The sequence below is a fragment of the Equus caballus genome, chromosome 28 (assembly GCF_041296265.1).
Source record: "Equus caballus isolate H_3958 breed thoroughbred chromosome 28, TB-T2T, whole genome shotgun sequence".
In the NCBI taxonomy this organism is placed as follows: Eukaryota; Metazoa; Chordata; class Mammalia; order Perissodactyla; family Equidae; genus Equus; species Equus caballus.
The window spans coordinates 32,997,394-33,141,572 of NC_091711.1; the positions used below are offsets into that span (position 1 = coordinate 32,997,394).

Consider the following 144,179-nt stretch of genomic DNA (forward strand, 5'->3'; position numbering starts at 1 on the left):
GCATAATGGTTAGGGGTAGGGGATTCTGGAATCAGAAGCCCTGCGTTTGAATTCTGGTCTCAGTCCTTTTCTGCTGTGTGCCCATGGGAGAATGACTTTACTTCTCTGTGCCTTATTTCCCCACCCACGAAAGACAGATAAGAGTACCCAGTTCACTGAATTGTTGGGAGGATCACACGAATTAATTAATACATAGAAGGGAAGTAGGACAGCGCTTGTCAACGGAAGACCTTCAAATATTAGCTAGCAATAAAACAGAAATCTATATATAATCTTCCACCTGCTTAAACAAAACAAAACAGAAAACCCTTCGCGGCTCACCGTTCCTAAACTTCTTGGCCTGGCACGCCCCCCCCAAAACCTGATCTGCCTGATGTGCCTTTGCAGGCTTAGCTGCGACCTTCCGTGCGGCGTTCCGAGCCACAGGCGGCGCGGCGTGGAGTGGTCCAGCCTGCCTCCCTCCCGCGTTTGCCGGCCTCCCGACGCTGCGGTGCCCGGGGCGCGCCCGTCCCCGCGCTCCGGCACTCCGAGCCTCCACACGGGCTTTTCTCCGTCTGCATCGTCATTGTTTCCAGGGTCTGACTCGCCCGCACATCCTAGATGCTCAATTAAAGCATCCCTAAAGGAAAACGCTGCACCTTCTCTCGCAAAGACAAAACGGGGGCCTCTGAGTGGGCAGGGGAGACTTGGTGGGTAGGCAATGTCCTTCCACCCTAAAACCCATTGTCCCGGGGGCCCGGGCCGGTCACATCGCCCGGAGGTGGGGGCGGGGCTCCCCCGAGGCCTCCAGCCTTGCCCCGGGCGCCGCGGTCATGTGACCTTCCCCCCCCCCCCCCCGCCCCGGCGCACAGCTGGAGGCGGGGCCCCGCCCTCCCCCGGGAGCGGCGGCGCCCGAGCGGGCGCGGTGTATTGTGGGCAGAGGGGCGGGGGTTGGGAAGATGGCGGCTCCCAGCCTCCTCAACTGGAGGCGGGTTTCCTCCTTCACGGGGCCGGTCCCCCGCGCCCGGCACGGACACCGGGCCGTGGCCATCCGGGAGCTGATGATCATCTTTGGCGGGGGCAACGAGGGCATCGCGGACGAGCTGCACGTCTACAACACGGGTAGGCGCGGCGGCCTCTGTTCGGCCCCGCCTGCGGGAGCCGCGGAGGGGGAGGGGAGGCGAGGCGGCGGCCGCGGCCCTGACAGCTGTCACCGCCGGGTCACTGCCTCCTCGGGCCGGCGGCGGGAGCGCGGCTCGGCCGGGCGGCCGCGGTCCGACGGTGTGGCGGGCGGCGGCTCCGTTTCCCCGGGGCCCGCGGGGCGGAACCGGCCCCGAGCGGGGCGCGCCGGCCGTCGGGCAGGCGGTCCGAGCCCCCCCGCGCCGCCGCAGCCCTGTTGGCAGACGGAGGCGAGAGAGACCGCTTCCACCGGCCTGGGCCTCTTCCCCAAGTCTCGCCCGCTCCGGGGCTCCGAGATCCCTCCCCTGTCAAACACTTAAAACAACTCCAAACCGAAGCTCCTCCGGGCCTTTCCCGTCTTCGCCTTCCTTCCTTAAGGAGAAGAGAACCTGGGGGGCGGGGGGTGAGGAGGGGAACAAGAGGCCTTCTGGTACTCTCATTCCCAGTACAGCCCAGGATCTGGCAGGTGCCAGGCCAGACTTTTGCCCCGTGGTAGCCCTCTTAGCCGGCGGGGAAGTGCTTCGTGGTGAGCCGGACGCCTGTCTCTGCATAGTCGGGTGTGTGTCCCCAAACTCCGCCGGGCAGCGCGGGGACAGAGGACTGTCGCCTTGAGCACCGCTGCAAATCACAGGTGCCCCTGGGCGGGGAGGCCCTGCCTTTGAGTACCTCCGAGGGATGGCAACGAGGTTGGAATTTCATTTTCCCCACTTGTAAATGCGCCAGCTATCATGAGAAAGCTGTTCCCTTGTTGTAAGGCTAGTTGCTGGATTTGGGGTCTATGTCATGATCACTAACTTTTCCTTGACTTTGACCAACCTGCTTAATCATAGTGGACATTTAACGGTTAATAAAATAGTGGAGTAGGGGACATTTTATTTTTTTCACCCTCTCCCCCTCCTGGCACCCCAGCATATAAAGTTAAAAAGTAATTTGACCATTTGGTATGGTGTAAAACCCCTAGTTTTGGAATAAGTTAGACCTAGTTTGAATTTTGCCCTGCCCGTAGCCCAGGATCAGTGCTAAAGTTACTAAACCTAAGTGTCAGATCTTCACTTGTGAAATGAGGACGATGATACTTACCAAGCAAGGTTTTTGTAAGAATTAAAGGATATAGGTCAGGGTTTTTCAAGAGCAGCACTCTTGACCTTTTGAACCAGAGAATTATTTGTTGTAGGGGGCTGCACTGCACGTTGTAAGATGTTTGGCAGCGTCTCTAGCTCTACCCACTAGTTGCCAGTAACACCCCCCTTACTCTCGTTATGATAACGAAAAGTTTTTAGTTTGCCCTTGGGGGGGCGAAATCATCCCCCATTAAGAACCACTGATTAGATGATACATATAAAGTGCATATTCATAGTCTGCGGTGACTGTTGATTATAATTTATTTTAATTTTATTTTGGCAACTAGTTACAAATCAGTGGTTCCTACCAGCTGTTAGAGGAGACATCCCTCCAGGCTGCGCTGCCCATGGATTTGTCTGTGATGGTACCAGAATATTAGTCTTTGGGGGAATGGTTGAATATGGAAGATACAGCAATGAGTTATATGAGTTACAAGTAAGTCTGTTTCAAATTTTTTATCTCAATCTGAAGCTTTATTAGTGATATTGGTCATACTTCTTAGAAAGATTGCAAAGCATTTCATTAACATACTTAAAATAGTGTGAGGTTCACATTTTATAGTTTCAAAGAAAATGTCTCCACCTCACTAAAAAGCCAACGTTTCTAATGTAAGTCTTTTTTCAATACCCACTGCCACATTTGTTACATTAGGATTTCTGTTAGTATCGATTGTACATGTTATGTGTTTAGGCTTTTGTATCTCAGTGGTTGTTCTTCAACTTTAGCCTGCAATAGAAGCCTGGCGAGAGCTTATGAAAACAGATTGCCGGGGCCTGCCCCTAGTTTCTGAAGCAGTGTTGTGTGTAGTGGGTCTCCACCATTTGCTTTCCTACCAACTTCCCACCTGCTGCTGCTGGTCCCCGGACCATAGTTTGAAAACGTCTACCTTAGTTATAGAAATTGTTACCCTCACACTAATAATCTTCCCCCCCCCCGCCCCCCCGCGGCAATACATACATAAGAGAGGTAACAGTTTCCTATATCCTTTCTAAATTTGACTCTCTACTAAACCAGACTCGGAGCCCTCTGTGACAGCCCTAGTTGAATTTTCCTCCTGAACTGTGCATATCTTCCCAGTTCTGTGATCATGAGGGCATCTGGTAATTGGCAGATATAGGTGGATTATACCTATTTATAAGCAACTCATTTCAAAAATAGTTTTAGATAAAGAAAGAATTCATAGTCGGAGAATGAGTTTTGGAGTTTGGTTTGATAAATGATCTTTCTGCTTATTTAAAGGTTAAAATATATACCATTCATGGATTACCTAATTTCAGAAAATAAGAATACATAAATTACATTAATATTAAAGCTATACGTGATACTTAATTTTTCATTTGGAAAATATTTTGGAACTGTTAATATTTATTATTATAAACTTAGTTTTCCATTGTGGAAATCTGTGAATAAGGAAGACTAGACTGAGTTTTTATTGGAACATTTATTTTAATTCCAGAAGTTATCTGCTTACTTGTCATTTTTCCCAAAAGTAGATTATTGGAGCCTTCTGATTGGATTCGGATTAAAATGTATTGGTATGATGTTACCCTACTGATGATATAAGAATGCTTTCCTTATTTTGTCTGAGTGTATTTATTCTCTTTTTTAGGCAAGTCGTTGGTTATGGAAAAAAGTGAAACCCCATCCCCCTTCTTCTGGTTTACCTCCTTGTCCTCGGCTTGGACATAGCTTCTCTTTATATGGTAACAAATGCTATTTGTTTGGTGGCCTGGCAAATGAAAGTGAAGATTCAAACAATAATGTTCCCAGGTATGTGGACTCTTTCAGACCAAATGCTTATTTTATGATTTAGATTAAGAACATTTAATTGCTTCCATCTTTAGTTATTAAGAGGGAAGAAACTTAGCCTTTTGCATTTAAACCTAACAATGAACAAATTTGTATGCATTTGTGTTTTCCTTAGTCCCTGGAGTATATATATATCTGTTTTCAGGACTCTGCCTTTTCTAATCAGAAACCATCTTATTAAATTGATGTTAATATACCTGCTTGTAGCAATACGTTTGTATATATTGAGCCATAACGTATTTTAGTTAAGTCATAAATGATAATGAAAAGCAACTAATGGTTACTTTTCACATTAGGTTTCTCTGGGAATTTGGTGACAACAGTCTGACTATAAAATGAAGGCCATCATTTTCATTTTTCATACAGGAAGCTGTTAGAGTGGTTCACACAAGCAAATACTTTTTGAACTAATCCCCTCCTCCTTTGTTGAAACAGAATTAATCACTACCTCTTTTCTTTTCACATAGCGTTTTGATCACGTTGTCGTTATAGCACTCAGGGTTTGGAGATTTAGAGTCCAAAGGGCTGTTTTCTGATACACTGATTACCATGTGTGTCCTTTAGTGGAAGTAATCTAAGCCTGTTTTCCTTCACTGTGAAATGGGAGGGATTAAATACCTACCTTACAGTGTCATTGTGATGGCTAAATAAAATCGTTGGCATAATTTTCAAAGCACTTTCTAATTGCTATCAGCATTTAGTCCAATAGTTGTCATCACCATGATAGTGTGTCCTTTTACCTACATTCAATGGATGTTAGAGTCTTAGCTTTTTTTCCCCCAAAAAACTTTTAAGAATAAGATATACTAAAACATCATGGAAAATTTGGAAACTGGAGAAAAGGAAAAAAAATTATCCTACCACACTAATCCAGATACTTTTACTTTTAGTACATATCTTTTTTCGTTTTTCCGTTAAACAGATTGTTTCAATACAAAGTTCTAAAAATTCAAGAAATTAGAAAGAATGTAAAGTTCTTTCTCACGGCATCACTGACCTCCAACATAGGCAAACACATAATTCAATTTGATATGCATCTTTTGGGTCCTTTTTCATGTAACACATTGTATTAGTCAGTTTTCGTTAGATTGTTATATATAATGGGAAAGCTTCTCAAATTTGTGCTGCTTGAGGGAGCATTAGATACATGTGATGCTTTTTAAAGCCTCTGATGAAAGCTAGCACGTTCATTTCTGTTCACATTCCATTGGTCGAAGGAAGCCGTACTGCCAGGCCCTGAATCAGTGGTCCAGGAATGGATGTTCTGCTTCCCAGGAGAGGAGAGCTGGGAACATTAATCCGATCCTCTGCCCAGACATGTATTTTCGTTTATGCAAGTGGGATTTTTCTTTTTGCTTTGTGACTTAGGATGTTTACTTGTTTTTGTTGTTTTTTTTTCCTTTAACAATATGTCTTGGAGATCTTTTCATGGCAGTAAATATAGGTTGAACTTAATTTTTTTCCAAGGCTGAAAAGTAGTCTGAATTATACAAATTATTTAACCATTCCCCTACTGGACATTTAAATATTTCCTTTTTTTTTTTTTTTTTGCTGTTACAGCATTTGCATGTGTATAAATATTTTTGTAGGATTGACACTTCTAAGTGGAATTAGGGAGGTCAAAGGTTATTTACATTTAAGTCTGTTAGGTACTCCTGAATCAACCTCCACAGAGATGGAACCATTTTGTATTCCTAATAACAGTGTATGAGAGTGCCTGTACCCTTGGCAATACTGAATTGTCTTACACTTCTTAGTTTTTGCCAAATAGGTGAAATACATTTCATGGATTTATTTTGATTTTTTTTTAAACTAAGAATGAGCTTGATTAACTGTGCTTATTAGATATTTGCAATTCCTTTTCTGAAATTGTTCATGTCCTTGTTCGTTTTTCTGTTTTAAAAAATAAAGTATAAATTATATGCCATAAAATTCATTCTTTTTATATGTACAATACAATGATTTTTCGTAAATTTACAGTTTTGTGTAACCATGACCACAGTCCAGTTTTAGAACACTTCTATCACTCCACAAAGAAACTGCTTACTCATTTGCAGTCAGTCCTCATTCCCATTCCGATCCCCAGGCAACCATTAATCTGCTTTTCATCTCCATAGACTATCCATTTCTGGACATTTCATGGAAATGTGATTTTCTGTATTTGTCTTCTTTCTCTTTGCATAATGTTTTTGAAGTTCAACCATGTTCTAGCATGTATCAAATGTTTCTTCCTTTTTATTACTGTATAGTACTCCATTGTATGAACATACCACATTTTGTTTATTCATTCATCAGTTGATGGACATTTGGATTATTTCCACTTTTTGCCTTTTATGAATAATCTGGCTGTGAACATTTGCATACAAGTCTTTGGACATGTATTCATTTCTCTTGATTAGGTATCTAGCAGTAGAGTTGCTGGGTCATATGGTAAATTTATGTTTAACTTCCTAAGAACTACTAAACTGTTTTCCAAAGTGACTGTAGTGTTTTATATCCCCTCCAACAATATATGAGGGTTGTAATTTCTCCATATCCTTGCTAACACTTGTTATTGTCTGTCTTTTTGATTGTTGCCAACCAAGTGGGTATAAGGTGGTATCTCATTGTGGTTTTAATTTGCATTTCCTGAATGACCAAAGATGTTGAGCATCTTTTCATGAGCTCTTTAGCCATTCATATATCTTCTTTGGTGAAATTTCTATTTAGGTCTTTGTCCTTTTTTTTTTTTTGAGGATTTGCTGATGAGATTTATTTTCTTATTTATTTGTTTATTTCTTATTGTGATAACATTGATGTATAACATTATATAAATTTCAGGTGTACATCATTTTATTTCAGTTTCTGTGTAGATTACATCATGTTCACCACCCAAAGACTGATTGCAATCCATCACCACACACATGTGCCCAATCACCCCTTTCACCCTCCTTCCTCCCCCCTTCCCCTCTGGTAACTACCAATCCAATCTCTGTCTCTATGGGTTTGTTTGTTGTTATTTTTATCTTCTATTTATGAGTGAGATTATGTGGTATTTGACTTTCTCCCTCTGACTTATTTCGCTTAGCTGAATACTCTCCAGGTCCATCTGTGTTGTCATAAATGGCAAGATTTCATCCTTTTTTATGGCTGAGTAGTGTTCCATTGTATATATATACCACATCTTTATCTATTCACCCCTTGATGGGCACCTAGATTGCTTCCAAGTCTTGGTTATTGTGAATAATGCTGCAGTAAACATAGGGGTGCATATATCTTTACACATTTGTGTTTTCATGGTCTTTAGATAAATACCCAGCAGTGGAATAGCTGGATTGTACGGTAGTTCTATTCTTAATTTTTTAAGGAATCTCCATACTGTTTTCCAATGTGGCTGTACCAGTTTGCATTCCTGCCAGCAGTGTATGAGAGTTCCCTTTTCTCCACATCCTCTCCAACACTTATTTCCTGTCTTGTTAATTATAGCCATTCTGACAGGTGTGAGGTGATAGCTCATTATAGTTTTGATTTACATTCCCCTGATAATTAGTAATGTTGAACATCCTTTCACATACCTGTGGCCATCTGTACATCTTCTTTGGAGAAATGTTTGTTCAGATCTTTTGCCCATTTTTTAATTGAGTTGTTAGGTTTTTTGGTTGTTGAAATGTATGAATTCTTTATATATTTTAGATATTAACCCCTTATCAGACGTATAGTTTGTAAATATCTTCTCCCAATCATTAGGTTGTCTTTTCATTTTGTTGATGGTTTCCTTTGCTGTGCAGAAGCTTTTTAGTTTGGTGTAGTCACATTTGTTTATTTTTTCCTTGTTTCCCTTGCCTGGTCAGACATGGTACTTGAAAATATGCTGCTAAGACCAGTGTTGAAAAGCGTGCTACCTGTGTTTTCTTCTAGAAGTTACATGGTTTTAGGTCTTGCATTCAAGTGTTTAATCCATTTTGAGTTAATTTTTGTGTATGGTGTAAGATAATAGTCTACTTTCATTCTTTTGCATGTGGCTGTCCAATTTTCCCAACACCATTTATGGAAGAGACTTTCCTTTCTCCATTGTATGTTCTTGGCTGCCTTGTTGAAAATTAGCTGTCCGTAGATGTGTGGGTTTATTTCTGGGCTCTTGATTCTGTTCTTTGATCTCTGTGTCTGTTTCTGTGTCAGTACCATGCTGTTTCCATTACTATAGCTTTGTAGTATATTTTGAAACCAGGGTGTGTGATACCTTCAGCTTTGTTCTTTTTTCTCAGGATTCCCTTCACTACTATCTGGGGTCTTTTTTTGTTCCATATAAATTTTAGGATTCTTTATTCTACTTCTGTGAAAAACGTTGTTGGAACTTTGATAGAGATTGCATTGAATCTGTAGATTGCTTTAGGAAGTATGGACATTTTAGTTAGGTTAATTCTTCCAATCCAAGAGCTCAGAATATCTTTCCATTTCTTTGTGTCTTCTTCAGTTTCTTTCAACAGTGTTTTATGGTTTTCAGTGTACAGGTCTTTCACCTCTTTGGTTAAGTTTATTTCTAGGGATTTTATTCTTTTTGTTGCAATTGTAAATGAGATTATACTCTTAATTTCTCTTTCTGCTACTTCGTTGTTAGTGTGTCCATGTTTAAATTAAGTTGTTTGTATTCTTATTATTGAGTTGTAAGAGTTCTTTATATTCTGGATACAAGTTTGTTTTTTTAAAAATCAAAAATGGGACTGGCAAATATTTTCTTCTGGTCTGTAGCTTGTCTTTTCATTTTCTTAATGGTATCTTTTGAGGCACAGAGTTTTTAATTTTGATAAGTTAAATTTATCAATTTTTCTTTTACAGATCATGCTTTTAGTGTTATATTTAAGAAGTCTTTGGGGCTGGCCCAGTCGCGTAGCAGTTAAGTGCACATGTTCCACTTCAGTGGCCCAGGGTTCGCCGGTTTGCATCCCGGGTGCGGACATGGCACCGCTTGGCAAGCCATGCTGTGGTAGGCGTACCACATGTAAAGCAGAGGAAGATGGGCACAGATGTGAGCTCAGGGCCAGTCTTCCTCAGCAAAAAGAGGAGGATTGGCCGCAGCAGTTAGCTCAGGGCTAATCTTCCTCAAAAAAAACCTCTTAGATTATATCAAGGTTGTGAAGATTTATTCCTGTGTCTTCTTCTAAAAGTTTTATAGATTTAGCTCTTACATTTATATCTATGATTCATTTAGAGTTAATTTTTAATGCCTGGGGTAAAGTCAGTGTCTAAATTCATCTTTTTACATATGGATATCCAGTTGTCCCAACACCGTTTGTTGAAAAGACAGTCCTTTTCCTATTGACGTCTTTGTTGCAAATCAATTGACCATAAATGTAAGGGTTTAATTCTGGGCTCTCAGTTCTGTTCCATTCATCTATAGGTCTAGCCTTATCTCAGTACCACACTGTCTTGATTACTATAGATTTGTAGTAAGTTTTTAAATCGGAAGATGTAAGTTCTCAAATTTTGTTATTCTTTTTCAAGAGTGTTTTGGCTATTCTGGGTCCTTTGCATTTCTATGTAAATTTTAGGGTCAGCTTTCCAATTTTTGCAAAAAGTTCTCCTGGGATTTTGATAGGGATTGTGATGAATATATAGATCAGTTTGTGGAGAATTGGTATGTTGTTAATATTGAGTCTTCCAGTCCATGAACATGGAATGGGTTTCCATTTATTTAGGTCCTCTTTAATTTTTCTCAGCAATATTTTGAGGTTTTCAGTGTAGAAGTTTTCTCTTGTTTTGTTAAATTTATTCATAATTTTTTATTCTTTTTGATGACATCATGAATAGATTTGGTTTCTTAATTTCATTTTTAGATTGTTCATTGCTATTACATATACAGTTATCCTCTGTATATTGATCTTGTATCCTGTGACCTTGCTGAATTCGTTTATTTCTAATTGTATTTTCATAGATTTCAGTTTTTCTTTCTATTATTGATTCTTGGCGGTTCTTTATATATTTTGTTTCATATGTTCCAAATATTTTTTCCAAGTCTTCTGTTTGCCTTTTTTTTAAAGGGTTTTCTTTTCTTTTTTTTCTTTTTTGAGGACGATTAGCCCTGAACTAACATCTGCAGCGAGTCCTCCTCTTTCTGCTGAGGAAGACTGGCCCTGAGTCACATCCATGCCCATCTTCCTCTACTTTATATTTGGGACACCTGCCACAGCGTGGCTTGCCAAGCAGTGCCATGTCAGCACCCAAGATCCAAACCAGCAAACCCCAGGCCGTCGAAGCAGAACGTGCACACTTAACCGCTTCGCCACCAGCCCGGCCACTAAAGGGTTTTCATTTTTGTTTTATCAAGTTTGACAGTATTTTCTTTTATGGTTTTCTGGTTTTGTATCTTGCTTAGGAAGACTCCTATCCCGAAAATTATAAAAATAATTTTTCTATATTTTCTTCCAGTACATTCACAGCGTTTTTTTTTATGTTTAAAACATTAATATATTTGGAATGTATTTTTGTGACTGGTGTGAGGCTTTTTACTTTGTCTTCCTAGTGGATTTCCAATTCTCCCACTGCCATTTATTAATTAAGCCATGTTTTTTCCTGTTGATTTGAAGTCCCATATCTGTCACACCTTAATCCTCATATAAATGGATCTTTTTTCTAGGCTCTCTAGACCAGGGGTTACAAACTACACTCTGTGGTCCAAATTTGGCCTGCTGTCTGTTTTTGTTAATAAAGTTTTATTGGAACACATCCATGCCCATTCATTTACATCTTGTCTCTAGCTGCATTCATATTAAAACAGCAGAGTTGAGTAGCTGTGACAGACTTTATGGCCTGCAAAGCCTAAAATATTTACTTTCTGACACTTTACAGAAAAAATTTGTCAACTCTTGTTCTAGACTCTATTCTATTTCATTAATATATTTACTTTTCTATCATTAATGGTGATGTTTGCTGTAGATTTCTACTATAGTATATGCTTTTGATTGGATTAAGGAAGTTTTCCTAAATTTCTAGTTTGCCAATTAGTTTTTTCCTCTCCTTTTCACCAAAAATGTATGTTGAGGTAGTTCTAATTCATTTCAGGTGTGGAAATGAGCTTACCATTTCTTCCCTTTAATCCATTAATTTTGTGAGTTGTATTATTAGTTTCTGAAATATGAGCCACCTTTTTATTCCTAGTTAACCCCACTTTATTGTGCTACAGTGTTCTTTTCATACTTTGCTGAATTCACTTTGCTAACATTTATTTGTACTATCAAGTGTCGTTATGATTTTGCCTATATTGTTTTTTGGGGAGTAGGGTGCTATTCTAATCTCATTTGAATATCAAGATTATGTTACCCCTGGGAACATAATCAGAGCTCTGTTCTGAGGTTATGGGCAGCTCTCCATCTTTTATTGTGCTTAAATAATATCATTTCTTGAGTATTTAGTAGAAATTTTCCATAATTGTCTGGGATTGGTATAGTTTAGGGAGGGATTTTTGACTGCCTTTTCTATATCTCTTATAGCTATTGATCTATTTAGATTTTCTACCTTTTCTTGAATCCTTTTGATAATTTATGTTTCTCTTGAAAAATCACTCATTTTATCTAAATTTTTTAATTTACTGATAAAAATTATAAGGCAATTCTCTATATCTTTAAAATCTCTATCTATAGTTACATCTCTTTTCTCATTTCTAAATGTATGTGTTGTCTTTTCTTCTAATCACACTTGCTGGTGGTTTGTTATTTTATTGGTGTTTTTGGAGAACCAATTTTTAGTTCTATTAATGGTCTGTGTTTCTTTTTCATTTATTTTCTTTAACTCTTCCATTTCTTTAAGTTTTGTCCTTTTTTCTAACTTCTTTTAAACTTCTAATAGTTTAAATGCTTTTTTTAACCTTTTTTTCTAACTTCTAATAATTTGAATACCTATTAGTTCATTTATTTTCAGTGTTGTTTCCTAATAAATGCTACACATTTTCCTCTGGTTACAGCTTTAGCCATATGCCATAGGTTTTGCTATATAGTGCTCTTAGTGTCATTAATTTCTATTTTCTCTTTAATCCCAAAGTGATTTGACATAATTTTTTTAAATTTCCAGATACAAAGTTTTGTCGTTGTTGCTAATGTCTAGTTTTATTATATTGTGGTCAAAAAAATGTTCTATGAGTTTTCTCCTTTTTGGAGATTTCTTTGTGGTCTGTTTCACAGTCGATTTTTGTCATTATTCCAGAAGTGTTCATAAATATTGTGAGTTCTTGATTGTTTGAGTACAAGTTTCTTTATTAAATCAGTGTTTTAAATTATCATTCAAAGCTTTTTTATTTTGTGGGTCTAGGTCATTTCTACTTCTGAATGACGTTAAAAATCTCCCAGTGTGATTGTGAATTTGTGTTTTGTTCCTTGTATATCTAATTTTCAACCTATGTGTGTTGTTTTGTTGTAGATTTATCTTTTGTAAATAGGGCTAACAGTTAACCAATATGAACTGGTATAGCATACTGGCTGGGGTCCATTCTGATCTATTTAAGTCTATGCCATATCAGTTGTTAAATAGTTTTAATATCATCCTTGCTTTTAATAGCTTATATTTGGATTCAGAGTTCTTTTGTTTCCCCTGCACACCTCCTGCCCCCAAGGGACTTTGTCTTATAATAGGGAAGTTTTTCCTGCCCTTGTATTTTATGTCTTCCATCTACTCTGCTTGTGGTTGCTCCCTTCACCTCCTTTTTTCTGCCTTGGCTAGATTTTTAAAAATTGTGATGAGGTTGAACATTTGTGTGTGTATGTGTTTGTATATCTGTGTCTGTGTGTGTATACACGTTTATGTAATTTTTATTTCCTGTTCTGTGAACTGTCAGCTTATATCCTTTTATCTGTGTCTGTTGTGTGATTAGTCATTATCTTGATTTTGTAGGAGCTCTTTTACATTAAGAAAATTTGATCTTTTTCTGTGATGTGTACCAAATCTTTTTGTTTGTCTTTTTTCTTTTGACATTGTTTATAGTGTTGTTTTTTCCTAACCATTTTACTACGGGCTTTTCCATAGACTATACTTATTTTTCCTTTTTTTCTTAACTTTTTCTTGATTTATTGTTTTTCTTTGCTTCTTTTTTTTTTTTTTTAAGGAAGATGAGCCCTGAGCTAGCTGCTGCCAATCCTCCTCTTTTTGCTGAGGAAGACTGGCCCTGAGCTCACATCCGTGCCCATCTTCCTCTATTTTATATGTGGGACGCCTACCACAGCATGGCTTGCCACACGGTGCCATGTCCGCACCCGGGATCCGAACCGGTGAACCCCAGGCTGCTGAAGCAGAACATGCACACTTAACCACTGCACCACCAGGCCGGCCCCTCTTTGATTCTTCTTTCCTTCTAATGATTTGAAAGTTATACGTGCTAATTCTGTGCTTCACTTAGTTGTTCGGAAATTATCACACACAGTTAAACTGAAAATGTCTTGTCATCTTTGGTAATAGATTACTATCTTTAGTTTTAGCCTTCTTTTGCTTACCTCCTTTTTCCATATGTTCCATATATTCTTGAGTCTTATTCCAGACGACAATAATGTTAAATTAATTTTTTGGTCAGGCTTTCTTAGTGAGTATTTAGACCTCACAACCACTATTATCAACATCAATTTAAATATAATTGTAAATTACTGGTTTCTTTGTGCTACCATTTCTCTTATTCAGTGCATTCTTTCTTGGATTTCTTTTTATTTTTCGTAGGTGACATCTAGAATCATTTTTTCCCAAAATAATTATATGGCTAAATTTGAAGTTTTGTATGTCCTAAAATGTTTTAATTTTGCCCTCATACTTCAGTAGAAATTTGATAGGCAATAGATTCCTATTAAAGTCACTTTGCTTGAAACATTGAAAACATCCATGTCACAGATGAGAAGTTTAATGCCAGTTTCTAGAGTAAAAAAGCTATGTAGGACACTGCTATGACATTATATAGTGAGAACTTAGAGAGAAAAAGAAAGTTGCAAAGCAACATTTGTAGTATCTTTGTTTATACATATGTGGATATCCATAGAGAGAGAGGTCTAAAGGGGTATTTATAAAGTATTATCAATAGTGATTGTTCTGGTTATTTAGCACCATGTAATAAATTGCCCCAAAAGTTAGTGCTACAAAATAACTTTTATTATGCGGGTGGATTCTGTGCATCAAGAATTCAGACAGGACACAGCAGTGATGGCTAGGCCCTCAGATGGAAAGGCTTGAGTAGTCACTCTCACGTCTCATGCCTCAAATGGGATGGCTGAAGGATGGACTCAACGGGGACTGTCATCCTACCTGCTTACATATGGCCTCTCCAGTTGGTGGTTTTGTGATAATTGGACTTACCTGGTAGTTCAGGATTCCAAGAGCAAGTGTTCTGTAGTGAAACTGCATTGGCCTTCTGTAACTGACCCTTGGAACTCACATAGTATCATTTCATCACACTCTATTAGTTGAGGCAGTCATAAGCCTGCCCAGAATCAAGGGAGGGGGACATAGATCCTACCTTCTGATGGGAAGAGTGTCAGAGATTTTGCGGCTATGTTTTGAAACCATCATGGTGGTTGTCATGGATAAGAGTGTTGGCTAAATGATGGCAGGAATTTTTTTAATCTCTCTGTTCACTACTGATCTCCAGAAGAGTGCCTGGTACCCAGTAGTGTTTGATAAATATGTGTTGAATGAATGAGATGGGGTTTCTGCTCTCTTATTGCCTTTCTGGACTCTATGAATTTTTCACAGTAAGCATAGATTATCCTTATAAATAGAAACAAAAAAGCAAATAAAAGGTATATATTATGTTAATGTTTTCATTTCTTTCATGATATCCTAGATATTTAAATGATTTCTATGAGTTAGAGCTACAGCATGGTTCTGGTGTTGTGGGTTGGAGCATTCCAGCGACTAAAGGGACTGTGCCTTCTCCAAGAGAATCCCACACAGCTGTTATATATTGCAAAAAAGATTCTGGAAGTCCTAAAATGTATGTTTTTGGTGGAATGTGTGGTTCTCGCCTGGATGACCTATGGCAACTTGACTTAGGTAAGCTTAACTTAACTCAGGAATCAGTTATGCTTGATAAAAGGCAAATATAAAAGTTGCTTTGAAAAAAATTTTTGATGACAGTATTTACTGAGTTACACACTTATATTTATGAATAGCACTTGTAGCCAGCCCCAGGGGCAGCCGAGGTGTAACGTGAATGGTTGCTGATCGATCGGGTTGAACAAATAAATGTTTAATTTATGACAGTAACTCTCCTGTGCTCCCTGTAAGTAGGGTCACCATATGTCCTGGCTTGTCTGGGATGGTCTTGGTTTATGCGTAGTCTTCTGTGTAGTTATCAATAGTAACCCCTTTCAGTCTGTAAGGTGTCCCAGTTGGGGATGATCAAATTTATATGGTTATTCTATCTACAGGAAATGTAGCAGTAGTAATGTTATTGCTGGTCAGTGAAAAACCCTTGGGTAGCTCTCTTTAAAGGCATCCTAAGAATAAATGATTAGAGGGTAGATGTGCCTCTCACTTTTGACTATCTTCCATACAATGTGCTCTTACTTAAAATTCCTAATCTGGTCTTAATTCACCTCTCCCTTACAAATACTAACATTCAAGTATAAATAGATTTCTGTGAATTGGCAATTATGTCAGCTGGAAATGTTTATTTTAAGATGAAATTAAGTAATTATTTTGAAATATTTTTGCTTTGCTTTGGTTAAGTCCTTTTTTGTTTTATTTTGTAAGATTCTGCAAGTTGAGGTAATTGGCTGTTATTAGATCAAGTTGCTAATACACTTATTTTTACTTTTAGAAACTATGTCATGGTCAAAACCAGAAACTAAAGGGACAGTGCCACTTCCACGAAGCCTTCACACAGCCAGTGTTATAGGAAACAAGTATGATTTTTTGTTTGTTTTTTGTTTTTACTTTTTTTTTTTTTAAACCAACTTAAGAAAGATACAAGAGTGATGCAACTAGTTTCTTGGAAATAGATTACTAGATTTAATAACATTTGACTGTGCTTACTGAAGCTAACGTAATATGCCTGTGGAAGCTAAAATAGTTAATGTGCCATTTTCTCATCATGCTGCTTCTTGTACTCCTTTATGTTCCTTACAATGCCTTGCACAGAGTAGGTATTACATAAGTGTAAGGCAGTGTTGTCAAACTGATTTGTCCTCCGTCCACAGGTTTGACCTACCTAACTCAGTGTTTCTTTTTACACATTTTTGGTAGTGCCTGATTTGTGCTCAGGTGTATTCTCAGTGTGTATGCTCAATGATTGTACTTTGGGTGGAGTTATGATTAGAATACAGACTCTGTAATCAGATTGCCTGAATTCAAGTCTCAGTTTCAGTACTTGTCCTGGATGACCTGGGGCAAGGAATCTTAATCTGTTTGTACCTCAATTTCCTCAAGTATACAATGTGGATAATGGTGAAACCTGCTTCACCAGGTTGTCATAAGGATTAAAAGGACTAACACATACCAGATGCTTAGAATAGCATCTAGTACATAGAGAACACTCCATAAAGGTTAGCTATTACTGTCTTCTGTGCAGCACTGGGCCAGGATTAGGAGTACTGTTTAAATAGAATTGAACTGTTGACTTGTGTAGGGACTTTACCTTAAAAGTAATGTTTTAGGAAACAACTAGTTGTAATTTAGAACCTTATTAGTTCTTTTTAAAAAATAACCGTAAACAAAATCTAGTAAGATACATGTTTTTTCCAACAGCAGAACACTTTTATAAAATTTGGTTTTCCATTGGAACTCTAATATATAAAATAGATTAAAAGTAGGGCTTCTCTGGTTGGCATGAGGTCACCTGGGCCATAAACTCTGCCTGGTGAGCCTTTCTCCTTCAGCAGCCATTAGGCATGTCTCAGGAACGCCTAGGGCCCTGGGGAACATAGTTTAAAATTTTTTATTGGAGTGATATCAGTGACCAAAGTTATATGAAACTTAATCCTCTTTGGTTACTATATGTATGCAATTCTCAATTTGATTTTGGATGTCATAGATCATTTGAATTATCTTTCTGACTGAGGTACCCTTAGTATATTACATATAATATTGATTTTCACATCTGTTGTAATTGAAATACTCCCCACTTTAACTTGCCAGCGAGAAATTATTTTGATTCTGTGTTGCTTCATAAAATTGTAAAATCTTGAAAGAAGTGCACTTTATTCATTATCTTATTCCTATTATCTATTTCTGAAAGTGATAAGTGAATGAATAGTCCTGAGGCTTTGGGTTAACAAGTAAGAAATTTAAGTGTATTCTTAGCAATTTAAATCTAAAAAGTGAAAGCTTTAGGGAAAAAATCAACTACTTTATATTTTCTTTTTTGTTGTTTAGGATGTACATTTTTGGTGGATGGGTTCCACATAAGGGGGAAAATATTGAGACTTCACCTCATGATTGTGAATGGAGATGTACCAGTTCATTTTCTTACCTAAATCTCGGTGAGTCTTTTAAGACTTATTATTGAAATAAAATTTATTAATAAAAATTTTTGTTATTTTGTTGTTTAAGAACAATAGATTAGTTATAGATATTTCGCGTATCTTTAGATACAGCAGAGTGGACCACCCTAGTATCAGATTCTCAGGAAGATAAAAAAAATTCAAGACCGAGACCAAGAGCTGGACACTGTGCTGTTGCAATTGGCACTCGATTGTATTTTTGGAGTGGAAGAGATGGCTACAAAAAAGCATTGAATAGCCAAGTTTGCTGCAAGGATCTTTGGTATCTTGATACTGGTAGGTAAGAGTATTTAACAAGTGCAATTATTCCGTTAGGTAAATACTCGAATGATGTCTGTCTTTTGAGACTTAGTGTAAATGTCACTGCCTCTCTTTCCATAATTAAAAATGAATGAAAGAAATAATATATGTCAATACTTTCCACTCCGGGGGAGTTTCTTAATTTCCCTCTCCTTGAGTGTAGACTGGATTTAGTGACTCCATTCCAAAGAACAGAGTATAGAAAGGGGAAAATAGTAGCTTTACACTGGAGAAACCTGGCAAATGCCACCTTAATCAAGTAATCAAGGTTAATATCACTAGTGACAAGCTATGTTGAAATCTTTTATCCCCGCCTCCCATATCATGTGGTAAGAAGAAACTTCCCCTCTATGGTACTCTTCCCTCAAATCCATAACCCCTCTCTGTGAGAATTCAGACAAACCCAAACTGAGGGACATTCTAGACATTCTACAGAATATGGGAACAGTACTCTTCAAAAGTTTCAAAGTGGTGAAAAACAAGGAAAGACTGAGGAATAGTCACAAATTGGAGGAGACTAAGGAAACATGATGACTAAATGCAAGGGGGTACCCTAGATTGGATCCTGGAACAAAAGCGACATTAACTGACAAACTAGTGGAGTGAAATCTGAGTAGTCTGTAGTTTGGTTAATAGTATTACTCCAATGTTAATTTCTTAGTTTTAACAAATGTGTTAGCGTTAAGGGAAACTGAGTAAAGGTAAATGGGAACTCTTTGCAATTTTTCTATAAATCTAAAATTATTCCAAAATAAAAAGATTTTTTTAAAAAGTATTATAACACCAAAAAATATTAAAATATGGAACTCATCCATGTTTCCATAAATATTTATTGGTTGACATCTGTGAAACAGCAGTTGCTCCAAATGCTGAGAATATAGCAGTGAACAAGACTGATAATATCCCTGCTGTCAAAGAACTTATATCCTAAGAGAGTGTGAGGGCAAGAGGATAACGGGCAATAATCAACCAAATTAACAAAATAAGTCCACTTTCTGGTAAGCATGGATAGACAGTAAGATAGAACACTGAGATAGTGAGAGGAGGTACTGGGAATGGCCGGGGGTGGCTCCTTCAGAATGGGTAGTCAGAAAAGGATGAGATGGCATTTGGGATGTAATCCGCGTGGTGAGAAGACGCCATCCATGTACAAACACTGCAGGAAGAGTGAACAGCAGGTAGAAGGGCCCTGAGATAGGAATACGTGGCATGTTTGGGAGTAGATTTGAGTGGAGTAACAGAGGAGAGGGTAGAAATGGAGGTTAGAGAGATGACCATGGGACAGCTCATGTAGGGCTTGAACATCACGGTAGAGCTTAAATTGTTTTAAAAGCACAATGCTAAGTTATTTATGATTGAAGGAGAGACATGTCATGATCTGATGTACATTTTGGAATGGTCGCTGCAGTTATGACAACAGGAAATTGTAAGGGCAAGTGTGCACACAGGGAGACAAGTTAGGAGGCTTGTGCAGTAGTCAGAGGTCTTAGACTACAGCGGTGACAGTGGAGACGGGGAGGAATGGGTAAATTCGGGATGTATTTTGGAGTTCTTGTTGACAGAACTGGCTAATGAATTAGGTGCAGCAGATGACAGAAAGAGGAATGGAGGATGAGGTTTTTAGCTTGAATAATTTGGTGGTATTTCCATTTACTGAGATGGGGAAGACTGAGAAGAAAACAGGCTTGTGGAGAAAATTAAGAGTGCCATTTAGACCATGTCAAGTTTGAGTTAAGGAGATCAAGTAGGCAGTTGAGTGAATGAAGAAGTCCGGAGGCCAGTAGAGAAATCAGATCTGGAGATGTAATATGTGTTGTTATATGGGAAAAGCAGATTACAAAATATACTTATGACTTCCAGTTTTTTGAGTTTTGTTTTGTTTTGGGGAGGAAGATTGGCCCTGAGCTAGCTTCTGTTGCCAGTCTTCCTCTGTTTGCTTGAGGAAGATTGTCCCTGAGCTAACATCTGTGCCAGTCTTCCTCTATTTTGTATGTGCGATGCCGTCACAGCATGGCTTGACGAGCCATGTGTAGGTCCTTCCCTGGGATCCAAACCCACAAACCCCAAAAACCCTTTGGTCTGCCAAAGTGGAGCACACAACCACTACGCCACCCAGCCAGCCCCTCCAGTTTTTTTTTTAAGTGTATAAACAGAAAAATCTGGAGGGGTACACTGTGTACCAAAGTATTATCTAAAAGGAGAGAGTATACATTTCTTAAAAGTTTTTCTCCCTATCTGTATTTTCTACAGTAGCATGCATTGCTTTTGTAATGTAAAAACAGTTTAATTTTAAAATTAAGATAATTGAAAAAATAATAAATGGAACAACTAAGAAACTAAATGCTTTCTGTGGAAGAAGCACATAATAGCAAGTAGGAAAGAAATACAGAAAATTCACCTTACTGATTCATCTTTGAAACTGAGAATTATTAACTGAAGTCCAAGGATAAGCTTCGGTCTCTGAGATTGAAAGAAAAATCGATGTGTATAAATTTTTCTTGGTAGCAAGTATGTCACTTTAAGCAGATTCTCTAAGGGATCTGTGACTTTTAAAAGGTTAAAAATCATTAGCTCTGAATGGTCAGTTTTTCCATAAACCTTTCCAAAAAAGGCTTTAGTCACCAATGTCTATCTAAAAGTAATCATGGCCACAATCATAAGGGCAAAATTTAGATTTTGCTGTTCAACTTGGTAGGTTGGCATCAATTTGGGAGGGAGAAGGAGGGGATAATGAGGGCTCTTCATCTTGCCTTTTTTCACTTTTATTAAACTTTGTACATTTAGTAACATTTAAAAGAGTAATATAAGTCCATAAGGTTTTTTATGAAAAGTAGCAGCAGTTTTTTGCTCCTACCTTCCTCCCATTTCCCTTGCTTCACCAGCATCTTCTTTCAGCTCTGTTAAACAATTCTTTTGGTATTTACTTTCATATCTCCATATAATGTGAATATGTTGTCGCTTTGATTTTTTTCAGCTTAGGCATAATATGCTCACTTTCTACTATGGAAGTTAAGGATTTATCACTTCTTCCCACCATTCCTTACCTCGCTCCTATGCACCTTTTCTACCCCTATTCTCTCAGTATGATTACACATAATGTTGTTAGATAAGTATTCAGTATTACATTATGACTATATAATTCACGTTACATTATGACTATATAAACACTATTCACAGGTGAGCCATGTAGAATATTTTGCATACCTTCCTTGCACACTTTTTTTATTTGCTATGGATTAATAATTGTCACTTTTGTTTGTTTGGTTTAAATTTGTATGTATTTACCACCAATTCCATCCATACGCTCTACTGGTTGTTTAAATCTTCTCTCATATGGTTAGATGCATCAGATGTTCTGTCAGATTTCATCGTCTTGAAGAAATTTCTCCTGCTCCAATCTGGGATGTTGCCCTCCACAAATCTAGCACAGCTGTCATCTTGGAGTCTCCCTTCATCATCTTCCGGGGGATATCTTTTGCCTCTCACCTGTGCTGGATTCCCTATTTCCTGAATCCCATATTTTTCCCTTTCTTGGTTTACTTCCTCATTTTTTGTGGAACACATCCCAGGGAAATGGTGCATAGGTGATAAATTTATTTTGAGATCTTGCATTCTTTCAAAATATGTTCCATCTTCCTTCCCACTTAGTTGAAAGTTTGCATGGGAGTCATTGCCCTTCAGAATTTTGAAAGCATTGTTATATTGTATTCAAGCTTATGGTGTTTTTGTTGAGAAAACCAAACCACTTCTGATTTTTGGTCCTCTTAGATGTGACTGTCCCCCTCACCCCTCATAGATTTTCGGATTTTTTTCTTTGTCCCCTCTGTTCTTAAATTTCATGATAATGTGCCTGTTGTGTGTCTATTTTTAATCCATTGTGTTGAGTACTCAGTGGGCCCTTTCAGTCTGGAAACTCATGTTCTTCAGTTCTGGGAATTTTCTTGATTTATTTCATTGATTAGCACCCTTACATTTTCTCTATTCTCTCTTCATGTAACTTCTACTATGTGGGTGGTGTACCTCCTGGACTTGTGTTCTTCTCTGCTTTTGTTCAGGTGTGGGTTGCCTTACTTTGAGAAACATAAGTAAACTGGATTGTGAATAGGATATCGGAGGAATTTACATGTAATTCAACTATTACATGAATAGTTGAAGGAACTAGGCTTAATCATCCTCTAAAACAGGGTCTTCATATTTTTTCTGTAAAGGCCCAGATAGTAAATATTTTAGGCTTTGTGTGCCGTATGGTCCCTGTTATGATTATTCAACTCTGCTATTGTAGCATGAAAGCAGTCATAGACAATATATGAACAAATGAGCATAACTGTGTTTCATTAAAACTTTATTTACAAAAACAGGCACAGACTAGATCTGGCTCATGAGCCGTAGTTTGCTGAACCCTACTCTAAAAGATACAAAGAGATAGACATTAGACTTGTTCTATAAGGATTAAATTATAGCTTACAGATTTTAACTCACTAGAAGAATAAATTTTCTTGTATAACCATTGAAAGATGGAATATACAGTTTAGGAATTGTGAGTTCTCTGATTTGATAGGTAAACAAAAAGAGGACAAGGATATTGTGGAAATAATCTCAGGTCCTTTTTTCCAATTCTAAGAGTCCATGCTTATTATTTATTTTGGAAATGTTGGTAATATTTTATACCAAAGTAACTACCTTTTTTGGGAAGTGTAAGTTTTGATAAGAGGGTATTAACTTCGAAGAAGTTATATTTTTCCAAAATATCATGTCCAAATCATCTTTGCTAACATTAACAGTATTTCAAACATGTGTGCCGTTGGCTAAAATTGGCTTTTAAATATATAAAAACTTATGAGGAAGGTAAAATGATGCAGCTATAACTGTATAATACTTGGTTTTCCCCCCACTTCTAGGATTAAACATCTTTTCTGAATCTGATGACTCAGATAGCTTGGAATTACATTGCAGATTTATTTGTATAAGGAATTAAATAAATAAATAGAATCAGAAACCCAGACTATTTTCATTTGACCTCCTGTAGTATGTTTATCTGAGCAAATTTTCTCCCTCTTGGTAAACCAATGAAATACTCATTGGTGACGTTTTCAGAGCTCCAGGTCCACAAAAACTGTATAGGCAAACTCTTGATACATTTGAAACTTACATGTATAATATCCATATTGTTCTTTAGAGAAACCACCAGCACCATCACAAGTACAACTGATCAAAGCCACTACCAACTCATTTCATGTCAAATGGGATGAAGTGCCTACAGTTGAGGGCTATCTTTTGCAGTTAAATACGGACTTGCCATACCAAGCTACATCATCAGATTCTTCAGCAGCACCAAACATGCAAGGTAACATAATTTTCATGCTCAAAGGATGCATGGTCATATGCTTTTTAAAAAAGATGCTGCAGAAAAGCCTACGATTAGACCTGGTCCAAGAAATTTTATGTTTCCTGCCTGGTAAATCAAATATGTTGTGTTTCAACTCCGAAACTTGACTGTCTTACTATTCTGATGTAGTAGAACACGCAGACATGTGGGGTGGAATGCTTTTTCTGCAGTCCGTTTCAATGTACTCTCTTAATTTGACATGCTGCTTGACTTTAGGAGATGGTTTTAATTAGCTTTCAAAAATATTTCAGCTTTTTTCAAAAATATTTTTAACTAACAGGCACTTGGAAAGTAAAAGCTGATTTAATCTTACATGTTCTTCCAGAAAGGATTTCAGTAAACTTTTAAGCAAACTATTAAGAAAATAGATAAACTTTGATAAAGATACTACTTCTTTAAACTTTAATATGTAACTTCTAAAAGTATTTTATTGTAATACATTTTATTGAAGCTAATTTAGAGCATATCAGTCTGAACCTTCTCATTTCTACAGGAGTCAGGATGGACCCTCACAGACAAGGCAGTAATAGCATCGTTCCTAACAGTGTAAGTTTAAAAAATTATGATGGTAAAGGACTATTTATGGTTATGGTCCCAATTTTTATTAATATTTTTAGCATATTGCCTTATAACAGGGCTTCTCAACCCTGGCTGCACATCAGAATCACCTCTGAGATTAAAAACAAACACAGATTCCCAAGCCTTTCCCCAGATCTAGTGAATCGGAATCTTTATCGTGATACCCAGGTAGCTCTGTTTTTTAAAGAAAGGTCCATAGATCATTGTGACAGTAGCCTGAGTTAACCTCTGGCCAAGAGAATCTAGCCTCATTACACATAGCATCAGAGGTTAATCCTTTCTAATTTATATTACAGTGTCTTGAAATCTATATTTTGACATTTCTAAACATCATACACACATTCGTTTTAAATTTCTAAAGATATGCTCCAAATATGTATATGAAATATGTTCCTTATTATGTATTTTGTTTACCAAAGAATATGAGTTGCTGAGTTTTGAGCACCTTTGTTTTGAAGTTATTTCTTGTTTATGAAGTGCTTCACAGTATGTACTTGTGAAGACTGATGAAAAAGTTAGTAGGATTTAAACTGTTTTTATCTGACAAACTGCTATCTACATCCACAGTAGACTCTTTTCAAGGGACATGATGTAGGTATAGGCTCACATGTTCTGAATATGACTGAGGATCAGTAATGAGCATAAAAGGCTGTTGTCAGGAAGGGTATGTAACAAGTAAAGCCCATACAGTTGCTTATGAGTAGCTTGTGTTAATAGACGTATATATACACACACATATATGTTATATGTTGAATATATACATTTTATATATATACACATATAAATATATATATATATCTGTCTTGCAAATTTAGATGGTACTACAAGGTTTCTAATGAAGAGCAGTAGTTTCGTAATCTGTCCCTCCCTGCTCTTGATTCCGCCTCTCTAGAAACAACTACCTTCAACTATTTTAGCTTTCTTCTAGTATTTACCTTTGTGCTTTTAAATAAAATCCTTATGCTGCTACTTCATGACTTTCTAGTTTTGGATCAGTTGTCTTCAATAATGGAAGATGAAGGTTGACGATCTCTTAAGATACTGACATTTCCTCCCCTTCCCCTTCCCACGTCCTTTAGATATTTTTAGTTGAATCCTTATTTGATGTTTACGTTATGATGATAACATGTAGTATGCTGTGAGTATTATTCCTTTTTCATGTAGCTTTTTGTTTTTCCTGGGATTGTTAACTCCCTCACTTTTTCATTTGCTTAGTTTTCTCCTTGCTTGTCATTTATTCATACTCGAATTCTCCAACAAAATTATCAAACTTTTCTCAAAATATTCAAACAACGTATAAGGTAGTTCCCCCTGCCCTCCCCACCCCCCGCTGCACAGCTGTCATCTTAGATCTTTCCTTTGTTTCATAGTAGGATTTTCTTTTATCTTTTTCCTGTGTTAGAACCCATGTTTCTTGATCTCATTTCTTTCTCTTTTTTGATGTTTTCTCGTTTTGTTGTACATTCCCTCCAGTGGTTTCCTGAGAAAGGGTTTATGAAAGGTAAACTTTTTGAGATCTTGCTTATCTGAAAATGCCTTTTGTCTATTCACATTTGATCGGTAGTTTGGCTGGGTTATAGAATTCCGTGCTGGAAACTTTTTCCTCAGAAATTTAAAGGCATTAGCATTCACTGTTGCTGTTAAGAAGTCTGATGCCACTTAGATTCCTGATCATTTGTATGTGACCTAATTTTTTTCTTTTTATCCCCAAAATTCTGAAATTTCAACAATGATGTGCCTTGGAGTGTATGTCTTCATTCATTGTGCTCTGCACTAAGTGGACCCCATCATTCTGGAAATTCATAGCTTTCATTACTGATTATTTCTTCCCTCCATTTTCTCTCTCTTATTTTTTAGACTCCTGTTAATTGAATGATGGTCCTCTTGAACTAATCTTCTGATTTTACTTTTTTTTTTTTGAGTAAGATTAGCCCAGAGGTTATATCTGCTGCCAATTCTCCTCTTTTTGCTTGAGGAAGATAGGCCCTGAGCTAACATCCGTGCCCATCTTCCTCTATTTTATATGTGGGACGCCTACCACAGCATGGCTTGATAAGCGATGCGTAGGTCTATGCCCGGGATCCAAACCGGCGAACCCTGGGCTGCTGAAGCAGAACACACAAACTTAACCACCACGCCACTGGGCCACCTCCTGATTTTACTTTTTATTTCCTATTATCTGTCTATTCTGCTTTTGAAAAATTTTATTTATATTATAAATCTTCTATCCCATTTTTAAATATTTTCAGCCACATATTTAATTTCTAAAACATTTATTCTTTATTTCTTTTGTAGCATCTTATTCTTGCTTCATAAATATATCATCTTCCCTTATCTCTTTAAAAATTATGCTTTTTTTAAAATTTGGAGTTGTATTCTGCTCTCAGCAATATTTCTTTTTTTCAAGTTCCTTTTTTAAAAATTTTCTTTGGTCTCAGACTTTCCTGTTAGAGGCTGTCATCAAATGTCTGGTGATGCTTGCCTGTCCTTTCATGTTTAAAGTGAGGCATTAAAAAGGAGCTTGTCAGATGTCTTAGTCCATCCAGGCTGCTGTAACAAAATACCACAGACTGGGTGGCTTTTAAGCAACAGAAATTTACTTCTCATACTTCTGGAGGCTGGAAGTCTGAGATCAGGGTGCCAGCATGGTCAAGTTCTAGTGAGACCACTCTTCCAGGTTGCAGATTGCTGACTTCTCATTATATCGCCACTTGGTGCAAGGGGCAAGGGAGCTTTCTTGGGCCATTTTTGATAAGGGTACTAATCACCAGCCAAAGGCCCTACCTCCTAACACCATCACCTTGGGGATTAAATTTCAACATATGAATTTGTGGGGGACGCAAACATTCAGACCATAGCAGAAGGGCTATGCGTATGGGCATGGCTTGTTGATTAGTGTACCTTAATGAGGGTGATTGGGTGGGGACCCACAAGTATCAGTATCTGTGGGTCTTTTCTCTTGGACCAGTGAGTTTCCCCTGAGAATTCTCCAGCCTCTTGCCTAAGGGTTGGTTATAAGCCTGGCTGTTAGTATTCTCAGAGCTTAGTGAGGGAGTGTGGGGGTGAATAGTCTCTCTGTTCAGCATGCAGACTTTCTCTTAATCTGCATTTTCAGAATGGGTGCCTCTCCTCCACCCACACCTGAAGGACACTGCACCACAGTCCAGAGCCTCACATTTCAGCCTTTCTACCTATTTTCCATCTTTGATTAGAATGAGGGAGAGGAATTTGTTTGGCTTTGTGTACTGGAAGAGCCGAGCTGGGGCGAAAGCCACTTTTTACACAGTCTTGCGTATGGTGAGCGTTTACTTGCACTCTGCACCTCCGGCTCCAAAGAATCTGATGTCTCCAGTCCCAAGCCTTTCTGGACTCTGGCACAAATGGTTTGCCTCTTAGTGACTTTCTGCCTGCAGACTCTTAGCTTTCAGCTTTTTCTGCTTTATATCTTCTTACCTACTGTTGTCTCTTCTCTCATTCTCTTTTTCCTTATAAGTTATACCTTTATACTTTTGTTTATTCCTTTACGATCATTTGAGTTGTATTTTTGGAGCAATCTCCTGAAACATGTATTTAATCTGCTATGTTTAACCAAAAACTCAGGGTTTATTTATTCTCATTTGACCAGTTCTAGTTAGACTGGATATCTGATACTGCTCTTTTTAAGCAAAGAGCACATTAGAGACAGTATAACATGGTCAAATTCTAGTTCTGCTACTTACTGTTTACCTAACTGTGGGTGTATTATTTGAGATCTCTGAGTCTCATTTTTTCATCTGTAAGCTGGGGTCGTATTATCCAACTTATAGAATTCTTCTGAAGATTAAATGAAATACAGATTTTATTAATATGTAGCACAGTGCCTGTCACATAGTGTAATGCTCCCTAATAGTTGAAGCTGTCATCATCATTTATTAACAGTAGCACTATCAGCATCAGTTAGAAGTACAGAGCATGTTATGGACAAGTATCCGTAGAGCCATGAGAGATTATAATTGACAATATCGTTATAATTGACAATAAAGGTGGAGACAGAAAAGTAACAAAAAATAGGTACCTAAAAAGGAGCAACAATATTGGGGTATTTGAATGAAGCCAAATCCCTTTTATGGCTCAGTAGACCTATAGGTATTACTGTATAATAACTGAACTGAATATCTGAATGTGAACATTGATGACTTGAATTATCAAAAAATTTAAATGTGTTCGTTGTGGTGTATCTAAGAAGACAAAGAAAAATGTAATTAGGAAGATTCCTTCTAAAATGTTTAATAGTAAAGAATAGTTATATGTATTTGTATTAAATCTTGATATCTCTATGGAAAATTCAGTCATACAGAATAATTTATTTGCTTGAAGGTTTCATATAAATGAGATTTTGCTTTTAGGAGTCATCAGATCTTTAGTATACATGTCTGACCTTGTTAAGAAGATTTGACCAGAATGTTAAACTCAATAGCTTTGATAGTCTCCTATGCTACATACATTTTTACTTGAATACCAACTACCACTTATAAAAATGTAGATTTTTTCCCTCAAAATATACCCTCCCTTTCCCCTTCAGAACTGGCCTTTTGAGAATGGAGATTAAGTAAAAAGAAATTGTTTTCTTAAACTATTGTAAAATGTAAAGAATAATTCTATACAAATTAAGAATATAATTTAAACTGTTTTATATTTTGATAAACTTATTTTAAGAAGCATTTAAATTGTAAATTATTTTGCATTTTAAGTTGTAAATTATTTTTTTATATGTATTTCTCTTCGAACATTGCTTGTTACAAAAACTATTTTATTTCTTACAGATCAATGATACAATGCACAGTGCGAAAACTGAACATGCAGCTATGAAAGGAACTTCCGTGAAAAACAAACTGGATCTCAAAGCATCAGCTGATTCTAATGCCATTTTACATTCATCTTTGGCAACTAATGCTTCTAATCATAATAGTTGTGTGGTGGATATGATAAGGAAAACTGAAGGTATATGATGGTATTTTAAACAAAGCTGAAGTTTTTTATAATAATAGTGGGGAATTTTAGAGTCTTGCAAAAGTAATTGTTATATGGTCTTGGTCCATTTTCAAAATAATAATATACCTACCATATTGACCGTAGGTAGAGTGATGTCAAGACACCAAGCAAGCACTTACCCGAATAGTAATAATTTGTTATAAGCTGTGGAATCTAAATGAGGCAAGCTCTTATGTGACGTTTGAGATTGGCTAGTGTGTCAGTGTCACTGTCTCATTGTTCTATTTTCCTAGATTTATTTTGGGCAGGGATTTTTATCTATCTTGTTCACCTTTATTTCCCCAGCATCCAGATCCTGCCTGATAAATAGTCATCACTTAGTAAACATTTGTTTAGCAAGTAATTGAATTATCCTCAGAAAGATAATCTATTTATGAGAACTGTTGATTAGCCCATTGCATTCATGGGATAGCTTGTAATTTGGTGATCCTTATGCTTAAAGTAAGTTATTTGACTATTCTCATGTCATTTGAGATATACAATGCCTCTGATTTCAGTATCTAAGTTATTAATCTCATTCTGATATATCCCTGACATAGGAACATGTAGCTTTATTTTTAACTTGGAAAAAGTCATGACAGATGATGTAAATCTAATTCCTCTTCAATGATTCAAACTTAACCAGATGAACTGTTCTTTTTATTTCCATTTTTTATGAATCCATGGTAGAAAAATATTCAAGGAAAATAACTTCATATAATTTTTCTCATTTCATTACTTGTGGAAGAGGAAAGCACTTTTTAAATTAATTTGCTGATGTAAGGGAATCATTTGGTCAAAATTATAAAAGCTTGGTCCTGGACCTCAGTTTAAGTTCTTTACTATAGTGGTTTGCCATGTCTGTCTTTTAAAAAAGTTTATGCTCTTGAAAACAAATATGAGCTTTGAGATTTCTGAACCTTAATACACTCTAAATCCTACATTGTAAGGCAGTCTAGATAAAATTAACACTAGGCAAGTGGGAAAACCAGAGTGGTTGCACGGTGACAGATTCTGGCACACCATGGACATTTAAATGTGTGAATGAGTGGCTCCCCAGTCTCAGGTCACTGAGAGGAGGCTGGGCTTTGTCTCTGCAGGTTGTCGTAGCTGGTATGTTTCAGAAGGGGAAGAGCAACATGATTAGCTTTTCTTTTCTTTTCTTTTGGAAAGGACACTCTAGCCTCACCATCAGTAAGAACTATAGTAGGAAATGATTGGGAGATGTGTTAGAGGGTCCTTTTAGGACTCTAAGAAAGGTATAGAGACTAAAGCAGTAGGTGGGTTGGAGAGGAGAGAATGCATCATTTCAGAGACTTTTTTGTGTGTGTGAGGAAGATTGGCCCTGAGCTAACATCCATTGCAGTCTTCCTCTCTTTTGTATGTGGGATGCCACCACAGCATGGCTTGATAAGTAATGTGCAGGTCCACATCCAGGATCCGAACCTGCAAATCCCAGGCTGCTGAAGCAGAGTGTGGAAACTTAATCACTGCACCACTGTGCCAGCCCCCAGAGACTTTTAGATAGTAACATCTATTAGACTTGGAAATTGGTTGGATATGGGAAATAAAAATCAGTTGAACTTGACTCCCAGTTTTTGGGGTTAGACATTTGATAGATAATGATACTCATCATCAAGATAGAAAATATAGGAGGAAGAACAGATTTGGGAAAAAGATGGGTTCAACTTTGAACTTATTGTTTTTGAGGCACTTGAGGAACATATGGTAAAGGTTTCTTTTTTTTTTTCTTTTTTTTTTTTTTGAGGAAGCTTAGCCCTGAGCTAACTGCTGCCAATCCTCCTCTTTTTTTTCCTGAGGAAGACTGGCCCTGAGCTGACATCCATGCCCATCTTCCTCTACTTTATATGTGGGACGCCTACCACAGCATGGCTTTTGCTAAGTGGTGCCATGTCTGCACCCAGGATCTGAACCCGCGAACTCTGGGCCACCGAGAGGCAGAACGTGCGAACTTAACCACTGTGCCACTGGGCCGGCCCTGGTAAAGGTTTCTAACAGGCAGTTGCGTACTTAGGTCTGGAGTCTAGGAGACAGTTCTTGGCTGGAAGTATAAATTTAGATGCTCAAGGTATCTAAAATGTCAGCTCACAAGAGCAGGGACCTTGTCTCATTTGTTCACTGCTAGGTTCCCAGCACCTGGCACAGTGCCTCGGACATAGCTATTTGAGAGATGTATGATTTGTGAATAGTAATTAAAGCACAGGGAAAATATGTGACGGGAGAAAAGAAAGGGCTTAGGAACACCTGCATTTGAAGAGTCATTTGAAGAAGAGAATCCATCTAAAGAGATTGAAAAGGAGTTCCTAGGTTAGGGAAAGAACTTAAAAGATTGGTGGTGTATTTTCTTCCTCTGTAGTGGGCATCACAGTTTGTGACTATACATTTATTGTATATGCATGCCTCTCTCTACCACATGACTATAAGTTCATGAGGGATGAACCATGCCTGCCTTATTTCACTGTAATGGAAACAAGCACAATGTCTGGTGGATAGTATGTCTTCAGTTTTGTGGAATGAATGAATATAAAGTTATAGAAAGAAACAGCTTCAAAAAGAAGTATGTGGTCAGCATTGCTTACACTACGGAGAAGTCAAGGAGATGAAAATGGAAAAGTTTCCCGTAGAAATCATTGACGTTTGCCAGAGCTGTTTCATTAGAGTACTGTGTGCTAGCAACCAAATTTGGGGAGGTCAAGGAAGTAGACTGCTCTGAAGGGAATTAGCAAGAGGAGATGGTAACTGGAGAAGACCTGTGGGGTCAAGGAAGTTGTGTGTGTGTTTGATTGAGAGACTTGATAACGTTTATGGACTGAGGGCCAAAAACTGCTGAAGAAGAATAATCTGAAAACCCTGGAAAGAGAGGAAGATTGATGAAAGAAGTTCCCAAAATATGGAGGAAGGAAGGGAGCAAGAGCACAGGAGGATAGATTAAACTTCCTTTGGAGAGAGGTCAGCTTATCCTCTGAAGTGGAAGAGAAGACAGAGAGGAAGGTACAATCGTCAATACGTTTCTAGTTTAGGGCAGAAGGAGGCAGAAAATTGATGGTGTTCATGTCTGATGACCTCTGTTTTTTTCCTCTAAAATGGAAGGCAAGGCCATTTGATCTATGATTTAGTAGAGTTCGAGAACAGTGATTCACTGCTTAGAATAGAAGAAGGAGCTGAGAAGTGGACATCCATTATGAATCTAATGCACTTAATTTTTCTAAACATTTTGTGCCTAATTCATATTAATGACATTTGCAGTGCTCACATTTATGATTTTAAAATTAAAAATATGAGGTATTGTATGACAAGAACTATAAGAGAAAACAATTATCTGTAGGTATTATGTTAATATTTGCTATTTTCCATTTAATTTTAGGTCCTCACACATCAGCAAATATAGGTGTTCTAAGTAGTTGCCTGGACTTAAGAACAGTAATCCCTGAAACTTCTGTATCCAGTACTGTTTCCAGCGCACAAACTATGGTAACCCAGCAGACCATTAAAACTGAATCATCCAGTACAAATGGGGCAGTTGTTAAAGATGAAACTTCACTAACAACATTCAGTACCAAATCTGAAGGTTTGAAATGTGTTTCACATACTGTATTTTGAACCATTTTTGTATATAAATTCATCAAACTTATTTGTTTTAGATGGGAATTGTATTTCATCTTGGATTGAATCATATATAAACAGATAAAGCATTTCAATTAAAATCATTATAAATATACTCTTTGCTGCCTTTCATACAATAGTTAAATCAGCACACACTGAAGTACAATCAGAATGTATCTTTCCTACAGTGAATATAATCAGCAAATTTTTTTTTCCTTAGAAAAGATTAGTTCTAGACTATGGAGTAACAATTCTCTCAGCTTGAATGATTTCTGATTTTGTAAATTCTCATTTTATTCTTTTGCAATAGGAATTGTGTTTCATCTTTGGTAAACTTTCTCTGAAGTTCTAACCTAGTTATCAAACCCTTGAAAAACGAACTTTGTCAATTAGTTTGAGTTAGAGGGTCCATATTTCTAATTGTTGTGGTTTTCTCCCGCTGGCTGTTTTTTGTATATTTACAAATTATATTTTAACATGTCTGTTTGATAAATGATTATGTAAGTCTCATCTGATGAATTGTTTAATTTTTAGTTGATGAAACGTGTGCACTGCCTGCAACTAAGATCAGCCGTGTAGAGGTGCATGCTGCAGCAATGCCATTTTCTGTAAGTATATGACCTGGAAATGACGTGTTTCCAGACGGTTAAGTACGCTTTAAATGCTGAGCAACTTCAACGTAAATTTATGAAAAGATTCTTGGGTGTCCTCTATTAAGGATTTGACATAGGTTGAGAAATGAGGGGTTGAAGAGGAAAATGTTCACAGTCTGATGTTAAGTGAAAAAAGCTGGATAAAAAATAATATATGTATGTATTGTGGCCCCAATTTTATTAAAAAATACACACAACAGATAAATTCACACTCTCCCATGAGTCCACACACGTCCAAACTAAATGCTAGATAACTTTCTCCAGGTTGTTGGGCCACAGATAATTCTTACTTCTTTATGCTTTCAACATTTTTCTGTAATGAAATGTATTACTTTCATAATCAGAAATATGTGAGTGTACATATATGTGTAAATTTCATTAGTGGTTTAAAAAATAAAAGGACATATTATGGAACATAAAACTTGAATGGTTCTATTGCTAGCTACTTAGTAGAAGAGCAACAGAATATGGCAATATTGAGTTAGATATACCTGTAGGGGTAGCCCAATAATCTCTGACATTAGGTTGTTTTATGGGAGGCCGGAATTGGTCTGCATGGCACCAAGCTTAAAATGCTAGGAATATGCCTCACAAGTATGCCAAGATTGTCTTAATTAGATAGATATAAGGATAATACGTGTGTGTGTGTGCATATACTTTTCAATTTATCATTGATTTCAACTTTATTGCTATGAGCAAGAGTTTTAATTTGACCTAATATTTACCTTTTAGAATCTTCTAGAATTGACTGTAGTTTTAGTTTTCTTTCAATCGTGATTTTATGGATTTTGATCATATAGATACCTTCATCAGCTGTCACCTTTCCAGAATGTTAAGTCCTACTGTTCTTAGACTCTTCTCAGAGAAGAATTATTAAAATGAACTTTTTTCTCTTAAATTTGTTTCGCAGTGCGTCAGCCAGAATGGTATTTGTTATTTTAGTTGGAGCCAGTTGTTTTATAAAAGTTGTGGAAGAGAGTTTTTAAAATGAAAACAAGTTTAAACCTATTCCTTTTTTTAAACCTTAAAGACTCTAGTTAGCTCACTTTGTCATGTGTGATAGCCTAAATAACAAATAATGTGAATTATAAGCATGTACCTCTACTGTTATATATTTAAGACAGAAATAAATAACTGAAGTGCACATTTGTTTTGAGCTTCTGGAAACAGTGTCTCAATTATAAAGAAGATGGCTTAAAAAGGTTAGTTCCAGGCATAAGTATAATTCACTTATCACTAAAAGTAGCTTAAGGTAGAGGAAGTTATTTGTGTTAAAGCAAGGTAAAAAATGTAAAATTGTTTAATCTGCTCCCCTTTAGTATATACTAAAGTATGGTCAAATTGCATTTTAGTTTTGAACATTTTTTCTCCTTTTAGGTTTGGAGAATCACAGGTATTTCAAGTGCAAACGTCACTGAATTTCTGCTAGTTGTTTTTGAATCTAGAAATAAGCCAGCTTGGAATGAATTTTTCCTTATTTGCTCCTTTTGGAGCAATTCGTAATGTTACACTAAAGGGATTATCTTTTCCGAGAGAGTCTCTGAAATGACAGTGTTCTATAAAACAGCTGGTATTTTAACATATCACTGATTGGAAAGCATGCTAACTCCAGCTAGGTTGATAGTACAGAGCTACTGACTTGGAGAATGCCTGTCACTCCCTCTGTTTGAATTGGCCTCCCTGTTTCACTGTCAGTTGACCTAATCTGTTAAGAGTCTATTTACTTATGAGCTATTAATGTTGTGGTGTTTAGCCATATACCTACTTGTAGATCACTGCATGGATTTATTAAATCTTGAAATTTCGTGTATGTTCAATAAGAGTCTTCATAAATTTTTCTGTCTCTGAAATTAGAAAGAAACTCCGTCAAATCCACTGGCCACAATGAAAGCAGGAGAACGACAGTGGTGTGATGTAGGAATTTTTAAAAATAATACAGCTTTGGTGAGCCAGTTTTATTTGCTGCCAAAAGGGAAGCAAAGCATCTCAAAGGTAGCTATTGAAGGATTTCTACACTGAGTTACAGCCTCCAGAAGGAGATTTTTCTTATATAACTTTGATTCAGGTCGTTTGAATGAGTGAAATTGCAATCTGTTCACAATCTGTAATTGAGAGTTCTATATACCTAGTTATCTTGTATTCTTTTTAAGGCTCTTTTTATAGAATATATCACAAGCAGGTCATTTGAAAAATCTTATACGATCACTGGGCTGGATTTTGAGTCATAAATAATGTAGTCTGGCCAATACAGATAAGTAGTTTTTTGAAATATCTGTAATTTTGTTACCTGGTGTGTTTAGAGAATGGAACATTTTTTTCTTACCAAGAACTTTTTTATTCCTGATTTCACAATTTAAAAAATGTAAAAGCCCCTATAGGCCATTGACTACAATCTAATTTTTCCTAAATTCTGAAGCCCCTTAAAGAGGACCTCGTATATATAAAGGAGACATTAACCCTGTAAGAATTATGAAATAGATAACAGCTCCAAAGCCTACTGAACTAATTTGTTTGTGTAATAGAGAATTTTCAGAGAGGGAATTGCCAAGGAAATAGATACTCAGTTTGAATCTCCCAAAGATCTGCACAAATGGAGAATATGTCATTTATCATTATATTTTAGTTTCTCTAAGAATATTACTGCTGGTGTCCCTCTTTTTCATAGTGAATTATTCCAATTATTGACAAAAATAGAAGTCCTGGTTAATAATTTGTTGGTATTATGCCTAATGAAAATTCTCTCTGTAGTTTGATTACATATATAAGGAAATATCTGTAGCTAAGGGCCTAGTAGCTGCTGGTGTTTCCCAAAGAGAAAAAAGGGCATAAAATTTAGAGCCAGTAAAGCTGGGTTTGAATTGTTAATCTCAGCACTCAACACTGTGGCCTTGGACAAGTCCTTGTTTAACCTCTCTGAGACTCAGTCTCGGAGAATATGTAATATCTGCTGAATATTGATTTTAAATTAAATTGATTTTAAAATGCTCTATACTACATACTAGTCACTCCTTTTCTGTCAGGCTTGCTTGCCTGTGTGCAAAGGGTGTTGTTCCTGGCTAAACTATTTGGCTGTAAATCTTCAGAGATTTCTACTCCAAGTTAAGTTTACGTGGAGACGAGATAGTTGTGAATTTTTTGCTACCTTTGTACTCGTCATGTGCAGAATACCCTTATATTTCTTTTTGAAATCAGTGATTCTCAACTGGAAAGGGCACTTTACTTCTGTATGAGAATCACTTAATTTATTGACTTAGTTTCTTTTGTACTGGAGGGTTCATTCCATGTGTGAAAGAAGGAAATAAGTAAACATGAACTAGAACTTTATAACGTAATTCATTCTTTAAAAGTTTTGTTGTTTAATGAAAAAATAATTAATTGCACCTTTTCTTTGACTTTTGCATATATTACATTTTAGATAGGAAATGCAGACGTACCTGACTACAGTTTACTTAAGAAACAAGATCTTGTTCCAGGCACAGGATACAGATTCAGGGTTGCTGCCATCAATGGTTGTGGAATAGGCCCTTTCAGCAAAATCAGTGAATTTAAAACTTGTATTCCTGGTTTTCCTGGAGCTCCTTCTGCAGTCCGAATTTCAAAGGTGAGATGTTGGGTTCAAGACTCGGTGATTTAAGTTACTGAAACTTTGTACATGAAGTAGGACTGTCAGTTTAGAGATTCCTGTTACTGCCCGATGAAATGAGAGATACATAAAAGGAGTGGATTAAAAGTTAAAAAAAATATTTTTTGTTAATCACTCATGATATTTTTAAGGACCAAATTTCAAGCAGAGTTATAGCGTCCAAATTTCAGAAAGTCAGGGAAATCTAGTATGCTTCTTAATATTAATGTTGTTCTTGTTATGCAACCAAAGTTTGCGCTGGAGACTTTTAATAGAACACATGAAATTGGATTCTATTTTATCCTAAGGTCTTGCCCCTCCTTAGAGAAGAAAAGGTCTGCTTTCAGGTAAGAAAAATCCCTTTCTTGGGATAGTACTGGCAGACATTTAAGCCTAGTTATGTTTTTGAAAAGTGGGCATAAATTGAATATTATAGATCCAATTAAGGTAGCTTTTTAAAAATCAACAATGAAAGTTCTAACATCTAATGTGATTACTTTAGCGGAAAGCAGCATTTTATGTTCTAAAGATAGATTCAACATAATACGTGATATTAGAGAAAACTTCAGAACCTTTACCTGTTTTTTCCCCCTTCTCTTCAAGAATGTTGAAGGTATCCATCTTTCCTGGGAACCTCCAACTTCACCTTCTGGAAATATTTTGGAATATTCAGCCTACTTGGCTATCCGCACAGCACAAATTCAAGATAATCCAAGTCAGCTTGTGTTTATGAGGATTTATTGTGGTCTTAAGACTTCGTGTATAGTAACTGCTGGGCAACTTGCAAATGCACATATTGATTATACATCCCGGCCTGCCATTGTGTTCAGGATATCAGCAAAGAATGAAAAGGGGTATGGACCAGCTACACAAGTTCGATGGCTTCAAGGTAACAATAAAAAAGCACCTTTAAATTGATTTTTTTTTTCACTGAAGCTATTGTGATGATGATTATTTATTAGTAACTGGTTATGAAGATTTGTCATTTAAGAGAGTGTTCTCTGACTGTATTTCTAACAGTTATGAATTTGAGTTTGTAAGTTGTTCTTAAAATGTATTTGCTCAATTCTAGATCCAAATAAAAATAGAAAAGAAGAAAAGACTCTGAAAATTAGTATATGGATTCTTCCTTACAGTTATAGCTCTTTTATAAAGGAAAATAGTAAAGTTAAGATAAAAACTAGAAGGCTTTGTTACTCCAATATCTTTTATAAAGGCCATGTAACTCAGTCACCCTAGAGTTATTGAGATGATTCTAGTAACTGGCTGCTGTACACTGTGCTGTCGTATATAGCAATGTTCTCTACGTTGTAAAGGCCCTGTCTTTGAGTACTCCCTCTTTATTCCACATGAGCAGTGGTCCTCTAGCAATTGTCTTCTACTGGATAATATTTGTGATACTGATTTTAGTAGCCGTTTGATTCATTTCTTTGTTTATCTACAGTTAGCACAGAGCTTAAATTAAAAAAGAAAGAGCAAAGTTCAGAAATTCTACTTTAAAATTTTTATTAGTTTCCAAGAATCATGGCAAAATACAAAAGGAGTAATAGATTTTCTTAATTCAGACCAGGCTGATATGTTCAAATATATTTTTGGCAAAGCACTTAACTTATCTGGCCCTCAATTTCCTCATTAATAGATGAGGGAGTTAAAAGACTTTACCTTTAAGGTCCCTTTTGGCACTAAAATCCTGTATTTTCATCAGAAGTGAAATATATCCCTGAACATTTTAACATGTGTCTTAATGGCTCTAACTTAGCTTTTGCTGAAATTAAAATGTTCATAATTTAAAACTCAAAATTAAAGTATATGTCCTCCTTACTGCAGAAAGAAAGAAGCACCTTAACAGGACACAGGTTTTGAAATAGTGTTTTAACCATTTGTAAGATTTTTGTAAATGCTCTAAATGTTTTATTTTTGCATTGTTTTTACCTCGAAATTGTATAAACTTTTTTACAACTGAAATATAAGCATTAGACAGCATACTCAGGTTCCATTACAACCTTAAAGATGCAGATAGGCATTATAGATACTCTGCTACAGGTAACTTGTTTTCAACCTTTTAGGAAGTCCATGGTTCCGCTGCCTATTCAAATCTGGAATGAATATCCAGAGCAATAATTGCAGAAAAGATATTTCAAACTAAGAGCTGCAGTAACTGCAGGAGCACAGGCCTATCTTTTTTATACCGTGTAACCTTATGCCAGTTTAGGTTGACTGAGTAGCTATGTCCTCAAACTTCATGTATAATACTCCCAGCAAAGATGGATTTAACTGTGCAGAATTGATATATATGTATGTTCCAGTTACTAATTTAAAGTGTATAGAATATTTTAATATATAATTTTTGTAAAGAACTGGGGTTTTTATACTACAGTATTTGTAATTAATGTGTCTCACTAATTAAGTTTCTCTTGAAGAAAATATGCAAACTGTTAGACACGTAATGAGTGATTTCCAAACTCTAAAGGTAAAATAAATGCACTACTATGGTGTTGTTAGAATATCTTTTTTGTGGCTTTATGAATCTTTAATCTTTCAATGTGTACTTTACAACAATGTTTACAAGGAGCTTCTCTGGTTTGTCATCCCAGCACCTCCCTTGGTGAGAGCTTCGTTCTGCGTTTGTTTAACTCATATGCTTTGCTTTCAGCATATGCTTGCTTTTTGCACTAGTAGAATTTTAACTTACCTCATTATGATGTGTGTAATCATTTTTATAGCTTCCATAATATGTCTGATATAGGATAAACAAATACTTAATAACCAAAGTTAAAATAAATAGTAAGCAGTTTTGCACATATTAAATGCTAGAGTTTGTTGTATATGTGTGTGTTTAGTTATAAAAAGAACAAGAATGGAAAGTTATAGTGAGTATATGTTTCAAGTCCAATTATTTTAATGATCCATTTGCTTTATGAGAAGAAGATCTGGCTTTTAACCCCTTATTCTCTGAGTTAATTAAAAATTTGCATCTTGAAGCACTTCTTTTAATGACAAGGAATAAGTTGACTTTAAGCAAAGAATAGAATATTTGAGTGTGTACATTTATACTATTCAGTATTTGGTTTAGTTTACTTTGCTTAAATGCCTCTACTGTTCTAGACCAGGAGGTAAATATGAACCTGTGATTCTAACATGTGTCTCATTTTCTAGAGAGAAAGGCAGTCTTTCTATACTGAGGGATTTGTTAAAATAACAAATGCTTTTGCTTTGAGAATTAGCCCAGATTCTGTTATTATTTTTTGGCATTTGTACATTAAGCACTAGTCACATTTATCTCTATGACAAGATTGGTGACTGAAAGATGCCACTGAGAAATCTCTGTGGCTTTGATGTTAATAGTTAATAAGACATCTTTGAGCTGTGTGTTCATGAATGGAATGGATATGGGTGAGTAACAAGAGGAGCGCATTCAGCTTCTTATGAGTTGCACATTTTCTAAGTGAAGATCCATTTGAGTAGTAGTGGCTGTGCCATGCAGGCGCCTTTCATACGAGGACTTACACTGAGTTAAAGTGCGTTTACTCCTCCGAGCTGAACAAGCAGTTCAGTTGGACAAGCCTTTGGGCCACAGTCCTCTTCCTGGCTCTGCACCTTTGGTTCACGTATATAGTGAAAATATTTTAATGTTGCATGCTCTTAGAATTATGTTTTCTGAAATATTGTATTGGCTTCATTTTAGTTTAGTAAACTGTTTTGGCAATTTAACTAGAAATAGGATATTATAAACTCACTTTTATCTGCATTTTAAAAAAAACGGAAATAATCTGACTGCATGTATGAGGCCCCCTGCTCCCTAACCCAGTTGCATAAATATAATCATCTGTAAGAAGGTGAAACAGATGATCCATTATTTCAAAGACTTGTAGACTAGCCAAGGTTGGTTCTGGTTAGAGATATGGTCTACTATTATTGAAGATATTTTTATTTTTAAAAATTGCAGCACTTACAGCATAAAAATCATTTATAACATTGGATATGAAGAGATTATTAGTATTTAAAATTATTGTAGTCATCTGATCATAAAATGAAGTAGGTTGCAAACTAGACTTGGTCTTTGACCATTTAAGGTATAACTAACAGTTATGTTTTCCAAGACTGATTTTAGGCAGTTTTATGTATTGTGTACCAATGATATGTAAAATAAAGCACCTTTTCTACCATAAGCAATTACAGGTGTTATTTATTTTGAACTACATAAAAGAAAAATTAATGATGGCCGAGTAAATCTGTAGAAATGTTGATTTTATATCATTTGCTTAAAATAATATAGGCAGTCTCATAAAGAATGGATTGTGTCTAAAAACTTGTTTTTAAATTAGTTGGTTCTTTTTGGGAGTCATTTTCTTATAGATATGTAAAGCCTATCTAAGCCTTATTTTAGCTGAACTCGTTCACTTGAAAGTAAAAAGGCAAATGGCTCCAAGAAACAGTCTAAACTTGTCACCTCTTCTTTGTCTTCTGTTTACACTTAACTTTTTTCTTTATGCTTTTCACACATTTTAACTCACAGCAGCCAGACTTTTATCCTGCTACTCCATCAAAATGGCTCTAGCAAAGGTCACAGATAACTTCCCATTTCCCAAATCCAGTGAATTCTTTCGTTGTACTTAATCTTGTCATTTGACACTTTTAACTACCCCCTTGACACTTTCGCATTTTTAGTTTCTGTGATACCATGCTCTCAATCTTTCTTTATGTTCCTCCTCTTGCCTGCAGTCCCGTTTTCCACTCTCACCTCTCTCAATTCTGTTTTTCAAGATTCAGGTCAAATGTTGCCAATCTTATGAAGCTTTTCCTGACATACTCCGTTTCCGGGTAGATTTGACCCCTTCTTCTTGTGTCCCACCGTCCTTTGTTAAATCTTCTGTCACAGCAGCCTAAAAGTTTTGGGCCCTTACTTGTTAGCATTGTTGCTCTCCCTCTGCCAGATGCTAGTCCTTGACGCGGAGACTGGGTCTTTTTATCTCTTCCATATCAGCCAGTTAGCTGGGACTTAAATATTTTAGTAAATGACTAAAGAAAATTGTCACCTTTACATATCTCCATACTCTCATTCCCCCCTTTCGAATTGGGGTCAACTTGGGAGGGAAGCTTTGAAAGGGAAAGAGATTTTAGCAGATTTACTAAGCCTCTGGAGGAAATACAAACTCCAGCTTTATCTTAACCTACCCTGCTATTACTTGGATTCCTAAGAGAAATTCTGGGATAAATAAGGGATGTGTCACATATTTACTAGGCTAAAAGGGATTTAATATAGGTATGTATAGATCTCAAGAGGAAGTCTTTGATCTCAAAAGATCTGAGCATTTAGTAAAATCAGTGGACATTGCTGGATTATGATTTTTAACGTTGGATGATCGAGAAAATGAGCTAAAAATATTTCCAGAGTTAATCTCTCTGGCATCCATATAGGAAAGCCATAGGCAGTTGTCTGACATTAGAAAAAACTCCCTACCTATTTAAGCACAGAGAGCTGCTGGAGGACGTGGAATACCAGCATTAGAACCACACTGGAATTTGTTAATTCTGTTACATGCCAAGTCAGGTCACTGCTGTCACCTCTGAGCTTATAGGATAGATGATTCTCACACTACTAGAAAACAAGGTGACATTGGCACACCTTCCTTCCGTGTTTCCCAGTTATAGTTGGGAGTCCTTGTACATTTCTGTAACTCAGGAAAAGTTTTTTTTATCATGCCTGGAAAAACATGAAGTACAACATTCTGGGGAGAAACAATACATTCTGTAAACCAAATGAAGAAAGAAAAGGCTATAAAATCCAGGGATACCAGCCTCCATCAAAATAGATTTCTACATCTTATTAGTATCCATTTGCTTCTTTCTTGTCCTCTGCATAACTAAAATGAGGAAAATGGCCACTTATGGGACGTTAATCTCAGCAAAGTCATCTGAAATTGAGTGTGAGGTTCTGTTGTTTTGTGTATTTGGTACCTTGAATTACATTGAATTGAGCAAGGGCCTGGTACTTAAAGTCATCAAATTTGCAGTCTGACTGCCACTCCTGCCAGTACCTCAAATTCGAAAGTCTTGAGAATACAGGGTTACGAAGCCTTTGGCCTCGGATAAGAAAGAGGGCTAGGAAATCACAGGTATGAGGCTGTGGAGGCAACACAGAGATTCCCTATTTCCTGATAGGATTTTGCTGGTTCAACAAAAAGTCTTTGCAGAGGACTCAGAGATGGCAGGGTGTTTACAAGTAACCCCTGAAAATAAAAGTACACAAAGTATGAACTGGTGGCATATCAGATATGAAAGCTATACCAGAGAAGGCAGTGGCCCCCATCCTACCCACTTCCCCTTCCTGTTCTCCTTATCACCCAGAGACTAGAAGCTAAAGGATACGTCATTCTTTAGCATGAGAATTGAGGAAAGCACAAGGAGAACTCTTTGTGTCTGAGTATATACAGGTTAAAAATAAAAGTTAGCAGCTGGTATTTGTTTCTGAACATAGAGTAACTCTGTCCACTAGTAAATCATGGTCCAACAAATGTCCAGCTCTGACCAAGAGGATTATCCATTCCTCCTCCTATCTGGGGAGATCGAGTGAAACTTACCTAAGAACTTGAGAAAGGTTCCCTCCTGATTTATGTTTCCTATTGGAGAGGGAGAAAAAAGCTACAGGTACAATAATTACTGTCCAATGCAACAAAGGTGTGGGTGTGCCACTCACGGCAGCAAAGCATGTAAGAGAATGGGCAGAGTTCTGAAGGTCCAACTAACAGCTTGATCCCAAATCATCCTGTTACCTGTTGCAGTTTAGCACCCCCTGGTGGCGTTGTCCGTTCCAGCTTAAATATGGGTAAGATTTTGGATCTGGAACTATCTGCTGAGTTGGCGCCCTGTGTTAGACCCAGCTGGGGAGAACGGACCTCCTTTCTCCTTCCCTATTTCCTGGGAATAGGTTGCTGGCCATTTGCTGTCGGGCCCGGTCTACCTCTTGCACCAAGTCCATAACCCAAGATGAGAACTTGAGCCTGCCCTGTTAGGGCACAGGGGATGGATCAAATGTTTCAAGATCTGGTTTTTTTTTTTCAAATTTAAAATCGTATACCAAAATTTATAGCTAATTCCCTGAATCGGGAGAAATTGCGCCTTAACTATGTCTTGTTTAATCTTCAAGATGGCACTGCCAGCCATGACCTTGGCAGACATGATTGCAAAATTATTATGACATTTGTGTGACCATCCTGGCACCTGTTATTGATCAATGTGGAGAAACAGTCAATAGCCAGCATGCACTTTTTGTCTGTTTGAATTACTTAACACATAAATGCATTATTAGGAGAATGTGCCAAAGGGAATTTGTACTTTTAAAAGTCAACAGAATTTAGTAAACAGGCAGTGTCTTTGTCAGTTTCTTTTTGGATTTGCATCACCTATCATTTCCTTCTCTGCTTTGTGCAAATAATTATATCCAGTAAACAAAGTAACCCGGTAACCAGAATCATGCCAGCGACCCTGAGCCAACTTGGCAGAGCAGTACTATCATACTGCCCTCCCTTTGGATCCTGACTCTGGGAAACTAGTTCATACTTCTGTGAGGAATAACCCATGCTCATTCTTTTTTTCGTATTGTCATGTACTTCTTCCCCACCAGTTACGATAACGGGCTGATTTGCAGTGCACAGCAGTGGCTGAAATATGGGGAGATGTTCCCTCTCTTTGTTGATGAAATTATGTATTACGTAACCTTCTATCTTTTTTCTTTTAAAATATTTGTTGTGAAATAAATGAAATGATCATGCATATACCCAACCTTTAGCTTACGAACTAGAACATTCTCAGATGCCTAAAATCCCCAATTTTCCTCTCTCCATACACACCACATGAGGTGAACATTATCTGGATTTTTAAATAATTCTTATTTTTTATTTATGGTGTTACCATCTATGTATGTATCCCTAATAATATGTTGTTTAGATTTACCTGCTTTTGAGCTTTTATGTAAATAGTATCATGCTGTATGTACTCTTCTGTGACTTTTTTCTGACATTGTTTTTGAGATTCCCATTCATGTTTATGCATGTAACCGTATTTCATTTGTTTTCACTGCTGTATAGTATTCCATTATATGATTATACCACAGTTTGTTCTTCTGTTCACGGAGATTTGGATTGTTTTCAGTTTGGGGCTATTATGAATGATGCTGCTATGAACATTCTGCCAGTTACAATGTAAGCTCCGCGTGGGCAGGGATTTTGTCTGATTTGTCTGTTTAGATATTCACAATGTCTAGAACAATGCCTGACATGGTAGATGCTCAATAAATATCTGAGGACTGAATGAATTCTTGTACGTGTCTCCTGGTGCACGTGCACAAGAATTGCTCTAGGGCGGTTGTTTCAAAGTGTGATCCAGGGACCCTTGAGGGTCTGTGAGACCCTTTCAGGGGATCTGTGAGGACAAAACTATTTTCATAAGAATACTAAGACATTATTTGTCTTTTTTACTCTCATTTTTCATGAGTTTAAATATTTTTCAGATATATGATGACATCATCACTCTGACAGCTAGTCAAGTGTATACTTGCATATTTTTGTGTTTTGAGTATCTTTTTATTTCTAATATAGTAAATATTGATAAACATAACCCACATGAACAACAGCAGTTTGAGGTCCTCAGTAATTTTTAAGGATGTAAAGAGGTTCTGAGAGCAAAAATTTGAGGACTGCTGCTCTGAGAGGTGGGTTTTATTTAGTCAAGCTGAACTGTTTTTATGAAGTATTTGTACCAGTTTCCACTCCCACTGGCAGTGGTTGAGTGTCACTGCTCCACATCTTAGTAAACATTTGGTCTTGACTGTCTTTTGTATTTGCCAATTGGATGTCTAATATGTGGTGTCTTACTGTGGGTTTAATTTGCATTTCCCTGATTACTAATGCTATTGAGCATTTTTAAAATATATATAAACATGTTTCCTCTCCTGTGAAATAGCTATTCATGTCTTTTGCCCATTTTTCTGTTGGGTGTGTGTCTTTGTTCATTGATTCACGTGGTTTCTTTGTATATTCTGGATGCCAATCCTTTTTCAGTTAAACATATTGCCTATATCTTCTCCCAGTTTGTGTATTATCTTTTGTAATTGTGTTAAACTGTTGGTAGCTTGGAGAAAACTGCTATCTTTTCAATAATGAGTCTTCATAGCCAAAAATATTGTGTATCTCTCCATTTATGATCTTAATATCTCTCAATAAACTTTAATAATTTTTCTCCGTAAAGTCCTTGACGTCTTATATTAGATTTCTTCCTAGGAGTTTTATATTTTTTAATGCTATGGTAAGTTTTTTAAAATTATGCTTTCTGTCCTAACTGGTTGTTGCTGATTATGGATATATTGTTACTATGTGCTGATTTTGGATCCAGCAACCATGCTAAATTTTTCTTCGTTCTAATAATGTATCTAGATGTTCTTTTGAATTTTTTTATATAATCATATCATCTGTAAATAGTGGTAGTTTTCTTCTTTTCTGATCCTTCTACCTTATTGGAAATTTCTTTCTACACTTCTACACTGGCTAGAACCTGTAGTACAACGTTGAAAAGAACTGATAATGAACATCCTTGTCATAGCCTCAATTTAAAGAGAATGCTTTCAACAGTTATTTTGGTTTTTTTCCCATAAATGGCCTTTATCAGGTTAAGGAGATTCTCTCCTATTTCTAGTTTGCTAATAGTTTTGTTATGAATGGATGCTGAATATTATTGAATGCTTTTTTCCCCCTCATCTATTTAAATGGTGGAATTGTTTTTTGTTGTTTTTTTTTTTAAAGATTTTATTTTTTTATTTTTTTTCCTTTTTCTCCCCAAAGCCCCCCAGTACACAGTTGTATATTCCTCGTTGTGGGTCCTTCTAGTTGTAGCATGTGGGACGCTGCCTCAGCGTGGTTTGATGAGCAGTGCCATGTCCGTGCCCAGGATTCGAACCAACGAAACACTGGGCCGCCTGCAGCGGAGCGCACAGACTTAACCACTCGGCCACGGCGCCAGCCCCTGTTTTTTTTTTAAAGATTTTATTTTTTTCCTTTTTTCTCCCCAAAGCCCCCTGGTACATAGTTGTATATTCTGAGTTGTGGGTCCCTCTAGTTGTGGTATGTGGAATGCTGCCTCAGCGTGGCTCGACGAGCAGTGCCATGTCCATGCCCAGGATTTGAACCGACAAAACACTGGGCCACCTGCAGTGGAGCATGCGAACTTAACCACTGGGCCACGGGGCTGGCCCCATTGTTTTCTCTTTTAATGTTAATGTATTAAATTATGGTAGTTGACTTTTTAATATTGAACCAACCTTTAATTCCTAAGATAAATCCAACTTGGTGATAGTGAGTGTGTGTGTGTGTTTTAATATATTGCTGGACTCAATTTGCAAATATTGTTTAGGATTTTTGCTCCTATGTTCATGAATGAAATCAGCCTATAATACTCCTTTCATGTCCTGTCATTGTCTGCTTTGGGTTTCAAGCTTATACTAGCCCCATGAAATGAGTTTTTCAATTTTCTGGAAGAGTTTGAGATTGGAACTTGTCTTTAAAGCCCTCTGGTCATTAAGAAGATTTTTAACTATTTTTTCATGTCTTTAAAGGTTATAGGATCATTAGGATTTTATGTTATTCTTGAGTCAGTTTTGTTTAATAAATTTTTCTAGGGATTTCTTCATTTCATCTTAGTTTAAAATTTTTTTGTATCAAGTTATCCATATTATCTTTGTATCTTTTTCGTTTCCACATATCTGTACTTAAAACCTCTTCTCATTCCTGTTAGTTTTTGCCTTTTAAATTTTTTTCTTGATTAATCCTTCCAAAGTTTTGACTATTTAACCCATTAGTTATTTTAAAAGTGTATTTCCAAATGCCAGGGGTGTGTTATAGTTGTCTTAATCTTTATTTCTGATATCGTTCTGCCAGAGAATATGAGCCTGTAAGGTTTCAGTTTTCTGAAATTTGAGACTAGCTTTATGATTTATCATGTGATCAGTTTTTATACATGCTCCATTTATACTTGAAAAGTGTATTCCCCAATTGTTGAGTATAGTGTCCTTTAGATCAGATTTGTTAGTTGTGCTGTGCAGAGCTTCTCTTTACTGATTTACCTTATACTTGATTGCTTATTTCCTGAGGAGTCTCAAGATCTCATTATGATAAGTTCTTCAATTTCTCTTGAAGTTGTATTTGCTTTCTTTTTCTTTTGGCTTTATTATTAGATGCATACTAATTTAGAATCGCTTTAATCTTCCTTGGCGAATTGAACCTTTTATAATTATGTAGTGGCTCTCTCTCTGAATGCTTGTTGCTTTCATTTTGTTGCTGTTGTTACTCCAGCAATATTTTGGTCAGTCTTTATCTGAATATCTTAGATCTTCCTTTGGCGTTAGATATTTTGAGTTTGCAGAAGACACACTTAAAAGATAAGGCCAAAGAAAATCTCTTTTTAACTGAATGGTTTAGTACATTTATATTTATTGTGATTACAAATATAAGTTGGATTTATTTCTAGGTCCTCATCATAAACTGTCTTGTTTTTTTGTCCACTCCCTTCTTCCCTTATCTTTCATTTTCTTACTCTCTTTCCCGTCCTTTATTTTTGGGTTTTTATTTTCAATTATTACATTTTTCTCTCAAGAGTTCTGTTTGGTTTTAAATCTGTTTGTTCTCTATGTAATCTTTTACTCTTTATTCATATCTTCCATGCTTCTATTCCTTTGCACATCATTAGCTTTTCCTGTGTTGATACCAAGTCTTTGTGGATGCTTCTACTGACTATTGTATAAATTGTGTTGTTTTTCACTCATGGTGCCATTTTCCCTTGTTTTGTGATATTTTAAACTTATTTTCCTTGGAAAACAGGAATTATTTGAAGTATAACCAGAAATTGAGATCCTTGAGAGAATTTTCTCTGCCAGACACCCAGGGGCTACCAACCTGAGACCAGTTTAAATGATCAGCTTGAAGGTTCTGATTTCAGATCACAGACTTTGACAGCTGGCCTGTGATTATGAATTTGATGGTGGTGGTGATTTATTCCCCTCCACCCAGCACCAAAATTGAGACAGGCAAGGTTCCTTGCTGCCCACCTCTCTGCGGCAGCCTTCCGAGACTCCAGTCTGGGTGAGCCTTAGGCTCTGTCCAGTCCCATCTCTCTGCGGCAGCCTTCCGAGACTCCAGTCTGGGTGAGCCTTAGGCTCTGTCCAGTCCCTCCTCTACTGTGGCTCAACAGAACCCTCAAAGCAGCAGCAGCCTTTGGTGCCAGCTTACCGCATAGGTTTCCTATTTGCACCTCATATTTGGAGTTCTGCACATGACTTACTTTCATGTCAACTCAATGATACATTTTAAAAGATATATTATTTAATATTACTTTACATTGTTTCTTGTATTTTATTTATTCAGCATTTGGTTTTGTAAACCAGGAGTTATTGAGGGTATCTAGACTGCCTTACTCTTTGAAATGAAGTCTAAATTAAAATGTTTTACTTTTGCCCTTGATGTGAGTAGGAAACATGGTGATTTGTAGTCTATTCAGAATTCTAGGATGCCTGGTTCTCTCATTTGCATTGTCCTGCAAGAAAGCACTTTTATGGTATGGGGACTGCTACTTGCAAGGTTAGAAAGGTACAGAAGGAAGCCATTTTTAAAAGTTATAGTCTTCCTCCAGAGTCAGGAATGGCTGTTAGCCCAAATAGTACTCCTTTGTGTTCTTTGATTAGTGATTGCTTTGGTCTGAAAAAAGGATTTGGACTTGGTTTCTTATAAACCTAACATTGGGGACTATATGTGCATGAAAGAGCCTTTGGGGATTCTTCTTCTGGCTGAGAAGCACCATCTGTTAGAACTAGTCTTTGCCCCGCAACTTGTTTTCTTTTTTTTTTTTTTTTAAAGATTTTATTTTTTCCTTTTTCTCCCCAAAGACCCCTGGTACATAGTTGTGTATTCTTCGTTGTGGGTTCCTCTAGTTGTGGCATGTGGGACGCTGCCTCAGCGTGGTCTGACAAGCAGTGCCATGTCCGCGCCCAGGATTCGAACCGACGAAACACTGGGCCGCCTGCAGCGGAGCGCGCGAACTTAACCACTCGGCCACGGGGCCAGCCCCCCCGCAACTTGTTTTCAACCAATTATCCAGTCTTTAAGGTTCAGAAATGTCTTTCATTCAGATATACTCTGAAATTGAGTCCTGGAAAACAGGTGCAAAAGACACAAAACTTAGAGGACATGCTCTGAGGACACTTGAGAAAGACCTAAATTATACCTTAAAGAGGCAAAAGAGTTTATGCTGTAGTGTCAGAACTTTTTCATCTTGTATATTTTTGTGGAAGACGGAGGAATTACCTTTCATCTTGTAATTTCCACCCCTAAAACTAATACATGGCCATTAGTTTTCTACAGAAAGAGCCAGCACATATTTCACTGACTTTACTTGGCATGCATGCCAGCATTAAACTTGGCAAAGGAGTTTTTGTAATACATTGACTTGCACAGGTATCTACTTATTATGCAGGGCAGCAGGAATTGTCTTTGGAGTAAGGTCAGGGGAAGCTGTAACTGTCGTGTTCAGCAGGCTTACATCTTCAAAGATATGGTCAGAAGCCAGAGAAATGAATCCATCTCACTGCCATCTGTGGCCCATGATTTGAAGGAATTCTGCCTTATGGTTTTAAAATCCTTAAAATTAGGTATAAAAAGAAACATATCTTGAAAGAAATATCTAAGGGCTACAGCAGCAGCCAGCATACAGGCTGTATTAGAAAACTACTCAGTTTTGGGTGGTGCTATTTTCTGTATTTGGTGATTAGTACAAAGTTTTTACAAAAGTTTTAAAGGCTTTCCTGATGAAGTTTAAGCTGAAACCTGAAGGATGAGTGGGACTTAGGCAAAGGGAGAAAAAGAATGTTCTAGGCAGAGAGAAGTCTACGTGTTTTAAGGCCATGGCAGAGGGGTGGGAGGAGGCAAAGAACTTGGCCCAAGGAGCCAAGAGATCAGGGGAGCTGGAGCCTTCGAAGCAGGAGGAAGCTCATCTTGGTGAGGTGAGCAAAGCAACATTTCCAGCCATCAAAGAAACCATAATTAAAACGGAGTATTTTTCAGCCAGTATAGTACAGTTCCTTGAAAATCAAAGTTAGTAGGGCTGTTTCTATTTTTTACTCGTGGGCACACTATATGATTAATATGAGTTTAAAGTCAGTATATATAAATTATTACATAAATTAAAATATAAATTGTCTAATCAGGGAGACCAAAAATATGCATTTAAATAGACTAGCTTTTGGTAAAGATCTTAACCAACATCACTAATTTGAGTAACTCAAAAGTATTATCTGGGGCTGGCCCACTGGCATAGTGGTTAAGTTCATGTGCTCTGCTCTGGCGGCCTGGGGTTCACAGGTTTGGATCCCAGGGACAGACCTAGCACTGCTTGTGAAGCCATGCTGTGGCAGTGCCCCACATAAAATAGAGGAAGATTGGCAACACATGTTAGCTCAGGGCCAGTCTTCCTCACACACAAAAAAATTTAAAAAAAAAATTTTTTAAGTATTTTATCACTTGTAAAGCAACAAATATTGTTTTGGACTGTTGATAAAATAACTTTCCCTAAAAATATTTTTAAAAATAATTTTGCACTCCAAGATTTCATTCTTGGCAAACAGTAGAAACTTTTTTTCATTTTTCATGCCCAATTTTTATTGCTGTAGAAATCCTTTTAGTTGGGCCCCCATAACTATGCTCAATAGCATTATTAAAGGGAACTGGTACTCTTTTAACCCAATAAGGCAATCCAGAGAACACACAATAAGGCATTTTTTTTTTTTTTTTTTTTTTTGAGGAAGATTAGCCCTAAGCTAACATCTGCTCCCAATCCTCCTCTTTTTGCTGAGGAAGACTGGCCCTGAGCTAACATCTGTGCCCATCTTCCTCTACTTTATATGTGGGACGCCTACCATAGCACGGCTTGACAAGCAGTGCCATGTCTGCACCCAGGATCCAAACCAGCAAACCCTGGGCCACCAAAGCGGAATGTGCGCACTTAACCACTGCACCACCGGGCTGGCCCCAAGGCATGTTTCTAAAGAAAGGAAAACACTGCCTAGCTATGACACTGTAGGAGGAAAAGAAATACAAATAGCTTAAAACATATCATCATCATACCCAAGTATGTGACATTAGGAAGACAGCATTAAAAAAAACTTCTCTCAGGACTAAAGCATCTCCATTATAATGAAATAGTGAGGGGACAGACAGAAACTACTAAATTCCCTTCTTCTATCCATGACTCAGTCACTGAAGCCCATTTCCCTCTTAGATACGCATTAAAGCAACATGTACAAAGCTATACATATTTTAAAAACACTTTCAGGTTAATGGAGGAGCTTATATATACTCAAGAAGTTCCAGGGGGAAGAAAACCTGACATTCAATTAAATGCAACACAGGCCAAATAAAAAGCCAGCACTACCTCTCACCTGTATCAAAGCTCAGGTCCCTGACCCAGGAAGAAGGCCAGTGTTCTTTCAGAGTGTGACGGCCATAGAGCCTCAAGTCCACCTGATTTTACCTCCTCTCAAAGTTTCGGTCAGTACTACCAACAAATTATTAAATTTAGAAATTTGTTTTGGTATATAGTGATATAAATTTTAAAGTTGTCTAATTCCTTTTTTATCTGATTCTTAAACATAACCCAATCTGTAATTTTAGAGAAAGAATCTGAACCAAAGACTAAGTGCTTTTATCAGTTATATAGTGACATACTGCCTGGATCAAACGGAAGATATTTAAAAACATACAAGTATCAAAAGCCCTAAAATTTTGCCTAAATTTTAACCCAACAACTCTACTTCTAATAATTTTAAGAAAACAGCCATGGATGTACACAAACAAGGTTAAAGTGTTGTTTATAACTGTGAAAAGATGGATATAATTAAAATGTCCATGAGGGGATTAAATAAATTAGGGTTTGGCCATACAACAAAATAATAAACAAGTAAAAATAGAAGACTATGTAATGACCTGGCAAAGAGGTTCACAATATATTGTTAAGTGAAAAAAGCAGGTTACAAAACAGTATGCAAGTATGAGCCCATTTTTATAAAAATATACATATTAGCAAAGTAAAAGGACAAATGGCATTTACCAAAATATTAACATTGATTATTTCAACAAAATAGGTTGATGTTGATTTTGCTTAACCACTCCCCCACTTTTTATTTTTTGGCCTATTTGAATTCTTTGTAATAAAGATTACTTTTTAAATGAGAGGGTGGTGAGGGAGTTATTAACCTCAGATTAGCCCAAATATGCCGCCAAAGGCTTCTTCTGGCAAAGTAAATATTTCTGTTCAGCTATATCTGGGAAATTGCTTCTACCTTATAAAGATGAGTGTCCTTCCAAGATGACGTTCTCTCAAACTCCCTTTTGGCAAACAATACAATAGCAATTGTTGATACCAAACAAACAACAAAACACTCAAGTTAATTATCATCACCAAAAAGAATAGATGAGAAAATACAAATCCTCACTTTAAAAAAGGAACCACCCAAGTACATACTACTAAATTATACAAAGTTACATAGTATCTAAGTTTAGTTTATTGCAAAGATCAAGACAGCACACTGGAAGTTGGTGACTTCTGTTTCACACCATTCATAGCACTCACTCTATTTTCCATAGTATTCACTCACTCATGCAAAAAAAGGTGGGAATACACAAAATGTCTGACGTTTCTTGGTTCCCAGAGTAATAGGAAACTTGACATTTCAATTAAAAAGGTAAAATGAGGACATTTACCATCAGACTATAAAATTCCTCTCCTGGAAGAGGATACTATAGTTTTTGAAGATATGCTTTGGAAAAATCATATACAAAATGAAAGGGGCACCATTTCAAGAGCACTAGAACTACATTCAACTTAAATGGATTCCAACACTCATAATTATGTAACTCATGAACAACTCTAGTCTTAACAAAAGCTCCAATAAACTAAAACTATCTTAACAGGCATAATGAACAGTGTAAACTGTTAATGGGCACCAAGTTTAATAGGGCAGACAATATTTGCTTCTGCATTCACACTTAATTCTTCAATTACATTTTTTAAAAAATGGTGCTGCTTAAGCTACGAATGTTTTACAAAAAAATTAGTTTTAATAAATATGGCAAATGCTAAAAATCTAGCTATGTTATCATGCAAGATATTATATAACCAAGACAAACTCAAATTTATAATAAAGGCAACTTGCATTCAAAATGAACTCTACCCTTATATTTTATTAAAAGGGCAAACATCATGAATTAACCCAGCTGCTTACTTGAATTACAAAAGTAACATGATTCAATATGAAAATAAGAAACTGTCTACAAATCTCTGACAGTAATAAATTGCAATATACAATGCATACAGGAGTCATACAGAGCAACAAACTCTTGTACAAAACAAAAATATTTTAATACCTTTAAAATCCAAATTTTTCTTTAAAATCATTCATGAAAAAGATTCTCAAGTCAGAATTAACACCTCAATTAGTCAAGCATCAGGAAGCTACATTACAGCTATTTAACATACAAAGAGACATCCTTTCACCAGTCATTTCCTTCTAAATGTCTCTGTTCCAGAATCATAGACTCTTTCGCTTCTCTACACTCCCCATTCCATCATTTCTTCAGATCATGAAAACTGAATTTGTTGAACACCAGAAATCTAAGATGAGAAAATGTAAATTGAGAAGAGTTAAAGAAAAATTAGTTTAAAAATAACATATGCGTACTATAAACATTCAATGAATAAAAACAATAAATGAACAATAAGTCTACTTCCCACCCCAATCTCCATTCTCTCTACCCAAGGAAGTTACTTTATTAATTTCTTGTGTATCTTTCTAGAAATCTACGAAAATATGAACGTGTGTATAAATATATTTTTAACCATTAAGAGAATTCTACACACAGTTATATATTGTGAGAAAATAATTTTTAACAATCTTCAATCTGTCAGGTTCTTACTGTGTTGAAATTAACCACCTTTGATAAAAATCAATGGATATAATCATTTTTTAAAATAATTTAAGATACAAAGAAGGTACTGTACCTGTTGATATGATGTTGTGTAAACCATAACATTTTGTTGTTGACCATCTGCAGTTATTAAGCCAGCTGGTAACTGGTTAGCTAAAAGACAAAACGAAAGTTAAAGCAGGAAAAGAACTGCACCTACTTTCTTGGCCTGGACTTTAAAGTGGTGCCATGAACGTCTCACTACAATTCTGCCACTTATCATGTAATCTTGGGCAAAATCCAAAACCCCCCCATTTTCCATTTTAAAAAAAGCTTCCTAAAAAGCACATTTCTTCTGTTGTGTTTTTCAGTTTTCTCAATCTTCATTTCCCTGGAGTGTACTTTAGCTAATTACCCATGTACACAAATCTGCAGAAAGACTGGATGGAGATTCTGACCCATGGGTAGACCTGCGCCGTAAGGCCTGGCTGGCAGCAACACTTACATAACTAAGCAGCATATATTTTACATAGGACAACTATAAAACACACATGTAAATTTTATATGAGAAATACAATCACCATAGACCTTTTATTTTACCGATATGACATGATACTCAATTTTTCAAAAAGAAACCTTCAGTTTAAATTTATTTAAATCACAAGACTTTATATTACAAACTACAATTCTCAATATTCTTACCTCATGTGAATCTTAAACCAAAACCCAGGGGCTATGGAAATCAGTCAGAACTACTGGTGAGAGATTATAATGTCTGCAGAATTAAAATTTCTACACTTATCCCTCATTGACTTCAAGTATGAGGGCATGACCTCGTGAGAACTATTCAAAATGCTGCTATGTCAAAATACTCAGTGCTGATAGTCCAAGAGTACCGCTACAGACATTTAGTATTAATCACTCTAACAATCTACGTGGCTCGTAAGAAGAACTCCAGGTGCACAGGTGTGTCATAGCCCCGCTTACTAAAGGCCTCCTCCGCCAGCTCTTCACTTAGTCCGTCCGTGGCTGTGACTGCCCCGCCAATTCCCTTCTCTCCCTTCATAGCCTGCGGAAGGAAAACAGAAAAGGTAACCCCTGGCATGCAAAAGAAACTGTTTTCTAAATGAGAAGGCGCACTTATATCCTAAAATTAAGAGCTTCTATTATTATAAACACTACACAGCGTATTTATTAACACTTCTGGTTAATGACATATGAAGAGGCCTTTCAAAATGCTAACATTTATATAAGCAGCAGTCATCACAAGACAGTTTTAGTAATGACCTAGAAAATCTAAAATATTTATGGGTAAAAATAAAAAATTATTCTAATTTCACACTACATCAAAAGGAAAACAGAACTCACAGATGAAGCAGTCCGTAAAGTACTATAAATATTCAGCTTATAAATTTACTACAGATTATCAAGTTATTTAATTATATATACAGCTCTTAGCCAACTGGGCAGTACTGTAGAAAAGTTGAGAGTTTAAAATTCCTAAATCAAAATTGCAGTTTGGACCAAAGGCCTCTATGTTCCATCCAGTCTAAGGTTCTGTGATGCTGAAGATTTGGAAAAGTACCGTGCAGAATTTACACACTGTCTTCCTACTTTGATCATTCCATGCAGGTATCACTAATTTAATGGTATTCTAACACTAAAGATACTAAGAAAATATTTTGAAAGCAATCTGAATCTGACAGTCAGGTTGGAGTGTGGAAATAAATACGCTGATCTTAACTCATTTTCACAAAATTCACACCACAGGCAAAGATAAACCAAAGAGGAAATGCAGAAGAATTCAATCAGTAATAAGAAAGGGGTATAGTTAGAATTCCCTCTTTTTTATCCAAAAGGCCCCAAGTTTTGAGATGCTGCCTCTTTTAAATTAGTAACAATCACAGCATGCATTAACATTACTGCATGCTCAGTATATGCCAAGCTAATAAGTGCAGTTCAGATTATTGCACGTAGTCCTCTCGATAGTTCTATGAGGTAGGTACTATTATTAGCCTCAATTTACAGACCAGGAATCCAAGTACTTAAATAATCTGCCCAGCGTCACAGAGTTCACATGTGGTGGAGCTGGAATTCAGCCGCGAGGTGGTCTGAATCCAGAGTCCACACTCTTAATCATTATCTAACTATGCCGTCATTAGTAATAAAAGAAAAAAGAAAAGGCTTATTATTCAAGTACAGTAATAAACTGATTACACACTACTTCTGAGAAATGTTATGTGATTTGCTATAAAATGAATTTTTAAACAAATAATACATTTAAAATGTTAGTGAATAGTGTACCTTATTTTCTTAAAAGCATAATGGAAGACATTTTACTTACCTCTCTGAATTTCTGAAGGTATAACTTTAGAGGTTCTACGTAACTGTCAAAGCCTAAGGTAGACATGGCAAAGAGAATATCTTCTCCATTGATTGTCTTCCGTTTCTCTTGATGGCATCTTTCACTTGCTTCAGATGTTATAAAGCTGATGAACTCACTCACACATTCTTGAACGCATTCTTTGGCATCTTTTGCAATCTGAAGAAAGAATTATAGGTAAATTTGCAGGGAATATAATCATCACCTTCCTAACAACCTGCGGAAGTAAAAGGCTGTTCACAAGAATACAGATTTCAGTTTTCAGTTTATGACTGTTAACCTTTAATGTTTGAAATATATACCGATAACATTAACACAATTTGTGCTAACAAAATTCTAACCCTCAGAGTTAGAATAAAAACTTGAGGGGCTGGCCCAGTGGTGCAGCAGTTAAGTGCGCACGTTCTGCTTCTCGGTGGCCCAGGGTTCACTGGTTCAGATCCCGGCTGTGGACAGGGCACCGCTTGGCAAGCATGCTGTGGCAGGCATCCTACATATAAAGTAGAGGAAGATGGGCACGGATGTTAGTTCAGGGCCAGTCTTCCTCAACAAAGAGGAGGATTGGCAGCAGTTAGCTCAGGGCTAATCTTCCTCAAAAATAAATTAATTAATTAAATTTAAAAAAAACCTTGAGTCAAGTTAGAGAAGCCTTGACAACTATTCACAGAAAACAGACAGAATTGGTATAAAAGCAACCACTGGATGTCCCTACCATCTCATAAAGGTGAAAACTCTTACTAAGCAAGTGCCCCAAGAAAATCATGCATGTAGTGTACTGCGAGCTGCAGATTGAGTGAGCTACCACTTCACTGCCCTAGCACTTCCATGAATAAGGACACCAGAAAGCTTTTTTAGACAACACCGAGTTCACGTAAGGCTTATGAGGGAGTGAAATAATGACATCTGATGACGTTTTTACTACTGGACATAAAAAGTGTCAGGGACAGGCTTTGAGTTTATTAAAAAGCCTACCTAAAGAAGCACACACCTGCCACCTCATTATAAAACAATTCTTCTCTTAAGGGTCTAGGGTTTCAAAGTGAGACTCTAACAGATTAAATCATGCAATTCCAAAGCCACCTCTCAAAATCCTTCCTGAAACATACTGCCTTTCACCTCCCTGCCTATTTTACAGCCTGGAGAAAAGGAAACAAGAGTTCACGTAATAAATGCAGTCAAGCAAGATAATATAGCGCGAGCTTGATACTGAACTTTAGATTTTCTAGTAGCTATGTTAAAAAAGAAAAAACAAACAGGTGAAATTAATTTTAATAATATAGTTTATCCAAAATGTCATTTAAACACAGAATCAATTTAAAGACTGAGATATTTTCTTTTCTCATACTAAGTCTTCAAAATCTGGTTTATGTTTTACATTTACAGCACATCTCAATTCAGACTCGCCACATTTCAAGTGTTCAGTCACCACCTGTGGCTGCGGCTGCGGCAGTGGACAGCGCAGGCCTAACCTATTTCAGCAATAATCGGCAGTTGTGCTTTTTTCCCCTTAAAACATAAGGAGGACCTCTCAAATCGGAACTTCTAGGCTTGGTGATGTATTTAATAATATATTTATTTATAAGCTTTATTACTTTCATAAGTACTTTATAAGCTACAATAAAATGACAGAAAAGTTTATTATGCGATATAAAATTTAAAGCGTGAATTTTATTTTAGACCAAGTGATGAGCTGAGTGACAATGAGTTTTTAAAAGGTGTTCTAACAAGACAAAATGATCTTGTAAAAAAATACCAGTTGAATTTAAATGTACATTAATATCTATAATTATACAAAAACTTGTTTCCAAATATAAGGATTTTTTAAAATCCTTACAACATCCATCAGTACAATATGACCCAGTTTTGCTGCAACATTATAGAAATTACATCATCATAAGCACAAACCTGATAGTTCTGACAATACACCTATTTTCAAATGCATCTATTTTATCTGCTTCCAATAAGTGGAGGAGTGGGGAGCATTTGGGGACATGACAGAACAAAGAAATGGAACACTGTTCAGTAACTAAGTATGCAGAATTGAAGGAAATATTTGATTTGCTGAAAGGCTGAATGACTGAAATAGCTAACTATTCCTGAACTATGTATTCGTGTAGTTTTACAATCCCCCCACCCCTCGCCCCACAAAAAACCGAGTTAAATTTCTCCTCTGCATTACCTTTCCTGTTTGAGGTATGGCATTTTTCATTATCCTTGCCACATTTGCAATTGGAAGATATATGTCTTGTTCTCTGAAACTTTCTTTTGAACCGTTTGTGTCTTCATGATCATTCATACTGTCCTCAGTATCTAAAGAAATAAAAAATAAGTTAGGTTTAAAGTTTCTCATAATTTTTACTTCAAGATAGACAAGACTATCTCAAATGATCTAGAAGAGCCGTTCTGGTTCATTCCCCAATCCTTTTTAGGGATTAGGATAGCAGTTCTTTTCACAAGTTCCTCAGGGCCAGAACTAAGCCTACTCATTTAACAATTTCAAACCCACTGCCTAGGGAAGACTTTTAGCCTCAACTCTGCCTACTAAAATCCTACCTACTCACTCTCCAAAATGCTCAGAACATCTCCACAGCATCTGCACACGTGATCTCTCCTTTCACAAAGGCTCAGAAGTGCCTCTTTGAGTCTCTCCTCTGGCACACTTTATATTTCTTTTTATTTCTCATTACCTCTACTAGATTTTTGCTACCCGAGGCCAGGGATCAGATTCGTGTCCTTCCTAGGACTTGGCAGATCACCTTCCAAAGAAGAGGAGCTCATGAATATATGCTGCGTGACTTAGCTATGAAACCTACAGACCGTCACCTATGGCTCCTTGAATACCGCTAGATTAAGAGGTTCTATGTTCATCCAGAGCCAAGCTTATATAGAAAGGACAAACTGGACCTGAATATTACTGACCCAGTTGGATTATTACCAATGTAGTAATATTTTTGAACAAAGCTATAATAGTGATTCAATATTCTTACAAAAAGTGAGTTTTCAAATTATACTGATGTAGATAAAACTGAAGCTTTCACATAACCAATAATATCCTTTTAGGACTAAATGCAGTATCTTGTAAGTAAACTTTCCACTCTTTACATATATTAAATAAGAAAGGAACTTAAGCTGATTCAATTTACATTTTTATGTGTTTAAAATGATGTTATCAGGGGCTGGCCCAGCGGTGTAGTGGTTAACTTCACCCACTCCACTTCCATGGCGGGCGTAGACCAATACACTGCTCATCAAGCCATGCAGAGGTGGCATCCCAAATACAAAACAGAAGAAGACTGGCACAGATGTTAGCTCAGTGACAATCTTCCTCAAGCAAAAAGAGGAAGACTGGCAAGAGATGTTAGCTCAGGGCAACCTTCACAAAAAAACCACAAAACCCCAAAAAAGATGTTATCAAAATTAACTTGTTTATCTATTGTAGGATGAAATAACTAATTGCCCCCTTCCAATTGTCTTCTACAAAAATACATCTTGATGTTTTTTAATCTTACAAATCAGAATGCCAGAAAAGTAAATTATTTCTGATAGGCCAACGTAATACTGCTATTCTAATACCTGACATAGTTCAAACTTAATATTGAATGAAAAACAAAATTAAATCTTTCATAGGTACTAGAAATATAATAGCTAGCAACTCACCCTCTAAAGAACTATTTTATTTACTGTATCAATTGAATAAGAATTTGCCATATTTAGTACTCAAAAAGGAAATCAACAACAAATTTGTAGAGAAACTGTACCAGTTTTAAATAGGCAAACTTCTATAGAATTCTTTTCTAGAACTGATCATTCTTTTGAAAACTATTTCTACTACAAACAGCATGGTACAGCTTTAGACCGTCACTGAACTGTGACACAAGACGGCCAATTTTCCTGTAAAGACAAAACCAACCTATAATATCACATTACTAAAATTTCCACTTGTGAATTGGTTTCTAATTGTGGCTCTCTTACCATCATGAGGCTGTATAACGTAATGACTTCCTCCGATGTAGTCTGCAGAAATTCCTAGTTGAGAAGCATCTGTCGTAGAACTGTCACCATCCATCTATGAGGAAAAACAGGTTTTTAATACTCTTCAATAAAACGTGTCTAAAAACATAACAGATTCCATGCTCATAAACTGTCACAGGGTGGGTCAATCACATTTTTCATAGTGTTAAGCTTACTAAAAGAAAACATTTCTGTTTCTTGATTCAGAAACTTTTTGATAATTGGCCAACTATTCAGGAGTCCCCTATCCATCCCCTGCAGCATGGATATCCTTATCTTATGATAAGCATAAGACCAACAGGGAAACAAAACAAGGAAATGAATCTAAAACATACACCTCTTTGCTTCCAACTGCATAACCCTCAGCTATACCATAGGCAACGCTGACTTACAGCCTACTTTACCCCTAGAATGACAAGCAGTTGCCCAGAAAGCATCTCTATTCACCACTTCAGCTCTCCTGCGGAAGCCTGATAGCCCTGGGCAAACCCTGCTGCTCTGGCTGCACACCTTCTTTGTGGTCTCACAGAAGTTCCACAACAGACAATGTCTTGGTCCAAACTGTTGTTTGGTATAAGAAGCATATGGATTCCTTGTGCAATTCTGTATCCATGCAACCCAAAAATGCACACACATTTTGAACTAACCCATCTTCTCTAATTCTAGTCAAAGGTTAGTTTTCTTTCTCCACTTCCCCTCAAATGTCTGATTCTTTACAGAAAAAAGAAAAGTGTAGGGGTCAGGAGATTAGAGATCTGCATATAAAGACAGGAAAAGTATAACCACAGACAAGAGTGAGATTAAAGGGACTATTTGAAAAGAAGCCTGCTTAATTCATTTTGCTCAGAGCTAAAAGAATTCTAAGAGGGAAAAATCGGGAAAAAACTGAACCATAAGCCCTCAACTGGCTCCATTCCATTTCACCAACATGGCAAATCCTGGAAGTCTTTCTGCTTTACAAATAATGCTATTCAAAACAGTAAGCTGACTGTGGTATCTAATTTAATTGTAGACACAGATACATTTCCAAAATGTATACAGCTGTTTTAAGGGGGCAGAGAATAGAATTCATCTACCTTTAATAATTTGTGAAAGTACAGAGTACCTATTTATTGATCTTTTTGGTGGCAAACAACAGTCAGCGCTGATTCTGACTCTCCTACTGAAAACAAGCATCCCTACTAACTAAATGTATTTCTCTATAAAATGGAAATAACCATATGGCCTTCCCCACCCTAAATGGCTATAATATAAAGGAATGTGAAACATTACCCAAATACAAAATGCTATTTTGATCCTAAAATGCTAACAAGATACTAGGAGAGTAGTCTTTAATAGATAATGATGATGGCTTTATTAGCCATGAAAGAAAGCTCAGTTAGGATAGCTGTGAACTGACTAGTTTTTACAATGCCCCAAGGGAGATCAAGGTGCCGGAGACAGGACCAGAGTGGTTGTTTCAGAACCTACAAGTGGAAACAAATCTTGGGGAGAGGGGCAGGGCAGTAACAGAAATTCTTTGCTAAATGCATGGCCACAGGATACCATGAGTCTTTTTAAATTAGCTGATGAGGACACTGTTCAAATAACCAGGATCTGGGAGATTAATTAATTTATAAATCTAACATTAAAAAGTCTTAAAGGCAAAAAGTTTCAATCCCATTATCTTGTCATGCACTGGGATTAGCAGCAAGATTGTCATTGGATTAATAGCATTAGCCTCTAAACCTCAGTCTTCTAAAAAATACTTCTAGAAGTCTGCCAGAGTTGTCAGAATTCCAGCGTACAGAAAGCTGCTAGGGCCCGTGTCTGGCATGCAGTGTACTCCGGAGATGTTAGATCTCATCCTCCCTCCTTTGAAGATGAGCCGCACATCAGCGGCTCAGCTGCATGCGTCTCTCGTTCTGCAAATTTTAGCTTTTCCGTCATTCCACCACACCTTCTGTCTTCCTGTCCTCCATCTTTCTACCATGAAAATCCTGCCCGATTCTTTAATCTCAGTGTTCGCCCATCCTCCGGACAACTTTCCGGATTTACCGCACTCAGCAAGCCAAAAATTAGTGTTCCCTTCTGAATCCCCAAGGCACTTAGTACCTTCCGTTCAACAAATTAGCCTCATCTTTGATAATTACAATATGCTAGCCACTCTCCTATGGATATAAGAAATGAGGGGGGAAACTTGCTAGATATATCCCAAAGGTTTTTTCCTAGGTCTAAAACTTCCTATCAAAATTTACAAAACGGGTTATAGATTCTAAGTAAGCTAATCAACAAATATTTACTGAGTAAACACTTAGTACTTATCAGGCCCGTGCTGTGTGCTAGGGATGAAGCAGTCAACACCACAGACAAGGTCTCTGTCCTCATCTTGCAGAGAAGACAAATATTATGTAAACTCGGGGCAGGAGGAAGGCATGGGGAGCGTAGTCTGCTAGTACTTCCAAGTCACAAGTAAAGACTTCTCAGTACAAGAGGAGCACTCAGTAAATGTTACACATAGCTATTAAATAATTAGAAATAATTAACTAATTGTTAGTACCAAGTACTAAGGAAACAAAGATGTTTTGTTATATGCTTTGGGAGTTCATTCCAAAGGGACCTCACTAGTCTGAGGAGTCACGGAAGGCTGTCTTAGGAAATAACATTTCAACTGAGACTGAAAGATGAATTGGAATCAGTTAGGCAAAGAAAGACAGGAAAAGTGTTCCAGGCAAAGGAAATAGGGAACTCTCGTAGTGGTGGAGTGCAAGGAGCTAATCGAAGAAGAGTTTTAGCAGAAGAGTGCCAGTCAGATTTCTTTTTTAAAAGATCACTCTGGCTACACTGCAGTGTAGAAAATGACCTGGAGGGAAGCCCCGAGGGGGCAGAGACCAAGAAGGACCACATGCTGCAGTAAGGGCACGAAGGCAGGCCAGCTGACGATCCTTGCCAGCATGCGGTCCAGGAGCAAGAGGGGCAGAGACTCAAGAGTGTGTGAGGAGGCAGAATCAACAGACTTGGGAACCGACTGAACGAGAGATGGAGGAAGGACCAAGGATAATGCTGGGATTCCTACCCCCGGGGAGACAGATGGTTGTCACTGCAGAGAAAGGGAAAGGAAGGGACAGCAGGGTCAGGCAATGCTGAGAGCCTAGCTGAAGCTGGTGCCCACGAATGTGCACTATGTCCAGTTGGGACACTTACAGGCTGGTGTAAGAGCACAGAAGCTCAAGTGCTGGATTCCATCCAGACAACAAAGAGAAGAGCAACAGGACAACAAGGGAGTGGGTGAAATGAAGAATCAGAGATCAAAGGGAACTCATCAATATGGCCAAAGAGGAGTTAAATCCCATTAAATTCATTTTACTGACTAACTATTTAGCTGAACTGATGACACTGATCTCTAAACTACTGTGTGAGATAAACGGTCAGCTGGTTAAGCTAATAAATCTTTATTCTACAATTTTTTCATGTAGCTGTATTTAAACTATACTAATAATTTGTTGCACAAATGCAGTACAGAGTGCCTTCTTTAATATGTTTAACATTTACTGAACACTTTCTAAATATCTCACACAAGCTCACGCCCCTGTGAAGCAGGTGAGAAAGCTGAGGTTGCATGAGGCTGATGACTTGCCAAATGGGACAAAGTAAATGGGACTGAAATCCAGAGTCCCAGATGCCAAGCACTTTACACTACTTGTTCTTGAGTTTTTCCTATGGTCTTAGGCCTAAATCTTTTATTTGCCCCCTCTCAATGCTAAGTCTACTGACTGCAGATTGAAAACATTTGAAGGTTTCTTCAAATGTTGGCTTCTCCAACAAGGACAATATTTGTGAAACAGTAAGAAATCCACCCTGGTTTCGGGGTCGTCTCTCCAGGAGGCAGTGATGGGGCACTGGCTCTGAGGACAGACCACCTGGGTTTAAAGCTGCGCTCCCGCTCACTAGCCCTATGTCTTTACTCACCATCTTCTTTGTGCTTCAGCTTCCCCATTTTTAACGTGGGGTTGTAATGAGAAGTGGAGTTATTGTATAAGAAAGCACTTAGCAAATAGCATGATACATAACAAGACCTCAACGAATGTAACCTAGTATTGTTAGTATCCCTTCAAATACAGTTCTCACCATTCTTCCAAGCCATCAAAGGTTTTCTCTCTCACATCACCCCTTTTACCTGTTCCCTGGATCTCATTCCTTTTTATCTCTTTGAGAGTAGGAAATAATACAAAGATTCCTCATCTCTAATATATCTTCAGTCCTCCTTACCAGCATCCTCACTCTTCCTTAAACATGCTTAGACTCTCTCATTAAACACACAGAAGTGCATTTAGACATATAAAACCTTAATTCTACTCCATACCCTTGTCTGGCTCTCACTGTCACCCTGACAGTCCTTACATAGCTCTTCATTCCTATTTAAACTCCTTGACACATGCTTTTCCACCTGATACTAAACCATTCTTAGAAGTTGCCCGTGATCTTGCCTTCATCCTACTGGACTGTATTTTTTAGTGCTGGGCACTGCTGACCCCACATTTATGCCTGGAATTCTCTTCTCCCTTGAGTTCCAAAGCAATATTCTTTCCTGGTTTATTCTTTTCTCCTCATCTCCTAATTATTATTTTTATCCAAGGTTACTGTTTTCTCTCTCTTCCCTACTCTCTTAACGAACTCACTAAATATCACTTCTATGCTCATGAATCCTAAATCTACAACCATATCCTGCCTGCCACTCAAGCAAGCCACAACTATAACACGTCTGATCCCCCATCACTGCAAACTTCAGCTACTGGGAAAGGAGACTCCCCTTCCCCGTCCCCTGCAAGGAGGCAGTGGACGAGAGCTCCTGATCTCCTTTACAACTGTTGCAATTCTATTCGTAATACCCCCGCCACTCTTCCAGGCTAGCTCTGTCAGTGTCATCTCCTTCAAGCTCTACCTAATCTGTTACCACTTTTAAAATGACTTCTGCATATGCCCTGCCTTTTCTATTTCCACCAGGTTACTACCCAACCCACCTAGGCACATGTTGTCTTAAGAATAATCTCGCTAAGTAGCCAGCCTGGTGGCGCAGCGGTTAAGTGCACACGTTCCGCTTCAGCGGCCCAGGGTTTGTGGCTTCGGATCCCGGGTGCGGACATGGCACCACTTGGCAAAACTCATGCTGTGGTAGGCGTCCCACATATAAAGTAGAGGAAGATGGGCACGGATGCTAGCTCAGGGCTGATCTTCCTTAAAAAGAAAGACTAATCTCGCTAAAACACTGCTTCTCTAGCTCTTGAACCTATGATGGTTCTAAAAGTCTTCAGCATCAAATCCAAACTGAGTTTTCATGGCTTTCCATGAATGGATCCCCTACTTAACCCAACTAAATGTGTTTTCAACTCTATCTTCAGGGCTGATAAAAATCTCGGTGCTACAATGTGCCCTACTTAGGGATCCCCGGGTACAGTTCTTTTATTTTAGGAGTGAGCCCATCATGGCTCAAGGAGGTTGTGACACGCCTGAGGTCACAGATATAGTAGCAGATCCAGGACTAAGTATCCAGACAGGCCAAGTGGTATCTCTTAGCTAGGTTATCTTGGGAGATCCTCACTTGGACAACGCAGGTCTATTCCCCATCCCCTACACATAAGTCACTCATCCCTACCTTGAGGCTTTTGCTTTTGGTGAGCCCTCCTCCCATCCAAACCCCACTCATCCTTCAAGGCCCAGACGTAGGTCCACAGGCTCCTCCATGACACTCCCACCTGCCCAGGCCCACCACACCTCTCTTCACGCGTGCTACCCTCAGAACCAGAATCTTCCGTTCCACAAGGAACTGTCTTCTAATTATTCAATTCAACTAAAGCCCTGCCAGCTTAACAGCCAGCCTCTTAAGAGCTGGGACAAGTTTTGTACCCTGTCCATTCTACAGCACTTAGGGGCCCACAGGAAACACTTAATACACGCAAGTCACTAAAAGGAAGGAAGCAACAGGAATGAGGAGAGGTACTGTCTGTCCAGACTTAGAAAGCATTCATTCCACCAGGAATCTCCAATATAAAGCAGTTATCATTTTGTTTCTGGCTAATTATTGTTCAAATCTAATTAACAACCAAATGGTAAAATATACTCACTGTCATGAAATACTGTCAGACTCGTGTTGTCAGTAGTGTTCAAGAACACCTGTCTAAAAACGTGTCTAATCTTTGCCCAATTTCGACCTAGAAGATAAACAAACATCTATTAGTAGTAAAAACATAACCTACAGGCTTTCTTCCCAGTAAAATTTTTAAAAGCATGTATAATTTTACCTATTATTCACTGGAGTGCATGGATATAAAATGGTGCAAAAACAGGCACCTAATAAATGTTTGTTAAATTGGAAGATATTTTTTGGAGAACTTACAAAAAAGTTAACTCCATTAGAGGGAGGGATTGCTTTTCTAACATAACCCTGAATGTACTCATGTTCATCATAAATATTCATCACAACACACCAATTATATAATATCCAAGAGACCAAAAATTACACGTCTAAACTACTTAAAATATTAACACCCAACACACAAATACTCTACTTATCAACTTAATTTTTGGTGATGGTTTTCCTAATGTTTTAGAGATTTAGGGTTCCAAAGCTCAAAAGGGGAGAATTTATCTCAGAATATAATGGTTTTAAATTAAGTATCTCAGATTTTTCCAGAAAGATGCATGTTGCCCAGAGAACATACAGAGGACACCACCACAATCAATTAAGACATTCATTCATCATTTTAAACACCACCATTTTGGAGTAAAATTGCATCTGAATAGCACTTCATTCTTACTGTAAAGCATAAATAGCTGTATAAATTGGTATCAATTACAATGTTACAGTCTTCATTTCTTATTAGCTCTTTTCCTTTTTTCAAGTGAAACAAACTGGGAGGGGGACAAAAATATATCCTTTCAAGGTTAATTTTAAAGGAAGAAAAAATACTGATACGCACTCAAGCGTGAATTCTAGTAAACAGCAGAAAAAATTGAAGTCACTGAATTCAGTTTTTAAAATGCCATCACTAGGGTCCAGGCAGCAAAGACTGGCTGCCAATGTCTACTCTGCTATAATCTTAAAAACAATTTTTTAAACACTGTCCTCTTTCCAACCCCAAAGCTGCCCAGAAAATTCCTTCTTTGTAGCTAGGAGTGTTATTTTTTTATGGCTGTCTTTGGAAAAAAATCCTCAGAACACTTAAAATATAGGAACTATATATATATTTATGTATTTTGCTGGGGGGGGGGGGTGACACCCCACCACAATTACTCACCCAAATAGTTGTCGGTACATATTTAGATTCAGTATTTCAAAGAAAACACTACCACCTCATATGGTATATATTTTCTTAAAGGCAGGTTATGATATATGTGAAAGCTCAAGGGAATGCATACATCTGTTTAATGTTTGAAGAAATGCAAATCTGTATCCGAGAAAAGCAGCAGACCCCTCCTCCACCCTCCATTCTTTGGCATCAACAACCAGAGTTTTGCATCAATATGATCCTTAAATTAAGCTACAGGAGCAGTGCGGGGAAGGCATAATTGCCTTTTAAGGAATTCTGGTTAAACTTTCCATACTCTACAAATAAAACCCCTATTTATTAATGCCACTCATATTGATCCGTTTACCTCATCACTTTATGTTGCTGATCAGTTACTAGACTAACAGCCCAAACCACCCCAGTGATTCGTGTGGCACGAACCACGGAACTGTCGAGTCCGTGCGGGTTAGGAGGATGCTATTTTTTTTAAAGGTCGCACGCTACCTAACCTTGTTTCAATTATCTTGCTCTAGTACTCTGGGCGAGATTACGACTTGGGGGTGCTCTGTAATTCTTTGTTCTCGGAGACTCCTGCTCCCGAGGCCCGGCACATCCTCCCCGCCTCCCACCTAAGACTAAAACCTTAGCCCAACCCGAAAGGCTGCCTTCCCACCTTCGGGGCAAGTCCAGGGACCGCAAGCCGCCAGATGGCTGCATTCTTTACGTGGAAGCCAGACCGCGGGGACACCGCATCCGTGCCTTCCTCCCGGGGACCTCGCTTCCTCCCCACGAAGGTGCGCGGGCTGCCCGGCCCCACGGCCCGCCGCCGACCTGTCAGTCCCGCCCGTGCGGCGCGGACGCCCCCGGCGCGCATCCCCCCGGCTCGCCCTGGCCCGGGCCCGCGCCCAACGCCGCCCGCCCGCCGCGCGGCGCCCGGGGTGCCGGGCAGACAAAGCGGCGCGGCCCGCCATGCCCCCGCGGGCGGCCGGCCGGGCGGAGGGGGGCGCTCCCCGGGGGGCCGCGCGGCGGCCAGGGGCCCGGCCGGGGGTCCGAGCCGCGGCCCCCGCCCCCCGCCGGCACCCCGCACAAAATGGAGCCGGCCGGGCGCCGCCGAGAGCGCGGCCCGCCGCTGCGCCGGCGCCCCCCTCCCGGCCCCGGGCCCGGGCTCGGCGGCCTGGCCCGCGGCCCGCCGCTCCTCGGCCCGCGCACAAAGAGCCGCGCCGCGGCCCGCGCCCGTTCCCCGGCCGGGCCGCCGCAGCAGCGGCCTCGCAGGCGCCGGCCGGCCGCAGCCCCGGCCCCGGGCCCGGGCCGGAGGGAGGCGAGAGGCGGGCGGCGGGCGGGAGCCGAGTGCCCCCGGCCGCGGCGGCGTTGGCGGCGGGGACGGCGCCGGGAGGAGACGGACATTTCATTCGAGCTAAAGTGGAGTCGGTTTAGGAGCGATCATTGGCCGAAGCGAGACACAAACCTCCAATGCAGCCCTGGTTGGCTCCCGTCTCCAATCGGCTGTTTGGTTGGACAGAAAATGGCTGCGAAGGAACCAGTCCCAGCGCGGAGCTCCGCTTCCAGGACTCGGGCTCCCCTCCCTCCGCCGCGGGCCGCTTCCCTCGGCGCGACACCCTCCCTCCGCGCCTCCCGCGCGCCCGCCCGCCCGCCGGGCCCCGCCCCCGCCGCCGCCCCGCCCCCGCCGGGCCCCGCCCCGCCCGCGCCGAGCGGCCGCCGTGCGCGGGTCTGCAGAGCGGGCTGCGGCGGCGGCGGGCGGTGTCCCCGAGGCCGGGGAGGTCTGTGCGGGCTTCCTTCCCACGGTGTTTCCCCGCGCCTCTGCGCAGCGCGATTGCTCAGGCCTCCCTCTCTTTTCAGTGCCCTCCCTCCCCCACGTGGAAGTGTCTCCCCGCCCGAGCGCAGCTGCCCGCGCCTGGGTTGTTAGGAAGGGGAAAGCAAGGGCAGAAGCCGCCGGGCAGAAGCAGGGCGACACCCGAGCCACGGGGTGGATTTGCACGGCGGTTACCCCCTGGAACGCCTTCAGCACCTCGTGTTTTCCTTGTGTCTCTGCTAATGCTGCCAAAGGCACAGCCCTCCCTCGCGCTGGGTCACTGAGCTCGGCTGTTCGTTTTTCAGATTTCATCTAAAGATACAGTTCTCTCCTTCAGGTCTAACAGGTTGCTCAGTCTAGCCCGCCTTCCCCCTGACCTTAAAATATTGCATTTCCTGTTCCCCTCACGCCCCTGGTAGTTGCAACCTGACATGTGGCGTTTCCCAGCCAGATGACAGCTGGGCTGCAAGAATCCATGGCCCGTTCTTGCCTCGGTGCAGCCAGGATCCCTCGCTGTCCTCGCTGACTGCAGTCTGGGTCGGACTTGCCTCGGCTGCGACCATCACAGACACCCGCCCTGCCAAGGGCGGCAGGATTTCTGCCACGGGAGCCAAGAATGGCCTTTCCCTTTACTGCCACTAAACAAGTGGCCTGGTGCCACATTAAACTTTCCAGTTTTAATCATTTAAAAATATATAGACGTTTTATTTATAGAGCTCCTACTGTTTCTCCGCATATTTTAACATTTCTGGAGCAAATAAGGAAGCAAAGACAAATAAAAGCCTCCAAAATATTCCACGAGGAGTAGGTAGCAATGCCCTGTGGAATCAGACGACCTGATTTGCATTTCACTTCCTTCTTTTACTGACCAAATTTCTTTACCCCTCCGTGATAGTTTCTACACCTCTGTAATGGGAGGAGTAATTCTAGCTACTTCTTAGGATGGTTTGGAACTAACTTAAAGTAAATGCACATAGAAAGCCCTAAAAAAGCTGGCCCGTTATCTTAAGATCTTTATATTGACATGAATTTCGATCTCTATCACCCTTTTCAAAACTGTTGTTTGCTAAAAAGGAGTAAAAGTGGCCTGCATTTAACTCTCCTCTTTCTCTACATGTACCCATAAAGTGGAGTTTTAGGAGTGAAATGATGTGATCAAGGGCAGGAAATATGAAAGAGGAAGAAGTAGGAAAGAGAGATGTCTGCTAATCCACAGGCTGGATGATGAACCAAAAAATGCAGAGGACGGCTTTCTCTGAGTTAATATGGTGTTACTTCGGTACCATTGATCTAATCCAAATGCTTGATTTAGATTCAACAAAAAGGTTATTGAGGGCTGGCTGGGTGGCCTAGCCCTTACATTCACGCACTCTGCTTGGGTGGCCTGGTTCGCTGGTTCGGATCCCGGGTGCGGACCTACCCATCATTTGTCAAGCCATGCTGTGGTAGGTGTCCCACATATAAAGTAGAGGAAGATGGGCATGGATGTTAGCTCAGGGACAATCTTCCTCAGCAAAAAGAGGAGGATTGGCAGCGGATGTTAGCTCAGGGCTAATCTTCCTTAAAAAAAAACGTTATTGAGCTCCTACTGTTTACCAGGCACTGTGCCAGGAGTCCCAGGGCTCAAAGGTGTATAGAGCCCGCTCCTTACCCTTGGGCACTGACTCTAGGAAACGGATACAGTTGAATCCCAGGTCATCCCGCCTTGACAACCCATGTTCTCTGTACCTTTTGTGCCTGTATTCAGGAAGCCCTCAATAAACGTTAACCATTTTTCGTGATTACGTGGTGAAAGAGAGAGATGTGAATCACAATTGAATCGTGGAAAAGATGTTACCTAGACTAACCTAGATTTAGTGTTAAAGGTCACAGGACGGTGAGTGACTCTCTTTTTTTCCTAGTCCGCACACCACAGCTACCCCTTAATTTATACCACCATTTATATGAGTCATAATTCCGCACACAATAAGACAGTCTCGGGCACAATGAAGACTTCTCAGTTGGATCTTACTTTATTACTTTAATGAGCCCTCACAGAACTCCCATGATGACAGTGCCTATTCCAGTATTGTCTCCCTTTCCAGCTTCCGGATTCTGCTCTTGCCCCCTCTCTTCTCAACACATTCTATGCACTGGAGGCCTGGAAGGATCTGGCTTCTGCTTCCCTCTCCCCTCCTAGCTGCGCCACTTGCCCCAGCCCCACCTCACCACCTTCTAGACACACTGGCCTCAGCGCGCGCACACACACACACACCCACACACGTGCACCCCAGGCTCCTGCCTTAAGGTCTTCCTGGCTCTCATCTTTGAGGTCTCACATCTTTATTTATTTATTTTATTTATTTTTTATTTATTTTTAAAGATTGGCACCTGAGCTAACAACTGTTGCCAATCGTTTTTTTTTTTTCTGCTTTTTCTCCCCAAAGCCCCCCAGTACATAGTTGTATATTTTAGTTGTGGGTCCTTCCAGCTGTGGCATGTAGGACACCGCCTCAACATGGCCTGATGAGTGGTGCCATGTCCGCACCCAGGATCCGAACCAGTGAAACCCTGGGCCACTGAAGCAGAGCGCGTGAACTTAACCACTCGGCCACGGGGCCGGCCCCTCACCTCTTTAAAGAGGCTTTCCCCAACCCCTTCTAAAGTAGCCCCACCTGGTTACTCCCTAAAATGTCACGCAGTCATGCCACCCTATGGGAAGGTAAATATTGTTACGCTCACTCCAATATACTCAGGCTCATTGGATTGTCTTGTTTGTTTGTTGTCCAATATATCCCAAATGGGAGCCCTTCTCATTACCCCCTACTGCCGCCATGGTCCAAGCCACGTCTCCTCCCACCAGGATGCCTGCTCTGACCTCCTCACCTGGCCCCCACCACCCCCCCACCGCCGGCCTACGCAGGAGCCAGAGGGCTCCTCAGAAAATGCAGCTCAGATCCTGTCACCTCTCAGCTCAAAAATCCTCTAAAGCTCCCCATTTCCTCAGAGTCAAAGACAAAGGTTTTAGTGGCCTTGCAAGCAGAGTGACAAGTTTATTCATTCCCAGTTGAATGAAGGAAAAGACTAATTATTCTCTGGCCAGACTGCAAGTAACCACTAGAATCTGTTTTACTCAATGGATGACAACCTCCCCATCAGTGACAGCCCCTTACTTCAGAAAGTCAGCCAGTCAGCAGCAGTCACACTCCAGGAATCTTGCTTCCTCAACTAAAGATCAGCTCATCTGTAACCCTCTCACTTCCCAAATGCTATATAAGACCATAGATTTCTTTGTTCAGAGATAGTCTGCCTTACAATGAAGCTGTCCTTTGCTTAGCAAGAAATATATTCAGCACTTTTTTTTTTTTTTTTTTGGTGAGGAAGATTGGCCCTGAGCTAACATCCATGCCAATCTTCCTCTATTTTGTATGTGGGATGCCACCACCACATGGCTTGATGAATGGTGTGTAGGTCTGCACCCAGGATCCAAACCTGCCAACTGCGGGCTGCCTAAGCAGAGCATGGGAACTTAACCACTATGCCACCAGGCTGGCCCCTATTCAGCACTTTGTCTTCCTTTCAGATATGAATAGTGGCCTCTTCATTGGACAAGGCCCTATGGGATCTATGATCTACTCCCTCTCCACCTCCCCTCTAACTTCATCTCCTCCTACTTTTTCCTTTGCTCAATTCACCTCTTATTGTCCTTATTTCTGGCAGGAATGCTACTGCCTCAGGGCCTTTGCATTAGCTGTTCCATCTGCCTAGTACATTCTTCCCTCAGATAGCCACATAGCTCCTTCCATTTCTTAACGAGGTCAACCCTGATCACTGATCTAAAAATCGCAATTCCAGCTCCCTATCCCCAACTTTTCCTTAACTGCTTTATTTTATTTTTCAACAACACTTCTTACCTTCTAACAAACTGCAGAGTTCTTGACTTGTTTTGTTCATGGCTTTTTATCTGTCACTTCCTACTAGAATGTAAGCTCTGTGAGGATAAGGATTTTGCTTGCTTTGTTCACTGATGCCTACCAAGCAAATAGTAGGTACTCAATAAATATTTGCTGAAGGGATGGATTTTTAATATTTCAGCTTATTAGGATATAAACTCCTTGAGTGTAAAGACCTTGTATTCACCACTGTATACGCAGCGCCTGGTACATAGTGAGCTCCACAGACATGTATGGAATGAATGAATGAATGCATGCATGAGCAGGCACTGGATAAAACTGTATGTTTTTTTTTCTTTTGAGGAAGATTAGCCCTAAGCTAACAACTGCCGCCAACCCTCCTCTTTTTGCTGAGGAAGACTGGCCCTGAGCTAACATCCATGCCCATCTTCCTATACTTTATACGTGGGACGCCTACCACAGCATGGCTTGTCAAGCGGTGCCATGTCCACACCCGGGATCCGAACTGGTGAACCCCGGGCCGCTGAAGTGGAACATGCAAACTTAACTGCTGCGCCACCGGGCCGGCCCCACTATGTGTGTTTTAATTGATAATATAAGTGACCCTGAAATTACCAAAGCCTTATGTGTCATTTTTCTCCAGAGACACAGAGTTAATAAACATATTTAAAATTCCCCAAGTTATTATGAAGTGTTCATCAAAATATTTAAACCACATTCATCTATTTCCCCATGGATTAGATGTGTTAATACGCAAAGATGATTAAAATATCATTGATCCGCCTGAAAAAGCAGCAAGATCACGCTCCTTTCTAGGGCTGCTTGGGCCAAGGACTGGAGGAAAAATTTATCATTAATGGGAAGGAAGGTCAGAAAACATCCTTTTCTCATTTCGTTTGCTTTTTGCTTAAACTGTTGGGCCTTCTCTGAACTGGTGCCCCTGTCTGCAAACTCTCTTTAATCATTTTAATATAACATGGCCAGATTAATCTTCCTGAAACAAAGTTCTCATCATGTTATTACCTTTTAAATAAATAAAATAGCTCCTATTTATTGCATGTTTACCGTGTGTCAGGTACTCTGTCAAATGTTATGTGTGTTTTCTCATTTCAGCCACACAGTGACCTGACGAAGTAGGTGTTCTCCCCATTTAAAAGACTTGAAAACAGGGACTGGCCCAGTGGCGCAGCGGTTAAGTTTGCACGTTCCGCTTCAGCGGCCCGGGGTTCACTGGTTCGGATCCCAGGTGTGGACGTGGCACCGCTTGGCAAGCCATGCTGTGGCAGGCATCCCACATATAAAGTAGAGGAAGATGGGCATGGATGTTAGCTCAGGGCCAGTCTTCCTCAGCAAAAAGAGGAGGATTGGCAACAGATGTTAGCTCAGGGCTAATCTTCCTAAAAAAATAAATAAATAAAATAAAGACGTGAAAACAGACTCAGAGTTTAAGAAACCCAGAAATCACACACCTAATAAGTGGGGAGCCAAGTCTCAAACCTAGGACTCCCTCTTAGTCTCGTCCCACGGCAGGTTCATTCTGGCCCCACTCTCTCTAGCAGAAATCCTACCCATTCACAAGATCTGAATAGACATATTTCTAAGAAGCTATACAGATGCCAATAAGCACATGAAAAGATGCTCAACATCATCAATCCTAAGGGAAATCCAAATGAAAGCCACAATGAGACACTACTTCACGCCCACTAGTTTTCCTGTAATAAAAAGAGAGGTAATAACAAGCACTGTTAAAAATGTGGAGAGATCAGAACCCTCATACACTGCTGGTGGGAATGGAAAATGATGCAGCTATTGGGGAAAATAGTTTGGCAGTTCCTTAAAGAGTTAAAACAGAGAATTATCATTTGACCCCGCAATTCCGCTCCTAGGTGTTTACTCCCTAAAATGAAAAAAAGTATCGACACAAAAACTTGTACCTGAAGGCTCAGAGCAGTATGATTCAAATAGCCAAAAAAGTAGAAATAACTCAAATGTCTGTCAACTAATGAGGGGATAAATGAATGTGGTATATGCATACAATGCAACATTATTCAGCCATCAAAAGGAATGAAGTTCTGACACATGCTACAAAATGGATGAACCTTGAAAACGTTATCCAAATGAAGGAAGCCAGACATGAAAGACCACAGAGCGCGTGATTTCATTTACATTAAATGTCTAGAATAGGCAAATCCACAGAAACAGAAAGTCAACCAGTGGTTGCTTAGGGCTGAGAGAGGGGATGGGGGGAGATTTCTTTTTCAGTCATCTTCTTCTCAATGATTATAACAAGAACAATAATGGCTAACAGTTTGGGCCATTTTTCAATGTGCTGGGCACTCTTCTAAGCTCTTTATACTAACTCATGCCTGTCAACAACCCTATGGGTTAGGTTGTTATCTCCAAAGTGGATGAGGAAAGGCACCCCTTTGCAGGTTTGGAGTGGGGGGGGTGGAATTTAAGTGTTTGGGGAGTCATGACTTCTTTCATTTGCCCCAGCCCCCACCAAACCCTGGCTTCTACCAGCTATTTCTCCCATTTATGTGACCCACCTGACCTCTGAAGGCAGTTCTGAGTTTTGGCCACTGATGCTCGTTCACTTTCCAACCCATCCCAAGTAAGAACTCTTACGCAGAACTTTGAACTTGACACCAGGAGAGCAAGTGTCAGTCTCTCTCTGGTGGCAAAGCTGGGAGGAGCCTGCCTGGTGGCTGTCGCCTGCCTAGCCACCAGCCCTGGGAAGAAAGCCAGTGCACAAAGAGAGAAGCAGGGAGGAGAAACAGGAGAGTCTTCGCAGAGTTCTGGTCTCTGGTTCTCCATTTTGTCTAAGCTAGGACTAGTTGAGTTTTTGTCTAGTACGGTCCCAGATGTAATAACCACCAAGCAGAAATTAATTCTGTTCACTGTGATACCGCTTGCCATCTCTACCTTATACCTTACACAAAATTGATTCCGGATGTCCTATTCACGGCCCCCACCTCTGACAACCACCCCCACTGCCCCCAAACACAGCCAGGTGTCAGGTGGCCATGTTTGTCCTGTAGATGACTCTAAGGATATTAGCACTGTAGTCATGGCAGGCACTTAGGAAAAAATGTCATGTTGATAAGGTTAATAGAGCCGACATTGCTTGTGAACATAGCACGCATCTGTCTGCCCAGCAGGCCTTTCCGCCATTATTCAGGTGACATCACCCTCCTTCTTTGGGGCAATTGCTCTTCCCCCCTCCAACCACATGGTCCTAGTGGGTGCAGGCAATCATATTATGTGGGCACTGGACACAAGCTAATCAGATCATTGGACCTCACCTCCACGGCCAGAGTAATTAGCTCAAGGAGTGGGCATGTGACCCAAATCAGGACAGACAGGATCCTTTCATGGGGTTTTAAAATTTAGATAGAGGGGAAGAAGCAGCAGGGAACTTCCCTTTCCTCTTAGGTGGTGAAGCCAGGATGGGACCCAGAACTGTCAACCGGCACCTCCCTTGAAGTAGAGAAAATACTCATCCACAGAGAAAACAAATGCAGAGATAAGGAGAGAGAGAGAATATGAGTTCAGTCTCTGAAATCTCTGAACTTGCCTAGTTCATGCTGTCCTGAGGCTGAATCGTTGCCCTTCAATTCTGAGAACCACTCTGCTATCCAATAAATCACCCCCCCCCCCCTTTTCTATTTTTCCCCTTACGTTAGTTAGAATTCAGTTTCGGTTGCTTGCAATCAGAGTCCCGGGGAATACATAAACGGTCTGGGGTCTAGTTTGGATTTCCTGAGGAGCGTTCAGAGAACCCAGATGAAAAGCCTGCAGACTGGAAACAAACTTTAAGAACCAATAGTCCTCAAAAGGACAGCAGAATGGAACAAGAGAGAAAAAAGTAACTATGAGCCTACTTTGTTACCCTTTGTCATAATAATCGCTATCATTACCTAGGAGGTGAGTGTTATCTCCATTTTACAGGTGAGTAAACTGACTCAGCCAGTCCAAACAGCTTGTAAGTGGCAGATTTTGAACTCAGTCTATATGATTTCAGAGCTTAATCTTCTTTTCCCCAGACTAGGGTAGGTTTCTGGCATGAAAAGGAAACCTTCCTTTAGCCTAACATATTTTCAGGAAAATATTTGAAATCAAGACGTTGGAGCTGGAAATTCCTGCCCTGTATCCCTTATTAGTGGTTAGTCAGCTACACATGCATTCTTTCTTGGACGTCTATAGAAATTAAAGCAGAACCCACGGACTCATTCATTCCTGGTACTGTGAAAGGGGATCGGAGTGTTCATCTGTCAGAAGCTAGATGTGGGGAAAGGCCCATTCGAATAGAACATCAAAAGTCTGTCATCAAAATGATGAAAAAATTCTTGTGTCTAGGATAGGGGCTGACACACTGCGACCTGCAGGCCTGCTGCCTGTTTTATAAATACAGTCGTGTTGGAAAACAGCCGCACGGTTCATTTCTGCATCGTCTAGGGCTGCTTTTCCCCTACAACGGCAGTAGAGTAGTTGTGATACAAAACTTAAAATGTTTACTAACTGTCCCTTTAGGAAAAAGTTTGCTGACCTCTGGCCCGGGGCAAGACTTGAAACAAAGCAGCCAGGAGCCAGCGTAACAGTTTTTAAGCCACTTCTGCTCCAAGCTGCACTGCCCCTTGGATCTGCCCATCAGGGAACATTCTGGTGCTCGATGAGCAACCTTATCGTTTCTAAATCAGCAGCACATATTGCTCCCCACCCCCACCTTCCCTGCTTCTGCCCTGCTACTCACCTTAATGTTTCTTTCATTTTGATTTTCCATGCCCATAGCCCGCGGCGTAAATCTTCCCTTTGCCTCCTACTCCCTAAACCACGGACAGTCGCTCCCCTGTGTGATGTGGATTCAACCGGCCGCAGGTGGAAAGGTCTGTGATGTGCCCGTACAGACTTCTTTTTCTTGTCATTATTCCCTAAACAATACAGTATAACAATTATTTTCATAGCATTTACATTGTATAGGGTATTATAACTAATCTAGAGATGACAAAGTATACAGGAGGATGAATGCAGGTTATATGCAAATACTATGCCATTTTATGCAAGGTACTTGAGCATCCTGGATTTTGGTACCCTAGGAGATTCTGGAACCAATCCCCTGAGGATGCTGAGGGTCGACTGTAATCACCTCTGTCCAGCCCTGTTTTTACCACTTTCTTCTAACTCTGGAACTCAGGCTCTGCGGTTGAGTTTGGGCCATGGGAGGAGGTACCAGCAGGAGATGAAAACTGGGAAGAGAGTAGGGTTGGGGTATTTATCTCCCTGGCTCCTTTCCTGCTAGAAGCTGTGGATTGGCTGCCTCCCTCCAGCGAAGGCCTCACGCCCCTCTGGGCAGCCCTCTCCGTTCAGCTCCTCTCCACTGACTCTGGAACTGCTCCCTCCCCCTGCTCCCTCTGACCTAAGGGTGCTAATGCTTTCCTGCTGTTGCTAACCCAGAGGAACCACGCTGTCTCCTGGTTTTCCTAAACCCTGCTCATGTCTTTGGCCATCTGTATATCTTCTCTGGAGAAATGTCTCTTCAGATCCTTTCCCCATTTTTTAAATTGGGTTGTTTACCATTTTTATCACTGAGTTGTAAGTCTTTATATGTTCTAGATATAAATCCCTTATCAGATATATGATTTGCAAATATCTTCTCCCTTTCCGTGAGTTGTCTTTTCACTTTCTGGATGGTGTCCTTTGAAGCACGAAAGTTATTTGTTTTTTCTTTTAAAGATTTTATTTTTCCATTTTCTCCCAAAGCCCCCTAGTACATAGTTGCATATTTTAGTTGTGTGTCCTTCTAGTTGTGACACGTGGGATGCCGCCTCAGCATGGCTTGATGAGCAGTGCCATGTCCGCGCTCAGGATCCGAACCAGCGAAACCCCGGCCACTGAAGCGGAGCGCGTGAACTCAACTACTCGGCCACAGGGCCGGCCCCAAGTTTTTGTTTTAATGAAATACAATCATCTACTTCTTTTCCCTTTGTCACAAGTGCTTTTGGTGCTGTTATCTAAGAAGGCTTTACCTAACCCAAGGGTCCAAAACTTTACTCTTATATTTTTTTCTAAGAATAGCTTTTACATTTACATTAGATCTGTGATCAATTTTGAGTTAATTTTCGTGCACAATGTAAGGAAGGGATCCAGTCTCATTCTTTGGTATATAGATATCCAGTCATTCCAGCACCATTTGTTGAAAAAGTACTATTTCCCCCATTGAATTGTTTTGGCCCCCTTGTTGAAAAGCAATTAACCACAAATATGAGGGCTTATTTATGAACTCTCAGGTCTGTTCCATTGATTTATATATCTTTCTTTATGTCAGTATCACACTGTCTTAGTCATGCGTTTCTAATGTATTTTGCAAAGGTATCCATTTATAAACAGATTGAAAAAGAAAAACTCCATTGTGTGTTTCTTCCCAACAGCAACAAGCAAGTCTCCAATACCAGCTGGGTGTGCTACAATTCAACTCAATTCTGATACTATCTACCTGGAGAAGGTGTCAGATCCCACAGGTGAAGGGCTCAGTCCTACAAGACTGTTCCTCTCCTTCAAGATGCCAATTGTCACCTGGGTTTCTGACCACACACTATAGATGCAAGGTTCCCACGACCCCCTCCTTGGGTTCAGTTAATTGCTAGAGCAACAGAACTCAGAGAAACATTTACTTACATTTACCAGTTTACTTAATAAAGAATATTATAAGGGAAACAGATAAACAGCCAGATAGAAGAGATGCGTAAGGCGAGGTATGTGGGAAGGTATGTGGAGCATCCGGGCCCTCTCCGAGAACACCACTACCCCCACATCTCCAAGTGTGTGCCCACCTGGGAGCTCTCTGAACCCTGTCCCTCTGGGTTTTTATGGAGGCTTCATTACGCAGGCATGATTGATGAAATCATTGGTCATTGGTGATTGAGCTCAATCTCCAGCCCCTCTCCCCTCCCTGGAGGTTGGGGTAGGGGTGTGAGAGGCTAGAGAACTGGGAGTTTCAAGCCTCTAGTCACCTAGTTGGTTCCCCTAGCAACCCGCCCCCATCCTTAGGGGCTTTCCAAAAGTCACCTCATGGACATAAACTCAGGTGTGGTTGAAAGGGGTTTGTTATGAATAACAGGACACATTTATCTTCATATTATTTAGGAAATTCTAAGGGTTTTAGAAACACCAATATAAATTTCTTACTATAAATCACAATAGCACAAAAAACAACTGGTTCTTCACCACAAATAGCTTGAGACAGCCTGGCCAGGTGACTTCTCCCCGCTCCTTCCCAGCTGATCCAGACGGCAACGTGAATAACGGCCCGGAGTGGTGTGAAGCCGTGGCTGGCTAGTTCTATCAGCCACTAAGCTGAACTGTAATTGTCTGTTTAGTTTTCTGTCTTCTTATCTTGACCTTGAATTTTTGGAAGCCTAGGGCACCTTTTGTTATCTCTAGCATATAACCCATAATAGACACTCCAGGAATGTTAGTTAAATGAAAATATAAATAAATAAAATGTCTTCTTGCATGGGCAAACTAAGACAGCCTTCAAATTTGGATTTGGGCTGTGAAAAAGCTTGCTTTACACATATTGAGATGCTCCGGTCTGTAAATGTCTGTAGAAATGTTATGTTGCCAAAAGAGAGAGATAAGGAGGACCCTACGCTCAAATAAGTTTGGAATTTCTAAGTACAAAATGAAGTTGAAAAATTTTTTTTAATTGTTAACAATTTTTTAAAGAGCCTGTCGTATGTAACATGTATTGTGATTCTCATGACTGGGCCCATTTGGTTGCAGTGGAAAAGCGTTTCTCTGGGACCACTGTTCTGTGGGCCACACTTCAGGAAATTCTGGTCTTGTCTCTAGATTCAAATGTAAGAGAAGAGGAAACTATCCTTTGCATTTGGTGCAATTGAACAAACATTTACTGAGTGCCTACTATGTGCCAGGCACTAGGATTACAAGTTTGAATAAAACAAGCTCTGTTTCCTGCCTTCAAAACATGACCTAGCACGGGAGACAGCACCTAATTCTTACAATTTCAGTGTGGTACACGCAGAGAACAAACTGTGTTTACGGGAGAGATGGGACACGAAGATGACACCATTAACTCTCTCCAGGGTGAGGTGTGACGTTGGGGAAAGGTTCAGAGAGGATGGGGACAATGAAGCAGACTCTGAAAATGAAAGAAGCTGTCACTCACTGGGTAGACAAAGCAGGGAAATGATTGCTCATCGGTTTGCCAGGATATCACTCAGCTGGGCTGGTGAGATGATAGCTCCCTCATTCTCTTAGACCCCAGAGCGGGTGGTACACCAAGGAGCGCCATTTACCTAGACTGTGGTCATGCAACCTGTTGGCTCAGCCTGCTCCATACATCTGTCATACCTTGCTCTCCATTGTAACTCATCTGCCACAGCCCCCCACCAGCACCATGCTCAGAAAACCCTTGCCTAGCACAAACCTGGACTATTTCACATCACAACAACTGTAGGAAACTTCATTGGTGTGCCAACCCTCTTTTCATTGGACTGATGCAAATAGAAACATGAATATTCATGAGCTGAAATGTTTTATGGTTCCATCCTTTTCTTGTTTTCCTTCTCAGGGATATCAGGCTGTGTTTCTGGCTCAGTCTTATTCACCTTGGGCCATTTCCAAATTTCTTAAACTAGATAGGATCGAACAGTCCAACTCTTGAATTCCGGAGACTGCCAAGGATAACGGGGCAGTGCAGAAACCAATAGAGGCAATTCAACAAGTGGCACTTTATTTATTTATTTTTTTAAAGATTTTCTTTCATTTTTTTTCCTTTTTCTCCCCAAAGCCCCCCCAGTACATAGTTGTATATTCTTCGTTGTGGGTCCTTCTAGTTGTAGCATGTGGGACGCTGACCTCAGCATGGTTTGATGAGCAGTGCCATGTCCACGCCCAGGATTCGAACCAACGGAACACTGGGCCGCCTGCAGCGGAGTGTGTGAACGTAACCACTCGACCACGGGGCCAGCCCCTGTGGCACTTTATTTAAAATCACACAGGAAGGATGGAAGCAAGGCTAGCTGACCTTAGCTTTTGGAGTTGGCTATATGCTTGCATGTGAGACCACAAAACCAAAATCCTTCAGGCTTGCTGCCAATAAAAATTTTTAAATGTATATTTTGGAGGAAAAATGGATTTTGAAATTCAAAGTTCTTCTGCTCTTTTGATCTTTGAGTCAGTGCGTGATTTTCTTTTAATTTCTTGGTACCTATAGAATTCTCACTAACAACGCTTGGAATGCATGCTTAGCCTATGTTCAGTTATCTTTAGGAAGGATTCATGGCTAGTAGCTCTCCCCAGCAGGTCAGGGCCCAGGGCAAATGACACTGTCCTTTCTGACCAGCTCAAAATGTTTAGGGCAAATTAAGTGATATTAAATTTAATGCAAAGAACAGCTTCAAGCGGAACATAAGACACACAACAAAATGACTGAGGAGCATGAGGGAGCCCAGTGTCCTATAACCCACCTGCCTCCACTGTTGGAGGAGCTCACAGGCTGACTGTCTTCAGGTCTTTTTACATTTTCTACTGCCGACTACTTAAACTATTGCCATACCCAAGTGATCACTACACACAAACTAGAACCAGGAATCGTTTTGAATAGAACCTTTCAAAGTCCTCAGCATAAACTAAACTGATAAAGTAGGGACTGGGAAGAAAGTCTGAGGTGACAGGTGCCCCGTCCATCTCATGGCATTCTTTGGGGCAGATCCTGTGAATTTTGGCCAAAGGGTGGCCAGCCAACCCTGTGACCTGGGGGGAACTGAGAAAGCACGTTCCTTAGGGACAAAGAGATATTAGCTGATCAAGACAGAATCAAGGATCAAAATGGACTGGGGTCCATCAAGACGATGAGCTGTGGATACGCTAAAGGAGACAGACAGAAACAAGCGGGAAGGGTAGCGAAAGTTGACAATGTCCGGAAATCTGCAGGACATGTCAAGGACCAAATTCAGCAAGTTTCGTAAGAGACGGCAAAGACAGAGGATCACCTAAATAACACCTGAGAATTCACCGATTTTCTGGTTATTTTACACACTGGGAGGAGAGGTCCCGGACACAGGGTCTGTGAGCTATCCAGGGCCTACGAAAATATTTGGGACCTTGCAAAAAAGTATTGCTCTAAAATACAAGGAGAAAAATCTCAAAATCGAAGTTAATAAACGTTAGATAAATGTGTATGAAGCATCACATGACATCAACTTCATTAATTGTTCAATCTAGTATTCATAAAAGATTCCTTATATTGGAAAATAATTTGTAGATTTACATAGTGGTTAACCACATGGACCGTGAAGCCAAATTGCCTGTGTTCAAATTCTGGCTCCTCCATTTACTGTGTGACTTCCGGTGAGTTCTTCAACCTCTCTGAGCTTCAGTTTCCTCAACCTCTGTAATCCTATATACAAAATGGGGATAATTATACCATTAACCTTATAGACTGTTGAAAAGATTCAATGAGCAAAACACTTAGCACGGTGCTCGGCACATTCTAAGAAGGAGATGGGAACTAATTGTTGTTATCACTACTTTATCACTTGGGAAGAATTCCAAAATATAGACTAATTTCTAAGAAATCATAACCAAATTACATGAGTTACTTACACTTAAGTAATTTCAAAAGCAAAATTATAAGAACTCATTCCAAAGAGTTTCTTAAAACATTTTGTCAATAAAATTTTCAAGCAAATACCAACATAAAGAAAATACGGTAAGGAACTATGTGGACCTTTCACTCAACTTCAACAATTATCAACTCACAGCTACTCTTTTTTTTTTTTTGAGGAAGATTAGCCCTGAGCTAACATCTGCCGCCAATCCTCCTCTTTTTGCTGAGGAAGACTGGCCCCGAGCTAACATCTGTGCCCATCTTCCTCTACTTTCTATGTGGGACGCCTACCACAGCATGGCTTGCCAAGCGGTCCCATGTCCACATCCGGGATGCGAACCGGTGAACCCCATGCTGCTGAAGTGGAACGTGCGAACTTAACTGCTGGGCCACCGGGCTGCCCCCTGACATTATATTATTTATCTAAAATATAAACAGATTGAAAAATGCAAAAGAAAAAGAAAAATTGTAAGTAAAACAAAAAAGAGAGATGGAGGGAAAAACCTATAGATTAATAATATAATGTCAGGATGACCATTTTAATCTAAATGACATGTTTTCAAGTTTTCTCTACCAAAAAACTATCCAAGTCAGATAATACAGTTCTTTTTTATTGAAGCATAGTTGACATACAATATTGTATTAGTTCCAGGTATACAGCATAGTGATTTCACACTTAGTTACATTACAGAATGATCACCCTGATAAGACTAGTCACCATCTGTCACCGTACAAAGTTATTACAACACTGTTGACTATGTTCCCTGTGCTGTTCATTACATTCCCAGGTCTGATTTATTTTATGACTGGAACTTCATAGCTCTTAATCCTCTTCACCTATTTCTTCCTTCTCCCCACCCCCTGCCCTCTGGCAACACCAGTTTGTCCCCCGTATCTATTTGTTTCTGTTTTGTTTTGTGTTCATTTGTTTTGTTTCTTTTTAGATTCCACATACAAGTGAAATCATATATTCTTTCTCTGTCTGGCTTATTTCACTTAGCTTAACATCCTCTAGATTCATTCACATTGTCACTCTTACAATTTTCCTCGTTGGATAAACCAGGTTGTTTGTCCGTTGGCGTTTACAGTAGTCTGGATTTTGCTGCTTTGCAGCTCAGAGAGTTATTTAACATGTCCTTCTTGTCTCAGTATTTCCTGTGAGTTGCTAGTCAGCTCTAGTTACTTGATAGATTCAGACGCAGAATTTTTGGAACCCTCCTTCAGAGACGCCTCCGTCAGGAGGCCCACTGTGTCTGGTTGTCTCTCTCTTTGCAACCATCGATCACTGCCTAGATCCGTTAATTCACTAAAAGTTGTAAAATGGTGATATTCTAATTTTATCATTCCTTCTTTTAACAGGTGGAATGCTCTAAAAAGAAATGTCCCCTCCTCAATTATTTGGTGACCCTGAAGTATAGTTTGTGTAAGAAAGGCAAGATAAATGCTTGGTTCTTCCCTTTCATTTACGAGTTTTCAAAATAATGAGTTAGTTCTCCAGCGTCCTCTAAGGTGACCAAAGAAAATTGTTTGTTACTTGGTTTTAGTTCTTCACAATGTGGTTATGCTGACAATCAGATACGCAGTTAACTTCTTTTTCTTCTTTTAAATGCTTTCAGCATTAAATATTGCTTTTTTATTATTTAATTTTTTTATAATTATATAAAATATTAGATGGTTCCTTGAATCTACAAAACAAGATATATTCAAAGAAGTCTAGCTCTTATTTCTGTCCTTTCTGATCAGTTTCTTTTCTTCCCCTATAGATAACATTTTTTTTAGATAACTTCTTTTTAATGATGTATTCTTCCGTTGTCCTTTTCTCTGCCAAATAAGTAAATATACATATATATTCGTATCTCCTTTTTGTATAAACATTGGCATATTATACTCACTTTTTTCCATCTTGATCAAATAACACTTACAACAAAAAACAAAAGGTGTATTTAATACGTGACGTGGTTCGGTGCCATTTTAATGTTTGCTGTAATAGGTAGGCAGGCCTATCACAGCTCAGAAAAAGCCAAGCCGGCTGCTTTTATCTTCTCATCTAGACAAAATCCGTCTTTACGCCGGGCCATTTTGAGGTCGATAGAGCGACTGAAATCAGCTGGCCCAACGCGGGAAGCATCCTGGAACGGCGAGGAGACGCAGTTCTAGCCAGAAGCAGTTCCTGGGAGGCTGGGGTGCAGCGTTGTCTTCAGCATCAGCCCTTTGCTGTGGTTTAGGATTTGAGGACCCCTCCATCCCTCAGAAGGTGAGGTGGAGGATCTCGTTAGCGGAACCACATTGGTTGTCTGGCTCTAACAATAACCGCACCTTAGAATGAACAGTTCCTGGTCGTTTTGTTTCTTTGTTTACAGACTCAAAAAACCCCCTGCAGCGTAAGGAGGGGCGTGACGGGCCTCGGCCAGAGATGGGTGTCCCAGGCAGCGAGTAGGAGGCGGGGCCGCGGGGCGGTGGGTGGAGCCAGGCAGTGGGTGGGGCTGGGGCGGGACCTGATGGGATATGGGGCGGGGCCGGACGCCGGGCTGGGGTCGGGTGGAGCGGGCGGCCGAGCAGGTGTCACCCTGGCCCGAGCCCAGCCAGCGCGGCCGAACCTCCTCCTGCTGGATGATTCGTCCGGCTAAGCCAACTCACTCCATCGCGGTCCCCAGAAGCGCGCACGCTCGAAGGCCGAGAAGAGGCAGGGCGGCCCGGGTGGAGGAGCGAAGGAGGGAAGGGGGAAGGCAAGACGAGGTTCACGTGGCTAGAACAGTCTGCGATAAGCTTCCCCTCTTCCGCGCACAGTCTGTTTTTCCGATCAGCACTGCCAGTGTGTTTTCCTGGCAGCATCTCTGCGACCAGGCCTGGCTGGGAGAGCTTGTCTTCTACCAAACGTCTGCCCTCTCTTGTTCCTAACTGTGATTTATTTGCTCAGACTTCCTTTGGTGTTCCTTTAAAAGTGCATTTCCCCTGCATTAAAAGTGGCCTTATTTCTGGGATGGAATGTGGAAGAACGTAGTAATTTGACCTGTAAGCAAGGCTCTGCCGGGGTCTCTCTCCCATGTCCTTTGATGCAGAAAAAGGGCACGACATGAATGATCATGGACAGAAGCACATTGACCAGGACACATTCCTACATAGAATTCTATAAGGGCATGAAAAAGACTGAGATGGATGCATATGTAGTGATGTGGAGGGATGTAGTTCATATATTGATGACAACAAGATAAATCAAGTTGCAAAATGATATGCATATTGGTAAATGTAGTATTGGAAAAGTTCATAGTAAAATGTTATCAGAGGTTTCTTCTGGGAAGTGGGATTGGAGAGAAATTGTATCAAAGACAGTGCTTTCTGCTGCAAGGAAAGAAAACCCCAGCTTGGTGGTTCACACAATAAGGAAATGTATTGTCTTGCTAAACCAGAAGTCCATGGGGAGAGGGATCCTGGAGCTGACTGACTCAGCAGCTCAGGACATCACTGGGGATCCAGGTTCATTCCATTTTCTGCTCTGCTATCCTCAGTGAGTAGGGCTTGTTCTTAGGCAGCTCCCCTCAAGGGGGAGAGGGGCAGTAGTTTTGGGAGAAACATCCAAACTTAACATTCCTAACAGAGAAGGCCAAAGTCACCTCTAGCCAAAGTCAGAGGAACCCCATGTCTCCCAGAAACAAGCCTGTTTTATATCCCTGCCACACTTCATCACTGGCTGGAAGCAGGCCCTGGGAAGCACGGCCTCAGATGCTTAGACACTGCAGCAGCCATCCGTCACTTCTGCTCCCTGCAGCTGGAGATCGGAGAGGACACACTCATGACATTCACAAACATTCTCTCCTTTTACAAACAAATGCCCCAGCGGACTTTCCCTATGTGTCACGTGTGTCACATGTCCTTGTCTAAACCAAGGAGACCACTATGATTGACTTAAAGATACACCAGTCAGGACCGCACTCTCCAGCCTGAAATGATGTCATGTAATAATAGTTATTTTAGTTAGGACAGTTAAGAGAGTGGGACTTGGCATCAAAAAGAAAAATATTTGATTCCATCTGTATGATTTATAATCTGTAGTCTTGGGCAAGAAACTTAATATCTTAAGTCTTTATTATTAAAAAGTTGAAAGTGATTCTCAGGTTGGAAAAAAAAGTATGGAAGACATTAAAGAGATGTGGGTTTCTCTGATATCCTGGGGAACAAATTACTTCCTATCTGTAAAGATTCAGAAACATATGTGTTAGATTATACTGCTTTAGGTTTGTTATTGTTTTAATATTTCAAAGAACTGGAAAAATATGGTTCTTCCATAAGCACATTAAAGAAAGTCCTGATTTCTTTTTAACATTTGAATAAAATGCTCTTTTATTTCCTCTCGACCAGTTTCTTGTTTGAAATGATAGAATAGGGTATTTCCCAAAAAGTTATGAGTTTTGCTTATGAGAGTGTGTGACTGTTTTGAAAACGATCAATTTAGTTCTATTTACTCAAACAATTATATATAATCTTGGCTCTTGATTACTTTAAATTGAATCAAAGCCCACTATCTTAATATCACTTTGAGATGCCTGCTAAGAAACCTGGAAAGTTGGAGAACCACGATTAATAAGTGGATTCAGAGTTGGGCATTTTCCAAGAGATACTGGAAGCTGCAGAGATGAAGTGGGCTTTAGAGTCTAGGATGTAAAGTAAGAATTCAGATTGACCCCTAAAATATGGTGAGATTTTAGGAGAGTCATTTATCTTTGCTATGTTTAAGTTTTTCTGTTTACAAAGCAAAAATAATTTGGCTGTTTGAAGATTACATCCTATCAGTTATCTATTGCTGTGTTAAAAAAAAAAAAACAAACACCATAGGGGCTCGCAGGCAGCGTAGTGGTTATGCTGGCATGCTCCACTTTGGCAGCCTGGGGTTCATGGGTTCGGATCCCAAGCGTGGACCTACACTCCACTCATTAAGCCATGCCGTGGAAGCATCCCACATACAAAATAGAGGAAGATTGCCACAGATGTTAGCTCGGGGCCAATCTTCCTCACCAAAAAAGCCCAACCAAACAAGCAAACAAAACAAAACAAAAAACCATACTGAAATTGAGTGGCTTAAAACAACAATCCTTTAATTTGCTCAGAATTTCTTTGGGTTAGTAATTTGGGCTGAGCTCAGCTGGATGGGTTTTCTGCTGGTTTTGTGTAGGGTCACTGATGTGGTGACAGTCAGTTTGTAGACTGGCTGAAAGCTGATGGATCTAGGGGGCCTCAGCTGGGCTGCGACTCTCTGCTCCTTCGCCTCCAGTGGGCTAGCTCAGGCTTCCTCATATGGCATTCTCAGGGAGCAAGAGAGGGCAAGCCTCATGTCCAAGCATTTTTTAATTCTCTGCTTGTAACATGTTTCCTCATGTGCCATTGGTCAAAGCAAGTCACATGGCCATCAGTGTGGGAGGGCTCTACACACAGACTGGAGACTGGAAAGCTGATTGAGTGGGAGCCATTCTTGTAACAATCTACCAAAGGGACAGCATGGAGAAATCAATGAGCAAACATGAGAATCATATTGTAAATTTTAAAATACTAAATGAGTTACAGTCATAAACCCTTGAGGGAAAGTAAAGCCAGTGTTTTCACTCAGAGTGCATTTTAAACTGCAAGAGACTTGGGGAAAAGAATGATTTGTGAACTCGAAGTGAAGTTTATCCACATATCAAAAGTTTCATTATTTTGACACCTGCTTGGCTAGAAAATGCCCTCCCCAGGTGAGAGGTCATGTGAACAGTCCCACCCAGAACCCAGCCTCATCTTGACCACCCACCGTAGGACATTCTGTAACCCCATCCCTTCACTTCTTTTCATGGCACCTGGAATCGACTGCCTTCATACGCTCAACACAGTTTGTACATTTTAATCGTACATACATCTGTTGTGGTCCTTCTCCCCAGTACAGTTTATAGAAAGCTCATGAGGACAGGAACCAGGTCTGGTTCACCGCCCAGTTTGTACCCGGCATCTAGCACGCGACTTGCCACATAGCAGGAACCTAATAAATCCTCGTTGAGAAGTGAATGAAATGAAGAGCTACACTATGCAACGCGTACCACTTGGGGTCGTTTCCCAGGAGCAGGCCTCCTCTGTCCTGAGGATACCGTAAACTTTCCTGTCTCGTAATGGCCGATTCATTCTGTCGATGATTTGCCAGGGGAGGGCAGTAGCTCCTTGCTTCTAACTCTTGTCTTTCCATACTTCTGCTGACCACTTCTTCCCCAACTGAGGCAAAAACCGAGTCCCATGGAGTCTCCCTGAGCTCTGCCTCGGGAATCCCACCCATCGCTCTACCACTGCCTCAGGGGTCTTTCCCACTTCTTGCCAGGATTCGCAGCTTAGCCTCCTAACTCCTTGCCAGCGGTCTTGCCCAATCCCACCTCGCCTTCCCCTCAGCTGCCAGAGCTATCTTCATCAAAATGTTTGAAAAGTTAATTCTGGAGTTAAAGACCTCCCCTGCTTCCAAAACCGAGAGATAAGATCAAGTCCAAACTTTTTGGCATGAGGTTCAAGGCATTTCGCAATCTGCCCCGAGGTCTCTCTCCCAGCTCCTCTCTCATCACCCACCTCCCTTCCTCCGGTGCAGCCTCAGCCTCAGCATAGGGAACGTTCCAGTGTTGCATGAACATGCCTAGCCTGCCAGGACGCCATGTTTTGACGCCAGCTGTCTTCTTTGCCTGGCCTGTCTTCACCTCTTCTCCTTCACCCAGCAATCTCCCTCCTTCTCATCGCTTAGACTGACTCAAAATTCCTTTCTCGGGAAGCCTGTCCAGACTCCGTTGTCCAGATATCTATTAAAACCCTCTCACATCGTGTGGTAAGTTGAGTCACTGCTCCTGCTGTGGCTGTTTCCAGCAAGCGAGGAGATTTGTTGGATGGGATGAATGAAGGCAGGAGAAAAGGAAGAATTTAGAAATGAAAAAAAGATTGTGTGTCCTACAGCTGGCGTCCCATCCTTGACTTCTTACTTCCTTTACCTCTCTGTTCCACAGAGTAAGTTACTCTGAAAGGCCTTTTGTGGGGAATATCTGTTGCGTTTGTCTGCCTGACAGCCCTTCCCTCTTCTGGAAACACCGTTCTTCTCCCCCTTGGGAAAACCTGCCCCATGTAGTTGGAGTGGGTTTGATCACATCCACCTCTCAGGGGACTCCATGCCCTTGGACGTAATGAATGGTTCAGGATTGGACACAGGACCCAAATGAGACCATTTAAAATCCTCCTTGAGAATTTTCTGCCAAAGGGATTTGGAAAGATGCTCTTTCCTCTGAGGATGTTAAGCTGGTAGGATGTAAGTCTGGGCTGCCAGTGATCATTATGATCTCCAGTAGAGAAGGTCTGTCTAAGCCAGAGGGAGTCCTGATGACCCCATTTGAGCTCCCGGATCAAGCTGTGCCTGAAGCCAACTGACTTTCCTTTCCATGAGCCAATAAATTGTCTTTTCATTAATCTAGTTTCTGGGGTTTCTGCCAGTTGTACCCGAAAGAGTCCCCAACTGCTATGTCTTTAAAACAAAACCGCTTCATTGTTATCTCAGCTTTACTCAGAAAAGGTGGGGATTAGACATGAAAAGTAAGACTCTGTTCTCACAGCATGGGGGAGGAAACACGACTGAGGCAGAATCTTTGGGTGAGGAAACTATGAGTCTCTCTAGCCCTTCTTGAGTCAGCTTCTCACAGAGCAGCTTCATTCCTGTCTAGATACGTGGCAAGAAATTTACCAGAAATCAGGCAAACCCATTTCCAGATGTAAATATCAAAGTGCATTCCTTTGCCCAAGATAAGGTTTTTAACTCAATTCTCTTGGGTCATTAACATCTTAATTATTGTTACAGATGCTATCTGTATAGCCGCTTTGACAGGGCTCATTTTCCAAGTACTAAAGTCAGGAGCAATTCTACTTTTCTTTGCCCCAATAATTTCAGTGAACCATCAAGTTCATTCTCATTAATGCTCAGAAAAACCTAAAATGAACGCTTAATCCTAGACCTTCCTGCCAAAGTCCATCTCAAGCACAAAAGGCATTTCATGGCTACTGCATAGAAATAATACGGGCCTTGAGAAAGGCCTCACAAATTCTGGGGAGCCACTTGGTACTTAAGGAAGATAAAAAGAGAGAAGCCCAAGAAATGATGGCACTTTAAGACCTCTCCATATACAGGGCTTCAAAAGACTTTTTTTTTTTTTTTTTTTTTAATGGAGAGTTCTTCTATTTAGAGGTTTTTAGGGCAAAGCAAAATTATGGGCCATTTTTGGAAAGGGAAATGGTAAAAAGGCAGGATTGACACGAACAAACTAGTACCAAAAAAATCTGCTTTTAAACCATTATTGGCAGTTCAAAAAAGGCTGGTGAGGGCCCAGCTTGGTGGCTTAGTGGTTAAGTTCGCGTGCTCTGCTTTGGTGGCCCAGGGTTCGTGGGTTTGGGTCCCAGGCACGGACCGACACACTGCTTGTCACATGATATGGTGGCATCTCACATACAAAATAGAGGAAGACTGGATGTTAGCTCAGGACCAATCTTCCTCACCAAAAAAGGCTGGCGAACCATGGGGTGATGTTGAGAAAGGAGCATGGATGAAATGTCTGCAAGAATAAAATGAGCTGGACCATCTCACTTCAGGACAACTTATCTGAAAGGGTCCATGAGAAGCTGTCATTAGAAAGGTGTGTCCAGGAGACCTGAGAAAGACAAGCTGTATGTGCCTTGCTCATTGACCTTCCTTTCCTTTGCTCTGAAGCACTTTGAGATCATTAGCCAAGTCCAAGTAAATGGAACATTTATTTCTTCTTGCATTTACTTATTCAGTTGAGAAATGTTTACTGATCAGCTATTATGGGCTAGGCACCGATGAGCAGTCTGTGTGACTCAGGATGGAGCAGAAGGAGCTGGATTGTAGGACTTCTGTCCCCACTCTCCACTCTTCACCAGGCTCTAGCTTGGACTATTCAACAAATATTTACTATAAAGGCATATTTTGTGCTAGGCTCTGTATGAGGCACTGGGATACCGCAGAACCAGTCATTCCCCTTTGCAGCAATGGTGGCAGTTAGACAGGCCTTGATTCCTAAAGAAGCCTAATAGGACCCAAAATGACAGTGTTGCAGGAAAGGCTAAAATATAGCAACAACATTAAAGTCAGGTTATGCATAGTGTCAACTTAAAAAAGAAATTTGCCTATTTTATCTCAAAATAAGTTTATTTGGGAAGAATTTCAATTTGGGATGTGCTTCCTATGGCAAACCATAGGCAGATTTGGAAAAGAAAGGAGGGGAGCTGCTTTTACAGAGAAAAAGGGGGAGTCGAGAGGAATGATTCTAAAGGAAACTGCGTTGGGAGAAAGTAACAGTTCAGGGTGGCAGCCGACTTCTCATTGGCTGAGCTGCGGTGTTTCTCATTGGCTGAGCTGTTGCCTGGTGGGGAGAGAAGTCTTCCTTCAGTAGTGAAGTAGTTTGACTTCTTGTCCAAGATGCAAGCTATTCTCTTCCTGTTTGGTATAATTGATGATGTGTGATAGGGCATGAGAGTTCCCCCTACAGGCCTTTCTGACTCCAATTTAGTTAAGGTTTCTTTTACAAATTTGTGCAACAGGAAGCAGCCAAAGTCTGCATCACAACAGAGGGTCTGGAGAGGCCGGATGCAGGCACTGATTGTCCTCTCTTTGCGGGGCTGAATGGATGCACTTTGTCTTTTAGATCAGGAACCACCAACATGGGCATGGAACATCTTAGAATCAGAGCATCCAAAATGGAGTATAGGCTGGGCATCATATACCCTGCTGATCACATCGGAAATTCTTGCTATGTAAGCACCCCAAGGCAAGAGCCCCCCGGGGGTGTCTCATTGAGACCAGGTGCAAATTGTCAGCCTCACGGTTATCAATAAACAATGCTGACAAGCTGGCACAAACCACCCTGAAACTTGCCTTGGACACCTGGTTACAAAGTAACACTTCGGACTTTTAAGTCTCGACCAGAGGCCAGTTCTGTTCAGGTACATCTGTCCCTTCAGCAGCTCATCTCAGGCCAGTTCCAGACCCACAGGAGGTAACCCTGAAACCCATCTAATCGGTTCTCCACACTGCATCCAGTGAGCTTTTAAAAGGGAAAATGAAACTTGGTCTGAGAAAACAGAAAATAACAAGTGTTAGTGGGGATGTGGAGAAATTGCAACCCTTGTGCACTGTTGGTGGGAATGTAAAATGGCGCAACTGCTATGGAAAACAGCATGGAGTTTCTCAAAAAATTAAAAATAGATCCAGCAGTCTCACTTCTGGTATATATCCAAAGGAATTGAACGCAGGGTCTTGAAGAGAGATTCTCACACCTATGGTCATAGCAGCATTGTTCACAATAGCCAAGAGGTGGAAGCAACCCAAATATCCATGGATGGATAAATGGATAAACAAAACAATACATACATAAAGTAGAATGTCATTCCGCCCAACAAAGAATTACCCAGCCCCAAATGTCGATGGTGCCAAGGTGAAAAACCTTGATACAGACTAACAAAGGGGATGCCTAAAGATAATCAGAGTAGGGGCTGGCCCTGTGGCGCAGCAGTTAAGTGCGCACGTTCCACTTCAGCTGCCTGGGGTTCTCCGGCTCGGATCCTGGGTGCGGACATGGCACCGCTTGGCAAGCCATGCTGTGGTAGGCGTCCCACATAGAAAGTGGAGGAAGATGGGCACAGATGTTAGCTCAGGGCCATGGGCACGGATGTTAGCTCAGGGCCAGTCTTCCTCAGCAAAAAGAGGAGGACTGGCAGCAGATGCTAGCTCAGGGCTAATCTTCCAAAAAAAAAAAAAAAAAGATAATCAGAGTGCTTTTGCCAGAAGAAGGAGGGCCTAGACGCTGGCAAACTCCAGATTCCACTGCAAGGACAGTGCCTGGCCCGGTTTTCTTTTTCTTCTTTTTCTTCTTCCCCTGACTTGTTTTCCCTCTCTACTCCTGACTCCAACCTTTTCCCGCACATCCTCTTAGAAATGAGCCTTGCCCCAGTCCACAAAGATGAGGTACCACAACCTCTCCCATAACCTAAAGCCCTCTAGGAATTGCATGTCCTCGTGATGCCTTGAATACTGAGGGGTCTTTACGTCTCCCCGACTCCAGGCCACGCCCACCTGCCATCACAAATGTCAGAAGGCAGGAGATGGGAAATGGATGGCGTGTCTGTTGAATTTGCACACATCTTCAGTCCTACTCACCTAGACGATCATATATATTCTTTTTTGGCCCAACTTTCCCCTCTGGATACCATAACACCAAATTCATGCCCCAGCTGCTTTTCTTTCTTTCTCCTATCTCTGTCTCCTCTCAACATGATTTTCCCCGGCTACCATCCTCTTTTTAAATTGGTTTCTATTCATGTGGTTCAAAATTCAAAAAGTACCAAAAGACACTTGCAGCAAAAGTTACTCCCACCTGTCTCCACTTCCCAAATCCCTCATCAGAGGCGACTACTGTTACTAATTTGTTAAGCACGTACACACACAGATACTTCTCTTTCCTTTCTTCTTTTAAACAAAATGGTAGTATACTATGCACATGGCTATGCACCATACTCTGGCTTACCACACTTAAAAATTATTTTGGAGATTGTACCTATCAGTACATAAAAGCTTGCTTGTACTTTGTATGGAGACTTAGCGTTCCATTTTATGCATGTGTCAAAATTTATTTAACCAATCCCCTCTTGCTGGATACTATACATGGAATGTTTGTGTCCCCCAAAATCCATATGTTAAATCTTAAAGCCTAATGTGATATTTGGAGGTGGGCCTTTGGAAGGTGGTTAGGTCATGAGGGTGAAGACCTCATGAATGGGATTAGTGCCCTTATAAAAGAGACACCCCTCCCCCAGAGGTTGCTCATCCCTTTCACCTGTCAGGACACAAGGAGAAGATGCCCTCTATGAACCAAGAATTGGACCTACACCAGACGTCAAATTTGTTAGCACCTTGATCTTGGACTTCCAGCCTCCAGAAATGTGAGAAATAAATTTATGTTGTTTATAAGCCACCCAGACTATGGTATTTTTTTAATAGCCGCCCCAATGGATTAAGACACTGGACATTTAGATTACTTCCAATCTTCTGTTATGAAAAAATCCACCATCGCTTTGCATATGTATGAGTATATCTGCAGGACAAATTTTTAGGAGTGAAATTGAAGGGTCAAAGACAAAGTACCTTGTTGTTTTGACAAAAGTCTCCATTTTGCATCAATTTGCTCTCCTGCCAGTAATGTATAAGACCGCCATTTCCACCACTCCCTCACCAGCATGGGGCACCGCTGTTGCCACATTCACTCCTAATGGTGTTTGCAGTTAGAAGAGCTAGTGAGGTTCCTTCTGCATAAAAATAGAAAGGAGCGTGAAGGGCCCAGTGGGCAAAAAGCAGCGAAACACCTGCTCCGATGGAGCTCCGGGTTGGGAGTTTCTAAGCTACAAAAGAACTCAGTGACTAAGATGAGAGGCTATTCAGCTATGAAACATCTAAACACACACCATGGGGTGTGATGAAATCTTACCGCATAGAGAACCCTAAAAACAGGGTGGCCTCTGGCACTCTGTGCTAAGGAAATACTTCGAAGTATGCAAAAAGCTTTATGCACTGTCTTGGTCTGCTCAGGAGGCCACAACAAAATACCACAGACTGAGTGGCTTAAACAGAAACTTATTTCTCACAGTCCTGGAGGCTGGAAGGCCTAGATCAGGGTGCCAGCGTGGTCGGTTCCTGGCCGGAACCATCTTCCTGGGTTGCAGATGGCCAGCTTCCACTGGGAGGTGGGAGGGAGAGAGGCAGAGGGAGATGCAGTGCTCTTTGGTGTCTCTTCTTATAATGGCACTAATCCCAGGAAAGCCCCACCCTCACGACCTTGTGTAACCCTGATCACCCGCCAAAGGCCTCATCTGTAAACACCACCACACTGGGAGTTAGGCTTCAGCATATGACTTTGGAGAACACAAACATTCAGTTCATAACATGCACAAAGTTGTTCATCTAACCTAAATGTCTAGCAAAATGGGCATGGTTAAGTGCACTGGGGCACAGCCCTGAGATGGAATATCACAGTTTGCAAACAAAACTGACAACTTAGGTTTATCAGCCAGAGTTCTTTGGCTGCACAATAGAAACTGACTTTGGCCTATTTAAGCAAAAGGGAACTTATGGAAAGATGTTGGAGGCTGAGACCACCCAAAATCAACAGGAGGCCAGAGGCTGAGGTGGCAAGTGGGCAGGAATCAAGGTAGTTCCAGAGTCCTGGGCAGCAGCATCTCCCCAATGGGCTCATACCAGGAAGTTCCCGGGAGAGAACTGAAGTGGCAGCAACTCCCCTGGAGCCACTCCTTCCCTCCTGGCATCATGCTCCCGTGGTGTGCCTCCAGCCTGCACGGAGGTGAGAAGATGTGGATCTGGCCCTTTCAGCTTCTAGGGGCGGGGGGGGGCGGGGGTGAGAGGGGATGGGGGGGGAGGTGGGGAGCATCACCTGGATTTACTCTCACATGATTCACTATGGGGAGGAGAGAATTTGCAAAGAAAAAACCAAACAAACAAATCAGGGCATTGCTTGGATGATAAATTGGTGTGCGCTGGTCAAGAGTGACCGCTACAGTGGAGAAAAGTCTATTTTACACTGTTAAATTGAAAAAGTAAGCAACACAATTCAATATTTGGTGTAACTATGTAGAAAATGCACCCACTGAAAAAAAAAACTGGAAGGAAAGACACTCAAATGCTATTAGAGCTTGTCTTTGGGAGGCAGATTATGGGTGTTTTTTCTTCTTTCTACTTTTCCATATTTTCTTCTTTTTTCTAATACACCAATCCCTATTTATTTATTTTTAAAATAGCTGTGTGAAAAGTTTAAGTGCACTGCTTCCAGGGAAAAGAGACATTTAGGACTGGCCCTAGGTGACCTTGTGAGTAAGGGGGCTTTTGGGAACGCCAGCTCTTGTTCCGTTTCTTCTTTCTTCTTCCTCGTATTCCTCATCCTTAGGCAACCAATGACTATATTTTTCTCAACTGACTTGCCACTTTCTCTCTATCAAAACCTGCTCTCAGAAAAGGATGTGATATCAGTTGTCTTAAGGAAATTCAGTAAGATTAAAGTTTTCAGTAGTAATAACATCAGCTGTAAGCTAACGTTTACTGCCACGGACTCCCCCCCTGCTCCCCTCAATTCATATGTTGAAGCGCTAATCTGCAAGGTGGCTATACTTGGAGATGAGGTTTCTAGGAGGTACTAGAGATTAAATGAGGGGCTGGCCCAGTGGTGCAGTGGTTAAGTGCATGCGTTCCATTTCGGTGGCCCGGGGTTCGCTGGTTTGGATCCTGGGTGTGGACATGGCACCGCTTGGCAGCCACGCTGTGGTAGGTGTCCCACATATAAAGTAGAGGAAGCTGGGCACGGATGTTACCTCAGGGCCAGTCTTCCTCAGCAAAAAGAGGAGGATTGGTAGCAGATGTTAGCTCAGGGCTAATCTTCCTCAAAAAAAGAGAAGCCACCTTTTATTATCTCACTATTTCTGTGGGTCAGAAATTTAGGAGGGGCCAGCCCCATGGCCAAGTGGTTACGTTTGTGCACTCTGTTTCGGCGGCTCAGGGTTCACTGGTTTGGATCCTGGGTGCCGACCTACATACCGATTATCAAGTCATGCTAAGGCAGCATCCCACATAGAAGAACTAGAAGGACTTACAACTAGGATATACAACTATGCACTGGGGCTTTGGGGAGAAAAAAAAGAGGAAGATTGGCAACAGATGTTAGCTCAGGGCCAATCTTCCTCACCAAACAAAAATAATAATAATAATACTTAAGAAATTTAGGAGCAGCTTAGCTGGGTGGTTCTGGCTCAAGGTCTCATGAGGTTGCAGTCAGATGTTGGCTGGGGCTGCAGTCATCTGAAAGCTTAACTGGGGTTGGAAGACCTGCTTCCAAGATGGCTACTCACATGGCTGTTGGCTAGAGGACTCAGTTCCACACTGATTGTTGGCAGGAAGCCTTAACTTCTCACCACATGGACCTCTCCATAGGGCGGCTTGAGTGTCCTCCTAACATGGTAGCCAGCGTCCCCCAGAACAAGCCACATCATCTGAGAGAGCAGCTCACGTCATTTAGATCTGGCCTCAGATGACACACACTCCTCATTTATGCAGCATCCTCTTTGTTCTAAAGTGAGTCACTGGGTCCAGCTCACACTCGGGGTCAGGGATATCAGGCTCCACCTTTTGAAGAGACTAGTGTTAAAGAATCTGTAGACTTACTTTAAAACTACTCTAGCATTTGAACTGATGCCGGAACAAATTCTAATGCAAACGACTTGATTTTTCTGAACTTCTGTTTGCTCAAATGACAATGACTGAAGTGATGGGGTATGTAACTTGTCTGGTCTGAGTTTCCTTGAACTTCATGTTATGGGTTCCTCCACAAAAAAAAGAAGGATTCTGTTTCCGGAAGGAAGGAGAAGGGGAAGGAAGGGGTAGTCAAATGTGTCCAGATGTCCACTGCACACATCATTTTGGCATAGCGAGTGTCAACATGAGCAGACTGCAACAGAGGCATTGCCCATTGTCCTGCCTGAGTTAGAGGAGTCTCAGAATTTTTTTCATTTTCATTTTTAATTTTTAAAAATTGTGGTAAAATACACATAACATAAAATTTACTATTTAACTTTTTTTTTTCTTAAAGAGATAATACTTTAAAGGTATGCTTTTTTTGGTGAGGAAGATTGGCCCTGAGCTAACATCTGTTGCCAATCTTCCTTCTCCCCAAAGCCCCAGCACGTAGTTGTTTATCCTAGTTGTAAGTCCTTCTAGTTCTTCTATGTGGGACACCACCACAGCATGGTTTGATGAGCTGTGTGTATGTCCACACCCAGGATCTGAAATAGCAAATGGGCCGCCGATGCAGAGCACATGAACTTAACTACTACACCACTGGGCCAGCCCCCATTTTAACCATTTTCAAGTGTACAGTTCAGTGGCATTAAGTACGTTCACATTTTTGTGCAACCGTCACCACCATCCATCCACAGAACTCTTTTCATTTTCCCGAACTGAAATTCTGTACCCACTGAACCCTAACTCCCTATTTCTCGCTCCCTGCAGCCCCTGGTAACCACCAGTCTACTCTCTGTGTCTGTGAATTTGCCTACTTTAGAAGCTTCGTATATGTGGAATCATACTGTATTTGTCCTTTTGTGTCTGGCTTATTTCACTTAGCAGAATGTCCTCAAGGTTGATCCATGTTGCAGCATGTGTCAGAATTTCATCCCTTTTTAAGGCTGAATAATATTCCATTGCATATGTATATACCACATTTTGTTTATCCATTTCACCCATCGATGTACATTTGGGTTGTCTCCACCTTTTGACTATTGTGAATAATGCTGCTGTGAACACGGGTATAGAATCTCAGCATTTTACCAGTAGCTCACTTGGAGCATTTGAAGGCTTTATTCTCAAATTTAGATCCTGGGCTCTGAAAGTTTCAACTGTGTCAGGGGAAAAGCACACTGGATGTGCAGGAAGAAGATACAGGTTGAGGTCCCCACTCTGCCTGCATCAGCTACATGCCCTTGGGCAAGTCACTTCACCTCTCTGAACCTCAAAGGGTTTCTAGGTGACTCAAAGGAAATAATGAAAATGGAATGGCTGGAAGGACAGATAAAGAGGGAAGCAAAAATAACAATTGTCTACTTACTGGACTCCTTTTCCCAGCTCCCGGCGTGAGGCAGACCTGGAACATCATAAATGCTCACTGAATATCTGCTAAATAAATGAATCCTAGAACTTGTTAGTATACTTGATTCATTGCTTAAATCTCCTTCTTTATGAGAACATCGTAAACTGTGATGACTACTAGATTCCGTTTTTCTCCTTTTATTACTCCGTACAGAAAGATTCCTCGGGACAACATTTTTCAGATAGCACACAATATTGATTTTATATAGAATCTCGTCACAGGAGCATCTTTTCATAGGATTCCTGTGTCCAGAGGCTCAGAGCTGAAAGCCCATTTTAATGAAATAACAATCCTATTTGACCCCAAGCTGGTTGGTCTTTGATCATACTTAATTCTCAGTATTCTTTCAGGCTAATCTTATTTTTTCCCCCAGAAGTTGACTGATTTCAGATATCGACACTAATTCTTCGTTTTCCTAATCCAGGAAAAGGACCCGATTCTCATCTTAAAGCTGTTCCTTGATTGTAAATGCAAAGATTCTCTCTGGAAGGATCCACAGGAGCCTAACTGTAGTTGCCTCTAGGCAGGGAGATTTGGGGCTTGGGATAGGGTGGGAGAGAGATTTATTTTTTAGTAAATGCTTTTGTATTTTGGGGGGAAAATTTTTATGTTGTGCATGTATTACTTTAAAAATAAAAAACACTATTCTTGAAGCAAGAGTAAGTACTAACGATGTGTTCAGCCAACTCTGAGTCACTGGGTGGGGGGCGGGGGGGAAGATTAAAATGGCAGAGGAAGGTAGTTCTTGAATCAGAAGACAAAGCCAGCCCAAAGAAAACGGTAAACGAGATGCAACTGCTTCAGAGGCGATGGTGTGTAGGATCTGTCGACAACATGGGAGTTGGATAAAGTTGGAAGCGAATTCCAGTTTTGCCATTTTTTGGGCAGAGAAACCTGTTTAACACCTTCAGGTCTCAGTTTGCTCATCTGCAAAATGGGGATAATAATGTGCATCTGTTATTACTAATTGTAAGCGTATTTGGAGTTTTTCTCAGGGGACCTCTGAAGAACACAGCTCCCCAGGGAAGGCAGAAAACATTCGCTAAGTGTCTACTGTGTCCCAATTTTCTTGCTGAGTAATTACTTTTATTTTATTTAATCTTAGTAGCTATCCTGCCATGTAGATATTATAATAGTCTAATTTTATAGAGAAGGTGGAGGCTCAGAGAAGTTCTATAACTTGCTCAAAATCACACAGCTAATGAGTGCCAGAAGCAGGATTGGAATCCAGATAACAAAACTTGTTTCCCTGCTCTACTCACCTGGAATTTCAGTTGCCAGGACAGGCACTGTGGGAACTTTTTGAGGCAGGAAGCAATCTAACCGGAATGCATCAGAATGACCAGCCTTGCAGGTACATCTCCCAATGACCTGCCACAAGTCATTTTGGAGTCCACCTTCCCACCCAGCATTCATTTCATCTTTATCTTGCCTGGCATACTAGTTGTTTTGGGTGAATAGACCACATATAGTCCTACATATAAGTGACCCAGTGTTATAGTCACCTTTAAAATGGAACATAGAGGGGCTGGCCCCATGGCCGAGCGGTTAGGTTTGCGCGCTCCGCTGCAGGCGGCCCAGTGTTTCGTTGGTTCGAATCCTGGGCGTGGACATGGCACTGCTCATCAAACCACGCTGAGGCAGCGTCCCACATGCCACAACTAGAAGGACCCACAACGAAGAATATACAACTATGTACAGGGGGCTTTGGGGAGAAAAAGGAAAATAATAAAATCTTAAAATGGAACATAGAGTTTGTGTGTGACTCAAGCAAAAAGTTCTAATATTAGAGAAATTAGATTTAGGGAAATTGCTTTAAAATCTAAATTCCAGAGCAAATTCAAACAACCAGAAAACTCAAATAACTAGAATGTTTTTCAATGTATAATTGAGGATTGATGTTACGGTTTTCAATGTATAATTGGTGGTCGACATTATGTGATAGGCTGTTCATATTCATTCTCTCAGGCACTGAGAAGGGTGCTGGGGACACAAAGGTGAATTAGACAATAACAATTGTTGGCAAAGATGCAGAGAAATGGGACCTCATACATTGCTGGTAGGGATATAAAATGGTGCAACCACTTTGGAAAACAGTCTGGCAGTTCTGCAAAAGGTTAAACGCAGAGTTACTCTTTGAACCAGCTGAAACAGATGTCCATGCAGAAACTTGTCCACAAATGTTCAAAGCAGCATTGTTCATAATAACCAAAAAGTGGAAACAACCCGCATGTCCATCAACTGATGCATGGATAAACAAAATGCTGTATATCTACACAGAAGAATTTGTCCCTACAAAGGAATGAAGTACTACTTCCTTACATAGTGATACACGCTACCACGCGGGTGAACCGTGAAAACGTTGTGCTGACTGAAAGAAGCCAGTCACAAAGCACCACAAATTGTATGGTTCCATTTCTATGAAATGTCGGAATAGGCAAATTCACAGAGATGGAGTGTAGATTTGTGGTTGCCTAGAGCTGGGGGTGGGTGTGAGGGGTACAGGGAAATGACTGTTAATGAGTATAGGGTGTCAATTTGGGGGATGATGAAAATGTTCTAAAAGTGATTGTGGTGATGGCTGCACAGTTCTGTGAACGTTCTAAAAACCATTGAATTATACACTTCAAATAAATGAATTGTTGAATGGCATGTGGATTATAAAAAAATTTAGGTGAGGTGCTGTTTACTATAAGACTTGTAAGCATTGGGGGTTTTTTTGTTTAAACTTTTATCACTGACTTCTAGTACTGTCTCACTGTGGTCAGAGAACATTGCCAAAACAATTTCTCTGAAATTAAAAAAAAGGTGAATTAGACCTGCCGTAAGATAGATCTGCCTTAACAAGTTCACTATCTTGTAGGGAAAATCGTGGTGGCGTCAAAGGGTAGCTTGGAGCATTTGACTTCTCCACTCCTCCCAGCCTCCCAGCCATCCCCAGTCTTTGATGTGGACAGTTAGAATTTTCTCAAGCTTTTGTGAATCTGGGCAAAGCCAGCTTCAAGTTCTTGTGCCACCCCATCTCTACCCCCTTGAAGCCCCCTATGAGAGACATTCTGGCGTGACTCTGAGAGCGTGAGTAACGGGCAGCCTAAGGGCAATGATAGCAGGAGGGTGGATTATAGAAGTACTTGTCCCAGCCAGCCCACCCCTGAAAGAGGAGTAGAGGAAGTCAGCCCAAGAAGGGCAGCGGGAACCTGAGCCAGCTGCAAAATCTCAGGGCCCACAGGTGACCTGGCTTCCCTGTGCCCTTTGCTCTGGGGAGAGCAGCGAGAGATGCAGACGAACGGAGGGCCTCCTCCTGGGGTCTGCTAAGAAATTTGTCTCTCCTCTCTTCCAACCATGCTGTAAATTTCAGAGATGGCAGGAAGCTAGTTTTGTTTGATTCTCCTCTGGTGTCCTAGCTCCTATCACAGTAACTGGTCGGCCTGTTGCAGATGTCAAACTTGTGTGCTGCAGGGAGGCAGATTAGGGGAGCCACATAAGGCAGAGATGTCACAGAAGACTTTCCTGGCTGCCACGCACAGGCAGGATGTGAGAGGAACGAGACTGAAGGTGGAGAAGAGACTAGAGCCTAGAGGCCTCATAGGGGTGGGGATGGGAGGACTAAGGCACCAGCAGTAGGGCTGGGGAGCAGCAGATGTATTCGAGAGAGATTTAGCAGGTGGAATGAACAGAATTTGGTGGGCTACGGGCAACCTCTGACCATGGATGATGGGACAAGGGCTGGCAGGAGGCGGGGGTGGTCCAGGTAAGGCACAAAGCTAACTAGAGCAGGGTATTCCTCAATCCTTCTGAGTAAAAAGAAGTGTACTGTATCTGGATTGCCAATACTTAGAGACTAACCAAATAATTGTGGAGCCCTAATTTTGTTGTGATTTTAAGACTTTGTTCATAAACTCCAATTATGGAGTGGCCCTCTGAGGTGGACTGATGGTTTATTTTAAATGACATGTTCTAAATTTGATCTGACATCAGCTTTTATGTCAGTTATCTCATTTTGAAAATTACAAATATGGTGGCGGTGGCGATGAGTCCATCAGTTGTTATCCTGTGGTACCTAGAATAATGCCCTACACACAGCAAAGCCTCCATAAGTACTTTCTGAGTGAACGAATGAATCCTGCTCCAACATTATCAACTTGTAAATCACATTGATGTTCCTTCCTTCTTTCGTTCGGCAAATACTTAGTGATTGCCTGTTAGTGCCAGATGCTGTTCTGGGCGCCAAGAATACAGCAGCAAACAAGACAGACAGAAATTCCTGCCCTCGAGTTTACATTCTTTTGGGAGAGGCAGAAAATAATCAAGATGATTAAGTAAAATGCATAGAGCATGACATATCATCATTATATATTATAGATTACCTGTTATATTTTTATATTATTATTATTTCCTGTTATATATTTAGATGGTGATCATTTCTAAGGAGAAAATTGTAGCCTGGAAGGGAGAAAGTGGCCGTGGGGGTTAGCTGCAGAGCAAGGGGCTTGTTAATTTTAGAAGGAGTGGCCAGAGGAATCTTCATTGAGAAGGTGCATTTTGAGTTGAGGTCTGAAGAAGGCAAGGGAGTGAGCCAGGCGGATATAGGAGGGAAGCGTGGTTCTGGCAGAAGGAAGAGCCTATCAAAAAAAACACACACAAAAAGGCTTAAGATGGGAGTGTGCTTGGTGAATTTCAAGCAGAAAGACATCAGTGTGGCTAGAAGGGAGCAAGGAGGAGAAAGGCAGGAAAGGAGGTCAGAGAGGTACAGGCTGGGGATGCCTCATACAGGACATTTTAGGCTACTGGTTTCACTCTGAGGAGATTGGGAGCCATGGAAGTTTCTAAGCAGAGACAGGACACGATTTTAACAAGATGCTTCTGGTTGACCTGTTGCAATAGCAGGAGGGGGAGGGGGGCTGGGCCAAAGCAGGGAGACCATTAATGGGCTGTTGCAATAATCCAAGTAAGAGGTGATGACAGCAGTAGACATGGTGAGAAGTGGTCATTTTTTGGATATCTCTTTTTTTATATCTAAAAAAAATTTTTTTATTATGAAAAATTTCAAATACACAAATTAGAGAGGATGTGGAATGAATCCCCATGTACCCATCAGCCAGCTTCAACAATCTGCACCTGGCAAATGTTATTTTATCTATAAATACACTCTACCCAATGCACTGGATTATTTTAATGAAAATCCCAGATATATAATATCAGTTGTAAATATTTCAAGATGTATCTCTAAAAGATAAGAACTTTAAAAAAATATTAATAGGGCCGGTTCGGATCCCGGGTGCAGACACGGCACCGCTTGGCAAAAGCCATGCTGTGGTAGGCGTCCCACATATAAAGTAGAGGAAGATGGGCATGGATGTTAGCTCAGGGCCAGTCTTCCTCAACAAAAAGAGGAGGATTGACAGCAGTTAGCTCAGGGCTAATCTTCCTCAAAAAAAATAAATAAATAAAATAAAATAATTTTAAAAATATTAATATAATAAAAGAATCACAATTAAAACATTAATATATAAATAACCAGTCCATATTTTATATATTTTTATATATATATATTTACATATTTTACAATTGATTTGTTCAAATCAGGACCCAGAGTCCACATATTGTATGGTACTAAAACATATACAACATGAGAAACTTACCATTTTGAACATTTTTAAGTGTACAGTTCAGGGGCATTCAGTACATTCACATTGTTGTGCAACCATCACCACCATCCATCTGCAGAATTTTTGCATCTTTCCAAACTGAAACTCTGCACTCATTAAACAAGAACTCCCCATTCCCCCTCTCTCCCCAGCAAGCACCATTCTACCTTCTGTCTCTATGGATTTGCCTACTCTGGGTACCTCGTATATCCTGTCTCTTTGATTGATAAGCTCCTATGCCCTCTTTTTCTTCCCTTCTTTGCTATTATTTGTTGATGAAATCGGCACATTCTGGATTTTGCTGATTACATCCCTATGGTATTGTTTAACTTGTTCCTTTATCCTCTGTTTTCTATAAACTGGTAGTTAGAGGGACTTTGTTTGTTTGTTTTTAAATATGGTTTGAAGGTAGAGTGGATAGGATTTGCTGGCAAGTTGAATGTGGGATATGAGAGAGAAGAGTCAAGAATGACTGTGATGTTTCTGGCCTGAGCAACTGGAAGAATGGAGCTGCCATTTTCTGAGACGGGGAAGACCGAGGGAGGTGCAGGTTTGGGGAGGGGACAGTGTTTGAACACTTTTGGTTTGAGACATTTATTAGAAACTCAAGTGGAGGTGCTGGGCAGCCAATCAGATCTGTGAGCCTGGCATTCATGGAAGTGGTTGGGGCAGGAGATATAAATTTGGAAGTTGTCAGTGGATAGATGGCATTTAAAGCTTTAAGACTGGATGAGATCACCAAGGAAGCAAATGCAGATTAAGACTGAGAGAGAGAGAGAAAGTTTAAGGACTGAGCCTTGGGGCACTTCAATATTGAGTGCTCGGGAGACCGGGGAGGAACCAGCAAAGGAGACTAAGAAGAGGCAGTCAGCAAAATAGGAGGAAATTTAGGAGGGTGTGGTACCCTGGAAGCCAATTGTCCCAAGGAGGAGAGAATGAAAAATGGGTCAAATGCTAGGGACACGTCAAGTGACGAGGACTGAGAATCGATTATTATTTAGTAGAATAGAGATGTTCTCTCTTTTGATGCTCTTTAAATTAATCGTGTATAATTAAATTAAAACTCAAAACATTTCCCAAGGAAGAGTCCTTTCATGGACAGGGATTAGTGGACTGGAATATCACAGCGAGGAGAGAGGTGAGTGAGTGGTTAAGAGCAGAGATCCAGGAGGCTGCGCATCAGCCTATGTGAACCCAGTCAATTAGCACACAAAGTGTCAGCACTCCACCTGTAAAATAGGACAAGAATGGTCCATACCGCATAGAGCTCTTGTGGCTCATGAGATGATATGAGTAACATACTTAAGCAGGATATCTTAGTCATCTTAAGTGCCCAATGAATTGTTGGTATATAATAGGATGACTCAGGTCAGCACCTGACTTTCAGCTACCTTTGCCTAGGTATTTAAACAGAAAATGGAAAAGCCACCATTTTAGTTAAATGTGTACTTTCAATAGAGAAAAAGGGAAGACAACCACAATTGGAATTTTGCTGACAAAACAGTAATTTTAGCATAAATTGAACAGCATTTTAAAAAAAATCTCTGAAACAATCATTCCAACTGAATAAAGGAAATGCAGACCTGGTTCTCAGAGGGAGAGAACTTCGCTTTTAAAAAGTCCTAGTTTAATTCTATCAGTTACTATTATAACAGACTGCAAACACCTGGATGAGGTTGCTATTCAGATTCACTTGGCTTTTTGCATGTCTGTTTTTAAAAGGATTTTATTTGTTCAGCTTTTATTTGTTTTTTGTATTTAAGCAAATAAACACCTGGTGTTTTCCAAGAGCGTTTTGACTCTGGGTTACTCCCAAGAAAAGCAGGAAATAAGCTTGCCCATAAGCCCAGATAAAAACAAAGGGCCTGCACCATTCCACACATCTGGTGACCAGACAAGCTCACTAAATCTCAGCTGGGATGCAAGTTCCTCAAGAGCAGGAAACTATGTTAGACCCCATGTAACCCCAGAGTGAAGGCGGATATGGGTTGGATGCATAACATATGTCAATTAATTGAAAGAGGGAAAAACAAAGCCATGCACTGATTGGCAACAGTGACCTCCACCTGATGTGGCACCATGTGGTTTTGGTGTTAAATATCACTCTCGGGTAGTATGGAACTTTCATTCATTACCACTGGGAGTACAGATGGGGACCACCATTCTGGAAAAGCAATTTGGCAATGTGTAAGCAGAGTCTTAAAGATCTAAACACAAAGATATTCACTGCAATCTTATTCATAATATTTTAAAATAAGAAACAAATGTCTAATGATAGAGGACCAGGTAAGCATAGTACAATAGCTCCCTTGGAAGGACTATTATATTGATAGTTATTAAAGATAGTATCTCCTCTCATCTCCCTTTCTTTCTTCAATATTGAATTCCTACAGTGTCCCAGGCACTGTTCTAGGCTTTTGGCATATGACAAAGGAAAAAAAAATGTGAAGATGCTATTCTGGCAGGGTTTACATTGTAGGAGGAGGGAAGTAGGAGCAGGAAACAGAGACTATAGCTTAAGTTAGAAGGCTGTCAGTGCTGTATAAAACAAAAGAGTAAGGTAGGAGGTGGGGGTCAGGTGACGGTGGGGTGAGCTTTCAAATAGGATGGTCAGTGCAAGTATTATCCATTGGGAAAGTCTGAGATGAGGCTGGAAGCCAGGCAATTATCTGTGGCTTAAAGACTATGTGATAGTATGGAAAATGCTAGTATTAAGGGAAAAGCTGGGTGCAAAAACTACGTATTGAGGGAAAAAAATGGGAAAGAATTAGTAAACGCAGCAACGATAGTTTGAAGCGTAGGATTTTGGATGATGCTTTTTTTCTTCTTTCCACTTTTGATTTTCCTATTTATCATTACTGAGCGTATCTTAACGTTAAAAAAATCCATGAGCTTGAAAGAGAAGTAGGCCTAAGCACTAGGGGCCCACCGCCCGCCCCGCCCACCGCCCGCCCCGCCCACCGCCCGCCCCGCCCACCGCCCGCCCCGCCCACCGCCCGCCCCGCCCACCGCCCGCCCCGCCCACCGCCCGCCCCGCCCACCGCCCGCCCCGCCCACCGCCCGGGGCCAGCAGAGGGCGCGCGCCCTCCACTCGGCGCCCCGCAGCCCCGCGAGTTCCCACAGGGCCTCGCGCGCCATGGGCTGTGCGAAGAGCAAAGAGACGTGTTGGGCTGCCCGGCGGCAGCAGGAGGCCGTGGGCCCGAGCTGCAGGGCCCACCGTTCCTCAGGTACGACCGCCGGCCAGAGAGGGCGCCCCGCGACGGCCCGCGCCGCCCCGCGAGGGTTGGGCTGCAGCGCCCGGAGCCCTCGGCCTGCGCCTCGCCGGCGTCGCGGCCCGACGTGCGGCAGGGGCATCCCTAGCCGGCGAGGCCCGCCCGGCCTGGGCCCTGGGGGTGCCCTGCGGCGGGGAAGGACCCCTGCCCCCGGGGACCCGCAGCTGGAGGCCGGCCGACGGGCTGCCCCGGCCGAGGCTCACGACTGGCCTGAGTCTGGTCACCGGCCGGCGGGTGACCCGTGTTCCAGCACCGTGGTTCAGAGGCAGTGTTAGCGGGGAGGGGCCGCACGGTCCGCGCCCACCTTCACCTCCCGGAAGCCAGGCCCCCGAGCTGAGGGTGGCGGAACCCCAAGTCAGGCGTAAGCGCCAGAGGGCACTTTAGGCCTGTTTAACTGGGGGTTCTGACCGGGGTGGGGCCCGTGTACCCCCTTGCCCACACGCCCCCTCCTGTGCCAGCAACAATCTTGTCAGACACATCTCTTCTCTGGTCCCCCACTTGCCCAGCAGGGTGAGCAGTGGGGGATAGGCTGCCGAGAAACCCAAGAAAAGACTCAGAGACAGTCAACAAGACATATGGGTTTATCGGGAGCTGTTTACAGAAAAGGTCCAGTGGCCATGGCTGGACAGTAATGTGGACTGGCTATGGACCCCTGAGAGAAGCTTGCTTAAGTAGGCAGAGGAGCAAAGGCTGCATGCTTGCCACAGGGGACTGTCCCTGTATGACCTGTGTTCCAAGGACTGGAGACCCCCCTCTTGTTCCCTCTGACCTCGAGGGTCTTGGTGCTCTACCCCGAGAAAGCAGCTGGGTTGGCCAAGCCCAGGACTGTCGTGATCGTGAATGCTGGCATTAGGCTCAGACAAGGGGCCTCAAGGACACATGGTTTAAAGGGACGTGCCAGCCAGTGACCCTGCACTCCACCCCACAGTGTCCACGTTGCGCCACTCTGTCATGGTTTCCCTCCAGCCAGACACAGAGAGGAGCGCTGTAGTCAGACCACAACAGCAGTAGAGAGCACAACATGAAAATAAAAGCAGCAGTGAAAAGGCAGGGACACCAAAGCAAGCATGTCCCCCCTCTCAGGCGGAGGGGTAGGAATGGGAAGGTGGGCAGCGCTCCTTCACTCTCACAGGGCTCTCCAGTCAGAGGCGTTGGCAGCTTGGAGACGCCATGGTAACCCCGTGGTTGAAGAGAGGCCGCTCCCTGCATACCCAGCAGTTGGAGTGGTTTTGTGTGTCAGCAATGGTGTGTGCCTAAGTGGTGAAAAGGTTGGCAGACATTGTCCTAAGGATGAAAAGTAAGATATTGAGAGGGAACTAAGACGGAGAGATCATGACCATCCAACAAGACACACCAGAGGGGAGAGGATGAAAGTGCCTTGAGGAACGGGAGGTGTTACTGTGATATCCTGTTTTAAGCCTGTCCCCCAAGGGGTTAAGAGACTATACCAGTGGGGCTCCTACCTGCCAGTCCCAGGGCAAGTGACCATGTGGGTCCCAGTAGGGAGTTCTGTGGCAGAGGAAAAAGCAAGTTGTTCTGAGTGCTCATCTGTGGCTGTAGTTTGTCTCTTTGATGATCCCTTGTCTGTAGACGCACTGTTGTATCAGGTCCTTGTGTCAACATCTCATATGCGTTGGGTTGGGTGCGCCTCTCATGTTCATTCAGTTGACGTATTGCAGTTGCCAGGTGTCTTGTCTAGTGGGCTAGGGTTCTGTCTTCTATCCTCAATTGTTTCAGGAAGCCATTCATTTGTTCTACCAGCCTTGTGGCCATGGGATTGTGTGGCAGGTGAGAATGCCAATGTATGTCCATTTGACCAGCCCGTGTCTGTACCTGATGGCCAGTAAAATGCATACCTTTGTCACTGTTGATGTCTGTGGGAACACCGTATGCAGCACAGAGACGTCCCAGGCCTCATGCTGTGGCCCTTTTGCTGGGGTATGTCTGTAGCAGTCCTGTAGATGTCCCCACACAAGTGAGAGCATGCCGACAGCCATCAGAAAGAGGCAAGGGCCCAATGTAGTCCACTTGCCAGCGTTGTTTCTGGCTATTTGGCCTGTGTCCCAGGGAATGGCCCAGGGTCTCTGCGAGGAGCAAGAAGGGCACACCCGACAGACCTGCACCACACCAGCATAGTGCAGGGGGAGGCCCCAGGCCTTGGCAATAGCCCCTAGGATTCTTTGTCCTTTGTGCCAGTCTTCTTGTGTAGCTGCTCTGCCACTCTTTTGGCTGGCACTTCTTCCAGGAGACGAATCCAAGCTAACTCATCTGCTTGTTGGTTCCCTGGTGGCGTCATCGCCTGATGTGCAGACACATGGTACACTGTTACTGTCATTCCCTGGACCTGCTGCCAGATATCATCCCAGAGTTCTGCCCCCCACAATGGGCGACCATTAATTGTCCACTTTTGTTGTGCCCTCTGTGCCATCCACAGGGTGAGCCCTTTGTAGACCGCCCACCTGTCCATGCACAGACGCATTGGATCGGGTTCACGAGTCAGCACCATCCAGGCAGCTCGCAGTTCAGCCCATTGACTATTGTACCCAGAGCCACAGTCCAACCACACGCTGTCGGTCGAAGGCTGGATGGCTAGTGCTGTCCACTGGGGGGTCGGGAGGGGGGTTGCCCCTTGCAGAGCCATCCATACCAGGCCTCCACTGGGATTGGTCCTTCTCCTTTCTGTACGTTTGGCAGGGTTTCAGGCATGGGCGCCTCATCTAACAGGGTTGTTTTTTCTGTGGTGTATGTTACTGGCCCCAGGATGGCATGCAGTTCGGCACTGAGGGGACTGTTGGTCAGGGTCCCTCGTCGTTGTAAGTGTGCATGCCATTTTGCCAATGTCTGTGTTTGGGCTGCTCTCGAGTGGGGCTTCTGGAGAGCGTCCTGCAGCCACCTGGCAATGGGCGGATGAGTACGGATTGTGACCAGCAGGGAACAGGTTATGGGCTCCACCTGCTGGAAGGCCAAGTAAGCAGCACACAGTTGTTTGAGGGCATTGTACTGGTTTCCAGCCCCTTTCCACAATGGGGACCAGGAGCCAAGGTTTATTGCCTTGCCTCTGCCAGAGACCCCATCCGAACCTCTCTAGGTTACTGGAAACATCCAGTTCACGCAATTGTCCTTGTGTTAAACACCCAAGGACTGGATTTGTTTCACTGTTATTTGGCTTGGGTGAAGGCCTTCTGCTTGGTGGTCCCCCAGTCCCGGATCATACCCCTTTGCCCCAACTTATAAAGAGGACAGGCACCACTTATCTTATTTATGACAGTGGCAAGAACCACTTTTGTCTTATCTGACCAGATAACAGCTAAGTATTTGACAGATAATCCAGACCTTTTGTTGTCGTTTACCACCCATCCTTGTTGGCATAGGTGGGTGAGGAGGGATCCGGAGGCTTCCTGAAGGTCTGGAAAAGACTCAGGTTAGCACGACATCAGCAATATCATGAAACAAAGCAAGCTCAGGGGGTTTTGTCCACCGCGCGGTGTTATAGAAGCATGGCTGCAGGGTGGGGTGAGAAGTGATGGAAGTCATTTTGCTCATTTCCACCCCCGACAGCAAAATGTCTTTTGCTCCTGTAGACCAATACATTGTTATTTCTGCATGTGGCCTCCATTCCTGATACCCGAGTCACCTTCACGGCGCTTGAGGTCACTTGGCCTTTCTCCTGGTGGGCGGCGGTGGCGGGGGGGGGGGGGGGGGGCAGCGGCGGTGGGGGTTGCTCTAGGGTGTTCCCAGGCTGTCACTGGGGTCACTGTTAAAGCCACCAGAGCAGCGTTTGGTTATCACTTTTTTCCCAGGGGTGCTTGCTGTTTCCTGGGGCTGCGGCAGCCGCAGCGCAGACTGTTCTCTCTGCGCTGTGCTCAGCCTGGTCGTGCCAGAGAGGAGGGAAGAGAGGGGAGTCCCGGCCACCTGCCCCTCCGGACTCAGCATCCCGCTTTGCTCAGCCGCTGTGCCAGTGCTGGGGTGGCTGGACCATGCCCTCCCCGCACTCTCCCTGTCCTCTGCAGGTACTTTCTGCCTGTGGCTAGACACCCTCCTGGTCTGCCCTCACTTCTGCGCACAAGCTGGAGCCAGCGGCTCTTCTTGTGACTGCTTTACTTTTTTTTTTTTTTAAATTTGCACCTGAGCAGGGCCCGGCCCCGTGGCCGAGTGGTTAAGTTGGCACCCTCTGCTTTGGTGGCCCAGGGTTTCGCTGGTTCGGATCCTGGGCGCTGACATGCCCCAGAAAAAATAAAATCTTAAAAGATAATAATAAATAAATAAATAAATTGGCACCTGAGCTAACATCTGTTGCCAGTATTTTTCTTCTTCTTCTTCTTCTCCCCGAAGCCCCCCCACTATATAGTTGTAGATTCTGGTTGTGAGTGCCTCTGGCTGTGGCATGTGGGATGCCACCTCAGCATGTCCATGCCCAGGATCCGAACTGGTGAAACTCTGGGCTGCCGAACCGGAGCACGGGAACTTAACCACTCAGCCACAGGGCCGGCCCCTGACTGCTTTACTTTTGATATTGAAACTCTTTTATTTTAATCTCAGCCAACTTGACCATACACAAAACTCCTCAGGGTTTTACTCCACAAACCTTCTGTCACTTGTTTTTAAAACTCAGAATTTGTTCCATACTTTTTCTTTTTTTCTTTTCTAGTTCTTTAAGACAAATTTATCTTTCTTAACAAAACAAAGGAAAATATCTCTATTTGTTATACCCTCTTCACTGAAAACATACATTTTACTTTCCTTGTATACAGACTTTCTAGAAATATGTGCTTTCTCATAGAAAATTTTTCACCATGAACAAAGCATGTTCATCAGTAAACTCAAGCATCTTTTAGTTTCTTTGAGATAAGAAACCAAAGGCAGACAAATCTATGTTTAGTAATCAATTTCTAATATTTTATCTTGATTGGAAAATGACCTAGATACTCCACAAATTTTTATTATTTAGCTTAACTTAGCAAAACTCTTAAGTTTCAAGTTACCAAAAAGATTTTGGAAGCTGAGTTTCAAGCATTTATACCATAAAACATAATTATTGTACCTGAAAACTCTTACCCATTTTTATCTAAATCATTTGTTCACAACAATTATGTTTAGATTACTCACAAAAATTTCATGTGACATTAAAGCAGTCAGCCATCATCTTGGATTGTTTTAAATACATAGACCATAACACAAAATTATTGTTGAAAGTTCACCCCTAATTTTCATGCTTTTCACATCTGTTTAGTTTACTTCTTCTCCAATTCCACCAGTTCTGTGGTGGTATAATCCCTCATGGTGCAATGCATATGCCCAACAGGTGGAGGCAGGTCCCTGGGATCCACCCCCGCAGGTCAGGGCTGGTCACACCTTTATCCTCTCATCAGACTCCCACAGGTGTGTTGACAGAGCCTTGGTAGTTTCGACTTGAACCAGCCATGCTTCCCTTTCTAATTTTAATTTCTCTTGTGGCTGCCTCACCTTTGTCTTAGCTTCCATTTCAGCTTCTGTTGCTATGCGAACAGTGGCAAGGAGGGGCCATCCCACCACAGCAGCTACTGCCCAGGCTTCTAATTTCTTTCTCTCATCGTTTATCCTGCCCAGGACTTCCCCTGCTTTCGTTGCAAGCTGTCCTACGGTGGAAAGGGGCTACCCCATGGCTGTAGCAATGGCTTGGGCTTCTCTCATGCCCAGGACTTTCCCCTAGGCCCTTTTGTGTTTTTTGGGGTGTCCCCATACTCACACAGTGGGCCCTCTCCTTCAAGGATAGTGGCAGCCAGCCCCCACAGGGCGGACCCAGGATTACCCCTGCAGATTCCCCTTCCATCGCCCATAGTCTCAGCACTCATGGGGGTTTTTCTGTCTTCGCCAAGTGTTCTACCACACACCCAGCTGGGTGAGCAGTGCGGGATAGGTTGCCAAGAGACCAAAGAAAAGACCCAGAGTCAGCGAACGAGATATGTGGGTTTACTGAGGAGTTACTTACAAGGAAGGTCCACTGGCAGCTGGCTGGACAGCAATGTGTACCCACTACTGCCTCCTGAGAGAAGCTGGCTTAAGTAGACAGAGGAACAAAGGCTGCATGCTTGCCAAGGGGGACTGGCCCTGTTTGACCTGCATTCCAAGGACCAGAGCACCCCCTACCCCCACCCAGTGGGCCTCTGTGTTCCCTCAGACCTCAGGGTCTCTGGGCTAACTCTCCCATAAGAAAGCAGCTGGGTTGCCTAAGCCCAGGACTGTTATAATCGTGAGTGCTGGTGCCTAAGCCAGACAAGAAGCATCAAGGACACGTTTTAAAGGGGCATGCCAGCTAATGCCCCTAATTCCCCTTGAATCTTAGGCACATTTCTGACACCACCATCCTACTTTATCCTTTTAACTACTCTTTGAAATGAGAAAGGTGCTTGTATTTTCTCCACTTTTCAGATGACGATAGTAATGGCTAACAGTTAGTAAGCACTATTTTAAGCACTTTACATGAATAATCTTGTTTCATTTTAGCAATGATAGTATGAGATAGGTTTATCATAACATTCATTTTACAGATGAAGAAACTGAGGCACAAAGAGGTTATGAAACTTGCCCAAAGTCCCACACTTGGTAAGTGGTAGAGCTGGGATATAAGCTGAGGCAATCTGACTCCGAAGCCCAGGAGTCAACCATTACACTGCCCCCTCCCCCCTGGGTTTTATAGGTGTGAGAAGGGAGACCCAGAAAAGTAACTTGCCCAAGTGATGGAATTTGTTAATGCTGTAGGATCCATCTCTTTCAGAGGCTTACAATTTAGTCACAATGCAGCATATTGTGAACAACTATGAGCAATGGTAAAAACAACCAAGGGGGGAAGGCAGCTCCCTTGGGAGAGTTAGGATTTGGCAGGAGTGTCTGAAGGGGGAAGATTTTGTTGGGGGAGCAGCTGATAAGACCATCCTGGAAATAATGAGGATACGTGTCCTGCTGGAGTTGAGGAGTTGAGTTGGGGGAAGGGGAGATAGGAGAAAAGGTTGGGTGGGGGCGGTTCGCGTTCAAGGTCAAGCAGCTGATTTGTGGCCATCACTTGAGTCTCTTCCCATTTACACCATGGAGTTTGAGTTGCTGTATCCCAAATCTGCCTTTCTTGTACCATCGTCAGGATTTTTCCAATATCCATGTACTGCCATTTATTTACTATTTTTCTTTAACTATATCCACCTTTTAAAATACTTTTTGGGGCTGGCCCGGTGGTGCAGTTGTTAAGTGCGCACATTCCGCTTTGGCAGCCCGGAGTTCACTGGTTCGGATCCCAGGTGCAGACATGGCACTGCTGGGCAAACGCCATGCTGTGGTAGGCATCCCACATGTAAAGTAGAGGAAGATGGGCATGGATGTTAGCTTAGGGCCAGTCTTCCTCAGCAAAAAGAGGAGGATTGGCAGCAGATGTTAGCTCAGGGCTAATCTTCCTCAAAAAAAAAAAAAAATAATAAAATACTTTTTAATTGAAATACACTGTCCGTACAGAAAGGTGCAATTATCATAACACAGGTTACTAAATTTTCACAAACTGAATGTCCTTATGCAGTCAGCACCCAGCTAAAGAAATAACTTTTTCGGTACTCCAGAAGTCCCCCTCATACCTCTTACTCCCATACCCAGGGCAACCACTACTCTGATTTCTCATAGCATAAAAGTATTACCTGTTCTACATTTACTTTTTGGAATAAATTTAGCATTGTTTTAAGCATTAACTTATGAAAACACTGCTTTGTTGTAGATGTTTTTCTATACACATACATGCATGCATACTGTTGAACTTTACAATGTCCTTTCATGTATCACTTGTAAACATTCTAGAAGCTATCTTCCTTGAGTACCACCAATGATCTACACACCAAGTTTAGTGAAATGCTGGACCACGTGATCTCTAAGTTGCCTCCCAGTGTAAAATTATGTGGCTAAGTTTCAAAAAACTGATTTCTTAGATGAGCAGCTAGCATCTAATGTGAGGTTTCTCACAATCTGGCCCAAGTTGTCATATTAAAGAATGTCTTGATTGAATGACTCTTCAACTAAGTGTTTATTATTTATCAGGCACTAGAGACTCAGGAGTGAACAAAGCGTGATCTCAGCCCTTGAACGTGCAGTCTAGTGGAGAGGAATAGTGTAGAAAGTGCAGTGTCATCATGGGTAATCATAAAGGTGGACGGGTACGAGGTACTGGGGAAGAAGCGTAGAGGGAGTTAACTGCTGGGTACTTAGAGTTTAATTTAGATTTCTGCCGTGACACATATTCCATTCTATTTTAATTAACTTGTAAACATTTATTTTTCCTGCTGGATTTTTGAGGATCAGGAATGTGTCTTGTACATTATTATATCTCCCACAGTCCTTGACACACTGCCTTACAGATAGTTGGGACTCAGTAAAAGCATCTGTATGGTCCATGTGGCAAAGGGCTGTTTTTTATAAGTGAGGAATTTTTTTTAATTGCAGTAATTTCAGATTATAACATTGTATAGCTTTCAGATGTACATGGTAACATATTTCGAATTCTATGTAGATTACATCATGTTCACCACCCAAAAACTATAGTCCATCTCCACACATGTGAGCCTAATCACCCCTTTTGCCCTCCCCCCTAGGAATTTTCCAAACGCTGATGTTACTAATACTGACCAGCTTCTTCAGTGAGGCAAGATGTTGTTTCTCAAAGTGTGGTCCTAAGACCACCTGGAAGAGAAGTAATTACGTAAGGGATGGGGATGTGTAGGTCAAAAGCTCAGTTTCCTGGTCTCCACCTCAGACCTACTCAGTCAGTCTTGGGGCGTTGGGCCAGGAATCACCACCTTTGTCGCCTCAGGTGATCCTGTTTGAGCCAAGGTCTGAGAACGCGGAGGTGAAGTTTTGGGCCAGAGTCAAGCCCTTTTCCTGGGCAGAGGCTCCTGTCCTCGGCGATGGGGCTGAGGCTTGCATGGAGGTAGCTGCTGCCCATCGTTGAGGCTGATGGGGTGAGTCAGACGAAGGAAGAGGAAACTGAAAGCTGTGGTGTAGAACCAAAGATCATCCTGACTAACACGCTAGGAATCTGCAATGAGAAGTGATTTACTAGATAATTCAAGAGAAAACTTGCTTTTGGCCCATGTTAGCCACATAACTTAAATAAAAGTCTTTACCCGCTATTTGGGTCTTCACACTTGAATGTTCAGTTCTTTGTGTTAATGCGTACTGAGTAAAGCTTTTAAGTTATTTAGTGTTTTTCTTAAGTGTATTTTGGATTTACAGGTGGATTAAGTCCCTGAAAGAAGGGATTAATCTGTATGCCTTTTTTTTTTACCTTTATAGAACATCAGTGAGTATTTCATAAGTGTTCCTTATATCCTAATTTTTACCTCTGAGCTTTAGCTGGTAGAAGCTAGCGTACATGTGTACAGCTGTAAATCACTATCACAAATTACTGTTTGATGTTAAAAACAAATCATTTCTTACCTGTTGGATTAAGTAGTAGTGCAATGGTTTTCAGCTTTCTTCTTTCAGGTTTGTCGAGAAAGTCATCTAGGCATGCTACCAACTTGATCAATATGTAAATATTATTTTTTGCCACCATTGAGTGTGTATGTGCCTGTGTGTGTGTGTCCGGTGTGTATACACACATATAGACACATACACTTCACATGTCAGTGTCTATTAGAGGAAAAACTGAACTGAGCAGGTGATGGGAAGTGGTATAGAATGTGAAATAACTTATTATGAGAAGAATTAGGAGGCCATGGCTGAGGAGTTGAAAACCCAAATATCTACAGGGACAGCAGGTAGTACAAATGAGTGAAGCAGGCAGGTGGTAAACAATAGGGAGTGGTGGAGACTGGGATGAACTGAGGAGAGAATGCTCCAAAAGGGGCTGCCTCTACTCAGCTCCCCTTCCATTGAATAGGAAGATGAATGTAGTGTTGCCACTCTTTCTAATTTTTCAAAAGAAACTAGAAATCTGTATTTATTTATTATTTTTGTGACTGCTTCCAGTTTGTAAATATCAACAGTAATTCAATTAAATAAAGCAAAACACTGAGGGCCAAACAAGGTATGATTGCAGGTGATTGTGGCCTGTGAATGTGTAATGTCAAGCTGGCACACATTAAAAAAAAAAGTGGTGCCTTTTAAATGTGTAGAAGTGGCCAGGACAGAAAACGGTTTTTCTTAGATACCAATGCAGTGCAGAGAAATGAGCGAGGGAACAGTGTAATGACTGTTGTCGAAGTATGGTTTTCAGAAAGTTAAAACACATGATTCTTGTTCAAAAATAAAATGAACGTGTATAAAAATTTATTAAACTCATCAATTAATGAAGGAATCAGTAAAGTGGTAAAGCTGATTTAAAGGAGAATTCAAGGAATATAGACATAATAGTCAAAGAATTGCTGAATTGAATTTGCTAGTAATTACAAAACTGATTAATGTCTACAGAACAATAAAACTGTAACCTTTGGTATTAAGGGACAGAAATGTACAAGTTAACGCGAAACTTCAGTGTCTGGACGCTAATAAAATAATAAATAGCAAAGTCAAGTGCAGTTACATTCTCTTAGGGAATTAAGTGATCCTTGATTGCACTTGTTAAACAATGCCCCAGCATGACATTGAAAGGACATTGTTATCCCCTTCCTTTATTTCCAAGTTTTTTCTTAAGATTCTGGATATTACAGTGTAGTTATAATTTCTTTGCAATTATCGCTCACTTATTTAGTGGTATTTTAAGTACTTTATTCCCCTCAAACGTGCTGCCAAAATTTGACTACTTTCTCAAGTTTGTGCAGCAGCCTGCTAAAGCCACTGTGAGCATCCTGAGGGCTTGCTGCCCTCTGTATCCGGTTAACGATTGTTTCATTGAGTGCTTTACCACAAAGATTTATTTTGAAGTGAGCTCAGTGTACTCTTGATCATCACATGTTTTAGGGAGTAATCTTACCTACTGGAACAAGAGCCAATATTTTTGCTTTTCTGTACACAGTGAGATCAAGGAAGAAGGTAGAGTGGAAGGAAGCAGAACTCAGTAAGCAGCTCCCCACCCCCAGGCCAAGTTGGTCAGATGTATACTGCTAGACTAAACAGTCCTCATTTTGGGAGACCAGGAAGCATGGTTTCCTCATACCTGTTTGCAACAGGGTTCCAAGGTGTCTTTCTGGATGTGATTTGATCTGCTAGCCTGGTAATATAATCCTCAGGATTTGGCCAGGCCCATCTGGGTGGGCAAGAGGGGGTGTCCAGGCCAAGGCAGAATAAAAGGAAAGCTGAACTGGGATTTGGCCCTCAGTCAAGCACAGGGAATAAGCAATAAAATCTCTCTGGTGTCAGTAAGAGGCAGCCGAAGGTAGGGACTGGCGAGGAGGGAAGCATGAGCCGGTATGTGTCAGGCAGCTGGTTTTGATACCGGCTCAACACAAGGTTGACATAAGGGAAGCCATATTGTAGAAAAGAAACCATATTGTAACTCTGAGTGACTTCTGGTTAACCCTGACTCACTAGCTCTTTGAATCTTTGCTTTATTTTGCCTAGATAAGTAAGGGTTTGTCTCGGAGGTATTTGCAGGGTCTGTAGATTTTATGGCCCCTCTCAGCTGCTGTGTTGATAACTGTGTTCTTTTGAGTTTCTTAGGAATGTAATGACCCCCAGGCAGAGAGTCTATGCTGATAGCCATGCATCAATGACAAGGAAAGATCAGGGTGTAGGGCGTTGCTCCTGTTTCTGATGCATATCCAGTAAAACAAAAGACTATCAGGAACCAAGACCAGACGTCTGCCCCCACCTGGAGGTCAGATGGAGGCCCCACTTGGAGACCAGCTCCATATGTAACTGGCCTGTAGTCTTTGTTCTGTAAGATGATTCTTTCAGACATTAGTTGGCCATCTTCCCTCTTGCTAGCAGGCTGTAATAAAAAACCCTTCCTCTTCTACCACCTTGCCTCCTGACTATTGGCATGTCTTGCCACGGGCAGATGACCCCCCTTAGGTGGTAACAGTTTTAGGGTACAGTGGCTGAAGCAGGCTTGCTAAGGAGTGTTAATTTTATTTATTCACCCAACAACAACAAGACAAAGCCAAATCGTGGGGCCGGCATGGTAGCACAGCAGTTAAGTGCACATGTTCCGCTTCAGAGGCCTGGGGTTCACCGCTTCGGATCCCAGATGCGGACATGGTACCGCTTTGCAAGCCACGCTGTGGTAGGCGTCCCATGTATGAGGTAGAGGAAGATGGGCACAGATGTTAGCTCAGGGCCAGTCTTCCTCAGCAAAAAGCGGAGGATTGGCAGATGTTAGCTCAGGGCTAATATTCCTCAAAAAAAAAAAAAAGACACAGCCAAATCACTTTCTCTGGCTCTGGGTGTGGGCAGAGTGGTGTGAGGGGGGTAGATTTTATGTGAGTAGAATCACATAGTAGTGTGGAAGGGGGAGGGAGTAGAATTGTATGTGAGATCTCTTCTTTTTGCACCAGCAGTCATTAATAATCATTGACTACATTAGATCAACACTGTAACTCCTGGTGAACTTTCTTTTAAGAACAAAGGACCTGGGGCCTTCCCAGTGGCGCAGTGGTTAAGTTCATGAGTTCTGCTTCAGCAGCCTGGGGTTCACCAATTCGGATCCCAGGTGCGGACCTACGTACTGCTTATCAAGCCATGCTGTGGCAGGCGTCCCACATATAAAATAGAGGAAGATGGGCACAGATGTTAGCTCAGGGCCAATCTTCCTCAGGAAAAAAAAAAAAGAAGGATTGGCAACGGATGTTAGCTCAGAGCTAATCTTCCTCAAAAAAAAGAACAAAGGACGTTAGGCCTCTTTTTAAGCCCTCCTCTCTTACATATGGCACAGTTTTTTTCCTGTTCCCTGACGTTGCCAGGCTCCCTCACTCATCTGTTCTTGAGTGTTGTTCTCTTTCTGCCTGGAATACCCTTCCTTCTCCTCTTTGCTGGACACAGTCTCCTTACCCATCAAGACCCCATCTAAATGAGTCGTGTGATTCCCCAACTGGAGTTAACGTTGTCTTTGTGGACGTCTATGGCCCTTCCCATTTCTGTGATAGGGCTTACAGTGTATTGGGTAGCGCATTCGACTAGACTGCGTTCCAGGGCAAGGATGTCTTGTTCAGAGCTGGATTTCACATTTGAGATAGTGCATGGCACACAGTAAACGCTCAGCAAATGTTTGAATAAAGTGAGTCAAGTTATTCCATCCTGACTTTCTCTCCCACTGTTGATCAATCCAGTAAACTCTTTTTCCCCTTGGAGACTTCTTTTGTCTAATTCTCTTGTCTCTGACTCTTTGGAATCCTACAAATGGGACAGCTCAGGCAGGTAAAATTGCCCTTGCCATGAGGAAGAAGGAATGATGTTTCCAACATCCTCTATAGAACATTGTAGTTCCCAGTAATGTGTAGTTTTTTTGAAAGAGGGGATAACTTCTAAGATGGTCTTGAAAATTAGGTTGCATTTACTCATTCAACATTTGTTAACTGTCTTTTAGATGTCAGGCATTATTGTAGGTGCTAGGGATATGAGTGAACATGGCCTTCTGGAGTTGTTTTCTAGAGTAATGTATAACTTCTGAGACTTTTTTTTTTTTTTCCTGGAGCCTGTTGGTTTTGGCTCCTAGCAGCCTGTGGAACCAGGCCCAGATCTCAGGAACAGCCAACAGAGACCGCTCTTTTGAAGAAAAAGAATCGCAGTCGTGGAAGAGAGACTAGTCTGAGCGTTATTCATCCACTCGCTCATCAAAGAAACCACTTAATGCCCATTGTCCTCATGTTTGGATCTGTGCACAAAGTTGACTCGCACACCAATTTTCTATCTCCTTATGTGATTATTTGCCTTCTCCAATTAACTAGAAGCCCTAGGAGGTCTTGCACTGTACCTGATCTTTTTTCCTGATTTTGAAAAAATATGTTCCTGTGTTATGTTTAAACAGTATAAAATGGTAAACAGTGAAAACTGAGTCTCCTACTGAACCCCTTAATTTCCCAGTTCAGCTCTCCAAAGGGAAATCACTGCTCCACTGACACCTGTTTCTTATGTATCTTCTCTGAGATTGACTGGCTGTCTCCCTCCGTCCCTCCCTCGCTCCCGCGCTCCCTTCGTCTGTGTGTCTCTCTGCGTGTCTCCCTGTTAAAAATACAAATGGTGGCTGTAGTGTGTGTCTTGCACTTTGGTTTTTCCCCACTTACTAGATTATGTCAGTGCTGTGTATCAGCACATAGAAAATGTGTGTCATTTGTTCAGTTGCCCCATAGTGTTCCACTGTGTGGATATACCACAGTTTTAACCAGTTCCCTCTGATGAACACCTAGATTGTTTCCAGTCTTTGCTACCACAAACAGGCTGCAGTTTAATGTCCTGTTTGTGTCTTTGTGCCCATGTGCAAGTGGGTCTATAGAATCAGTTTCTTTTTTTTTAAATTTTTTATTGAGTTAATGATAGGTTACAATCTTGTGAAATTTCCGTTATATATTATTGTCTGTCAGTTGTGTTGTAGGTGCAACTGTTCACCCTTTGTGCCCACCCCCCACCCCCCCTTTCCCCTGGTAGCCACTAATCTGTTCTCTTTGTCCTTTGTCCAGAGGTTTAAATTCCTCATATGAGTGGAGTCATACATAGATTGTCCTTCTCTATCTGGCTTATTTCACTTAACATAATTCCCTCAAGGTCCATCCATGTTGTTGCAAATGGGATGATTTTCTTCTTTTTTACGGCTGAGTAGTATTCCATTGTATATATATCCTACATCTTCTTTATCCAGTCATCTGTTGATGGGCACTTAGATTGCTTCCATGTCTTGGCTATTGTAAACAGTGCTGCAGTAAACATTGGGGTGCATAGGACTTTTGGAATTGCTGACTTCAAGCTCTCTGGATAGATACCCAGTAGTGGAATAGCTGGATCATATGGTAGTTCTATTTTTAATTTTTTGAGGAATCTCCATACTGTTTTCCATAGTGGCAGCACCAGTTTGCATTCCCACCAGCAGTGTATGAGGGTTCCTTTTTCTCCACAGCCTCTCCAACATTTGTTACTATTTGTTTTAGTTATTTTTGTCATTCTAACGGGTGTAAGGTGATATCTTAGTGAAGTTTTGATTTGCATTTCCCTGATGGTCAGCCATGATGAACATCTTTTCATGTGCCTATTGGCCATCCGTATATCTCCTTTGGAGAAATGTCTGTTCATGTCTCCTGCCCATTTTTTGATTGAGTTGTTTAATTTTTTGTTGTTGAGTTGTGTGAGTTCTTTATATATTATGGATATTAAGCCTTTGTCAGATGTATGACTTGCAAATATTTTTTCCCAGTTAGTGGGTTGTTTTTTTGTTTCAATCCTGTTTTCCCTTGCCTTGAAGAAGCTCTTTAGTCTGATGAAGTCCCATTTGTTTATTCTTTCTGTCGTTTCCCTTGTCTCAGAAGGCATGGTGTCCGAAAAGATCCTTTTAATACTGATGTCAAAGAGTGTACTGCCTATGTTTTCTTCTAGAAGCCTTATGGTTTCAGGTCTCAGCTTTAGGTCTTTGATCCATTTTGAGTTTATTTTGGTGAATGGTGAAAAAGAATGGTCAATCTTCATTCTTTTACATGTGGCTTTCCAGTTTTCCCAGCACCATTGTTGAAAAGACTTTCTTTTCTCCATTGTATGCCCTCAGCTCCTTTGTGGAAGATTAGCTGTCCGTAGATGTGTGGTTTTATTTCTGGGCTTTCAATTCTGTTCCATTGATCTGTGCACCTGTTTTCGTACCAGTACCATGCTGTTTTGATTACTGTAGCTTTGTAATATGTTTTGAAGTCAGGGATTGTGATGCCTCCAGCTGTGTTCTTTTTTCTCAGGATTGCTTTAGCAATTTGGGGTCTTTTGTTGCCCCATATGAATTTTAGGATTCTTTGTTTTATTTCTTTAAAGAATGTCATTGGGATTCTGATTGGGATGGTGTTGAATCTGTAGATTGCTTTAGGTAGAATGGACATTTTAACTATGTTTATTCTTCCAATCCTTGTGCATGGAATGTCTTTCCATCTTTTTATGTCGTCATCCATTTCTTTCAGAAAAGCCTTGTAATTTTCATTGTATAGGTCTTTCACTTCCTTAGTTAAATTCACCCCAAGGTATTTTATTCTTTTTGTTGCGATTGTGAATGGTATTGTGTTTTTGAGTTCTTTTTCTGTTAGTTCGTTATTAGAGTATAGAAATGCTACTGATTTATGTAAATTGATTTTATACCATGCAACTTTGCTGTAGTTGTTGATTACTTCTAAAAGTTTTCCAATGGATTCTTTGGGGTTTTCTATGTATAAGATCATGTCCTCTGCAAACAGTGAGAGTTTCACTGCTTCCCCCCCCATTTGGATTCCTTTTATTCCTTTTTCTTGCCTGATGGTTCTGGCCAGGACCTCCAGTACTATGTTAAATAAGAGTGGTGATAGAGGGCATCCTTGTCTCATTTCTGTTCTCAGGGAGATGGCACTCAGTTTTTACCCATTGAGTATGATGTTGGCTGTGGGTTTGTCATATATGGCCTTTATTATGCTGAGGTAGTTCCCTTCTATCCCCATTTTTTTCAGAGTTTTTATCATAAATTGCTGTTGGATCTTGTCAAATGCTTTCTCTGCATCTATTGAGATGATCATGTGGTTTTTATTCTTCAGTTTGTTGATGTGGTGTATCACGTTGATTGATTTGCGGATGTTGAACCATCCCTGTGTCCCTGGTATGAATCCAACTTGATCATGATGTATGATCCTTTTGATGAATTACTGTATTCGGGTTGCCGAAATTTTGTTGAGAATTTTTGCATCTATGTTCATTAGCGATATTGGCCTGTAGTTTTCCTTTTTTGTGTTGTCCTTGTCGGGTTTTGGTATCAGCGTGATGTTGGCCTCATAGAATGTGTTAGGAAGTGTTCCATCCTCCCTAATTTTTTGGAATAGCTTGAAAAGGATAGGTATTAAATCCTCTCTGAAATTTTGGTATAATTCCCCAGGAAAGCCATCTGGTCCTGGGGTTTTATTCTTTGGGATGCTTTTGATGGCTGTTTCAATCTCTTTCCTTGTGATTGGTCTGTTCAAATTGTCTGCTTCTTCTTGAGTGAGCTTTGGGAGATTGTAGGAGTCCAAGAATTTATCCATTTTCTCTAGGTTATCCATTTTGCTGGCATATAGTTTTTCATAGTATTCTCTTATTATCCATTGTATTTCTGTGGAGTCTGTTGTTATGTCTTCTCTTTCACTTCTGATTTTGTTTATTTGAGCTTTCTCTCTTTTTTTCTTTTTAAGTCTGGCTAGGGGTTTGTCAATTTTATTTATTTTCTCAAAGAACCAGCTCTTTGTTTCATTGATCCTTTCTACTGCCTTTTTTGTTTCAATAGCATTTATTTCTGCTCTGATTTTTATTATTTCTCTCCTTCTGCTGACTTTGGGCTTTGTTTGTTCTTCTTTCTCTAATTCAGTTAGGTGTAGTTTAAGATTGCTGATTTGGGATTTTTCTTGTTTGTTAAGATATGCCTCAATTGCAATGAATTTCCCTCTTAATACAGCTTTTGCTGCATCCCATATGAATTGGTATGGCATGTTATCATTTTCATTTGTCTCCAGGTATTTTTTGATTTCTTCTTTAATTTGTTCAGTGATCCATTGCTTGTTCAATAGCGTATTGTTTAGTCTCCACATCCTTGTGCCTTTCTCAGCTTTTTTCTTGTAATTAATTTCTAGCTTTATAGCATTATGATCAGAGAAGATGCTTGTTATTATTTCAATTTTTTTAAATTTGTAGAGGCTTGCCTTGTTTCCCAGCATATGCTCTATCCTTGAGAATGTTCCATGTGCACTTGAGAAGAATGTGTATTCTGCTATTTTGGATGGAGTGTTCTATATGTGTCTATTAAGTCCAACTGTTTTAGCTTTTCATTTAGCTCCACTGTTTCTTTGTTGATTTTCTGTCTGGATGATCTGTCCATTGATGTGAGTGGGGTGTTGAGGTCCCCTACTGTTATTGTGTTATTTTTGATATCTTCTTTTAGGTTTGTTAATAGTTGCTTTATGAACTTTGGTGCTCCTGTGTTGGGTGCATAGATATTTATAAGCGTTATTTCTTCTTGATGAAGTGTCCCTTTGATCATTATATATTGGCCCTCTATGTCTCTCTTTATCCTGCCTTATCTTGAAGTCTGTTTTGTCTGATATAAGTATTGCGACACCTGCTTTCTTTTGTTTGCTATTAGCTTGGAGTATTGTCTTCCAACCCTTCACTCTGAGACTGTGTTTGTCCTTGGAGCTGAGGTGTGTTGCCTGGAGGCAACAAATTGTTGGATCTTGTTCTTTAATCCATTTTGCCACTCTGTGTCTTTTTATTGAAGAGTTCAATCCGTTTACATTGAGGGTGAGTATTGATGCATGGGGGCTTAATGCTGTCATTCTGTTGCTCATTTTCTGGTTTTCCTGTGTTTCCTTTGTTTCTCATCCTGTGTGTTTACTTCTGAGACTTTTAATGAAAAGTAGTCGTATTTATGGAATGCTCCTTATGAGTGCTTTACGTGTATTAATTCATTTAATTATTGCAACAGCCAAGTGAGGAAAATGAGTCACAGAGAGGTAAAGGGCATCTAACTGGTGAGTAGTGGAGCCAGGATGCTCACCCAAGAAGCAGACGCTCTTAACCACTGGGCTGTACTGTGTGGGGGACTGGAATTGGCCACCCCAAGATATGTCTCTTTGGCATGAGGATTATTTTGGGCTGGTTACTTTTAAAAACTGCAGACAGGAAAGAAACTCTGAAAAGTGGAATTTACTTACCCTTTGATAAGATACATTTACATTTGTAAGGGAAATCTCCATCTGTAAAGGTGTCCCCCTCTCTGTACCAAGAAGAAGGGGGGATGACCTTATCTCTAGAAACTCTTATCAATGTGGACTTAAATCTGCATAATAACCTTAGCCTTTTTATTGTACTTTTCTGGTAATCTCCCATAAGTTACTCCCCCCACCCTCAACATCCTCCTTTGTCTTTAGCTGAGGGTGGTATTTAAGAGGAGAACCTCCGCCATTTTGGTGAGTTGCATAAAGCTTTGTTTAACTTTCTCCTGCTATTCTGTCTCATGTGAATTTAATTCATTTCCCGGCCAGAAGGACCCCACGCGGGTAGAGAAAATGTCTTCCTCCCCTACAGCGGCCTCACTTAATAGACTGGTTAGCCATCTCTGACCTGGTGAGGACCTGCGTCCTCCATCCCCTCATAAGACTTGAAAGTAAAGCATTGTGTTCCCATGAAAACAAGCAATCAAATTAAAATGAAACTTTTTAGAGGATTGCCAGTACCTGGAAACAATGGAAAAAAAGAGCATATTCAGGACAGCTTAACCTTATATTAAGAGACGAATCTACTAAAAATGAGTCACAGAAGTCCTTAATACAGCTAAAAATGTCCAGCTTAGGTGGCAAGTGCTGAATGCTGTCAGCTCACTGACTCTGCCTACAAAGCAGAGTAGAATCCCTTTATCACTGCATGTCCGTAAATCAGTCGTGTCCCTGGAACATAACCCTGAACCGGAAGAACCTGATATAAAACAACTTAGCCCTTTAGGTTGGTTCCCAATGTAGGACCATCATTACAGAGAGCTTTGGTTACATTTGAGGGCTACTTATTTAGCTTATGGCTCCACAAGTCACTTGAGGCGGGGTGGAAAGAGAATTAGAGTCAAGAGAACAGAGTTCTGGTTCCTCTACTACCATCAACTAGCTGTGTGATCTTAGACAAGTTCCATAGCACTTCTGGGCGTTGGTTTCCTCATTTGCAAAATAAAGTGAATGGATAAACATGAAGTCCTTTCCAGCTCTAAAATTTGTGGATCTATCTCCCAGAAAAATTTAACATCAAGCCCCTAACTGCATAGGACATGTAATAATTCCAAATAAAAATACCTAGCATTTTATGGTATTCTACAATATGCAAGGTAATTTCACATGTTTATCTAAGACATGTCTTTTTCCTGGTCTTGGCTCCTGGAATGCATACCTGAATAACTACTAAGATTTTAACTCATGTATTTCATTTTATATGGGTAAAACAGCAACTCCTGAGATAGCAGGAAAGAACTTGCTTTACAGTAATAAATATATTAAGATCCAAGATAATAATTGCATTTGAAAAAGGTTTGAAAAGAGAAATTTTCATAAATTGAAGTACATTTCTGGGACCAGTTCTCTGAAAGGAATGATCTTTTAATTCATGTCCCTCTTCCATGTATAAGATCTGCATTTCATGGAAAGATATTCCATGCTCATGGATTGGAATAATAAACATAGTTAAAATGTCAATTTTATGTAAAGCAATCTACAGATTCAATGCAATCCCAATCAGAATCCCAATGACATTCTTCACAGAAATAGAACAAAGAATCCTAAAATTTATATGGAACAACAAAAGACCCCGAATAGCCAAACCATTCCTAGGAAAAAAGAACAAAGCTGGAGGCATCATACTCCCTGATTTCAAAATATACTACAAAGCCATGGTAACCGAAACAGCATGGTACTGGGACAAAAATAGATACAAGATCAATGGAACAAAATTGAAAACCCAGAAATAAAACCTCACAGCTACAAATAGCTAATCTTCCACAAAGGAGCTAAGAACATACAGTGGAGAAAGGAATGGTCTTGGGAAAACTGGACAGCAACATCCAAAAGAATTAAAGCAGACCATTATCTTATACCATATAGAAAAATTAACTCCAAATGGATTAAAGACTTGAATGTAAGACCTGAAACCATAAAACTCCTAGAAGAAAATATAGGCAGTACACTCTTTGACATTGATCTTAGCAGTATCTTTTTGACTACCATGTCTACTCAGGCAAGGGCAAAAAAAAGAAAAATAAGCAGATGGGACTACATCAGACTAAAAAGCTGCTGCAAGGGGCTGGCCCAGTGGCATAGTGGTTAAGTTCACACATTCTGCTTCTCTGCAGCCCGGTGTTCGCCGATTCGGATCCTGGGTGCAGATGTGGCACTGCTTGGCAAAAGCCATGCTGTGGTAGGTGTCCCATGTATAAAGCAGAGGAAGATGGGCATGGATGTTAGCTCAGGGCCAGTCTTCCTCAGCAAAAAGAGGAGGATTGGCTGTAGTTAGCTCAGGGCTAATCCTCCTAAAAAAAAAAAAAAGCTTCTGCAAGGCAAAGGACACCATGAACAAAATGAAAAGACAATCCACCAACTGGGAGTAAATGTTTGCAAATTATATGTCTGACAAGTGGTTAATTTCCAAAATATATAAAGATCTCATACAACTTAACAACAAAAAAAGAACCCGATCAAAAAATGGGCAAAGGATGTGAAGAGACATGTTCCTAAAGAAGATATACAGATGGCCAACAGGCACATGAAAAGATGGAGAACATCACTAATTATTAGGGAAATGCAAATCAAAAGTACAATGAGATATCACCTTACTCCTGTCAGAATGCCTATAATTAACAAGATGAGAAAAAAGTGTTGGAGAGTGTGGAGAAAAGGGAGCCCTCATACACTGCTGGTGGGAGAGCAAACTGGTGCAGCCACTATGGAAAACAGTATGGAGATTTCTCAAGAAATTAAAAATAGAAATGCCACATGATCCACCTATCCCGCTACTGGGTATTTATCCAAAGAACTTGAAATCAACAATGCAGAGAGACTTAGGCACCCCTGTGTTCATTGCAGCATTATTCACAATAGCCAGGATGTGGAAGCAACTGAAGTGCCCATCAACTGATGATTGGATAAAGATGATGTCATGTATATATACAATGGAATACTACTCTGCCATAAAAAAAGATAAAATTGGGGGTTGGCCCCATGGCCAAGTGGTTAAGTTCGTGCGCTCCGCTTTGGTGTCCTAGGGTTTCCTGGGTTTGGATCCTGGGTGCAGACATGGCACTGCTCTTTAGGCCATGTTGAGGTGGTGTCCCACTTACCACAACTAGAGGGACCCACAAGTAAAATATACAACTATGTACTGGGGGGATTTGCGGAGAAAAAGCAGAAGAAAAAAAAAAAGAAGATTGGCAACAGTTTTTAGCTCAGGTGCCAATCTTAAAAATAAAAAATGATAAAGTTGTCCCACTTGCAGCAACACAGGTGGACCTTGAGGATGTGATGTTAAGCGAAATAAGCCAGACAGAGAAAGACAAACACTGCATGATTTCATTCATCTGTGGAAGGTAAACAAACACATGGACAAATAGAACAGATTAGTGGTTCCAGAAGGGAAGGGGGTTGGGGGTGGGTGAAAGGGGTAAAGGGGCACATATGTATGATGACAGATAAAAATTAGACTATTGGTGGTGAGCATGATGCAGTCTATACAGAAACTGATAAATAATAATGTACACCCAGGAGCTGGCCCTGTGGCCGAGTGGTTTAAGTTCGTGTACTTCGCTTCGGCGGCCCAGGGTTTCACCAGTTTGGATCCTGAGTGCAGACATGGCGCCGCTCATCAAGCCATGTTGAGGTGGCATCCCACATGCTACAACTAGAAGGACCCACAACTAAAAATACACAACTATGTATCGGGGGGCTTTGGGGAGAAAAAGGAAAAATAGAATCTTTAAAATAATGTACACCTGAAATTACACAATGTTATAAGCCATTATGACCTCACTAAAATTTTTTTAAAACACCATGTTAGTGTTGTTTTTTATTTTATAACAACTGCTCAGTGAGTATATCTTTTGAGATATATTTTTGTTTTATTTTAAAATTAATATGCAAGTAAAATCGACATTTTTGGTGTCAGTTTTATGAATTTTAGTTTACACAGTCAGAATATATTAATGATCCATCACTCCCAACAAACTCCCTCATGCTATCCCTTTGTGGTGACAGCCTACCCCCACTTCTAACTTCTGGCAACCACTGATCTGTTCTCCGGTAGTATAGTTTTGCCTCTTCAGGAATGTCATATAAATGGAATCACACAATGTGTAGCTTTTTGGGGTTGATTTCGTTCATACGGCGTAATGCCTCTGAGATTCATCCAGTTTGTTGTGTCTACAGTTTATTTCATTTTATTGCATTCATTGCATTGTTTGAATGTACCATAATTTATTTAACCTTTCACTCGTTGGAGGATATTTGGATTGTTTCCATTTTCTTGGTGACTATAAATAGAGCTGCTATCAACACTTGTGTGTCTTTACAGAATTGAGATATAACTCACATGCCATAATATTCACCACTTTAAAGTGCATAGTTCAGTGTGCAGCCATCACTACTATGTGATTTTAGAATCTTTTCACTACTCCAAAAAAGAAACCCCGCACCCATGAGCAGTAAAACCCCACTCCTCCCTCCTGCCAGACTCTGGCAACCATTAATCTACTTTCTTTCTCTACAGATTTTCCTCTTCTGGGCATTTCGCAGAAGTGGGATCATACAATGTGTGGTTTTTTGTGGTTTCTTTCACTAAGCATGTGTCAGGGTTGCTGTAGCAAGTATCAGTACTTTATTTCTTTTTATTGCTGAATAATATTTCATTGTATGGATAAACCACATTTTATTTATTCATCAGTTGATGGACATTTGGGTTGTTTCCACTTTTTCGCTGTTATGTATAATGCTGCTATGAACGTTAGTGTACAAGTTTGTGTGGACACAGTTTCTTTTCTCTTGGCTGTATGTTAGGAATAGAATTGCTGGATCGTATGATAACTGTATGTTTAACTTTTTGAGGAACTGCCAAGCTGTTTTCCAAAGGGTCCACACCATTTTCCATTCCTACCAGCAATGTATAAGACTTCCGTTTTCTCCAAAGCCTTGTCAGCACTTATTATTGTCTGTCTTTTTAATTTTAGCCATCCTAGTGGATGTGAAGTGGTATTTCATGTGGTTTTTATTTGCATTTCTCTAATGACTAATGATATTGAGCATTTTTTCATGTGCTTATTGACTATCTGTATGTCTTCTATGGAAAAATGTCTGTTCAGGCACTTTCCCTATTTAATAATTGGGCTATTTGTGTTTTTATTGTTGAGTTGTAAGAGTCTTTTGTATATTCCAGATACAAGTCCCTTGTCAGATATGTGATTTGCAAATATTTTCTCTCATACTGTAGGTTGTTTTTTAGCTTTACTTGATGGTGTCCTTTGAAGCACAAAACTTTTAAATTTTTTAAAATTTGTTTTTTTTATTTTTCCTTCTTCTCCCTAAAGCCCTCCAGTACATAGTTGTGTATTCTCGTTGTGGGTCCTTCTAGTTGTGGCATGTGGGATGCCGCCTCACCGTGGCCTGATGAGCAGTGCTGTGTCTGCGCCCAGGATCTGAACCGGCAAAACCCTGGGCTGCCCAAGTGGAGCACACAAACTTAACCACAGGCCGGCCCCAAAACTTTTAAATTTTGATGAAGTTCAATTAATCTATTGTTTTCTTTTGTTGCTTGTGCTTTTGGTGTCATATCTAAGAAACCATCCAAGGTCACAAAGATTTACTCCAATGTTTTTTCCTAAGAGTTTTACTTGTTACATTTAATTCTAAGATTTATCTTGAGTTAATTTTTGTTTATGGTATGAGGAAAGCCTCCAGATTCATTATCTTACATGTGAATATCCACTTTTCTCAGCATCATTTGTTGAAAAGACTATTCTTTTCCCATCGAATTGTCTTGACACCCTTGTCAAAAATCAATATAATGGTTTATTTCTGGAGTCTCAATTCTATTGCATTGATCTATGTATCTATCCATATGCTGATAACACACTGTCTTGATTACTATTGATTTGTACTGAGTTTTGAAATTAGGAAGTGTGAGTTCTCCTACTTTTTTCCTTTTTTTCAAGATTTTGGAAGTTCTGAGTTCCTTGCATTTCCATGAGAATTTTAGAATCAGCTTGTCAATTTATGCAAAAAGTACAACTGCAATTTTGATAGGGATCGCCTTGACTGTAGATTTAATTTGGGGAATATTGCCATCTTAACAATATTAAGTCTTCCAGTCAATGAACTTGAGATATCTTTCCATTTATTTAGTTCTTTAATTTTTTCCGGCAATGTTTTGTAGTTGTCAATGTACAGGTCTTTCACTTCTTTTGTTAACCTTTTTATTTTATTTCAGTATTTATGTTATTTAAGTATTTTATTCTCTTTGATGCTATTGTAAATGAAAATGCTTGCCTAATTTCATTTTCAGATTATTAATTGCTAGTGTGTAGGAATATAATTCATATTTGTATATTGGTCTTGTATGTTATAACTTTGCTTATTCATTCTAAGAGATTTGTGTGTGTGTATTCCTGAGGATTTTCTAATTACAAGATTGCGTTATCTGTGAGTAGGGATAGTCTTACTTCTCCCTTTCAAAGCTGGATACGTTTTATTTTATTTCCTGTGTAATTGCCCTGACTAGATCCTGCAATACAATGTTGAATAGCCGTCCCGGGAGCAGACATCTTTATCTTGTTCCTGGTCTTAGGGGCAAAGCGTTCAGTCTTTCACCTTTAAGTGTAATGTTAGCTGTTGGTTCTTCATAGATGGGCTTTTATCAGGTTGAGAAAGTTCCCTCCTATTCCGAGTTTGTTGAGTGTTTTTATCATGACAGGGTGTTGGATTTCGTCAAATGTTTTTTCTGTATATGTTGAGATGATCGTGTAGTTTTCGTCCTTTAGTCTATCACTATAGGATATTACATCAACTGATTTTTAATATGTTAAATCAACCTGTGCAAAGTTTGTCCTGGGATAAATACCACTTGGTCTTGGTACATAATCCTTTGTATGTTTTGCTGGATCTGGTTTGCGAATATTTTGTGGAGGATTATTGTGTCTCTATTTACAAGGGATATTGGTCTGTAGTTTTCATGTGATATCTTTGGTTTTGGTATAAGGGTAATAATGGTCTCATAAAATGGGTTGGGAAGTGTTCCCTCTTGTGTTTTTTGAAAGAGTTTGTGAATAATTGGTGTTAATTCTGCTGTAGAAACATGGTAGAATTCACTAAGTGAAGGCCTCTGAGCCTGGGCTTTTCTTCGTGGGAAGTTTTTGATTACTAGTTCAATCTCTTTACTTGTTATAGATCTATTCAGATTTTCATTTCTTCTTGAGTCAGTTTAGATAGTGGTATCTTTCTATGAATTTGTCCATTTTGTGTAGGGTATCTATTTAGTTGGTATATGATAGATCATGTGGTTTTTCTTTTTAGACTATAATATGCTAGATTACATTGATTGATTTTTGGATTTTGAACCCCAAAATCCACTAGGATAAGACCCACTAGCTCATGGCATATTATTATTCTTTTTGTATATTGCTGGATTTAATTTGCGATTATTTTGTTGAGGAATTTTGCATCTTTGTTTATGAGGGATGTTGGTCAATAGTTTTCTTTTCTTGTATTATCTTTGTCTAGTTTGGGTATCACGGTAATACTTGCCTTATAAAATGTGTTGGAAAATGGTCCCTCCCTTGTGTTTTCTGGACAAGAGTGTGTAGATTGGTAGGGTATCTTTTATTAATTTTTGTTTCTCCTCGTGTTTTTTTGGGGTGTGTGTGTGTGTGTGTGTGCATGTGTGTGTGTGTGTGTGCGTGTGCATGAAAATGTTGCTGAATCAGAGGGAGTTCTGAATGCCCCTGCTTTCTATACTTTTTCCTTAAGCCCTGGGGTTAAGAGAAATCTCTTCCAATATAATGCAACCTTATTTCTCATTTCTAAACCTTTTATGAGAGAATTAGAAAGATTGAGGCAGTTTATTTAAAACTCTAATATTGGTCATATTGGCAGAACATTTTAATGTACTATGATTACTCCATTTATTGGCTATTCTTAACACTCATTAGGTAATATGAATATGAGAAGTGCAAAATACTTTCTGCATGTATATTTGAAGCATGCTTCATGAAATTGTGAGCATTAATGGTCTAGTGTCGGTGAGAGAACTTCTTTTTATTTAGCTTTTAAATGGTATTTAGTAGGTATGTATGTGAGGGATCAGTTTAGTTGATGCGGGGTCGGTGAGCCGAGGAGTCAAAAGAAAGATTTCTTAGACTCTCAAGATCTGGCAGTAGTGCTCTTTTATTTAGAGAATAGTATAGAATAGCATGGGGACAGGACCCATGGGCAGTCAGAGCTTCTGCTGCCGCCGCTTCTGCTGCCCCCGCTGGCATGGGGACAGGACCCATGGGCAGGCAGAGCTCCTGCTGCTGCCCCCAGTTGAGGGTTAGAGCTAAATTTAAGGCATAGGTATATGATTCATCTCTTTACAAGACAAAGGAAAGAACATGAAAAAAAAGTTAAAATGGTATCAGTGCAGGTGGGGTCTGGTCATTGAGTGATCCCATGACTTTTAGACAAGAATCAAATCGGATTAAGTAAAGGTTAGAAAGGTTAGACGCCACCACCCTAAACCAGATACATGAGATTGCCAGACAGCAACCAACTTAAGTTCTTGCCTTCCCCATTAAGAGTTTCTAGGGACAAGGTCATCTCTCCTCTTCTTCCTGGTACAGAGAGGGAGGCATCTTCACAGATAGAGGTTTCCCTTAGAAATGTAAATGTTTCCCAACAAAGGGGCAAACAACCTCCACTCCTTGGAGCCTGAATCTCATCTGTAGTTTTAAAACTAACCAGCCTAAAAATCCTCATCATAATCCATTTTAAAATTAAGCAGCCTAAAAATCCTCATCATAGTCATCTCCACAGATTCCTTTTATATTTTCATGACTATAATTCGGTTTTATAGTGGGTATGTTGTACAATCAAAGGCAGCATCTACACTTTCTTCCATGTGTAGGGACCTGAAATTGGCCACCCCAAGATATGTCTCTTTGGCATCAGGATTATTTGAGGCTGATTGCTTTTGATAAACTGGGACAGGGAAGGAGGCTCTGAGGAATGGAACTTGCCCTTTGTTAGGACACATTTACATTTGTAAGGTAAATCTCTATCTGTAAAGGTGCCTCCCTCTCTGTACCAGGAAGAAGAAAGGAGATGACCTTCTCTCTAGAAACTCTTAACCAATGCCAAAGGCAAGGACTTAAATCTGCATTTTATTGTGCTTGTCTGGTAACCTCCTGTAACTGACTTCCCTCCCCCTCCCAACGTTGGCACTTCTTTAAGGATTAAGCATCTTTCCTTAGGCTAGGAACTGATTGCTGTGCTCACCTGTGACTGCCCAGCTCCAGACTATAGACTTGCCTCCTGATAGACTTGCCTCCTGCTACGCCCACGGAGATAGCTGACCACTACCTGCTGTGTCCATCAAGCACTGTGCCGACAGGGCAATCTTGTGACTATTGTGGGAGGGACATTTCAATCACATGTGAAACACCCTGTTTGGGGGGTATATAACCACTCTGTGCACCCCACTTCTTCGGTGCCCTTTCTTCCTTCGAGAAGAGAGGCCCCGGGCCATGGTTCCTCATAAAGCTTTGTTTAATTTTCTCTTGCTATTCTGTCTCATGTGAATTTAATTCGCTCTCCGGCCAGACGAACCCCCATTTGGGAAGAGGAAATGTCTTCCTCCCCTACACATGTATATGCTTTATGTCCAGAAAAGACATACTTGCAGAAATTTTGTATGTATCTACATCAACTCTTATAGATGAAGGAATTTAAGTCCAGAGGACATTATTAAGCCAAGGTTATATCTACCATAGGTAAGAAAATTTTGATTTCTTAAGTCATTTTTAAAAGGTAATATACTAAGGAAAACTTTTAAATTATATTCTTTCATGTAACATCTTTTATGTGGTTATACTTAGGATTTTTTAAAAGTTCTGTAGCATTGCCTTAAATGATGTTTTTATCTTATTGACAGCATCAATATGAAATTTAACAGGCAAGAGGAAGTGAGATTTTTTTCTTCTACCATTTGGTCCTTAAATAACCCTTCCAAGTTCCCTGTGGTAGGTCCTAACTAACCCTGACAGGATAATCTTTGGGTGGAGTGATCCCGTAAACCAAGACTAATCCACCCCCACCCTCACCCCACCCCTTCCAGTGATAACACACTTGAACTTCTGGCATAGTTTCTCCCGTCATACATCATGCCTTATACCAGTCCTTTGGGGAAGAGATACTTTCTTTCAAATGTGTATTCTCAGCCTCATATAGCCACTGGATCCTGAACATGGCACACAGTCATATTAGAATACAACCGTGGAGTGAAGCAGGTGGGACATTCCTTCGAGGCTGGAACCCTCAACACAGCTCTGGTTTAATTTCAATTTCTAAGAAGACTCCTTTGAAGGAGACCCACGAAGAAGAGCTGTAACTAGTGTGTTGTAGGTCTTTTTGTAGCAGCTTGCTTCCACTGTAATTAGTACTTCACATGACAAGTTCTTTGTAAGAACTGAAAACCCCTTTTAAAGCTGAAAAAATCATCCCAGTGTTTTATTTCAGTTTGGTAAATAAATAACTGAAAACTAAGGTGTATTTATGTTCAGCGTCAGCGACTCATCAGCATGTCCTATTCAGTCTCTAGTCGTCTTTGTGTTTCCACAAATACTAGTGTTTTATTTTTCCAGCATGTCTCATACCCTGCAGACTTTATAAAACACAATTATCTTGTCTTCTTCACTTTATAGGTCGTCATGCTTCCCCATTTAAGCTTCCCCACTCTTAGGTTTTTTATGGAATAACTTCTTATTTGATGTGGTCTTGGTAGATCTGGGTGTAGTAATATTCCATGTGTCTTGTGGTTTGAATAAAATACTATTAACAATTATTAATTTATTTAAAAATTTCCAGCCAGCCCGGTGGCGCAGCACTTAAGTTTGCATGTTCTTCTGCTTCTCGGCGGCCCATGGTTTGCCGGTTTGGATCCCAGGTGTGGACATGGCACCATTTGGCAAAAGCCATGCTGTGGTAGGCATCCCACGTATAAAGTAGAGGAAGATGGGCATGGATGTTGGCTGAGGGCCAGTCTTCCTCAGCAAAAAGAGGAGGATTGGCAGTAGTTAGCTCAGGGCTAATCTTCCTACAAAAAAAAAAAAATTCTGAGAGTGGCAGTGTTTGCAAAACTTTGCACTTGAATTGAATAAAAAGTTTTGTGACGAGCTATAGGATCTGCAGAAATCCTTGATTTCTTCTGACCTCTAGGAATCCAGATGCTTTTAACCGCAGGCAACAGAATAAAAACATACACGTGACAAAACTACAGACCAGAAAGTGATGACAGCAGGCAGAGGGGAATGCTATAAAATTTTTATCGTCACATCTGAAGTGATCACATTGCTTATTAATGGCAAAAATTCAGGTTCTAACAAGCGGCAGGTTCAGTCTGTGTTGAGCCTTGCCATTTTGCTTTCTTCTGCTGAGGTCCCCTTTGCTTTCCCCCTTGTTGCCTTGCTTTGAAGTTCACAAGTTACTTCTCTCATCCTTTGAGTGGCATAAACCTCTTGACCTTGACCTCATCTTCTGAAAACTCTAATTAGTCAACTCTAATAATGATCTTCTGCTGATTTTTTGTTAGTTCCCGTGACCAAAGAATAGAAAAACAGGCATTTGTAGCTTCATGCAATATGTAAGGACAAAGATAGGACAGAATGTTGCTGAATCTGTTCCTTAGTTAGAGTCAAGCTACATCATCATATTCTTCTTTTGTCTTTTTGCAGAATTTTAAGTGGCATGGAATTACAATTCACAACAAAAAGCATTCTTTTTTTCTTTTTAAGAGAGGCCTAGACTAAAGGACTACCCCATTCCAATTAGTGTTTGGGGTTTTGGAAGAGAAGCCAACTTGTGTTCACTTCACTTAGTTTTAAGAGAATTTTTTTTTGCCAGCTTAGATAAAAAGTTTAGTTCTTATGGGAACCTCACTTTTCACATATTCTTTCTTTCTTTTTTTTTGAGGAAGATTAGCCCTGAACTAACATCCACCGCCAGTCCTCCTCTTTTTACTGAGGAAGATTGCCCCTGAGCTAACATCTGTGCCCATCTTCCTCTGTTTTATATGTGGGATGCCTGCCACAGCGTGGCTTCATAAGCGGTTGGTAGGTCCATGCCCGGGATCCAAACCAGCAAACCTTGGGCCGCCAAGGTGGAGCGCGCAAACTTAACCACTGCGCCACTGGGCTGGCCCCTTGCATATTCTTTCTTTCAAACTTTTGAAGATGTCCAGGTTGATGGTTTTCAAACTTTTGGTCTCAGGGCCCCTTTACTCTTAAACATTATTAAGGACCCCAAGAATGAAAAACGCAAATACATCTTATTATCATGAAAATAGTTTTGACCTCAGGGACATCCTAAAGTGTGCCTACTACATTTTGAGGGCCACTGGTCTAGGAAATTATTTTTAGAAATGTTTATGTTGCATCAGAGAAGTCATTGGGATTCTGCCTGAACAAAGGAAATCAAGCAGTCAGTCCCAGAGATTCCTTATTAGCTACAGATGGATGTTTTAGGGTTGGCTGACTTATAATTTCCTGAGTTTTTCAAACTCAAACCAGCCTCGGTGCAGGTACATGACTGAGGTTGTGGAATGAATATGAATGGGCCAGACTTCTCCCACAAATCCAAACAGGAATATACTGTTATGGGTTCTATAAAAATGTTTTGAAAGCTACTAACCCAACAATTCTAGCAATTCACCCAGTCAACAGAAAAACTGAAGGAATAATATGATGAATACCCATGTTCCCACCACCAGACTCGCATTTTGCTACATTTGTTTTCTCTTCCTTCCTTATACCCTCTTTTCTCTCTGTTTCTCTCCCAATCTCTCTCTTCCCCTACATACTCACACCCGCACTTTTTTCCTGAACCATTTGAAATAAGTTGCAGACATCATGACTTTCACCCCTAAATATTTCAGCATGTGTCTCCTAAGAACAAGGACTCTTCTACGTAAGCCCAATAGACTTAACGTTGATACGATAATGTCATTCAATATAAGTCCATATTAAAATTTACTCATGGGGCCGGCCCGGTGGCGCAGTGGTTAAGTTCACATGATCTGCTTTGGTGGCCTGGGGTTCACTGGTTCGGATCCTGGGTGTGGACATGGCACTGCTTGGGAAGCCATGCTGTGGTAGGCGTCCCACATATAAAGTGGAGTTAGAGGAGCATGGATGTTAGCTCAGGGCCAGGCTTCCTCAGCAAAAAGAGGAGGACTGGCAGCAGATGTTAGCTCAGGGCTAATCTTCCTCAAAACAACCCATAAAACAGTCTCTTAGATGTTGATCCTCTCTTGACAGTGTATAATAGGGGTTACTTAAAAAAATTTATAATTAGCTTTTAGAAAACTTTTATTTATTTATTTATTGAGGAAGATCAGCCCTGAGCTAACATCCACTGCCAATCGTCTTCTTTTTGCTGGCCCTGAGCTAATGTCCGTGCCCATCTTCCTCCACTTTATATGTGGGACACCTACCATAGCATGGCTTGCCAAGCGGTACCATGTCCACACCCAGGATCCAAACCAGCGAACCCCAGGCCACTGAGGTGGAACATGCGCACTTAACCGCTGCACCACTGGGCCAGCCCCTAGAAAACTTTTAATAAAAATAATACATATTCATGGCTTAAAAACACATAGTACAAAAGAGGATATGATGAAAGTTAGAAAGTCCAGTTTAGTAGAGATAACCGTTGTTAACTTTCCAGGATTAGCTGGGTTTTTTTTTTTTTTTTTTTTGGTGAGGAAGATTGTCACTGAGCTAACGTCTGTGCCAGTCTTCCTCCATTTTGTATGGGGGACGCTGCCATAGCATTGCTTCCTAAGTGGTGTGTAGGTCTGTGCCCAGGATCTGAACTGGTGAATCCCAGGCTGCTGAAGTGGAGCACGTGAACCTAACCACTGCCGAGCGAACTTAACCACAGCCAGCCCTGGCCCTGTGCTTTTTAATGTAACACTGTTTTTAGTTGGTTTTTTTCACTGGGAAATATTTGCTCTTAGCTTATATCTGTTGCTAATCTTCCTCTTTTTTTTCCTCCCTCAAACCTCCAGTACATAGCTGTATATTCTAGTTGTAAGTCTTTCTAGTTCTTTGTGAGCTGCCGCCCCAGCATCACTACTGACAGATGAGTGGTGTGGTTCCAGGCCCCGGAATCAAACCCTGGCCGCTGAAGCAGTGAGAGGGTAGAACTTTAACCACTAGGCCATCAGGGCTGGCTCATGGGCTTAGCTGATTTTGTTAACACTTGTTTAAATATCGGTCTTGGTGCAGTGGCAGTGTAGCATACTAGTTAAAAGCATGGGCTCTGCCCTTACCTTTATGGTCAATGGATTTTCAACATAGGTGCCAAGACGTTTCAATGTGGAAAGAATAAACATTTCAACAAACGGTGTTGGGACAACTGGATTTATCTACATGCAAAAGAGTGGTTAGACCCCTTCCTCACACTATACACAAAGATTAGCTCAAAGTGGATCATAGAATTAAATATGTAAGAGCTAAAACTATAAAACTCTTAGAGGAAAATTATGGGAGTAAATCTTTGGGACTTTGGATTAGGCAATGGTTTCCTAAATATGACATCAAAAACACAAGACAAAAATAAATATGTTGGACTTTATTGAAATTAGAAACTTCTGTGCTTCAAAGGACATCATAAATAAAGTAAAAAAAAAAGCAACAAACCTATGGAAGGGGAGAAAATATTTACAAATCATATATCTGATAAAGGATTTGTATTCAGAATATATAAAGAATTCTTACAAGTCAATAATAAAAAGACCAGTAGCCCAATTATAAAGTGGGAAAAGAATTTGAACAGACATTTCTCAAAGAAGATATATATACAAACAGTCAATAAGCACATGAAAAGTTACTCAACATTATTAGCCATCAGGGAAATGCAAATCAAAACCATAATGAGACACCACTTCACGCCCAACAGGATGGCTGGAATCAAAAAGAACAG

General features: G+C 40.7%; 2 protein-coding genes across 5 annotated transcripts; one reads left to right on the forward strand and one right to left on the reverse strand.

Moving 5' to 3' along the window:
• The first annotated feature begins 503 nt into the window (after positions 1-503).
• HCFC2 (host cell factor C2) lies at positions 504-58,743 on the forward strand. Of its 2 annotated transcripts, XM_023631485.2 has the most exons (16): positions 755-1,101; positions 2,567-2,715; positions 3,890-4,050; positions 14,876-15,084; positions 15,854-15,938; positions 17,407-17,513; positions 17,622-17,810; positions 23,011-23,178; positions 23,714-23,766; positions 28,602-28,779; positions 32,195-32,398; positions 32,968-33,041; positions 34,941-35,078; positions 36,502-36,687; positions 37,312-37,597; positions 58,474-58,743. In XM_023631485.2, exons 1-16 carry the CDS (start codon positions 939-941, stop codon positions 58,572-58,574), a joined length of 2,451 nt encoding a protein of 816 aa, XP_023487253.1. In that variant the 5' UTR covers positions 755-938; the 3' UTR covers positions 58,575-58,743. The 2 variants fall into 2 exon arrangements, with proteins under 2 accessions (XP_023487254.1, XP_023487253.1); XM_023631486.2 differs by lacking the exon at positions 58,474-58,743 and having other exon boundaries at positions 504-1,101; positions 37,312-40,877.
• Positions 52,724-70,016, reverse strand: NFYB (nuclear transcription factor Y subunit beta). Of its 3 annotated transcripts, none has more exons than XM_023630974.2 (8): positions 69,832-70,016; positions 67,203-67,289; positions 61,063-61,156; positions 59,270-59,400; positions 57,052-57,249; positions 55,695-55,776; positions 54,802-54,881; positions 52,724-54,414 (listed from the first exon to the last, which is right to left on the reverse strand). In XM_023630974.2, exons 2-8 carry the CDS (start codon positions 67,206-67,208, stop codon positions 54,382-54,384), a joined length of 624 nt encoding a protein of 207 aa, XP_023486742.1. In that variant the 5' UTR covers positions 67,209-67,289; positions 69,832-70,016; the 3' UTR covers positions 52,724-54,381. The 3 variants fall into 3 exon arrangements, with proteins under 3 accessions (XP_023486742.1, XP_023486743.1, NP_001075369.2); XM_023630975.2 differs by lacking the exon at positions 69,832-70,016 and adding an exon at positions 69,040-69,273; NM_001081900.2 differs by lacking the exon at positions 69,832-70,016 and having other exon boundaries at positions 53,915-54,414; positions 67,203-67,276.
• Between the last annotated feature and the right edge of the window lie 74,163 nt (positions 70,017-144,179).

What these genes read in the sequence shown, in the direction of transcription:
- NFYB (XM_023630974.2), bottom strand. An exon ending in ACCTTCAGAAATTCAGAGAG is followed by an intron (nt 55,777 to 57,051) that starts GTAAGTAAAATG and finishes TTCCTTCCGCAG; the next exon opens with GCTATGAAGGGAGAGAAGGG. An exon ending in GCTGGCGGAGGAGGCCTTTA is followed by an intron (nt 54,882 to 55,694) that starts GTAAGCGGGGCT and finishes TTTGTCTTTTAG; the next exon opens with CTAACCAGTTACCAGCTGGC.
- HCFC2 (XM_023631485.2), top strand. Translation starts at nt 939, where the DNA reads ATGGCGGCTCCCAGCCTCCTCAACTGGAGGCGGGTTTCCTCCTTCACG. An exon ending in TCAAACAATAATGTTCCCAG is followed by an intron (nt 4,051 to 14,875) that starts GTATGTGGACTC and finishes ATGATATCCTAG; the next exon opens with ATATTTAAATGATTTCTATG. An exon ending in CTGCAGCAATGCCATTTTCT is followed by an intron (nt 33,042 to 34,940) that starts GTAAGTATATGA and finishes CTCTGAAATTAG; the next exon opens with AAAGAAACTCCGTCAAATCC.